The following is a 107,636-nucleotide window of genomic DNA, read 5'->3' on the forward strand; positions in this document are numbered from 1 at the left end:
GTGAATGAGGCAGCATGACAGGGAGGATCTGCCTAACATATTTGTCTACTGTAAGTAGTGAACTGTCTTAATGGAGGATATCACTTATAAGGATAAAAGGAAATGAATTTTCTTAATAAAGCACAGACACAGCAGTGCACAAAGACATGAATGCATGGATGCTTAAAGTATTTATCAAAACACATCTGTAGTGCCTTTCTAATTTATCAATTAATGCAATACAAAGTAAAGATATTTTAATAATTAGAAAGTAGAATAAGATTTCATGAAAAAAAAAATCAAGCAATGGCAAAGAAACACAAACCCTCATCATAATATCCCAAAGTTTGCCCACTTTGCCCAGAAAAAAATGGCAATGAGCTTTTTGGGAGCCAAAAGAGTCGACTCTTATTGGTGAGCTGACCCAAACAATATGACTCATTAAGAAGAGACAGAATTCTTAGCACTAATCCAGCCTGACTCTTTTGATAGCACGTAGACGACCTGATCATGTAATACCATCTTGCTGCACGCATCAACAGTATATTAGATCTGACACTTACATATATTAGATGAGCCACTGTCACACTGAATTTCCACCATGCTGTTTTCTTCACCAAAAATCAGGTGATTACAGGCAGTCCTGCTAGCATATGACTTTGGAGCTAGCCGGCTTTTTTTTTTTCAGAAAAAAGTTTGTTTAAATTGCTACTTAGTAATTAGTACCTCCTCCATTTTATTTTATTTTTTTACCTTGACCACAGTCCCACCCCCTTGTTTTCTCTTGGGACATAAAACCAAGGCTTGTGAATTCACAGGTCAAATTTCATCTAAGGGAAAAGCACACCTTTCACATCCTGCGAACTTTCCCTTTCAGTGTATTGCCAAATTTTATTTGCATTTAATCTGACCACTGCTGTGGCTAAACCGAAGATGTTGGCACCTCTGTTACTGGCAGCAGAGTTTCCAGATAGTTACTGTAATTAATATTTACAGCAATCTTACTGTACTGCACATTATTGTATTTTTAAACACAGTGCAACACTATTTTTATAGGACTATATATTCCTGTATATAGGAATATATTGTATATTGTTCACAGTATTAGCATAAGAATCACTCCTGCAATTTTACTAACACAAATACTTTCACTAACACAAATACTAACACAAAACTATAATGATTGTTTATTAAAAGTAATTCTTTCATTTCAGTAGCTTTTCCAATTTAGCTAGCCAAAATTGCTAGTTAAGTATTTTATGACCGGAGGCTAGCTATTGGCAGAGGCTGGTTACCTCAGCTATTAGCTATTATATAGTTTAGGTGCATAAAAAATGATAGTCTAGCACATCATCAGTGAGAGAATCTAGTTTTATGTGTGAAGTTGGTCATAATTTGTATATATAATTTTGAATTTAGGTAGCTACCACAGGATGAACTTTTTTAAACTAGCTGGCTATTAGTTAGCTGAGCTACCATGTTTCCTCCCAGGTTTCATATATATAGCTTTACACCTGGTTTAAATTTATTTCACTTACCCTTATTTGTTGATATTATTGAAGCTAAGTTTTATCAAGTTAGAGAGAGAAAATTATGGAAAACTAAAAGAATGTGAAAAATGGGTCCTTTGCATACTGTATATATTACTGTATTATTACAGCGGTGTAATCAGAATAATCTAGGTATTGAACTGTAAAACACATTTAAAGTATTATATTAATTTGATTACAGTATTCTATTGTAGAGATTACAGGATTTTTTTTACAATGTTGCCTTTGGACCAGTAGCAGAAATGATCAATTACTGTATATTAAGATATGTGAGGAAAGAAGTATATGGGCTCCAAATTTAGCAGTCTCCCGCTTTATATTTGATATAAATATTCTCTAATGACTCTTACTCAGCCTTTATAACTGACTAATTCTTATCTGCTGATACGTTTGGATCCTTTCAGTTGCAATATTTGGGTGCCAACTTTAATCCATTCATTCAAATCAATAAACAAATCGTACAATAAAACTTTATTTTAATTCCTCTATATTTATAAATTATGGTATCTTATACTAGAGATCGATTTCAAAAGGAATCTCTGGCCACTAACAGAAAAGAAGAAAATAAAAAGAAGACACAAATAGTTAAATTTAGTTAAAAATGAGTGTTACAATCATGACATTATGATAATTGTAATAAACGTAGCCTACATCTTGTCTTTACACACTGTATACAAGTCTGAACTACGCATACAGGGTTTTGACCCTCATTTTCAGATTATTATATAGAAAAATTACATAGAACACATTCAAACTTTTAAGCAGAAAAATTGTTACAGAGAAAATCAATTTTTTTTTTTTTTTACCCCATGTGTTTTTAGTGTGTGGTAATGCAAAAGCAAAAACTGTTAGAATTGTAGACTACTATATATGTTGTGTACAGAACGTGTTATCTGAACATTTAAAAAGCTTGATGCCTGGATTTTACTTGAGACTCACTGATATGCCTTCTTTAGTACACAAGCCTTAAAGCACAAGCTTCAAAAACATATTTTGGTGAGTTACTATACTGACAACAGATAATATACTGTACACAAATGACACTTCACTTCCGTCGCAATTTGCTGTTCTCATGCAAACTTCTGCAGTCATATCCTCTTTATTATACCATTTATGTATTAATATGATTGCCGAGTAATTCAGCTGTGTTTGCCAGTCATGTGTCAGAAACGCCCAGGTCAAAGTCAACCCATTGACAGAAGGTGTACTTTGCCTGACCACAAATGCATGCAGTTAACAATATGTCTCTATTAAACTGTAATTGTGGCAGAGACACATATGGCTTCACATTCCCTATATAATTACACCATATAAGGTATAAAGTAACAACGTTTATACCCTAATTACTGCACTATACACCGATCAGTCATAACATTAAAACCACCTGCCTAATATGGTGTAGCTCCCCCTTGTGCCGCCAAATCAGCTCTGACCTGTCAAGGCATGGACTCCACAAGACCTCTGAAGGTGTGCTGTGGTATCTGGCACCAAGCCGTTAGCAGTAGATCCTTTAAGTCCTGTAAGTTGCATTATCCTGCTGAAAGAGGCCACTGCCATTAGGGAATATCGTTGCCATGAAGGGGTGTACTTACTCTGCAGCAATGTTTAGGTAGGTGGTACAAGTCAAACTAACATCCACATGAATGCCAAGACCCAAGATTTCCCAACAGAACATTGCCCAGAGCATCACACTGCCTCCTCCGGCTTGCCTTCTCCCCACAGTGCATCCTGGTGCCATCTATTCCCCAGGTAATCGACACACATGCACCCAGCTGTCCACATGATGTAAAAGAAAACATGATTAATCAGACCAGGCCACCTTCTTCCATTGCTCCATGGTCCAGTTCTGATGCTCACATGCCCACTGTAGGCCCTTTTGGCGATGCACAGGGTCAATATGAGTACTCTGACCAGTCTGTGGCTACGTAGCTGCATACACAGCAAGCTGCGATGCACTGTGTGTCCTGACACCTTTCTATCATAGCCAGCATTCACATTTTCAGCAATTTGTGCTACAGGAGCTCTTCTGTGGGATCGGACCAGACATAGCCTTCGCTCCCCACATGCATCAGTGAGCCTTGGGCGCCCATGACCCTGCCGCTGGTTCACCGGTTGTCCTTCCTTGGACCACTTTTGTTAGGTACTAACCACTGCATACTAGAAACACCCCACAAGACCTGCTGTTTTGGAGATGCTCTGACCCAGTCATGTAGCCATTGCAATCTGGCACTTGTCAAAGTTGCCCATTTTTGCCTGCTTCAAACACATTACTTTCGAGAACCGACTGTTCAATTGCTGCTTGATATATCCCACCCCTTTACATGTGCTTTTGTAACGAGATAATCGATGTTATTCACTTCACCTGTCAGTGGTTTTAATGGTATGGCTGATCGGTGTTTATATACCAAATAGAGTCATTTGCCAGGCAGCCCTCGGCGCTGCTCTTATGTTTTGTCGCCCTCTTGTGGTCACTGCGAGGAATGCCATGCTGCAACATAAATATCGGATATTATCTGGTAATTCGTTTAGATAGAAGATAATAAAGAAATATGATTTAAAATATAGGCTAGTTGTGCTACAATGTGAGCTGATTATCAATGGAGAAGGTAAAGTGTATCATTCTAAAACGTCTCAGTGTTTTGTTGACAGGCTGTCACACAGCACTCAAAGTGGACTTTTAGTGATCATGTGCCTTTAAGGACTGCATCAGCCAACGGGAAATGTTTTTTTTTTTTTTTTCAAATCAGTTACATACATAGCGAGGTGATGTATTTAGTGCTGCATCGGGATTATGGTTTGATTCAAAGAAGGCAGTGAAATGATAACCGGATGCTTTAGCCATTAGATTGTGAATTGCAGCTAGCTAGTAACAGACAAAGCTGGATGTTCACCGTACTGCACTGCTAGCTAAGCTAGCTAGCATACTAGCACATCTGACCGCTTAGCATTTTTCTGTCTCCTGTCTCAGAAGTGTGGTACTAAGAATACTTTATATTCTAATGCGTCCCACATTTCTGCCTTTTTTTTTTTGTAAATTTGTAAATAAGTACATGGAATTAGCATCACTCTTAGCTTTTGCTAACTACAGCTAATGAGAAATGGTTCTTGTTGACTAGCCGAAAGGCATTATGTATTCATTGGCGTGTAAAGTTCATATCTTACTATGGCAACGCTAGAGAGGTTGATATTTTTTTTAACAGTCAGTGAGATAACTAAATGGCTGCTGCTGCTGCTGCTGCTGTAAATGCTTGAGTAAGTGCTCTCTGCTTAGCAGGACAGACTTGCCCTGTTGAAACTCTTGAGGTTTTCCCAGTAGCAGAGGTAAAATGAATGGTAAAGTCATTCCTCACACCCCCATAGCTGTGGACTGCTGGCAGCTTCGAAAGTGCAGCCACGTCCGGCTTTTCTTCCTCTCACACATGCACTCAGATCACACATCAGGCCTCACATCCACCTGGAGCCATCGACCCATATACTGCTCTCCTCTCACTGCCAAGCTCCTCAGACTCAAACTGCAGGTGAGTCCTGAGGTCCTGCACAGGATACTCTCAGACTTCCCTGCTGAAAAATCCAGTTTAATCCACTGGCAAAACACAAGCCGAGCTTGTCAGACTGGTAGATGATCTTTGCCAGCTGGTATGTGCTTGTAGAAGGCAAACAGATTTGAATTATTATTGCTACTGCCACATCATGCATTCACTTTAATAAGAATATCTGTAGCCCTGCTCATTCATGCAGTTCTCTGGAACTGGACAGGTGAAGACTGGAGAAAGACCAGGTGATGTTTTTCCAATCTTCAGCTGCCCTCTGTCGCCTCAGATTCCTGTTCTTGCCTGACATCCACTTCAACGTTCAACATGTTCTGCATGATTTTCTGCTAACCACAGTTGTAAAGAGTGATTATCTGAGTTACAGTAACCATCCTATCAGCTCGAACCAATCTGACCATTCTCCTCTGACCTTTCTCATCAACAAAGCATAACCCCTGCAGCATTACAGCTCACTGGATTTTTTTTTTTTTTTTACTTTTTACACTATGCTGTGTAATCTCTAGAGACTGTTGTGAATGAAAACTTCAGGAGTCAAGCAGTTTCTGAAATACTCAAACTCGAAACATTGCAGTGCTGTCACATGATTGGCTAATTGGAAAACTACATGAATGTAGAGGGGTTCCTAATAAAGTGGACGAAGAAAATTTGAAAAAATAACATGACATAAAGGCGATTAGAAAATCTCAAACATTTATTGATCAGTTTAGGAAGCTGATGTTAGCTGACAAACATGGTCTACCAGTCTGACCTACCAGTTTGCCTGTGTTTTATATATATTTTGGATATATAAATCCCATTGTAGATTAACGGTATTATATTATGCATGTTCACTGCTCTGTTCTATAGACCCATTTCTATTATCAAGATTTTCCTGCTTTCAGGATTCATTCCTGGGCTCACTTTAAAATTTTCACAGTATAATAATCTAGTTTAAAAATGTCATGGTATTAATCGACCATTTAAAAATACAGAAGCTGATAGTAAAAAAAAAAAAAAAGGAATTTATTACAAATCCATGGATATAACAAACAACAAAGGAAAAAAATCAAATCCCCTAATTGTTCTTCTTTCTTAGAAAGATATTATTGTGAACAGATTTTCCATAAAATCTTTTACATTGTCAGTATTTATCACAATATCATTTTAAGTTGAAAGAGAGAATGGCTGCAAGGAAAGACTGTGTGCTGAGCCAAAAAAAATAGATATAGGCTAGTTGTTTAGTTTAGTTCTAGTCAGCAGTGCCATATTCTTCTGTGTTTTTGAGAGCCATCATGAAGAATAAAGTTTTGAATTGCTAGGAGTGGTACCAGATGTAGCACTGTAACATGTTTACAGCAGGGGCAGATTACACAGCCGAAGGGTTTTCAGTGCTGACCATGTTGCCAGGTTGCTGTAGGTTTCAGGTTATTGGGTTAAAATGTGGTAGTTTTTCAGGTAGGTTTCAGAAAACCTGAAAATGTGCAGGACACTCAGTCCCCAGGACTGGAGCCGAGAATATGTTTGCCAACATGAGGAGATTTCATGGCAGTCAGCTGATAATCTATAAACATAGATTGTGTTTCTAGTCTTCAGATTTAAGTTTCACACAGTGTTGTTGCATTTGATATTCTCCGTTACGCAGGTGAATGAAAAATGGATCCGGCCTCTGGAGGTTGGGGAGCCACACATGTTGCCCCTGGATGACATTGGGAAGGAAAAATTGACCGTTACCCTTATTGATGCCAATCACTGTCCTGGGGCTGTTATGTTTTTTTTCGAGGGCTACTTTGGCACTATTCTTTACACCGGTATGCTTTGCTTTAAGTTGAATTGAACATGATTACTGTATATGTGAGTAAAGCAGTCTGTAAAACAGCATTCAGGAAGCTTATTTGCACTCAGTGCTTAACTGTTTTTCCACTTTCTAACAGGTGACTTTCGGTACACTCCATCAATGCTGCGTGAGCCGTGTCTTAGGAATAATACCACTATTGATGTGCTTTATTTGGACAACACTAACTGTGACCCCACACGTTCAATTCCTACTCGCCAGCGAGCCTGTCAGCAGATGAAGGAGATCATACGAGGCCATCCAAACTACACTGTGGTCATCGGTGAGATTCAGAGTTTATAATCTTTTAAAATGTGTCACATGCTCAGTCCTGTTGCACCTTTTAAAGCTTCAATAATTAGGAGCTTAGAAGAGAAGGAATAAGATGATAAGAAAATGGGGAAAAAAAATAATAATAATGATAAGATGCAATATATCATATATATGGCGGTATGGGAAAATGGATGTCACTGTGGCTGAATTCTGTCAAACAGCCAAAAAAGGGTTTTGGCCAAAATTGGGTTCTTTTGCCTAATGGAATCTTTACCAAAATGTCAGTTAAGATGGGATGTATATTACCTGGGGTTATTTCAGCTGTTCATTTTATACAGTGTAAAATATGGCAAAAAAAAAAATGACTGACATGACACATTTGGACAAAACTAAAAGAGGTACTCTGGTAATAATTATATTATTGGGAATATCGATGATAATTACGCTCTGACCCCAACTTCCTAACAAGCTGGGATATGCGAAGAAAAGACTTTCACTGTGCTGAAAAGTATATGTGACAAATACAGGCTTCATCACCATTACTCCACCTCCCTAGTCCTATCTAAATAGGGCTTAAGTATGAGTTCCTCACACAGTGATTATCAAGCTTGGAAGATGTTGAATAGCTACATAATCGTAGCAAACCTGACATAAGCCTAATCAGTTCAGTTCATAATCAGAAATCAGAATCTTTAAATACAATTTTCCACTTTTGGGGGTAGGCAGATATTAAAATGCTATAACCAAACTTCTTGTTAAGATGTATGCAAAAGAGAAACATTACATTTCAGGAAAACATGTACTTTTTTTAACTTTATATATAGAAGAAAATGGCTAATTTTGATCATGTGAAGGGTTTTTCTAGGTTGTTGGAAAGTCTGTAATGAAAATGCTTGAATTTTAAGGCTCTAGCTGGGAGTTCATTTCTCAGGTTGGATACAGGCTAGAGGTTAAGCAGTATAATGAATTTTTCTCCCCACAGGCATGTATGCTCTGGATTAGGAGTCTCTCCACCTTCTATTGGCCCTGGAGTTTTTAAATAAGGTAGAATATTTTTGTGTACTTTTTAATGCATAAAATATGAATATGGTATATTTCTGCACACAGGCATGTATGCTCTGGGGAAAGAGTCTCTGCTCGTACAGTTGGCGCTGGAGTTTAAGACCTGGGTGGAGGTAGATGTGGAGCGTCTGGAGACCCTACGGGTGCTGGAGCTGCCTGATGTGTTCAGCACAGAGCCAGGCTCGGGGCGGCTCCGTGCCGTTGCTCAGTCCGAGGTCACTGCGTCCAACCTGCTCGCCTGGAATAAGGAGCGGCCTACCATCGCCATACTGCCCACCAGCCGCCCTGTGGTCTCCTGCCACCCTAACGTCCATGTCGTGCCCTACTCAGACCACTCCTCCTACCAGGAGCTGGAGGACTTTGTTTCAGCTTTGCGTCCTGTGTCACTGGTGCCGATTGTGGGCAGCTGCATGCCGAACTTCTCTCTTCTATGCCAACGCAGGAAGCGACATGAGGTGGTGATACCCGAGTCAGTACAGCACTACATGAGGGCAAAACCTAATGTTCAGCCTTTTACTTTCAGAAGAAACTTTCTTCATCGTTCTTTGCACACAGTGCCTCGAGGGGTTGTGTTCGAATCACCTGGAAAGAGTCCCAGACTCCCTAGCCATAATGATGATGAAGATTCAGATGCTATGGAGGCAGAAGATGATGTAGCAGAAGTCGATTCTGAACTGGATGGAGACTCCGATTGCATTCTGTTAGACATGAGCACAGACCTCACACATGACAAGAGTCTAAATCTGATTCGGATTACATCAGAGGATGCAACTACAGTTGACAGTTTCCCTCTAGACGAGACTGATTCCCTCATTGCCCTTGAAGGATCAAGGTCACCTAATATTAATAGCACAAGCAAAACCACAGCTTCACCCTGTGATAGTGTTACGGCAGTGACCCATAACAAAAATCCCAGGAAGAGGAGCCCCCAAACGGGAATCATTAACTCCAGAGTGATGTGTTCATCAATGGACAGCATTAGTCTCCATGACAGCAGCTGTGTAATGGCTTTAGCAGCTTTAACACCATCTGAAACACATCCTGATTCATCTGATGCATTTGATACAGTCGAGAGAGAGAAGACAGAGCAGTGGCTACTCAACAACTTCACTATTCCAGAGGAAGAATTCGCATGTCAATACGGAGTCATTCAAGGTCTGCACGAGGTGTATCCACTCACGCCAATCAATATGCCAAAAGCTGAGGGTGATCCATTTGAGGCTGCAATACAGAGATTTAAATCCAAATAGGTATCTAAAACATTTAGGACATTCAAAAACCAAGACATATACTGTTCATCATCATTGCAAGTAACAGAAAAGGTCAAATAGTGAATAAGATATTAATAGTGAAAAATGAAGTTGAAAAGTCTCCTTGTTTGAATGTGATGTAAATGTATTCTAATACTTATACTCACTGTTTGCCTTCTTCGAATCAGATCTGAAGAAAGCTAGGGTGGCAGAACTTCTTTCTTCTGCCTTAATCTAAGCCTTTGTGTTGATTTGCCACAATAATAACCACTACACTCTCTAAAGCTCTCCAATACAACTTGCTTAATATACAACAATTTTTTACATGTAGTGTTAAAAACTCTTCTCTGGTGTGTTCAGTATTTTTCAGCTTATTATGGTGTAGCATAATGTAGCACTGTTTTAGACCATGTTCTTTCCTACTGCAACATCATGTTTCAAGTTCTTACTGTACATCAAACTAAATCCATTATGTGTCTCGTTATTGTGCCTAGGTGGGTGTTAACTGATTGTCTTTTCAACAGTATGGAAACCATTAAGGTATTAAAATGTTAAGAATGAAAATAATTTTACACTTTTGCCACTTTATATGTTAGTTATATAGTTTTGAAATTGTACACAGAACGTTTTTGCAAAAACCTCAAATGGAAGTGTAATAAAAGGTCAGAAGGTACAAAAGGTCTTACTTTTTGGCTGTCATTTGATCATTACCATTGGTCACATTGTCAACATCAGCGGAATATTATGCTGACTGTGTGTATTGTGTTGTATATTACCTCAATAATTTACAACACATGAATATAAGGTGCAAATATAAGGTGCAAAACTGTAATTTGACACTATGTGTTATAAGACCTGAATTTTTAGGAGGTGAATTTCAGTTTCTTTAAGAGCATGAAGTTTTTTTAAGTTCAGATTCTAATGAATCTAATTTTATCCCGTCATAGACCATGGGTGTTTCATTCATTCATTCATCTTCAGTAACCAGTCAGGGTTGTGGTCTATCCGGAGTCTGTCCTGGTAACACTGGGCGCAGGGTGGATGAGACACCAGTCCAACACACAGACATTCACACCTAGCCAATCCACCTAACTGCATGTTTGTGGGCAGTAGGAGGAAACCCACACGAACATGGGGAGAACATGCAAAACCCCACACAGTGACCCAAGCTGAGGATCAAACTGGGGACACTGGAGCGGTGAGGCTGCAATACTACCCACTGTGCCACCCTAGGAATGTTATTTATTTATGTAAGCTGAGTTATGCATATGTGTAACTGGAAAAGAGTAACAACCTTGACTTTAAATCAGAGGTTTCTCAGTTCCAGTTCTAGAGAGTCATTGTGGTGAAGAGTTACAAGCAAAGGGACACTTTAGTACAGCGGTATTAAAATTGTGGATCAGCATCCCTAGGTAAGTGCAGGGGGAAGTGCAGGATTTAGTTGAAAAGTCAATCATGAAGTTTCTAATAGCGAGTGTTATAAAATAAATAAATGAAATGGATTAGAATCAAATCAAAGTCAGATTACCACTATGTAAATACCTTTTTATGAGTTAACTCTATGGATTGGAATGAGCAAGAGAAGGAGGACTAGATTTGAATTTTAGGGAGAAATTCACAGATCCTCTAAATATTCTCAAGATTTTAAATTTGAATGAACTTAATTTTCTGTAATTTTTTTGTTCTTTAACTTTTGCAGCCACCTACTTTTTTTTTTTTTTTTTACCAGGATACCTGTAAGTCTAATGGTTTGTCAATAGATGGCAGTAAATAACAGGTCATGATCATGTGATGATTTAGTCACGCGTTACAGTAATTTTTCCCCTATAAAGATTAGATAAATGTCTACAGATTCTGTGCACCCCATAATGCTTTGTCTACACATTTCACACAGTCATGCAAATGGTTTTGGGATGCTAATTCCTAATTAGTGAAAATTTTACTGAAAAGAACTAACTGCATTAGCTTTATTAGCTCTATTTAACGATTTTGTTTTCTCACCAGGACAGACACAATTTATAAGCATATAAGCATAAGTGGAAACACTGGATCACTCCCTCTTTTTATCCTTGCTTTCTAATGGATGTTTCATAATGCTTTCATTTAGCGCAAGGCTCATTTACAATTGCGCAGTGCTATCGACCTCCAACGTCAGACACTAAGAAGTCTTCAGCACAGCAGGGCAGCAAGCTCTGCATGAGTAGTCCATAATAGCACCACTTATGTCTGTTTTATTTTTAAACTCTGTCTCTTTTCAGCACGTAACTAGAAATTCTGTGTAGTACTTTAGCCAGGGGCCTTGTACTATAATATTTCTTGACCAGCGATTATACGATACCATTTGTTCATCACTATTGTTTTTGTGTGTTGTGAGGTATATGCAGTTATGCATATAGTTGATCAGGGATTAAAAGTAGACTATCTTTGTCCAGCATTGGGATTCTGAATTAAAATACACCATGCAGTGTTTTAATATAGCATCAATAATACATTGATAGTTTTCCCTGCTGAAGATTTTACACTTTAACTAGGCTGACTGAATTGGGGCTCCTTCTCTATTTTATTCATATGCAGACAGACTTTAGTTCAGAGTTTGTCAACTTGTCCCTCAATCCCATGCATTTTATATGTGCAGCGTATAAGGCTAGCCAGTGGGAAACACGAGAACAGTGGTGTTTAATGTAGTTCCAGCACAGTCCCCCTGTGCTCATAAAGAATGAATGTGCTGAGGCTGTCTTGGAAACTCTTTGCATTCTCTGTGAAGTCGCTTTCACATTAACACACAGAGCATGCTCTGTGAGATCAGCTTGCATACACATTGATATGCACGGTCCATTTTATGATATAGTATTCTACTTGTGACACAGCTACCATTATGTCTTACTATTACCAAATGGGTATATACAGTAAAATAAGCATATTAAAATTTAATCTTAGAATATACAGTCACTGGCCACTTTATTAGGTCATGCAACTATTTAATAAGCCTAATCATTTGGCAGCAGAACTATACATAAAATCTTCATCTTCAACTGTCCAGGTTCTGTGAGCTTGTGCACACTGTAGCCTGTAACCTCCTCTGCTACAGTAGCACACTGTAGATTCCTGTTCTTGACAGACAAGAGTGATGTGTTTTTCTGACGTTGTACCCCATCTGCTCAACATTTTACATGTTGTGCTTTCTGAGATGCTTTTCTACTCACCACAGCTGTACAATGGTTTTGCACCATTCGGTGTAAACTCTACAGACTACTGTGTGTGAAAATCCCAGGAGAGCAACAGTTTCTAAAATACTCAAAGCAGCCTGTCCTGCATTGAGATCATATGACTGACTTGGGATATGGGTTTCTGCTTTACAGCATCAGGAGGTTCGAGCGTTTTCACTTCACTGAGGCCACTCAGTAATCTTGAGGTCGGACTACCCCAAGTTCTCCCACATCACCACATTCCCCTCCACTGGCTTTCTGTAGCTGCCTGCGTCAGGTTTAAAACACAGATGCTTGCCTACAAAGCCAAAATCGGACCAGGCCCCTCCTACCTGCACCATGTTCCTCCCGAGCCTGTAGGACGGCTCGACTTGACCCACCATTCCTCAAGGTACAAGGAAGACTGTCCAAACAGCTGAGTCACTGGTTGTCTTCAAACAAAGACTGAAGACCTACCTCTTCACCAAACACTTAAATGAGCACTAATTTAAAAAAAAAAAAAAAAAAAAAAACTAATTGAACTAATTTAAAAGCTAATTACAAGAAACCCTGGCTTATCTTATCTCTTCTCTCTAAAAGGGTTTTAGATTGATAGTATTCTTAGACCCTGACCTATTTGTACTGACATGAAGATATGTTTTTAATGTAGACTACAAAGCACAAAGCACTGTAAGTCACTCTAGATAAGGCCATCTGCTAAACACTACAAATATAAATGTAAATCTAACATGAGAAAAATACATGAGAAAAGATTTTGTGTTTGTCTCTTAAATTTGAGTGAATTTGGGTTTGATGTTCGACATGTTACATGATTAACCTTATGTGACTCAGACATACCAAAAGAACACTGAATTACAAGGTCACTTGTCATAAAGTTATGTCAGTTTTCTGGAAGAGCTTTTGTAGGTTTCATGTAGCTCTATGAACGCTGTACTTAAGTAAAGTGTTACCCCTTTTTTTCTATTTTGTGTACAGTATGCACAGAAAGACCAATCTGGCATACTGCAATCCATGGAGGACTAGAGGTTGAGATAATATTATGAGAAAGGTCAAATATCTCGAATCGTGATGTTGGGTTTAATAGTTTTGCTGCTTAACGAGAATAGCTGCTTTTCAACTTTTGCAGGAGTATTTAAATAGTTCATTAGTATAGACTATGATACTGTTGCTGTTTGTTCTATATTGTATCGAGGAACAATTAAATGGCATTGTTATTACAGATTGTTTAAAAAACCCTAATGTTCGATCATTTTTAGAGTTATTTTCTTCATCAGTTGATAGATGTACTGTGTGGAAGTCTCCAGCTGTGTTTTCACCCATTGTACAGTATAACTTCCACAGTGATTGTTTTCTACGCAGAGCTAGACAAAGGTGTATTGTAGAAGCGGAAGATAAATGAAGGTAAAGTGCAGATATGGCTTTTATCCACAGCAGGGCAGCAGGGTGAAACCTAATGGCTTTGTTTTAAATGATTTTACTTTACCCTTGGCTTCAGAGGCTGAGGGCCCAGTAGTGTGAGTGCTTTCATGCCACAAGCGGGTGTGTGCCAAGGGAGAAACCCTTGTTGAAATTCAACCAGGCAACATCAGCCACCAGAAAAATCTGATATTTGCCGAATATGCTGCAGATATGCTGCATTTGAATGATGTCTCCTTCTACTGTAACAAAATTTCCATCCGACTTATGAATCCAGACTTCAGGATTCAAATATTTTTTAATTTAATGTTTCTATGATGATGCAGCAGAAATGTAACAGCACCCAAAAGTATTTGTCTAGACTGATTTCCTCACTATTATTCTCACCATGTCTAAGCTTCAAAACTTTACAGTGCATGCTTAGAACATTTATGTTACTAACACTCCAGCACTGACAGTCTCTATCTGTACAGGGACCTCCCTCTGATCTCTAATCAGAAAATAATTTCAAGTATCAGAATAGCACATCAGCAGTGCTCATCCATGCATCGCCTCCCACCCCTCCTCTCTGCTTTGACACAGCACAGCGGCACCATTATCACAACCGGAGGTATGCAACTCAAGCCTTCTTCTGAAAATAGGACATCTTACAAAGCTAAATTTCAAGGAGGGGTTGGGAGTGTGTTTATGGGCATGTCAATAAGGCATAGAGCAGTGGCTTACTTCTCTGCAAAACCAAAGATGAGCTGTATACCAGGGGTTTCTACACCGCATAAATGAGGAGCAAGGATACAAGGAAGGAAAGGGAGAGAGAGAGAGAGAAAGAGAGAGAGAAGCAGAAAATTCAAAGGTGGTACCCAAGATTTCTGTAGTACAGAAAAAGCCTTTGAAGATTTACACACTCATTATTAAGGGCTTGACTTGAGGTCAGCATATGTCAGTGCATTCTTTCTAATAATGTTGAACTGTGTGTCTCTATGAAAGTTACTGTATTTAACCATTTAAAGTATCAGCTTATTATGCAGTTCATCTCAAAGCATATTATTTAATAACTACAGTGAAACTAATAGGTAGTTACAATGGTGACTCACCAAAAAGAGTTAATTTACAATTTAAATCCACAATATTCTAATTATGCATAATTTTCTAATTTCTAATTAAGTATAAATTTACCTTAGCCTAGCACAAACTCCAGCTGGACAAGAAATGTTAAGAGTTATGTACCTTGATCAAGAGTATGGCTACAATACCAGGCTACTGTAGATGCATTATACATTATCTCAATTTACATCTAAATTGGTGCTACCTCCAAGATTTTTATTAAAAACTTGGCAGATTCCAATATCTACATCAGCAGAACACCACAGCAAAGCTTTGATGTAATCTCTTCCAAGCTCAGCAAGTTTTACAGCATCCCTATTCTCTAGACACACTCTAATACCATAACATATGCTGCTGTCCAAAGCCATTTGTCTTAGAAGTAATGGACACTCTGCTTGTCTGGAAAGACATTAGCTATTACTATTCAAAGTTTCTGCCATATGGTCAAAATTAGTGAAAAAATCTATTTCTGACCATGTTTTTCTGCTTATAATATACAGTCACTGGAAAAAGAAAATGCATCCTCCTCCAATTCTATGTATTTTTTTGTCAGGGCCTAAATAACAGTTAGGTGGTCCTCACCAACTCCTATAAACACATAACCTCAGGTGACAACAAGAAACAACAGATTTCAATATGTAGTCATTTTTCCCTAAAAGTAAACCAACATTCAGAAACCAGGTGGTGAAAAAGGTTTAGTTAAAACAGTTTAATGCCCAATCATATAAAGGAAAACCCAAGAGCTACATTATGTGACCTACAGGCGTCTGTAATCACTTTAATTGTTTATGTTCATGACAGCACAATCGGAAAAACACAGAACAAGTACGACTTTCATGGAAAGGTGGCTAGGAAAAAGCCTTTTCTGATGAGACCAAGGTGGGGATGTTTGGTCATCATGTACAGCGCCATGTTTGGTGAAAACCAAACACAGCGCATCACCACAAACACCTCATACCAACTGTCAAGCATGGTGGTGGATAGGTGAAGATTTGGGCTTGTTTTGCAGCTGTAGGCCCTGGGAAACTTGCAGCCATTGAGACAATGATGAACTCCACTTTATACCAGAATATTCATGAGACAAATGTGAGGCCATCTGTCCAGCAAGCTTAAGCTGAAATTGCAACAGGACAATGATCCCAAGCACACCAGCAAACTGACATCTGAATGGTTAAAGAAGAAAAAAATGAAGGTGTTGGAATGTCAAAGTCCAGACCTCAACCCCATTGAGATGCTGTGGCAGGATCTTAAGAGCGCTGTTCATAAACAAATGCCCTCAAACATCAGTGAAATGCTGTAAAGAAGAGTGGGTCAAGATTTCCCCAAAACAATGTGAGAGACTGATAAACTCCTACAGAAAATGTTTACTTGTAGTTATTGTTGCTAAAGGTGGCTCTAAATGTTACTGAATTATAGTGTACCTATTGTTTCCCACCTGGTTTCTGAATATTGGTTTACTTTTTGGAAAAAAAATAACTATTGAAATCTGTTGTGTTTTTTTATTGTCATCTGAGGTTATGTTTGCTTATAGAAGTTGGTGAGGACCACACAATTGTTATTTAGGCCCTAATAAAAAAAAAACATGGAATTGAAGGAATGTGTACTTTCTTTTTCCCATAACTGTACTTTCAAAATGATGTAGAAACATCATGCCTTTATGCCCAATACAAATTTTTTGCTAGCTAACTTTACTAACCTTATGTAAATGCTGAATCTGTCCATCACTGTCTTGATAATCTGGAGTGATCACTAATGCGTTTATCAAAATTTAACCAAATTATTCTATGTAGTTTGTGTCACATAATTCATAAAAGTGCAAAAACAATGCATGAATATTAACAAATGAACTAGTAAAATAGTATTTATTGATGAAATATCTGTGCCAATTTTAATATTAAGTCTTAATAAAGAGTTATTTTTTGTTGATGTTGTTGAAGTTAGCTCTATGAAATGGTCATCTGTCTATTAGGTTTAGTCAGACACTACTAATATTTGCAATGTAAAATGTATTCAGATTTCAAAGCTAAACTATAGCAATGTTTACGATTTAATAAAGCTGCTTTATTCTTATGTTCATGTCAAGGGTTATTCTCATTATCTAAAAGGTATTTAACATTCCAATACCTGCATTTTATTGTCACGTCTTTCAAAATGTCAGTATCAACTTAAAAAAAAAACACTGATAAACAACTACTTTTAATGTTCCAGCTGTACCATCTTCTAAACAAACACTACCATGATCTCAGTTTCAGTAATTACATCTGACTTAATGGACCCTTTCAGAGTGTAGCACACAGTATATCTATGCAGTTTATGTTTGAGTATGCAATCAGCACTGTCAGTTGGCCTGTCCGCATACAACATTAGATTAATCATTATTCATACACCTGGCAGTGGCACTGCATTGCACAAAATGTATTTGTCTCTAGACATCATTATTTGTTATTTAGATGACTTCTTCTCATTCCTTTTTCATTTCATTCACATGAAATGGAATTTAGCACCTACTCTCTGTATTTTGAACTATTTGGAGCTAAAACATTATTTGATTTTATATAATGTATAGATATGCACTAGCCCTACTATCACAAAGCATAGCTATCCACTTGCACAATATTACATATATTCTAGATAATTAATGTTCACATTTATTTAAATCATATCAATTATGTAAACCTTATTGTTATTTAGTTCACCTCTTATCATTTTATACCCTATTACACAATGAAATTGCTATCTGAATCTGAGTAATTTCTCCTGTGGGGTGCAGAAAATGAGTGTGCTGCTGAGCCTCATACAGAGATGTAGAGTGCATATCCAAACCCATCACCACAGACAGCACTCAAAAAAAAAAGTACATGTGAGAAAGCTGCCGTCCGATCTCCAATAGTGGGAGGCTGATTATCAACTTAAACCAACTCTACTGGCAGCTAAAAGGATACTTATAAGAAAAGTGCCCACTGGATGGAAAGAAAGAGTCAACAGATGTTCTCTAGTTCATTTAATTCACACACTAATTTTCTCTTTGTTCCAACCATACAGTGGTGTGAAACCAGTCTTCCTGGGCATCACTGTCACACACCGGATTTCACTTCCATTAAGCAGCACCACCCAGAGTGAGTGAATGAGTCAGTCAGTCAGTCAGTCAGTCTCTCTCTCTCTCTGTCGCTCTCTCTGTCTCTCTCTGTCTCTCTCTCTCTCTCTCTCTCTCTCTCACACACACACACACACACACACACACACCTTTGCCTGGGTGTTTGTGTTAATGCTATGCATCTTGCCTCCTTCTACAAGATGCATAGAGTTAGCACATCAGGCAAATTTTATCTCATATCAAAAATATAAAAAATAAAAAATATAAAGTTGTATATAATTTGTAGTTTGTCAAAACGTCATGGCTTAGTATCTTAAAATCACAGACATCTCAGATATAACCTTACAGAATTTAAAGATTTTGTGTTATCTGCTCAGTAGTCTAGCAATTGAATTGTCAGAAAAATCTCTACAGTTAATTTTGAAATTGTGTCAATATTATTTTCAGTAATTCTGCCAGTCTTATCTTCTGTATTGCATACATCTTTCTTATCTTATCCTTCAGATCTTTCAGAACATATTTAGCTCTTTAAAACAACAACAACAACAGCAGCAGCACAACAGAATAACAATGGAGCATACATGTTGATTTGATCAATACAGACATTTAAACTGAGAGATATTTATGAGTACAGGAATGAGGGTTGACAACATGTATTACAGAGAGTTTAACACATATTATTACTGTTTATTTTTAGAATTAGATTGCCCTAGATCCCAGTTTACATTGGCCTGTTTCTTCACTTCTCCATCTTTGAGTGCTTTTCTTTATTGTGCTTTAAAAGCATTAGTGGCTCATGGCCATTTTGATGAGGAGCATTGGGGTTTTGTAACATTGTGGATTGTTTGAAATTCTCCCCTTTAGCAAAACATCTAACTGGGGCAAGACACTGTACAGATATTACAAGCTTAAATAAACATAAATATTTCATATTTGCAAATTATAGACAGTATCACAGATCACATATTAAGGGAAAACCCAACATAAAGTGTTTTATGATAGTGTTGGGCCACAAAGACCCATTAGAACAGCTTATAATGCACTATGGTCTCTTAAACTGTACTAGAGGGTCTAACATGATTCTTACTAAAGATATTCTCTCAACTGGTGGTGGAGGGAGCACCCAAAATCTTGCATTGGTGTATAATTGGATTGAGCTCTGGTGGCTGTGAAAGTTATGGCATATGATTTATATCAAGCCATTCACTGAGCCATCGTTTCCTGCAGATGGGGAAAGGGTCATACTGGAAGCAACCACTCCCAAAGGATAGACATGTTTCATCATAATATAAAGGTAATCAGTCAGAATAACTTTGTATTGATTTGCAATGACTCTTACCTCTTATCTCTTTTTAGCAAAATAACTGCCCCCTACAGCATAACATAACCACCCAGGTTTTATCTTGTCACTCATCTGTAGTAATTGGATTAATGGCTAATTGTTTATTGTTTGCATAATTGATAAGATTTAATGCCCAATGATTTATGATCTTATCATGATCTATGCAAAGTGATTGTCATATCTGTTCCCTCATTCTCATCAAGAGTTTATTCAACAGTTTCCAGATGGACAATTCATCCTGGCAGTACTTCTCTCTTGCATACCAGGCTAAAGCTTTATAAAATGGTTTATAAGAGGTTAGTGTTGTTGAAAAGGGATGCTTTTTGGAGCTTTCTCCACAGATAAACAATCGAGGTAATTATGCATGAATACCTGAAACTGCTTGGCTTTGACCTTTGTACACTGCTAATCAAAAATCTTTGCCATACACAGTATATCAGCCACACTGTGAACAATAAAGAGTGATTTGAATGAGCTTCTCAGAACAGAACATCTGCAGAGAGACTCTGGACACCAGACTAAGATTCACTAACAGTAAAGGCAGCTCATCATTCACTCAGACCCATCTTTATTCAGAATGGTTTGACAACAGGCTGTGATCAGAAAATTTTGTTTGTGCTTGCCAATTACAGAGAGTGTGTGAGAAAGAGAGAGAGAGAGAGAGAGAGAGAAGGGGGGAGAAAGTGAAAGAACATCTTTTTCATCAATTGCATTTGGTGCAGCAGTGTTTTTTCTCTTACTTCTTCAGGTAAAGAGGCTGACGTGTCAGAACTGAACCTTATTACATCCTGGAAGACAAGGAGATGATGTGGAGGAGGAGGCTCATTCCAAACAGGAAGCTCACACTAACATGTTCTGAGAACAATGCTTAACAATGAACACTGACATTAAAAAAAGATAATAATACTAATGTATTATGCTTTTCAAAAGTGGACTTATTTTTGAACGCTTCATTATGTTTTAGAACATTCCTCCAAAATTTTCATTTGAAAAACTTTCAAAAGTGTGGAAGTGGCATCAAGAAGCACTAGTGTTGTTTTGTCAGGGCCCTTCTGTTGAAATGTCTTTTTATACCAAACAGCTGGCACACCACATCTGAAAAACAGGCAATCCAATTAATAAAGATAGAGAGAGACTATTTTGATTGGAGAGACAGTGGTGTGCAGGGTACATATTACCAACCAAGATCTAATTTATGTTCATGCCTATGCATCAGCAGTAGCTCTACCCAAGAAAAACTCAATTTTACAACTTAGCATGCTAATAAATAAAAATGGATTGAAAGACTTTTACATGTGATACATTTATCTGAGCAATTTAAGCAACTAGTAATCAATTTCTCATCTTCCAAAGAAAATAGAGGTACTAAAAGTCCACACTTGGCTCCAGTATAATTGTTGCAGTCTCGCTTTACACCTTTAAACAATCTTAGTGTTTAGTATTGATTGTTACTGCCTTATTAATGAACACACAAACAGTACTTATACCTTTTGTAAAAGTTGCCACTGTTTTTATTCCTTTTAAGGTAATCCATTACAAACTTCACAAAAACCATGGAAATGACGACAGCAATGCTTTACGTTCGGTTTGGAAAACTGTTAATCATGCATATTGACCGAGATCTAGAGAGGTGTAAAAGAGAACAAAAGCACAGAAAAAGAAACTTAAGCCAAAACAATGAGTTCGGTCATGCGGAAAAGCTGCACTGGATGACCTCTCACTGTAGTGCTGCACACGAGAAGGAAGAAGCAGTTTTCACAAAACCCTTCAGATATTTTAGTCCCAGCATGCACATCTCATAGGGCAAGCATTGGCACTTGATGGGTGGCACCTTGTCAAAGAAAAAATACTGGTACTATTTTGTCTCTACATGTCTGGTGTAATTTTTCAGTTGTCCTTATCTCCTCAAGCAGATGTTCTTTGTTTGAAAAGGCTGTGACGAAGTCAGTATCTAGTGATGAAAGAATGGTTTGCTCTTCTTCATTATGAACTGAATCCAGTATCATCCAGCATGTGAATTTATACAACAAAAATGATTAAAATCATTAAAATCAAATTATAATACAACAAATTTGACAAAAAAGATAACAAGAGGACTAAATTCGAAACAACCAAAATTGAGTCCAACAAAATAAAGAAATGCACTGGAATGACTAACGATTCATTCACGCATTTCCCTGGTAAAAGGTTTACCAAAATAATGTGCATGGCTGCCTAGTATCAGTTGGCCAGGTAAGTCAAAATACTATCCACGCTCATTGTGACTGAACTGATACAAAATTGTTTTTTGTAAACCTACCACTTTGATCAAACACACTTTCTGAGGTTTACCAGATCATTTTCAGGACTAGGCTAACTGCAAATAGTAACAACATAAGGCTATTTAACATGCATATCCTTATTAAACATTTATGAGACATCAGTTATTGCACCCAATTTATATCAAAACATCAATAAAGATCATCACATAGGGAGGGAAAAAATCAGCCATTAGGTCAGGATGTAAAATGCACAGGTCACTCTATCAAGCAGACCTTTGATTTAATGGAATAATTGCATTCCATCAAATCAAAGGTCACACTAAACCGTATGAAGCCAGCGTTGAATGGAATTGGAAAATTCCATGTAACTAATTAAATTACAATAATTTATGTTCACTAATTGTTTGAGTCTAGCTTTACATAATTCAAGCAGCCTCTGTCTAATCTCACAGTCTATCTCACAGTTATCACTGAGGATTTTAATAGAAAAGTGAGAGCTCAAAGTTTAAAATGCATAAAAATTGGGGCAAAATTCCAGCATCGTTGGGGATACACATCAGAATACGGCAGTAATAGAGATTAAGCCCTGCTGTTCATCAAGAGTGTCGATGCACCGCAATTCTCCCAGTAAGCACCTATTCTAACTTAACACTCTTATATATTTAACTGTCAAAAACTAGAAATAAGATTATTAACAATTATTACAGTTCTGCCTAGTGAATCCAACATGGGCCTTTGTGTATCCTTAAAAAATTTAGATGAAAATGACCAAAGATACCAAGAACCTGCAAGATTTTAGTTAGTCTGAACTACAGTTGTGCCTCTTGAAGCATATTCTGTGATATGTTATATATTTATTTTGCTTTAGAAATTTTAGACCATTAAGAAAACACTTGTGCTTTTCATGCACTTGGGTTTATGGGATTTGTTAAATGATCTTTTGATACCTGAATACGTTTCCATATTTTCTCAAAATTGTAACTTAAGTCTGCACTGAGATGCCACATTGAAAATTTTACTCCTAATTTCCCAAATCTCAAAAAAAAAAAACCCTAACATTCCCCAAATGTATCTCCAAATTAACACAATGTGAATATTCTACTATATTGCAAGCCTATCTAGGGCATTGTACAGTTAAAATCATCTGATATCTTACCGCAACCACTAGTAGCTGTCCAAATTATTCACTCCTTGGCATATATTTACAAATCCCATAGCTGACTGACATGCCCTAGAACATTACTCTGTCCTAAAACAGTGATATTATAAACCTGATGCTGCTGTGACGTGCAAGCGAACAAAAACAAATGAAGAAACAAGGCAATTGACTCTGGAGAGCATCTCTTACTTAGGATATACTGACTCCTAAAAAGAAGTCTATAAGTCTCAAACTCTGTAGAACAGGTAGTGAACAAGCTCCAAAATGAGAAAGCAAACTATGCTCAAAGGAATATCCACATCATGTCCATGTACTGATGTATTTTTCATATTGAACAGTTTTAAAAGTTTTAAAAGTGTTCTTACCACTGAAACAAATCAGATAAACTCAAATAGAGTGTCACTGCTTGTTGTTCAGACTCTGAAGGGAGTATGAGCCATACCCTGTGGCCATTGCTTGATTATTTGTGCTGTATAGCATGTCCACCTGTAGAGAGACTGCTGGATTGGTTGTGAAAAGATCCAGATGTGGAGAGGGATGCGTGTGGCCATGACCTGTTTTCTCTGGTCTGAACTGGACCTGTTTCAACTCAGATAGTAGAAGTTGGACTGAGCACAGCAGGGCTACAGTCTGGTGGAGTCTGGTTGGGTTTGATGCCTCTCGATTTCATGTAAGAGATTAACTGATCGGGGATCTCCGCCAGGACATCTTTGGCTAGCCGTGCCATGCTGAGGACATGGTTCCCTGTCCGGTCCATGTAGTCCCGGAATGGCACAAACTGTTGCGACACAATGAACAGTTAAATGCACATCCCTAAATTCAAATGAGTAAGGGCAATGTGGTTGGATTTTGTTCTTAGAAATTAAGTCTTACATAAATGCTAGAATGCAAACCCCACCCCTAAACCTAACCGTGTTGAAACAAACACAAGCAGCAAGACCTGAGAGTATTTTTTGTTGGAAAAGGCTATTTCTTCACACACAAAAAAGCCTTCATTTGAGGTTTCAAATGTTGTATGCCTAAGAGACCCCATTTACACCTGGTCATTTGCATTCTGATTGTAACCACATGCATTTACACTTGTAGTCAAATGCATCTCTGGTCCGCTAGACTGAAATTCAACAGCTGCATTTAGCATTGACATGCAAACTCATCTCTTTATAATCGAACATCCCCTACTGTGAGGGGTCAGTGTGGCTTGGAGAGATACATACATTTACACTTGTATAACGTGATTAAAATGCATCTCAGACCTCCTGAAGTGGTTTGTGTGATCAGATCTATCTTTCTATCTTTTAGAATCTCTTTCAAAGGCATCCTGGGTGCATTTCCTCTTTCATTTTTATGTGGATATTCTCAAATCTGATATAATCTTGTTACTTAAGATGCAAGAATCGATCAGCTGTAAAAGAAGACAAACGCTTACACATAGAAAAAGTCAAACAAGTGGGGAAATTTTAATTAACAAATGGCCTGTTCCTAAACTCTTAACCAAAAACCTGGATTATATAAGTTTCATAATGGCATCATGGTTGTGATCATCTCATTGGTGTAATTTAAGAGCTATAAGAGTAATGTGAGTGAGTGCACTCTGTGAATCTTAAAATAAGGGGAAAAAAATTGTAAATGTTTTTCACTCATTTTTAGACTTAAATACAGGTTCTCTGACAATTGACTGACAAGTGCCTCAAGCAGCAAATGATCAAATGGTGTATAATGGTAAAGTACACCTGGAGCTGTCATTTAAACTATTAAAATCACGACATATTTAAATTGTTTCACTGTTGACTTAAGAAATGCTACAAGAAGGTACTACACCCACATCTTCACCTTCTAAAATATAAGGCTCTATGAATATACATCTACATCCAAACTGGCAGCTTCCTTATGTCCTCTTTATACAACGGTTAGTTCCGGTCCACTACTTTGATTGGTCGAGCGGAGTTCCAAGATTGCCTATATTTCCTATAACCGCACTGAGACGTTTCTCTGTGTGTATCACTCCGCTCGTCTGTGTTCGCCACGTAAAATTGCACTTCCTATTTAAAAACGGTTACTACATTAGTCACGTCATCAGCGGACACAGCAAATGATACTTTTCAGGACTATAACTTTTGACTTAAAATATGAAAGCTTGTCAGATGAAGATGAAAAGGAAGCACCTTAAACAAGAATGTACAAATCAATGTGAGCTAGCTGTCCAGCTAGCCGGCATGGTACTGTATAAAGTGAGTGTGGCTTCTTCGGGATCTATTTCCTCTAACAGAACAAGAATAAAGAGAATATTTGGCCACATTAATCAATATTAATTTCTTGTTTATAGACCTGTTGTATAAAATCAATATCACACTCGCAATCATGCGTTTATACTGAATATTGGCACCAAATCAAAGCCAATATTCAGTATAACCTTACTCTTGCTTGTGCAATATTGCTTAATTCTATCTCAACAACACACCCTTCCACGCAGTACCCTGATGTACAATGTTATTAAGAGGAAACATTGGGACATGTATAATACAACCACAATATAATTCAACTCAATCATCAAACTCAAGAATGTGTCAGAATAGTAGTTTCAGTAATCAAGTTGCACTTACTGTTACTAGCTAACTAGCTAATCCAGCTACCATGTATCATAACTAAAAATGAGTCGAATTATCTGAGTCTTAATTTTACATTGTCACATTCTCAGCAGTTTATATAACAATATCCATAACCTTCATATAATTCCTGAACTGTTAATATTACCATTAGATATGCAAGCTAGCTTTTAAGAAAATTTAAGAAGCTAATTTATCCCAGTAACCATAGTGTTATCCTTTAGTAAGTATCATATTTTCCACAGCTTTGAACGTATTTTGTGAAAACACAAAAGCTGATATGTAGTTCCCACCTAATCAATTTTATATGGAAGTACTTAAAGTCAAAGTAAAATGTACAGTTGATGCTTTTTTTTAACACAAATACCTATATAGAGACAAAATAGCATCCAAGAGGAGTTAACCATTTCAAAAAAAGCAGATTTTTAAGTGCAAATGGCTTTATGTAATAGAAACTATATGAGCAGTACTACCTGAACAATGTCCCTTTCTGCCAGCTTCCCTCTTGAGGATATTCTGATGTCATCACCATCCAACTCAACCATGGCTGAAAAGTTAAGTTTATGTGTCATCAAATTACCTTGTCCAAAATACATTATCCAAAATAAAATTAAAAAATAAAAGCATTTCCTCCTGAATGTAATGAAAATGAGCACTGAAGGCAGATGGTGCTCCATGCTCATTACATTCAACAGCTGTGTACTCAGTGCAAATCCAGCAGGTTGACATCTGCTTATTAGCCAAAACCCCCAAACCTCCACAATTAGTGGATGTCCTAACCCCAAAAATTCCTCTTTATTTGGCTCCAATTGTGGGAGCATGGCTGCAAAAACTCAAATTTTAGCTTGGAGTACTAAACTTTCATGAAGACTGATGTCTGAAGTGACAAACTTTAAGGATGTACAATGATCTTCCTTCTTACCATCAAACTCAGCCTGGCCAACTCCAACAATTATGATGGACATTGGGAGTTTAGCAGCCTGTAAGGGGAAAGAAATTAAGAGTGACAGAAAGGTACAGGGGAAAAAACACTGTGATTTAAGGCAATAACTATATAAATGGTAATCATTTTAATAAATATTAATCATTAGAAACATCCAATTTAATTCTAATATAAGAACACATTTTACATTGCTAGATCTTTATGGAATAAATGGTTTAATTAGTAGATAGTCATTGTCACAATCAGTGCACAAAATTTAACATTGTAACTTTAAACTTGAGACGTGGATTATAAACGGTTGCCAGATTTTTCTTGGGTAGAAGCATCAGAGATGGAGTCTTTCAATAGCATCTAGACCACCACCTTTAAACACAAGCACTGGTTTTTAAGCCCAAAATATTTTGAGAGAATATGCACAAATAGTGTTTTCCTTTCTTGTCAAATGTAATATAATGTAACATAAAAGCAAGAGCAAATTATAAATAAAAAATTAAAAAGAGTAGCACAGTGATATATGAATGATAAAACAAAAAGCACTGAATAAACATCTAATAAGAGTATAGGATACTGCCCTCATATTGCCTTATGAATAGCCCTAGTTATATTTATCACATTAATCACTGGTTAAATTGGTTTTAATTTTGGAAATATAGCTTCCACTCTCATTATTCTGAAGCTTAGAAAAATCCAGCACGTCCTATAATGTTTGTTTGTTTTGCTAATTACAAGATACTGAATCAAGATCATGAAATTGTAATGTGTACCTGGGATGTAGGCTATTTTATCATGCTTTTAATTCACTATTTTAGTTTTAATAAAATTAATTAAAAAAATAAATAATGCCAATGGTTTGGTGAATTTGAGTGGTTAATTGAGTTAATTTGGTTAATTCAGTGTTGTCCTGTAAATAAAATGTGCTCATGGTTTGAATGATAAGCAGACCGAGCATCTGCTATGCTTACAGCTTGCTTTAAGTATATGTAGTTTAATTTTATCCAAAATTTAAATTATGGATAAATTCCATACAACAGTCTACTGTAACTGTCAGACAGTGGTGCTAGACTTAATATTGCTCTTGGCTTGAGACAACATCGCACAATAAAAATGGGCATAAATCCAGTGTTTGAACTGTGACCAGGACACGACTCTGCTTTAGCAAACTCCACCTCACATGCGTAATCTTCACATAACTCTCTGAAGAGTAACTGAGCTCTGAACAATGTTCTAATAAAAAAAAACCCTGTAAAACTGTACAATTTGCAGTGGTTGTGCAACGTCCGTCATCTGAGGAGAGTTGAAAAAATCCAAATGGAAATTAGCTACATGGATTCCATTAACAATTTCCCCATTAGTATCTAATGATTCTATTGGATAATGGAAACCATTAGGCCGAACGACATTAGGAGGTGTTTTTCTTTTCAGAAGTAGTGTCATTACAGTAATGTGTTATTCACACTCAGCGTAGGTGATTTATGTACAGGAAATATGTGCTTAACTGCCAATACAGACTGCCCATTATTAGGTAAAGGAAAAAAAGTGAAAAATACTCTGATAACTATTCTGATAAGGGTTTTTTCTCTGATATGGGTTTTTTCCTCAATACAGAAATAAGACTAGAAGGGGTCTGTGAGCTCTAGATGGAACTGCATAAACATTCAATCAAAATTTATGGGAGGCACAACCCCATCTTCACAACAAACACACACAACAAGGTTTTTTCAGTCCTTTCAATCAGTAAGATGAGTCAGTCATTAGCTCGCACAAAATCACAAGGCAATACACAAGTATAGATGTCTAGGGGACTTAATCAAACATATTTAAACATTAATTGTAGCAATAAGAAGTCCATATTTAATTACCTTAACTGTAAAATAATTTGATTTGATTCACACAAATAAAGGGAAAGAAGAACAATAGAACAATTTACCAAACTAATAATGTGTTAAGGTTTTATATGTTTAACTCACTATGAGCAACTAGAAAAAAAGCAAGAAAGAGAGATAGAAGGTCATATATTACAACAGCACACAAAGTAGGTGAAGTCAATGTATTTGTTCCACAGATTAAATCATCTGTACGTTATTGAAATATGACATAAATACTCAGACATTGTTTGATATTATAGAGTAATATATTGATAGAAATTGACATTATTCTTCAAGAGCTCTCATAAAGTATCATTTTGTTAGAAAGAATCATTAATAAATAAATCATTAATGAAGATTAAGAATAGCAGTTGTTCAAGAACCGAACTCTAAAGCACACCACGTAATATTGTGTGTGTGTGTGTGTGTGTGTGTGTGTGTGTGGAATGTTATTGTGGAATGTGAATGTTATTCATATTCATATATGACATACTATAAGTAACTATAATACTGCCCAGTAAATGCAATACTTAATAATAATAATAATAATAATAATAATAATAATACATGTATATACAAATCTACACTCACAGAACACTTTATTAGGAACACTACTGTAAATATACAAAAAACATATTTGCTGTTAAACAAAATGATTAACCCATTTACATGATTATGTATTTTGCTATAGACCACAAAAAAAATAAAAAATCATGGAAGAACAGACATCAGCTAATAGTTAGAGACTATAGTCGCTTGATTTGTGTACTGGGAAGACATTAGCAATTTTTCACTGGCCATCAGAAGGACACTGTCTTTCAGAGATTTTTACAGTATAAATGCTAATGGCTAAAAAAACTCCAAGACTTATAGCTTGAACTACAGAAGCACTAATACTAGTAGTCAAAGTACAGATGATTTCCAATTTCCAAAAGATTTAATTTGCAATGACTATCGAAAACCTTTTGGCAATTATGATTAAAAACTTGCAATTACTTCTACAAGTGATATAAATGATGGCCGTTAAAAGAGAAATTATACAAAACAAGTACATGAGAGGTCATAAGGAAACTAAGATATCTGCCCAAGTTTTGGACCGGATTTTTTTGGACCGGATTTTTACAGACATAGCCAGAATACTTTTTGGCAAATGAAACAAGAAATTATGAGGGTGGAAGTAGGTCAATGTTCTTGGAAAAGCTTTCAGGGGCCAGAGCTCTTCACAGAGAGAAGAAAACACACACGCACACACACACACACACAAATAATCTTTTACTGCCCCTACGGCAATGCCACAAGCTTTTTCATTGCTCGAGCTCTCTTTTTGTTGGTGTTGAAATTCTCTCACAGTGAAATTTACACATCAAAGTATCAATTCATTTACACAGTTAGTACAATAAGCATAGAGTAATAAAAAAAAAATCATGACCATGTTATTATAATGTATTAGTATTCGTTCTTAACCCAGACAGAACCTTACAATACTAAGGTTGCAGAATCTAAAATGCTGACATGTACATGAGATACACAAAACCACTATTTTGCTTATTCATTATAAGAACTTTCATGGTCAGCTGCTCCAAGCTCTCATCAATAAATGAGCACAAGGAACAAATGACAGCAGAACAATCCTTTTAAATAGGTTACGAAACAGCAACGTTTTTCAAACTTAGGAATATAAATGAGTCCTTGGAAGAGCTGTCTCTGTGACATGTGGGGCAGTGAGAAAAAGATTGAGAGAAAGAAATAGGAGAGAGAGCGAGAGAGAGAGCAAGAGAGAGAGAGAGAGAGAGAGACAGTTTCAGGATTCAGACTGGAACAAATGAATTAGGGTGCAGTCACTGATTCTGTCACCTTGGACTGTCAGGTCAGGAAATCCTTCTGCATAATTTAACCAACAGCTGTGGAGAAGAGGACAGCTTCACACAGCAAAGTGCCCAATTTAATTTACTCCACATAAAAAAAGACTGGCTAGAGAAAGGAAGAAGAAGAAGAAGAATTTTACTCAACGCTTAGCATATTCAGAATGTGATCTGCCCTAATCTAGGAACATTGAAAGTGCATGAATCTGTTTGTCATATAAACACAAATATAATCTAGCGGCTTAATATAAACCACCAGGCAGTTAATGAGGAGTGCCACAGGTTCATGTTAATGAACAAGATCTTTGTTTGTCCCGCAAACTTCATGCTCGAGCATGCTTGAGCATGCATTGCAAGAAAGTACAAACCTCTCGCTCCACTCAAGTGATTTTTTTGTTGCTTCTTACAGGATCTAATCTCAAATAGATTCCCTTTCTGGCAAAAAAAAAAAGAACAGTCCGCCTACTATTTGTATCTGTATTTGTATTTGTTTCGGATGCATTATCTGTTCAATCTGAATAATGTTTCAGTTACATCCTTTATTGGAAATGTTCTTGCTCAAACACAAATATTTAATATGCATTTAAAAAATCGGATTCACCATCTTTCAGATCTATGAACCTTAAAAATACATGGACCTGTTCATCAAGACTCTGAGTCTGAGTCTGGTGGCAGAAAAGCAAGGTTGGTGGATGTGAAGAGACAGAGCAGCAGACAAGATCTTAAAAGGAAGGTGTGGCTGTTCTAATGTTTTGACTAACAGTCGCAAATTCCCTTTAAATCCAGTCTGCTGGGTAACTGATGGTAGAGCAGCAGTCGTCCTGGCAGAAGAGCCTCTGAAGATGCAGCCGCTGAGAGAGATTTCAATCCACCCAAAGATGAGTTGGTGTAAAGTCATTTGTTTTTAAAATGATCCAGTAAACTCAGAAATACTGACAGTTTGGTAATGAATGAAGGAGGAACAGGCAGAGAGAGAGGCATATGTGTGTGTGTGTGTGTGTGTGTGTGTGTGTGTAAGAAGGAGATATACACATGTAATTTAAAAAGATACTCACATTGACGATGGCTTCTTTGGTCTGAGCCATGTCTGATATAACTCCATCTGTGATGATGAGGAGCACAAAGTACTGTGAGCCGTCTTCCACTACTGCTGCATATCTAATACACACATTTACACACACACACACACACACACAAACACACACAAGAAAACAAGCATCAGCATACTCCAAAGTATAGAGAAGCCCCGCACTCAAAAAAAAAAGTGAAAGTCTTAAATTGCCTAACGAATGTGTTTAACACTTGAATGATTAACCATTAATAAATCACATGAATAAAAAAGGATCATGAAACAAACCAGTGAACATGGTTATAATCCATTTTCATAGGCAGCCTAAAATCCATACATTTTCCTCTTGGATGATCTCAGACTCTGCATTGTTTTATCATCATCAGATTCTCTAAACCACTTTGTGATTCAAATTGGTTCATGCAGGTTACAAAACCATGAAAGATCAGGCTGTAGATTAGACCTCTCTGGTGTCACAACTTATGGCAGTGATCTCGTTGTATCCGCTTAATGTAAAGTCAAGCAGCCAGGTTTGATATGCATGATGTCATTTGTTCCTTGAGCCTTAAACTGAAACGGATGCAACTCAGAAAAAAACGTCAGCTTGTCTCATTAGTGTACGATAATGACCTTCAAAAAATGGGCACTGGGTCCCATCAGGTCCCATGGGGTAATATCGTTTCTGTCTTGTCAAGGCCTGGCACATAATGACATGTTTAATTAAAAGCTAGACGAGAGGATTAGGCATCCTCTACAGCACCCGTTCATTTCAGTTAACTACAAGAGGCATTTATTTTCCTTCAGTGGGCAGCAAACAACAACATGTGTCAAGCTTACTACTTGACTGGCACTTTAATTTCCTCTTCATTTGTGTTCTGTGTACAAACTCAACCATTAATTTCCGTTATTACCATGGCTTTTAAATGATTAAAACAGTTATTTTTTTAGATGTGTCAGAATTTGAAACAATGCATCTAATAACTAGTTTTGTGACCATTTAATCTATTATTGCATGTATGAAGAACAAAACACTGCAGATTTACTGTATCACCCCAAAGCTGATTCTTTTCCTATAAGTGCACATCCTAAAGGGTTTTACTTTGCCAATGATTAAAAGTATTATTAATTTTAAAAAAATATGGCATGTGGTACTTTTAATTCATTTATAGTTATGTTGAATATTATGGAACTTCCATGAAACAAGTTAGTTCCTGTTATCGCATACATTATAGCAGCTATAAACAGTCATTCCCTCACCAGCCTGTCTTTTTTCCCTGTGTGAAGGTAATGAGACAAAAAATGCAGCTTGTCAGGTTACAGAGAAATGACAAAGCTCAAAGTACTCCATCCTGAAGGCTTTCCTGTGGAAAACTTAAATAAACAGCTTTTACCTGTACCTTCTACCCTGACTGTTAGAAAGCGCTGACACTGTAGAGTCCTTCTAAAAATGCCTAATAAACATCTCCTCAGAGAAAACTGCACTGTTTTAATGATTTCATGCATTATTTTTAACCGTTTATGTGGAGCGTCCACAATACAAGGCCCTCTGTAAGTTATGATAGAAACAATAACATATTCTTATGAGCATTAATATAAATTTTGCACTTGGAATAACTCTCAGAGCTGCTTAATTAATCAATCATAACCGAGCATTTAACAGCACTATGGTATAAATTGCTGTAACAGATATTTTTTTAACTCACCTCGCTACGTGATTGATGACTGGGGCAAAGTTAGTTGGTCCATAAAGCTGAACTGTCTTGAGACTCTGGTGGTATGCCTCTAGAATGCCCTCCATGCCATTACAGTATGGGTTATCTACATTACCATTCTTTAATTAAAAACAAGAGATCAAACAATATCATATATATTAGGTAAATAATTTGGAAAGTGAGTTACAATGTCAATCATTCAGAATGCTGTCTGCTTGTCATAAGGCATAAATTTAAAGTAGAGTAATGCACCATGAGTGAATACAGATATGAACATGTTTAAAAGTGCTTGGAATGGTGCAAATGAGGGTATAGTGAAGAGAGGGAGGGAGAGAAGATTAGTGTATTAGTTCACAGATATGAAGATTTCTGCAATGAGAGTACTAAGCAATATAAGGGATTTTCACAGAACTGTGTGCATATATTAAAGATAAATAAAGAAATGCAGTCATATAAAGTAGTAGTTTCACACATATTTAATAGACTGCAAACACCATCAAACATTAAAAGATAACTATGCCATGGAAACTCAAAAATGAGAATAAAATATACAAATATCATGCAACTATGCAGGGCTGTAAACATGACATTTTAATACTTCAGCCATTAAGTAATGATGAGCAGTGCAGCTCTTACCAGGGGGAACTCGTGAGACACTCTGCCATCAGGGGGGAGTTTGGCTCCAAAGCCCAGTGCAGGGAACATCTTATCACTGTCATAATCCTGGATGATCTCCCCGACAGCCTTTAGTGCCATAGCATAGGCGTTCATCTGGTATGGGTTCATATAATGGAGAGATGTGGACTGAGATGGGTTCCCTTAGAGAAGAAAAATGAGGACATGTGCTGTTTTAAAGAGAATAAACACTTGCAGAAATCCACCCCCACCTCCAAAAAAAAGTAATAATGCAATTGTCTGCCAGTAATATAACATCTTTTTAAAATGGAGTCACATAGAGGATACATCATTATGAAAGGAAGACCCTATAGAACCAGTGAGATCCAAGTAAGCAGTTATGCATTCAAGTGGCAGATACATCTTTGCACAAATGGATGATCCTTTGTGGGTTGTATGCATTTTTTATCCAAACTAAAAGACCTTCATGCATATTTATTAACTAAATGAAAGTGACTAAGCTCTAATAAAGGTGAAATAATTAAGCACAAAGCTTCTCAGACAGAGAAAAACATTAATCATCCCTCTCAAGTTAATTACAATGTATTAAAAATCTAAATTTGCTCAGATGTAACATTTTAGATGCAGATTAACATATTCTTTTGTTTTTGTGCTGTAAGCCCAACAGCGCTTAGTCTGCAATTAACCAATCTGAGTGCTTGGTCATATATAGTAGATAGACATTTGGTGGAGAAAATCCTCACTATCTATAAAGCTGCACATGAGTTTGATCACTGTTAATAAGAAAATCTAGAAACAAGTCATTAAATACCATAAAAACACAAGAAGAAATTCTCACCATTGGAAGCTGTGAAATCAATAGCCACGGTGAAATGGATCTGAGTGCTAGAAAACAGGGAGCAAGAGTTGGATAAGAAAGAGAAGAAATTACCAGAAATAAGAAAAAGAGAGAAGATTTTATATCAAATATCACTGGAAAGGCAAAAAAAAAAGCTTGACAATAAGCATTAATATCCAGCTCTTACACTCCAATTCATCTCAAAGCATAAACTCTCCAGACATCTCCTTGGCACGGAGGCCATCTGATTGAGCAAACTAGTGCAATCAGAGGCTCCCTGTTGGCCTACACTGTGTTAGTTCATGCTCCTGCTGCGCGTTCGCTCTTTGTTCATCTCTGTCCTGCCATCCTTCAGAATCTGCTTTGGATTTAGGACAGTTTTCCCATCCCAAACCTTTCTTTAAGCTGTTATGATAGTGGCTGCACAATGGATTCCAACCAAATCATCCTGCAAAGGGCAATCTGTACCAACACCTGCAAAATCTTCCTCTTTCATTCCAGCCAGCAGGGTACTGGTGTCAGGTCAGCGGGAGACGCAGCCTAGCTGCTGATTGCAGGTGCTTGTCCATCATTTATTCCCTTCACCTGTCACAGCTAGCTGCCCACAGACTCCTATAACAGGCCATTATAAATGTATGAGGATGTCAGAGCTCATGGAGACAGAATACTGCTGACGGCTGTCCAAAGTGCAAGCCAGTAGGGATTAGATCTGAAGAAAGAGTCCATGTATCTCAAAAGTGCAGTGTTTTTATTTGTTGAGAAAAAAGATTCTGACTACAAGATGGCTGCTATTTAGGTTTTTGAGGTCCATGTTTATAGATAGGAGTGTATCATATCAGAAACCACATAAGCAAGTCTATTCGAGATGACTTAATAACTCAGCACAGTTTGAGAGGAGTGTGTGATAGTTTAGCCATGCTGTTTTCATGATGGTAAACCAGAGGCTATAAGCTTCTTTTGCTTGCTAGCTGCATTAACCTTGTACATAGGGGTAACTTGTGCTGAGGCATGGTGGGGACTATTTTCTGATATGCCCAGTTTTGTCCCCATCTGTTTTTTTTTTAATCTTTTATATAATAGCCCCAAACACATCATAAAAAAAATCACATCATAAAAAAGACCTATTCACGATGTTCTTTTCTTAGGGTGGTGTCTGTAATAAAATGTCTCCCCTATAATAAAACTCACGCATCTGGACAGATTTAATACAGAACAATCCAGTTTCAGGTTTCTTCTTCTGCAAGTCCACATATCTGTGTGATATGATTGCATTGTTGTATCACATTTATTTGCAAAACAGAAGAATGGTATTACAGTATATACAAGAAAATTATAGAGAGGCTTTATACTGGCTGTAGTTCATTATAATGGGGTATTTAAGCATCCCATGCTCTTTACTTTCTTTTTTAATGGGACCTAGTTAGGGACCTAGATTATCCACGGACCCCTCATTATGATCATGGGCCAACTATTCAAATATTAGGGTCAGATTTGTTTATTAAACTTGTTATTGAGTAATTGAGTGACCCATTCAGTGACCAGACAAATAGGCTAATAAATATACAAACTCAACAGTAAATATAGTGACTTTGATAATGGTGGATTGTGATTTATTATAATTTTATATATCTGTAATAAAATTTTAACTTTGTGGATGCTCTGGTTATGTTTCGCAGACTTTACTTTGAGAGTCATGAGTATTGGTGGTGTAAACCAAAATTTGCCTTAAGTGTTTAAAAAGCATGCATTTAAATGCTGGATAAAATGGAAGGAGAGGGTTTTTTTTTCCATTGCATGATTGATACAGTTGACTAAAATGTAATTGGGCCAGTGTCTCATTGATCACTCAAGGTTTCCCATCATTGTTTCCCATCAGCATTCCTGTTCCTAGCACATTTGAAAACAAAGTTACTCCTGTGGCCTTGTAGCTCTTGTACAAAACAAAGAAAACGTTTTTTGGCTAATTGACTATGTTTAGGATTAGAGGAAAATTTTGTACTTTTTATTTTTGACATAACTGCTCTTTTAAGGGTGGTTTATTTTTGCTCTTTCCTCAATGAAAGCAGTTAGGATGTGATGTTAGCACAACGGTGTTTATTTATGCTTCTTATATTTACTTATCTTCATTTCTAGCACTCAGACTGCCTCAAAGTTTTTGGGTTATTTCAAATTTGTTACAAGAGAGAGTCCAGACTTGCCCATTAATCTGTGTTATACTGGACATTTCCAGCTACCAGCAAGCTGCCCTGACTGAAGTGAGTTGTTTTAGGACATGGCGCTACTAGAACCTTATTATGACATTTATTGTGCTGGTCTTATTTTTGAATGTCACATTCTGTATAAGCTCGGCATCAGTTTTACACAGAGCTTATGAATGTGAAATTGGAACAGAGAGTAATGTTTTACCTCTACAGAGCTGTCAGCGAGTTTTGGAAAAATTTACACAAGATAAATACAGGGAACAGGAATGACCTCAAGTGCCTGTTATTCATCAGTCTTTCTATAAACTGGAGGTTGAAGTTCTAATGCGTGATCTATATCTCTCTCTCTCTGATTCCCGCGTTCGTGTGCGCACACACACACACACACACACACACACACACACGCTCTCTCTCTCTCTCTCTCTCTCTCTGTCTATCTATCTCTCTCACTCTCTCGCTTGCATACTTACTTACAAACATCGATAATACTCAACTGATGCAGCTTTATTGTACTTGCCATCCATCCGTTTTGCTTTCTGAATGGGTTAGGATGGTTATGAATTATGAGTACAGATCACAGTACACAACTTCCATATACATCTTTTCTGAGCCATTTTGCCCTACATTGTAATCACCTCCGTTTTCACTTTACTCTGCGAACTGGTAGAATGAGAATTCTTTTCACAAATAGATCTTTAGCACTGGAGTGGGTAAAACCCACCATAGAAAGAAATTCAACAGCATTTTTAGCACAAACAGTAAAGATCATGGGAATAAAAAAGTGGGATGTAGGACAGGAAGTGGTTTACTAGTGGATTAGATCATGTTCAAACAATGCACATGGGTGACATCAGTCCGCCATGGATCGTTTGAGCCTGAAAGTTCAGTCATATGCCTCATAGTCAAATCTCTTCCGTGCAGTCACACATTCCCTATAACTCCCTCTCCCACCCCATTTTAAGATTGACTGACACAGTGAGAGCAGAATTCTGTCATTAGGCAAGGTATAACTGTGAAACACCCCTAGGCATGGGTTAGAAATCAGGCCAACTGTTGATCAATAAGGATATACATGCAGCACTGAGATAGCAGAACCATTAGGGCACATTAGAGCTGTTATCAACTACAGTAATGTGAGGCCAGTTATCACCCACATACAAATTTAGATAAGGTGGGTATTTAATTTGTGTGTGATTGTGTATTCGTTATCTTTTGTCTTTATTACACACACTATGAAAAATGAATATAGTTAATATAGTCAACCTTATCTAGTATTTCCTATTATAAGATTATAATAAAGCAAATATAGTTTTGATTTATGGGCAGATAATTTTTTTCATTTTAAGTATTTATTTCTAGAAAGAAGCAAAATTATCTACCAATAGAACAAGAAATTTTAAAGCTTGATATGAGTAACAGTATCTAAAAACAGGCTGAGTAATCTTACATTTGATTTATAATGATCTCATAATAAGAAATATTAGATATATTTGCCCATATTGAAGATATTTCACTTGCTAAGGTATAATTCTTGCAGTGCAATACCATTGCCAGGTGTAAAAATTTCTGGCTCTTGTTAAAATCCTGCTTATTATAAATAATAAAATTTGATTATGCTTGCTTATTATCTATTCAGAAGGCAGAGGTGAAGCTAGACCATGTGAAACCAAAAACGACTAAATTGCATTTCAATGTGGTGTCTTGTTAATGAGTAGTAGAAAATGATTTTCTACAAAATGCTGAGCTGTAGGAAGGTGAAGGTGGGTAGAAAAAAGCAGCATAGCAAATGATATCAATTTCAGAGCACACTAGTGTGTTATCAGGCATGGAACAAACAGATTAGTGTTTTCCTGCAATCAAGGCCTCAATTTTGAAAGTCTTTTCATCTTTTCATCAGGGCAAGATAAAGAAGACCTGGCACCACAGAATGATGATAACTGTACTGATAGTAACAGCTCTGTCTGGATTTGCAATGCATCTGCTCCGTATCAGTGATATCCACACAGTGTCAGCTATGTCAGCGACCGTCTGTTATTGAACTGTTGTATAAAATTAGAAGCAAATGGTTTGGGTCCTTTTACAGTTTCTTTGTTTGGATGATTTTTCCACACCATTTTATTCCACCATTAAAGGGTAGTCTTTAAAATGCTCAAACCTGTAAGAAGACAAAACTAGGGATTTTTGTTTTTTCCTTAGTGTGTGCATGTTTGTTCATGTAACCATTTGTACTCACCCTGCTTTGATGTAATCTAGGAAAGTGTGTTCCGCCTCAACGGAGAACGAAAGCAACGTCACCTTGGGAATTAGACAAATCAGAACATTTACAATACGCATGGATACCATATGCTCCACACGGCACACCTGCTTCATAACATGCCATCAATCTGTAAACACACAGACACCTCTAACTATCACAGCAGTACATTGCTGCTCGTTAGTATAAGAGCTGCACAATATATCATTTTTACAGAAGGCTGAAATGGTTAAATGAAACTCCTAGCACAGCTAACAAAAATATTTTCTGTGTTTTGAGAATCCTAACCAATCTCAAACAACACGTCCTGGCAAAATCCTGGCATTCGCCTTCTGAAAGCAAACAATTTTGCTCAAAATAATCTGTCACACCATGTCACATTATGGGTTCCCTGGTGTATTTTAAGGCGTCTCAGTCTCTACCAACAAATTGTAAAGTTGGATTTTTATCCATATTGTGTGCCTCTAATTAGTATTGTCATGATTACAGAGGAAGACCCAATATCACTATGCTACTGTAAAGCCATATGATGGAGTATTCATGTGTTTAATTATACAGTGGTTTTCCCTCTTTCAGATCAGTGCAGGAATTCTAGCTGGATCAGCAGCCTCACTAGTGCAAAGTAAACAAGAGACGTGTTACCCAAAGTAAAGAGGTAGACAAATCATTAACTCAGAACAAGCACCCGGAACAAGCCGAATTTACATCCAGGCTACTAGTTTTTTTATTTGTTGTTGCCTGACAGAAAAGTGGGTTTAACCAAAAAAGAAAGAAAGAAAGAAAAAATACTATTGACTTTCTTAAAAGAAAAGTTCATGTCTATCTTTAAACTTAATGCACTTCACGGTGGTGCGACACAGCTTAGATCTGTATGACCTGTACATATAGCTCATGCTACTGATTCCGAATCCCAAACCCTGCTGCACTACACACACTGGCTGGCACAGTCTGGTTGACAGTAGACTCTTTTTCAGTAGGTGAATTAATTAGCTTTCATGATGACAGATGACCTTTTCTACATCAGGAACATGCAGGTATGTCAAAACTCGGACAAAACTAACACAAAGCCACCATATAAATCTCCTGCTTAATACATGAAATCACTGTGTGTTTTAACCTAACAAAAGAACTGAAGATGCTATCTAGACTCCAATACCATTTACATGTGATTACAAGAGAGAATACCAAATCTCATAGCTAAAACCTTGCCAAAAACTTGCTGTATTTTGGTTGATGTGCTACATTAGAAAATTTGTTAATAATCATACTCATTTGTTTTACTTTGTTTGTATTAATGCAATTAACTAGCTAGCAGGGCATTTGGTATTATATTACATTACCTATTACATTTTTGCCTAGTCAGTTAGGTTTCCATGCAATGTAACACTAATCACAAACTGATGCAGACCAACGCTGACAGTGACCATAAACTAATGTAGTTTATTCTATATGTGTCATATTTATTTCACTCTACTGACTAGAAATACTGGATCCATTTAATGATGTTGGTCTTGGGATTAGAGATCAATATTACAACAAGAATCAACAGCTACCAAAATAAATGTATACTTTTAATGTAAAGATAAAGACAAGAATATTTAACCATATGCAAGCCAGACTCACTGTTCCAGAGTTGATGTATCTTCTTTTCTTTGTTTTCTTTTTGGCATTCACCACCTGAAATCCCAAAATTACTCTTCAGTGACATTTTAGACAAGTTGAAAAGAGTAATGGATGTTTGAAAAACATCTTTTCAGAAAATCTTTTCAGAGCTGTCATCTTTAACAAGAGATTAACAAATTATATTTCTGAAAAAAAGAGCATGAAAACAGAAAGCTCAGTAGAGAGAAATCTGTACTGAAAGAAACTTGCAGCTGTAAGACTTGGCAGAGCTGAGGTGTTGATCTGATCTCTCTGGTCCTGCTGGGACTGTCACGCTTCATTACACCTGCTTTCACGTCTTACACCTACTACACATACTGTCTGTTTTTCCCATCCTTATGAACTGTCCAAAACACAAATTCTGATATTCTCAGCCCTCAGTGTTACTTCCTGCTTCCTTCCAAATGTCTCTCTTCTGTTTGCTTTCAGATAAGCTGAAATAAAGGCACCAGTTCTCTAGTTTGTAATAGTTTCTGTGCTCTCTTTGTTCTTCTTCAGTATTTTTCTCTCTCAGGCCCTCATTTATTAAATGTTTGCTCTTGTAAGAATATGAACAAACTTGATAACACCTGCAAAAAAAATGAGCACGTTTAGTTACTAGCAGGGTCTACAGTTGCATCTTTCATCTTTCATCTTTGAAGTAGCATATCTCTATTTTGTGTAGCTGCCTAATGATGCATTCAGAGGCGTTTCAAATTCAACTTTTTACTAAGCCTGAAAGTCTTGGTAACTGCATTTGTGTGGGCAAATTAACATTTTTAAACATATTTTTAAATTTGTAGAAAGGCCATTTCTGTTATTTGAAGACCATTTACTAGTTCTTAATAATGAGAAACTAAATTATGCCATAGTAAAATAATCTGAATGTGTCTCAAAATAATAATGTAATATTCCTTGGGTGAAATTTGTTTATTAGATATTCACTGCACATTTGCATCTCTTTAAACTGAGCCTTAGATGTTTTCACTGTCACATGCCTTATTAACATAATACACACTCATGTCTACACTCTTATTTATTTATTCATATCATATTTTGAACAGGTTTTCAACCCATCATTCAGCCTTTAGCTGGTCTTATACTTGAGTTTCAGTTTCAATTTACTTTTCAGGGAGCTTGCTTTACATACTAGATATGCTCGAGGCCACACAGGCCTGACTAGCTTGATTGTCACTTGTCCTGGCACAGTGATGGTTAGAGGTTTTTTGCCTGACTTCATCACCTTCCTCTGGCGCTACATGGCCTCAGTGAAGAGTGGAGAGAACAGCAGATACAGGTGCAGAGCCCTCCAGGAAGAATAATGTAAGTTCCACAGCTGCCTTGCAGCGGAAGGAACAAAAGCAGGCAGAAGACACCACTGAACAGTTCCACTGAAGAGAAGAGAGTGTCTTTCTAGGATTAGAGGAGCTAGCAGTGGAGCCAAATGCAAGAGCTCTTAGCAGGAATGCCACAGTGCATCGAAATACAGAGCTCAAGGGAGCCTAGTACAGCCTCCTCACATACAAAGACAGCCCCTGATGTGCTATCAGTGCATCTCATACTCTAAACTTGAGGCCCTGATAGCTAGACATCGGAGCAGACTGAAGATTGCAGGGAAAACCAAGAGCAGAGCTCAGCAGCGGCAATGAATGTGCTAAAGGCTGGACAAGTGCCTAATCCATTTCATAGTATATCTGTAGTAGGTTACAAATGGAAGTGGCTGAGCTATTCCCTTATGTACTGATTTCATTGATGAGCTCTAAGCGCATTTAAAAGTACAAGCTGTTGCTTGATAAAAGGGCAGGCATACTGGCTGCAATAACAGATGCAGAAACTCTAGGCTTGAGATCAGTGTTTCCAGGAGAAAGCCCCACCACTTCATTAGTAGTACAGGCTCATAAAGTTTAGAATGAAAAGCTGCACTGCGTGTACCCTGAATTCTGATTTGTAAAGCATGTAATATATGGGTAAATATAAGCTGCATTTACAACACAGTGGTACACTTGCTACTGGCCCTGAAGGAAATAATCCCAGCATCAAGCCATGGGAGCCACAGCAATAGCAACAAATCACTGTGGCTGTTAACACAGTAGAGGACACAAGTGTGGTTGGTTCAAATGCCATTGTTGGAGCTCAGTAAAAACATTCTGCACCAGCTGTCGTTGGTACCTAGACAGGTCTTTGGCGCACAGGCCTGAGAGGCATTAAATGATTGCCTCCTTCTGCGTGAGAGACGAGCAAAACATGTGACGCAACAGATTGCACTTAGGTGTTGTCCACAGGGTATCATTTACAGTTTTCACTATCAGCAAACCTCAAACACACAAAGGTTCTAGACCCAAGCCTGTTGGCCATACTGACTGTGAAAATGCAATTGCTACTTGAAAAAAAAGGCAATAGAAATAGTACTTTAGAAATAGTATTTTAGATATAAGAGACTTATATTTATTTTTTTAAATGAGTGCCGTTCCATATGCAATGCATACCAGATGTGAAGTGAGTGGTGAACGAAAATGACTTGTTTGTACCCATAGATCTGAAGGATGCATATTTCCACTTTTTCAATTTCTGCGGAACACAAATGATTCCTCTACTTGCCCATAAGCATAGAGACGCAAAACATCTTCATGACTGAATTGAATAACAAGTCAAGCCACCAAGAGAATTTTTTCCTTTGGTCTTGCTTTAGTCATTATATTTATATATATATATATATATATATATATATATATATATATATATATATATATATATATATATATTAAAATCATTGCTTCCAATGACTTTTTAATTTGTTTTCTAATTAAAATGTATTCAAATCCCCTATCTGGGTCATAAATAATCATGAACAGGCTGAACAAACCAGAAATAAGTCTAAAAACAACCCATTGTTCGGTTATAATGAATCTTTGGGTTACTAAAAGAAACTCAGCATGTTGGGTTCAACACATAACCCAGCAATTTGTGGTCAGATTAACCAAATGTGTGTTCTGTTATATATTGACCTAGCTCTGAGTTACTGAAATGACTGGTTGCATTTATGACAAAATGACAATAATATGAGATCACTTCAGGACCTTGCAGAAAGAACTATTTTTAATACTGGCTTTCAATACTGCTTGTCAATTAAGATTTTTTTTGTCATGCAGATTTGCCAACCCTGGTCACAGTTCATACATCAGGAACACATGCATCCTTTCCTAACAAAGAAATTCAGCACGTTAAACAGGACATTTTCCAAAGCTGCAGTCAACAGCAATACAGTTAACACAGTTTAATTGCACTTTTTTAGACGAAGTAATTGCTTTATTCTGTACACAGCCATCTTTTACATCTATCCATCTTCAGTAAGCACTTTTACAGTGTTACAGGGTTATAGTGAATCTGGAGCCTATCCCAGGAACACCAGGTAATATAGCATATCCAGTCCACCTACCAGCAGTATGTGGAAGAGAGGAGGAACTCACAGAAAACCCACACGCACACAGGGAGAACATACAAAACATAGTATCCCAAGCTCAGGATCACAGCAGGGAACACTACCCGCTGCACCATCTATCCCTCTTTTAATTTTAGTTTGTACTCAACTGTTTGTACACTGTATTAATGCCCTTTACAGCAGTTACATAGTCTGACGTGAGAGTCTTTATTTAATAAGAACTTCATTTCATTAACTTATCTTTGGCACTGAACTTGCAATTCCTCTTTAGTCCTGAGCTTTTTGACATGTGGTTTTCCATTTAGCTTTTAAACTGCAATTTCTGCTTCCTACACAGCGGGATCATGCCAAATAAAAACATACATAGCTCAGAATGTTTTAAGATCCCCCTTGTGTTCCAGCATTTCAAAATGAAATGCCCTTTCTTGTCCTCTTCTCTTCGGTACTACAGTTTTTTTTTATTACTATTAGTGGAGGCTTTAGAGATTTTTTATTCGGGCCTTCTATTATCTCTAATAAATGCCTGTAGCTTTTAACCCATATGTGATAAACAGCCTGTGTGCTAATAAATTTACAGTCTCTTCATATGTAATCGTTTAAATTAAATCAATAAAATCAATAAAAAATGGAAGATAAGTATGTAGCTTATTAAAATACGAAGTACTTGTATATTGTATATTACAAGTACTATTGGTCGCAATTTCTTTCTGATGAATATTTTTGCACTTCATATTAAAGTGCATCCATAAATATATGCACAGATTTTTAAAAATTCTTTTTTTATTCGCTCCTGTCCAGCTGAACAGTTGTCTTTTCATCTGACTGCAACCAGCTACTCTCGCCGACAGTCAAGACAAGGTGCATCAGAACTCAAACCCAGAGAGTGTTTCCGACCCCCCCAAAATTGCATGTGATATAATTCACACAATTGTTCTTTGTTAATGATTTGCAATTTATCCTACTGCACACACAAATAAGTGCTCATTATTTAGGTACAGTACATCAGAACCTCAGTGTATAAATCATAGTGTATTAAGAGATAATGAAAAAAGTTCCCACACTCCATAAACTAAAACTAACCTTTCATTGTACAGTCCATGTTTTTGTATGGGGTTGTACGCAAACTTGCCCTTACAAAGGCCATCTAATACAATTTTTCCGTCATGTCAGTGATACAGTAGAGCTGGTTCACTTAACTCCTTTTACACACACACACACATCACATCATTTCCATCGATGTTCCTTCAGCCACTGAGACATGACTGTGACATGGCCCTCCTTCACCACTTAATCCACAGTGACACACTCTCTAATGAGTCAGTGAAATAGGGCTGTTAGAGGAAGAGCAGGTAATATCACACACTAGCCTCTGCATAGCAGGCTGAGTGAAACCTGCTTTAATTACACACCAGCCCAGCCCTGAAAAATTATTATTCATTCTGACAATAAACAGTACAAATTGTCTGTAGTACAGTTTTTAAAGGTGTGTTAGTCAATATTAGTCCAAATTTCCCAGGATTGGGTCTCTAATGATTAATGGTTAAAAGGTGGATTCAAAGACATTTGAATTTTTTTTTTTAACTCCGTGAATCCACTCCCATTCCCACCACATACACAAAGCTCCACCCCCAGAACCTGGCTTGTAGAGTTCAATTATGTCATGTCATGACATTACTTTCAAGTGCATTCAGCCATTAAGCTGCTTGAATGCCAAGGTTTAACACTATAAACATGCAAAATTCAGCTCATACTGACTCATGAGGGTGGTGAAGGGGATGGTTTTTCTATGTAAAAGAAACTTATCTACTTTATTCATTATGGATCATTCAAACAATTCAAAGCTATACAAACTGCAATTACATACCTGTCTAGGAACAGCTGCCACATAATACATTTGTGCTCAGGCCATTGATTAAACAATTATTTTTTATTCTGTTCTACATATTTTCCAGGTTATTTGTAAGTAAGAAGTAAAAGAAATCAACTGTTGCACCTTTAATCTAATTAAGAATTAAAGGGAAGAAATGTTCAAAATATGAATTTTCACTAGAGTAGCAGTGGCCAGATCCAGAGCCAAGATCAGTCAGAAGGGTAGTTTGTGTGCGTGTGTATGTGTGTGTGTGTGTGTGTGTGTGTGTGTGTGTGTGTTTGTGTGTGTGCACAACGATATGAATATTTGACAGTTTTGACCTTGTGAGGACATATGGTCGGAAAACAGATTCTTGTAAACAAAACAACAGCTTTTAATTTATTTAAAAATAATAATTTAAAAAGTGTGTGTGTGTGTGTGTATGTTAAAATAATTTAAGTTTTGAATCTGGGTTAATCTTGGATGCTTGAAAATATTGCTTATACAAGTTAAAATGAAAATATTTCCTCAGGATGAGGATGCCCTGGGTGATAATCCTGGAAATACCCCTTTAAATGAGGCTGGGCAGGACATCTGTGTTTTCCAGTGAGTTAAGGATGACAGCGGGGCACATGAGGGTTTTTCATGGTAGTTGAGCAGCACTTGACTTTCCTTTATCAGAAGATTTAATAATACCATTGAATAGTGAATAATTCATAATTCTACTGACCTCATAAACATTGAACTGACTCTGGCCCCGTGACAGCTCCCGGTAGCTAGTGGTAAATTCTCCAATGAAGTCATGGCTGAAAGCCAAGAAACAAAAGAGTATAACAGTTTTATATATAAATGGGTATTTTTATTTCATTCATTCATTCATTCTCAGTTTCAGACATTCAAATAAAAATATTCAGGAGCCTGGTGAGAAGTGAACATGAACATAGTAATTGTGTGTGTGTGTGTGTGTGAGAGAGAGAGAGAGAGAGAGAGAGAGAGAGACCTACCTGCCATCCCTGTCCCAATCATATATTTCCACCTTAATTGACCTGCAAGATATACAACATGGTTTTCAGGAAACATAATTACAGAGCATGAAAAAATCATGTATTTGTGTCATTAGCTGCTTTCCAGTCACTTATAAAACTAAAAAAAAAAAAACATAGCGAGGGTGTATCAGGCTGCATACAAAACCAAATAACCATACTAAATAGTAATAGACAATGTCATAGATACTAATCTCACAAACATGGCAGTGTGCAAATCTAATCTTGCCCTAAAACCAGCCAATCATATCCCATTAGATAGAATGTTCAGAATTGCACAGCAATGAGCAGGAATCAGTGCCTGGCATGAAACATGGTTTAATTACATTTCATCATTTATTATTATTATTATACTTTGAATAATTAAAATCTCATTTTTTCATGGAGCACAAATTTTGCCAATTATACAGAGGCACTCTTGATTTGTAACCTTGTTACCACAAATAGATAATAATCAAACACATGCCGTTAAGCATCAAACAAACCAAGCACACCGTGATTTGCAAGAACGTGATCACATTTACTTTCTAATGCTCACAAAATGCAGAACAACACAGAAAACAGTGCAGAGAGAAATGATGCTGCGTTCTGTCTGTCATGGCATGTTGAATTTTTTTCGAAGAAGTAGCTCAAAATAACCTCAGCATGTGTGAGGAGAGTCAGCAATATTTGAGAATTAACAGAGCATTTCTGAAGTGAGATGTTAGCAGCCTGAACTGGGAAAATCGTGTGGTGGGTTGTCTATATTTTCCAGAGAAACTTGACACCTGAGATTAACAGGAACATCATAGGTTTTATTGGATGCAAGATTATATCAAAGTCTCCATGACTAGCTGTGCTAAAATATGCCTCAAACCACCAGTATAATGGATTCCTCCATGAACAGAGCATTTAACATAACTCAGAGGCTTAAGGAAGTACACAGTGCCTCAGTAAGAAACCCTATAAGCATCAAAATACTATGCTGTATACTGCAGACATTAATTTAATTAGACTAAATTAACTGTCAATCAGTAATTAGACAGACTGACAGGGTTAACTACTCTGTCAATGTCTTGCTGGGAGACACTTCAGCATCAGTGCACAGAATAAACCAATAAAATCAATTGTATGAGAGCTCTTAAGAGTACCAGTCCTGACCTAAGCATGAAATCTGACAATTAACAAAAATTAGAAACCTGAAATTTGGTGAAATGGTGGGTCAAGGTGAATCCAAAGTCTATTCCAGGATCTCTGGATGTGAAACAGGAATACACCCTGGATGGGATGCTAATCCATCACAGGACACAGGACACACACATTCATACCTAGGGACAATTCAGCATAGCCAATCTGCATAACAGCATGTTTTAGCAAGGTGGGACAAAACTGGAGAAAAGTGGACACGGGGAGAACATGCACAGAAACATGTCATACAGACAGTAAACTGAGCTCAGGTTCGAACTGGGGAACCTGGAGTTGTGAGACAGACACCCATCCACTTAATAATATTATCTACATCCAACCATAATTTTACTTTAATATAAACATCAATAAATAAACCAAAAAAACTAACCAACCCTAAAAAATGTTCAAATTTTGTTGCCTGCCAGGTGTGTTGGAAAGGTGCAAGGGTTTCCTGCTATAACTTTTGTCTGGTGAATAAAAAAAATTCCTCTCTATGACATGCAGATTATCTGTTCATTTGTAGAAGTGGGTTTTATAAAAAAAATTTCTGCAGCTAAGTCAGCCCAAGATCTGAAAACGTCAAGAGTCAACTCAGGAAAAAAGCTATAATGGAAGAAGAATTAAGATAAGATAGAAGTTGGTTCTGCCACCAGCGACAAAGAACCGAGACCAAATCCAAAATCCAACCAACCAGCCACTGATCAACTGACAACACAAGATTCAGAGAGTTCAGTCCTCTGTAGCATCACACTCCTTCAGCCTCAGTGAGTCAAAGGGCTGAATCTAAAACAAGATAGTATCTATGAAAGTAATATAAAGTCATTCATGGTGAAGGGGAGCTTTTGAAATCTTCTGAAAATTAATAGTACATTGTATGCCCTAAGACAAATTTAACTTAGATTGCATTGATTAGTTATAAAACCTTCTGAAAATATAGACTAAATAGTTATGGCTGTCTCTCTGCTAAATGACTCTACTTTCATGTTTCATCTAAGAGGTTTTTCATTTGAAGTTTGAGCAGTAAGTGTAAGTGTTTGGAAACTCCTAAAGCCCTCTGAAAGCGGTTGATAGTGGTTAGAAAAAAATATTAAATATAAAATATGTAAATTAATACAGCATTCTACTAGACTTTGTTTGATACTGCTTTATAGCACTGTGTTATGCTGCTGTTTACAATTGGTGACAGTTGCTGCTGCACTTTTCTGCATTTTAACACATTTCTAGCCGTTTTATGGCAGTGGCTGTTTGATTTATAGCTGTAATATATTCTTGTTTGTGTGAGTGTGTGTGTGTGTGTGTGACAGCACTATCTTGACTTTGAGTTAATGCCTATGTTCTACTATTTCATTCATGTGGGTTTTTGTGATAATGGGAATTTTACAGGGATCAGATGTAATCTGGGGTTATAAACATACACATTTGCAGGTCCAGCGTGTACTAAATCTTGACACAATTACAAATGGAACCCTGGAGAGCTTGTGAGTAACTCCTACACCAACAATTCCATCTGCTACTGTAGGACAGACAGTATAGAAAGGTAGACATTCAAATGTAGACATTCAAATTTTCATTATCTAGATACACTAAATTCAGCCAATATATAATCATGGCACAAATCTTCATTCTGATATTGATCACCCTGACTATTTATGTCATCACAGCATCCTTGTGTTCTGTCCAGAATTGCAGATACAATCATTTCTACATGAAATTAGTTTACATGACAGATATGTGATAGAGTATGTGGGTTGATATCTGAATGTACATCACATGGGTTATCGATGATGTCTATACATTTTTCTCTTTCTGAGAATGCTTCACAGGTTGATACTTTACTTGGAAGTAACAAAAGCCAGATGACTACACTTCAACATAAATCTAGATGCCGTAATAATACTATAAGCTGTAGTTTGTTTTTGGCCCATATCCAACATTAGTGTAGCAACATGGTTTATTTGTCTCTGTTGGACTAACAACCGTGTTATTGTTAGCAGTCATCTTTCATCCTCATCAACCTCCACACATGTTCAGGGGTTTCTGCTTCAGATCATTTAGGTAGAGCTACCAGAGCGGCACAACTGAAAATTATTCACCCTATTGTGCAGGTATCCCAACAATGACACAACCGTCCATGGCCAGGGACCAAGGGAGCAAAATTAGCCAGGAATGATAGCACTGTCAGCATGTATAAACCCACCCCTCCCCCACAGACACACACACTATGGATTAAGGTGTATGAATTAACTGATTATGTCTTTGTAATTTTTGGCGGACAGCCTTTTAGATTTTCTTTTGATTGATTTTCTTTTTCTTTTTCTTTTTTTTTGCTATATTACATAGTACAGTAACTGCTTTTGTGTGGTGCTTGTACTCTTCTACTCTCATAGATTACAAAAGAAGATGCTGTAGTGCTGTAGTAATATTAATGTTGTAATTTATTCATTTATTAGTTCAATATTATTTGTGACATAACTCTTCATTTACTCAATCATTTATTATTGATTCTTGTAGGGGTTTAATCATAATCATTATTGTTATAGATTTTTTCATACATCATTAGTCTTTATAGTGATCAGTAGTCTCGTTTGGTTAAAATGACTGCTGGGCAGTAATGAATCTAAATCAATAATGTATACCGATATGTGCCTGCAATGTCCTGCCTTGACCTCTGACACTCTTTGCTCCATGAGGTGTTTAGAGTTACTGATGTCAAATTATTGACAATAATTATCAGATTAGAGTTACATGTCAAATTTTCAGTGTGATTTTCATCAGGAGCCGATAAAGGAGCTGTGCTCAGATCCACTCTGGTGTGAGGGGTATGAAAACTTTTTGCCGCTGATCGTCTGTCAATTTTTAGAAATAGTTTGTGTACAGTATATAAGAATCCTCACAGCATACCAGAAGTGCAGGAAGTAGGTGCGTGGATTAGCATGTACACAAAGACAGAAATGGAATGGAAAGCCAGGTAGGGATTATGAGGCAGGTGTCTCTGACAGTATCGGACAACACACAGCTGTCAGAGTGAGTGTCAGGTTTACCTAAATCCAAACAAACACATTCCGGCTTTATTTTTTTTCTGAATCCCTTTCCAATGTCTCTCTCAGATATAATGGCAGATGCAGCTGGTGCAGTTAGTCAGAGGTACATCAAGAGCATGACTGTTATTTGTAACAATCAATCAAAAGAGACCAGCTTTTCTCTGCAGGAAGCCGCATAATACCTCCCCTTTACACTTCTGGATATAATAACACTCGCAAATCATTACTGCCTGGGGCACAGGCATATGAGGATCATCATACTACCGAAATTATACATACCAGGCTATTGATGGAAGGAAATAATCCTGCTGTTGAATGGCACTGTGTGTGCATACCTATCATAGTCTCCGTTGCAGAGGGCTCTCACAGGAATGCTGAAAGGTTTCCACACAGGGTTGAGTGTGTTTTTCATCACCTCAGTCTTATGACAGATAGTAAACCTGAATACAGAATAAAAACAAAGATGAGCTAACAGCTCCTGTTAACGGTCTAGTTATACTGGATGTATATCCATTCACATTAATGAACTCAGTCATTGAATAAAAACTGGCTTTTGACCATGCTATGATACTGCAGAGACGAACTGGATTGCAAATTTAGTCTTGGCACATTTTAGGAAGAATCTTCTGTACATTGTAAAGGACTTATTGTTCTTTTGATGTGAATAACGTATTCAAAAACACTCACTTAGCTCTTCAGCACACTGACATGTGTTAGAACTCGGAGTGTACGTGAACTGACTAACTCACGTTCCATCCTCATTACTCCGGTAGAACACCATGAAAGGATCTGAGCGACCAAAGAAGTCTTTCTTGTCCAGCTTATTGGCACAGAATTGCATAGTGACACAGTCCTGGGGGAAGTTGAGAAAGAGAAAGCGAGAGGTTGTAAATCCAATCGGATTATAGTTATAGCATGCTTGCTTTGCTACAGAGAATCAGCTTGTGTAGAGAGAAACAAGATTATCAAATTAAAACCAGACCTTGTGCATGAAAATTTCTTCCTTAGCTTCACATAAAATAATATTCAGGGTTTCCAGCTACAGCATAAGGAAACAAGATAATGATTTTTTTTTTTTTTTAAATCTGTTCCTAACATATGTTTATGTGCAGAAGGCCAAATGGATGAGAAAAACCAAACAGTGTGTCTTAATGTCAATGGAGTGGGTGTGACTGTGAATATCACAGTATATGTCCTGGAGTATGTGTACTGGAGGATCTTTTTAACAGCAATAATGCATTAGCACAGAAGATACGGCAATTCCTACAATTTATAAGCTATTTACAATTTTTATTCTCATCACTGGCACAATGAAAATGCAATGAGTCAATTTAACTGCCAAACCTTTCCATACACTGGAAATGCTATTAAAGCATATGATTAGATTGAGGTCTGGAGCAGAAGAATTGAGAAGGATGAGGAGGAGAGAGATAGAAGGATAGAGGGAAATCAATGAGTGAGAAGAAGCATTTAAAAAAGGCAAGGAGATAAAAAAAAAGGAGCGATAGAGCAGCCTGCCAAGGGTCTGAGATAAATGACAGTTTCACGGGTGTTAAAGAGACCGTTATAATCCAGCACACTTCACTAGGCAAGATAACTAGCATTCTGGCAGATGCTACTCTCTTAGCAGAGTGTAGCTGCCATATAATGCCTTTGAGATTGCCAGAGGTTTGAGACTGCACTTGACAGAGTGTGTGTTTTGTTTGTGTATGTGTATACACTGGGAGTGACAATAAAATAGGGAGAAAGTTTCATTTGTTAAATATGAACTGTAATTTCAATGAACCATGGGTGTTCATTACATGTATATGGGAAAGGTGGGGGTTGTAGTGAAAGAAATTTAATTTTGGTATGCAAACACAATTATATAACTAAAGTGTAATATTTGAACATTGAAATTACACTCGGTGTTAGAAGAGTGGTGCAGTGTTGCCTCAGCTGGGGTCTTCGATTGTACCACACCATAAATCTAGAAACAAAACTATCACTAAAATCATTCAAATACCATTTTCCCCATCATGCATAATGCTGAGCTTTGCTCCACCACACTAACATATACCTGCCCAGTCCTGCCATCTGTACTTCCTCTGACTATAGGAATACAATTAGCAAAGAAAAGGTCATCATCATTAGTTATACTGTAATAGTGAAGACTCAGATGAATACTGGCAAGAATTGCCTGAATATGTGCATTATACCCCAAAGAGTCTACACCTGATGTTAAAGCTTTAAGACTGGGAGGAAGGAGATTTGTTCTGACACTGTGAAATGAATTATGCCTTAAACCGGTGAGACCAAGCATTCTAATGCAAACTGTCTCCATTATCTATGTCAGCTTTCGCTAAACATAGCACGCATTCAGTCTGGGAGGAAAAAGGAATATATTTTGGCACACCGAGAGCAAAAAACTCTGCATAATAAAACCACCTTTTTTGTCTTAACAACCATATGGTCTAAGCAGAAAGCTTACAAAAGTCTGTGTGTTTTAGAGTGCTCTGAATCTGTGTCTTACTGATCCCTGGTGGACTATAATGTTCTCCCAGCTGCAGAGTTTTATTGAATGTCATAACACTGGTGTGGCAGTAAATTTAATGAGACAACAGGGAGAAATTGAACTTATTTTCTAGAACAATCTAAGACTGAAAATCTCTCTGCTTGTTATTTGGTCAGAGACAATCTGGGTTTCTTTCTCTTTTCCAGTGTGATCACAGACAATTTGGATATGCTGGAATGCTATGGACATGACTAAGCCACAGATTAAGCCTAGGCCTTACCTAAATTACAGGGGACCAATGAACATGTCCTTAGTAATCTTATCTTGACCTTTGTCAAGTCTCTGTCTGTTTTTGTTTTGAAGCAGTTCTCCAAATCCTATTCCCCAAATCCTCAGCAAACTAGCACAAAAATTTCCCAGAATTCTCAGCCAGCCCATGCGCTCCAAGCCACGTCACCTGACCAGTCACAAGTGCTCTGCACTCTGAGCACATCTCCCTGTTTATCAGTAAGTCTTCCAAGTTCCCTTTAGTCCATGGGCTCCTGTGGCTGTGCGAGCACAACCACCAATTGTCCTCAATGTCTCTATTCGTGTCTCCTGTTTCCCACCATCACCGTATCTTTAACTATGATATAAAAATGAGATAGAGTCCATATCCAAAGTCCGTGTCTGTTATTAGAATTAGAATCAGTATGTTTTTATTCGCCAAGTTACAGGGTGTACAAGGAATTCTTTTTGGTGCACTGTCACACATACAGGACAGCACATTGGCCACAGATTACAAAATAATATATTACAATACAATACAATGTGATACGATACAATACAGTACAGTCCAATCCAATCCAATGCAATATATCTGTACAGGAAGACAGTACAAAAGTTTAATGTGATATGTGGATACTGCTGATACAGCAGAATGTAGGAGTGTAATATAATTATTACTATAATTAGTGTTACTGTGTAGTTGCTGCAGGTGTTAGTGCAATTACAGTTGAATTGCACTGGTGTATTAAAGTGACTTGTGCTGCATGTCAGAGCAGAGTAATGTAGGGAGGGTGTTTACTTAGAAGAATTGTAACCTGGGGAAGCTTGTAACCTGGGGGAAGGTGTTGACTGGTATGGGATTTCAGGGCTCTTATTCTGGGTTTCCGTTGTCAAGATAAATGCTGAAAAAGAAATTGGCTGGGATGTGTGGAGTCTACCATGATTTTCCCCACTCTCTTCTTCACCCTGGATGAGTGCGGGTCAGTGAGGGTGGGGTGCTGACAGTCAATCATTTTTGCTGCACTTATGATGATGTTCTGTAGCTTGCATTAGGAGTGTGAAGTTGCAGAGCTGAACCAGGCAGAAATGGAGGATGTGACTATTGATTATATTGTAGCTCTGTAGAATAGGACCAGTAGCTTCTGTGACAGCTTAAATTTCTTTAGCTGTCACAGAAAGTGCAGGCATTGCAGGGCCTTCTTGGTGATTGTGTTGGAAATTCTGTACCATTTGATGATGGATGATGGTACACTGTGTGTGACTCTGTTCTGCTGACTGCTGAGTCATTTATTTCTATAGGAAGGTATGGTGTATGCTTCCTTCTGAAACCAATAATCATCTCCAGAGTTTTTGCAAGTTCAACTCTAAGTTGTTAGCTGCACACCATGCCATCAGATGACATACTTCTGTCCAATATGGACTCATAGACTCATCATTGTTTGATATCTGCAAACTTGATGAGCTTGATGAGCTTGATGAGTGTCATCTACAAACTTGATGAGCTTGACCTGAAGAACGAACTCGATGTGAAATGTGAGAAATGTGAATTTCATATCCCTAAAGTTATTAGCACAGAGGGAGTATTGATGGTATTGAAGTTATCTTTTGATAATGAGCCGCTTATCCTTCCATCTAGTGTTGTTCACTGTGACTCTATCAAATAGCAGTATTTACAATTACAATTAAAGTAGATGCATCCATACAGAGGAAATGCATAAGCCATTATACTGAATAATCTCTCTGGTAATTCTAGCTGCTTACTCATCCTTATCACAAATGATAATGATGGGACACTGTGTGTGACTCTGTTCTGCTGACTGCTGAGTCATTTATTTCTATAGGAAGGTATGGTGTATGCTTCCTTCTGAAACCAATAATCATCTCCAGAGTTTTTGCATGTTCAACTCTAAGTTGTTAGCTGCACACCATGCCGTCAGATACTTCTGTCTAATATGGACTCATAGACTCATCATTGTTTGATATGAGTCCCACGAAGGTGGTGTCATCTGCAAACTTGATGAGCTTGATGGAGTCACTCTCAGAAGTACAGTGAGTAGAGCAGGGGAGAAAGCAAGCAACCTTTTGGAGCACCGGTGTTGAGGTAGAGCGAGTCTGAGAACTGGCCTACTGGTTCCTGTTGGACAGGAAATCTATAATCCAGCAGCAGACAGGTGGAGATATGTTAAGCTGCATTACTTATCCAAGAGTAGGTCAGGGATGATGTTATTGAAAGCAGAATATGCCAAGGTTTCCAGCAAGACTAAAGCTTCTGCACTCTCTCCACGCAGATCTTGTGACTGTTCCATAGACCTGCTGTCTGACACAACACACTATGTCTATCCTCTGTTGGCCACCTAAAAGAGGAAGGGGACTGGAAGCATACAGTGAGGAGTATATCACAGGCACTGAAGCTGAAGTATATTTATCCCTTTCTGTGGAAGCCCATGTTAGTCACATCAGGAGTTTCCTAAAGTGACTCCTGGAGAACCAACTCGATGTGAAATGTGAGAAATGTGAATTTCATATCTTTTGATAATGAGCCGCTTATCCTTCCATCTAGTGTTGTTCACTGTGACTCAATCAAATAGCAGTATTTACAATTACAATTACAGTAAATGGATACATAGGAAATGCAAATGCACAAGCCATTATACTGAATGATCTCTCTGGTAATTCTAGCTGCTTACTCATCCTTATCACAAATGATAGATGCAAGTCATAAAACAAAAAATGTACTAGAAGTTCTCTAAAGCTCTGTGGGTCTCCAAGGATGTCTTAAGATTCTAAACTTGTTCAGCCTTTGAAATCAACTTCAGAAAAAGTTGCACTTGAACTGACCAAAGAGGAATGCTGACATATTAAGAATGAGCCTGCAAGGTCTGAAGAAACACTCCGATTAAGTTTGGGCAAAGCTTTATGGCACAAAAGCAGAACTGGAAAATGCTGTGGCAATCATTTTGTTGATCTTTATTGTCATCTTTCAAAACAAAAAAAAAAGTACATAGGCAAGAAATGTTTTAATGTAGCTAATATAGCAATAGCTAGTCTGTGTGTGTGTGTGTGTATGTGTGTTTAAATGACTATTCTGGGGTTTTTTTCTGAGCCTTTAAGTGGGGGAAGAAAATGGCTTCAGTTAATCTTCATTACAAAATAAGAAAGCTGAGTACTACAGTAAAGATGTAAACTGGCTAGTGTGAACTTCACTTTTAAAAAAGCTTAATGAGCATCACAACAAATTATGCAGAGTTGTAGTCTATTACAGTATTTGCATAAATGGCACACTTACCCTGCAGTTTCCCAGTTCCTCTGCTGTTAAAATGATGGTGCCACATTTTTTCCCCGGAATACCCCTAAAAACAAGCCAAATTAACTACATATCAGTCAACAGCACATTCTTAAGCAGAAGAAAGTGAAGAAATGAGTAAAGACAGTAACACACAGTAACACAGTGAACATTTTTGTAGCAATACAGTGTAGTAAATATATTGAATATACGGTTAATATATTTATATTTTCTACATTTCCACATTTCCACATTTATTGGAAATCAAGAATAAGGGGAATACTGCAGCAGAATATCAGATCCCAGCTGAAGGTACATTATTATTAAGTTAGCATTTATGATAAATGTCTCCCTGTTGGGGATTTGATTTTCTCCTTACAAACACATTGGCAAAAGTAATGGATGGGATGGCAAGTATAAGCCTTAAAGCACAGAAATAACTCCATACATTTTACACACACACACACACACACACACACACAGACACACACACACACACAGACCCCATCATGTAGTTTTATAAGGAAATTGGCCAGTAGGTTGTTCCAAGAATCTTGGAGAAATTGCCACAGCTCTTCTGCAGTCTTTGCCGTTTTCACTTGTCTCTGTCTTTGCAGATCCAAGCCTCAATTATGTTTTTACGTTTTACGTTTTTTTTTTTTTTTTGCAGTTCAATATCCTTTTTTTCTTTTATTGCATACAAAAAATTCTCTATAAGTGTTTTTGTTTGGAATGTTCAGAAGTCTGAAATTAGATTTTTCCCCCTGGACACTCTAATGCAGTGCTGCAGAAGACATAAAATATGCATAAAATGTAAATCTAAATTCAAGTTCCTGAAGGTCCAAAAATGCATCCATGGCAAGGTCTGAGTCCTCTTGACCCTCTTGAAGAGGTAAGGGTTTATAAGAGTATGGTTTATAACCAACCGTGAATAAAGGATTACCAGTTTTCCTCAAGATCCAAGGGGCCTGAATATTGCACCCAAAGAAAGTTTTAATCATATGCTATAAAAAAAGGAGCTGTTATAATAATGAGTTATCATGAGAGTTATCACAGCACCAAACCCCAAGGTTGCTGAATGTTCATTGTCAAAGAATATATGAACGAGCACGTACACGCATACAGCTAAATATTTTGTTTCACATAAGCATGCCTTAGTATAAGCTAATCAATTTGAATTCTGGAATTATCACCTAAAGTTATTAACATTTAGTGTAGCTGAACATAAACCATGTAAATGTCTCAGTAGTTGAAAAATGAGCTTCTGTGATACTGCATTCATTCAAAGTAAATGCAATGTTTCATTCTGGTGGGACACCAATGTCTTAGATGATGAAACCATTCGAAATGCCCCAGCTAATTTCCTGTTACAACCCCCACCAGTGAATCGGGTTGTTTATTATTGATGTGGCTTTTACTGCTCTCTGCTCCCAATGCTTCCCAGCACAGCCAAACAGAATCAATCACATTCACACCTCCCCATGTCCCATTTCCAATTGATTTGCATGTGATCAAACATTAGAACTCCCACTGGCGTTGCAAGTGTTGTGTAAAATGAAAAATAAATCAATCTTAAAGAAAGTGTTTTTTATGTTTATAAAGTGAGGCGCACAGGCAAATTGAACTAGTTAATGTTTATAGTTTCAAATTGCAAATTGAGGACCAGAATTTCCTGTCTGTCTGATAGCTCATGTGCCGTCTAAGTGGACAGACATGAGTTGGTCAAGGTCAGTGAAGTTGCCATTCATGAGAAAATGCAAACAGTGAGTCAGGAACAACTAAAAAAATAGCAAATAAATAAATAAATAAACAGAAATAACAGCAATGCGGCACACAATCCACTGTGTGGTATGAAGTAATAGAGTTGGTGTGAGGGGGTAATTGTTTAAAATGTCAATATATGTAGCATTATTGCTTGAAAACAAATGTCAGTTTAAGTGAACTACAGATCTATCATGACAGAGCTAAAATCAGCATAGAAATGACAGCTGAAACAAAACTCTAAAATAGTGCAGAATCTGTGCAGCTCTTTCTTTGAGGAACTACTACACGCCATTATATGTTCAACTGAACAAAAGTAACGCTGATCAAGGTTTTAACAATGCCTGCTAACCAAGCTAGAGTCATAATGCATAGAGTAGAATATTTTTACATACTGATCACACATGAAAGTGAGGAGAGAGGAAAGTCCAGTAATAGGATTCAGTATTATGCTTGTTATTCACCACTACTATTTATAGAGCTTTTTTTTCTTTTGTGCCAGGCATGCTTTAGCATCTAATTTTGTATGGGCAGCCCTGATTGGAGATGAGGACATGATTTATGAAGGCACTTCTGAGCCTAATAAGTTGCACTCAGTTTGTGAGGCAAATTTTGCATTCTACATCAGGAGCCATTTAAATTCTGGCAGAGCTTTGGGCAGATCCTGGGATTGCAATTTGGTTTCTGCTCAGGCATGTCCTACAGTAGGACACAATACATTAACTCCTAGGCAATGAAACAACATTCCAATAAAATGCAGGGTCAAGCAGAGCTTTGTGGCTGCGTATTGACATATCCCACAACATGCAGATAATGTCCTCCACTGTGACTTTGGGGAAAAAACATAATATAACTTTATTGGAAACAGCATTGTTATATGAAACTTTAGGAAGGGAGACACCTTGGGAGGTTTGCGCACTCACTCATTAGGATGATGGTATTTAAACAAGGGTGCAAATCGTCAAGTGGTAGGTGGAGGAAAACTGGTATTTGAACATACAGTTCAGGATGTGATGCAAAAAGCTCAACTCAAACACCACCATTGAGGTCATCAGTATGCCAATGTCCATCATATCCCACTACTAACAATTGGGGAATGGGAAAAAGAGATAACCATGTTTATAGCCAGGAACAACAGCAGTGGCAGAATCATATAGTGGAACATGGAAACTCGTGTGTTTTCAGGCAGGCAATGGGTCTACCAGAATGATCTGAAATAAACATCAATTTTTCAGCTAGATAAGCTGTGCAGTCACAGACCACTGGTCCATCAGAAACATTAACATTCAGTTCAGACCAGAATTAAATGAAAGAGGACATCTGACTCATCATGTGAAACTAAGACAATTAAAGGTTTTAGTGAAATTTGCTGGATAACAGCTATTATAAACATGACACATGGCTAATCACAGTGACAGCATTAAGAAAACCTAATCAGCAGACTTAGGATTAGAACCGTAATCATGTTTATGTTCAACACAGACACTGACGATCGTTATGTATAGTAGTTATGTATTTCAGTTGACCTGATGTTTCATATTCAGTTGTGATTTCAGTCCTCTCAGAATTTGCATGTTATTTTGATAGTTCTCTTTAGGCTCTCAATGAACCATTTACAGACTGTCATGAAACAGCCTTTCACCTAATTCTCAACAACATGTCAAATGATCTTATCTATCTATCTATCTATCTATCTATCTATCTATGTATCTATCTATCTATCAACAACATAAAATGTATCACATGAACTGAATGTGAAGGGCTGATAATCTATAGATGATCTACTCTATATATATCAAGAGCTATAAACTGGAACATCCAAATAAAGTGAAAGCAAAAAGGACAAGTTGATAGTCTATAGAATGTTTATAGATTTTCTACTAAACATCTACAACCAAAAAATTGTTAGGCTAGCTGATGACAGTCACCTGACAGGTTGTTGGTTTGTTGACTGGTGTAGTAGATTTATAAATTGTGGCAGTAAGATGATGCTGGACTGGTCAGAGTAAAATGATCAGGAATGTGGGTCCAAAGACCACATGGAATAAATAATCTAAAATACATTTAACTAAAATATTACTCAGGGTATGTTTGGTATCAATGAAATCCTTATGTGGAAGCGGGGGCGTGTTCGAGCTCCGGTTTGTGAATGGAGGGCGGAGCTGGAGAAGGTGAGTGGTAAGGATTGCACACCTGCAGGGAATTGGACTAATGAGTGTTCATGTTTGCAGTGAGCTGTGGTGAGGATAAAAAGGAGAGACGAGCGCCTCAGGAGAGAGAGAGAGACAAGCAGCACAGAGCCGTGTGTGTGCGTGCATATGTGTGTATTTATTAAATAAAACTGCTGAAAAGAGAAAGTTAAAGATAAAGAATAAAGTGCCATTTGAGTTGTTCCAAGCCCGCCTCCAGCTTCCTCGTTCCCTACCCGAGCCTAGGAAGTGTTGCACCATATTTCATATAAGCAATGTGATGACATCATAAGTATCATACAATTTTAGAAAATAACATTTACATTATGCAGTTTTATATTTTGCAAGAATTGACTTTTGTATTGGATCAGTTGAAATGCACACAAACACACACACACACGCACACACACATATACATACTGGGACCACCTGGTGTACACAGGAGATCTTTTGCCATTGCTCCAAAGACTCATTTTCAGGAACTGATTAACATACAACACCAGCTGGGGTCCATCCTACCATAAAATACATCGTGTCTCTCCCATTTGGTACTCTGGTCATAATATATTTCGAAGAGGCTCTGGGTATAAAAAGGTATTCATCATACAATGGCAGAGATGCAATACCAGCTGCATCCTATGCCAGCGACTCTGGCCACTGACTTTGTAAATTCTCTCTATTTTACTTTCTGTATATTGTGCATTTGTGTTTTGCATAATAAACCCTTTTATTACTTTATCCCTACTTTATCCCTATCTCACTAAATAGTGAGTAGTTCTTCTGCAAGAAAGTATGGTGCATTAAGAGTTCATGATTTATATGATTACTATAGAGGTAGTTTTCTAACTGAAGTTTTAGTACATTAGACACGGTTGAAAATGACCTCTGACAAGTTACTATAAAAGACTAATACTTGCAAGTTTCAATAAAAACCTCTGTCAAGTAAATAGGAAAGGCCTAGGCTTGTACGTCGATAGAATCCTCTGAGCTAACAGAATAACTGTTTAATAAATATATTATATATAAAAGCCTCTGACATAGGAATGGTCACTTTACAATGAAAGCTTAGTATGAAGTTGTTTTAGATTAAATGTAATATGAACACTGATATATTACAGTAGTAGCACTAAAAGATTATTCTCTGGAATCAGTTACATTAAATTAACCTGTAATGTTGTAGTCAGATCTTTAATTAAATGGATTGGAGTCAGATATATAAGTCATAAAGTTAAAACACAGATTTAAGCTTTACTTATTTCCATCATTGGTCATAGGAGAGCAGCAAACTAAGATATTATCATTTTATATTTTAGTCTTACACTGGAAGGTGCCTTCAGTCGATTTTTCAACTAAAATGTTAGCAAAGTTTAAATTGCCTGTGTGAAAAGATTATCACTTACATCTAATAATTACTAAGGAATGTTACTTAGGCTTAGGATGAACTACATGAGAAGTCAACTGCATCCAACCTCAAAAGAAACACCAACGCATGTGCTATGACTCCTTGTATAATATATTCAAAAAAAGCACTGACACCACTGTGGTTGTCATTAACCCCATGAACTTAATGAGTGCTCATCTAATGTATCCTGAAATACTTTGCTGTTAAATGAGCCTTACACATATTAAAATTCAGCATCATCTTTTATTGTGGAAAAATGCACTTATTAGATTTCTATTTAAGTTTTAAGCAGAGCTAAATTGAGCTCACTGGTACCAGATCTCAACCAAGGGACTAGAATTAATGAATTAATTAATTAATTAATGTGTGAAATGTAAAAGTCAGTTGTAAGGCTACTTTTCAATAATGCTTCCTTTAACTGTGAAGTCCTCCATGGCAATGAAAGCAGATTCTCTGGTCCCTTTGCTGCCACTGCTGCCTGGGTATAATGGCGCTAACCATGTGCAGTGAGTGATAGCATTCATATCTGTAATTCTGTTATATATCCACTTGGCCATGAGTTTCTCTGGTGACTCTAACGCTCACAAGGGTTAGTTAAAACCAACTGCACTACCATATCAAAGATCTGATCTAATAGCCTGAATGAAACTGCACCACAAAACCCACTTAAATTTACAATGAGGCTTGACCCAATATAGAGGTTACCCTCAAACTGCCTGCAAGTTAAGCAGATCAGCTAATGCTGAGGTGGCAATAAGAGTAACACACTTATATCAGCATTTGAACTCAGTACTGCAGGGTTGTTGTTGTTTTTGTTTTTTAAATTAATTTAGGAATATAATCTGGTTTTTAAGAAAGTAGACACATTAGATATTCATGGAATGAAAGTAAATATACTTAAAATGTCAACTTGTGGAGGGCATCTCTAAAAATTCCCAAAGCACTAAATCAGAATCAGTTTATGGATTTGCATAATATGGGACCATGATGAAAAATAAAAACTAGCCTTTGTGCAGTACATAAATTACATGTATGTCCTTTATTCTGATGATCTATTCTTGTGCTGGTTTATATAATCCTGATACTGGTTCTTTCAGTTTCCATAGGTTAGCATGGTAATGCAGTGCTTAGAAACATACATGCAGTATTGTAAGTGTGTATTTAATTGTATTTAATTTTCAATAAGATGGTGATCATAAAGCACAATAAAGATGATCTTTAAATGTGTCAGGAGGTTGACTGTGGTTCTATCAATAACCACCAATAAGGGGTGGTGAAAAAAAACCCGGATACTGTGTGCCACAATGTCACAAGGAACCAACCTACTTTACGACTGACTGGAAAGGTGTTCAAATAAACACCACACTTATTCCACTGTGAGGGTTTAACCCTGAAAAACTTGAAGAAGTTTCATGGTTATGCCACAAACTTGGAGTGTTATGCATCTACATAATGCCCTTAACGTGGAGATGGTCCTTGTAGAGTGGCATGTCACAATGTAGGCCATGGTATTGATATCTTCACCCAGTGGGCCTGTCTCTGTATAGACAGGGGAGCACCTGACATATTTCCTCCATGACAGACAAATAGTTGATCTGGTGATCAAATGGTGGCCGTCCAGTCCATAAAGTACAATAGGGCCTGTACTGACCATAACAGGGAATGATCCACAGGTTCAATGCTCCAAGATCAATCAGTTGCTTAACAAAATTGGGTGATATTACCTTAGGCAGAAAACCTGGCTCACTCAAACTCACTCCATAATCATCACCACCCAAGTGCACACAATGTGGTCTCAGCGCCAAGGCATGCAGCTCCCTCACTCTTTTTGCAGTTGTGATTGCTACCCAAAGGCAGTCTTTAGACAGAACCTGCAATCTGGCATCCTGCATGGGCTCATAAGGAGCAGCCTTAAAGGACTCTAGCACAAGGGGGAGATCTTTTGCCAGGCTCTTGGGGAAGTGGCGGATGAAGGCACCTTGCCTCCAGCAAGACACCATCAGTGCATTATGCAATGCATTACAATGGCCATCACATACACCTTTATCATAGACAGGGACGTTCCACTGTCTAGCAGTCCCTGCATTAAAGCTAGTACTCTAGGAACTGGATCCAATGGATGGGGTGCACACCACCTGAGAAAATAAAAGGCCTTTGTACTAGGGCCTCTTGAGTTCAGGAGTGTTTCCTAGACTGTATGTTCACAGTTGTCAACTTACCTTTCACTACTAATGGCCAAACCAGGAGGTAGATAGGTGCAGATAATGTGGGTGATAATGTGGTGCCAAATCTCTCTGTCCGTTTTGGACAATAGATCTACTCAGAGAGGAAGCTGCCAAGGTGTTCTTATCACTAGTGAGACCAGCAGTACAAAGGTTTTGATGGATTCTTTTTATCCACCAGGACCCTGTCTCCTAATTGGTGAATTCTCGTGAATCAGTACTAGAGGCAGCAAGTGTCAGCTCACTGTAAGCCTTGAAAAAATCCCCAAGTCACTGCAAACACAGAGATGACAGGAGAGGATAGGAGTGTACTGTCAGCTTTGGAAGACAGGCTACCTGTAGCTTAGACTAGTTCCACAGTGTACGAGGCAAGAGGAAGAAAGGGAAAGATGGCTGTTTCTCAATGGTATTTACTGCAAATACTATGTCATATGTTCACTTCATGACCTTGTTGTGCATGTGTGATGTTCCTTATCTGCAATGTGAGAAGGCTTGAGTCTCATTGTAAAGAGCAACATGACTGATTATAAATAAGAATGTCTTTATCTTTACTCCTGAACGAGTTAATTAGAGTGAACTTGAGAGAGTGCATACTTAATATATAACTGTTTATAAGGCTTTATGTTTGAGGGGAATGTTGCAAGGGCATTCCCCAGTTAAAATAAAAAAAAGAAAAGAAAAAAAAAGTTTTATAGAGTTTTTATTTTTAGAAAAATTAGAAAACTGTTCTTATAGTTTCAAAATTTTTTAGTTTCCTTTCATTATTCAATTTAATGCAAAAAAATTAAAAACTTTTTTCCCCAAAAAGAATTCAAGTAGCTATAAGTCAGAAACTTCTGTGACTTTCTTTTGCTAAGGGAATATCTGCTGTGTCTGAAGCTCTGGTATGAAAAAATGCTTTGACTCTTCCACTCCTGTCATTGCTATATGACATTAATAGCTGCCTAGAGCCAAAGCATATCTGTCCTCTTTAATATAAAACTTTTGTCTGAGAGACAGTGACTTGGTTTTAGATGTGCATTAATCCTTTCACCAGACAGTTTGAGTTACAAAACCTACAGTATATAGATTCTCAGTAATGTAGTTAAAACAAAAGAAATATAATTGGGAGGAAAAACGCATTGTATTTCACAGGTAGAACTGAACCTATGCTATAAATGTATGTATGCTCAGATTAGATTTGAGCAAAAAATCTGTTAGAGTTCTATGTCCTAAAAAAAACCCAAGAAGGGTGAGTAGCTCAAATTATAGAGAAATAGATATCTAAATAAGGGAAATTTAGCTGTGAGAAGACAGCAAACAGCAATGCTATCTGCCTTTATTATTCTCATGATAATTGAGTACACAATAGAGTTGTCCAGCAGTTTCTTCAACTGCTTGCAGAAACAAAGGCCAAAACTCTACCCTGTAATTCATCATTTAATGACAATAAACAAAAAAACACAAACAGACACCAGTAAAGAATCCACAGTCAGTGTGCGTGTGTGTGAGTGTGTGTGTGTGTGTGTGTGTTTGGGGGGATGTTTTTATATCTGGGTGGGGACCAAATTTCCCCACATGGATAGGAATATCTGACAGTTTTGACCTTGTGACAACATTTGGCTGGTCCTCACCGGAAAAACTTACCAAAAAAATGGTAAGTTAGAGATGATAGAGCTAATTAAAAAATTTCCATATTTCCATGTTTGAATAATAATTATGTCAGTGGAAGGTCCTCATAAGGGATGTAACCAAATAAAAATACACTCTTCAAAATGACAAATAACGTGTTCTTAACAGATACAAAGACATATGAATAGCACACTAGGCACACTATTTGTTTTTTGTTGTTTCTTTTAGAAAGCTTGCCAGAAAAGGTCACAGGGTGTCTAGTTGAGAATAGAGGTGTGCATTGGGACTGGGATCCCATAGAATGCAACAAAAAAACTCATTTAAATGGGAGGGGACAAACAAAGACCACGTTGTACAATGCATATCCAGCATGTATTTATGGCATGCTGACAGCTCTGACAATTTTTGCCAGTGTTTTCTAGTGTTTCTGGGGGCATGATCATAAGGTTCATATTTAATTAAGAAAAACCTTTCCGATTAAGGCCAGGCTCTTCTGGTTTAGGGTTTACACCCCTAGTTGTTACAAGGAAGACAAATGTGTGTGTGTGTGTGTGTGATGAGTTAGTAAGCTGACAGATACGGTATGCTCTAGGAAAGAGGATCATTCAGTGTGCTGCGACTGAGAGAATGCTCATTTAGACAAAGCTAACAGATGTGCACAAGACTCCAGATGCTCTTTCTTCTCCTCAGTTTCTTTGCTTTGAGGCACTTATCCACACACACAAGCAAACAGGGCACACATACAGAGCACACCTCCCTCGTTCATAAACAAACAGAAGAGAGATGGCTGGGCACTAGGAGGTGGATCTGTACAGAATGTTGTGGCTCTGAGGCTGAAATCCCCTGCAAAGCTCTTAAACTCCTGTAAGGCCCTTCAGTCTCTCCCACCGGCATCCAATCGCACTCCAACAGATGAAGGGATTTCACACATTCCTAGCCAGAGTGGGACAGAATTGACTTTTGTATTGGATCAGTTGAGATGCACACACACACACACACAATCCCATGCCCTCGCAGCCTATCACAGTACCTTTCCATCTAATTTTTATTTTCCTCACTTGCTATTGTGGTTTTACCTTGGCCACGATCTCTGATCGTTCAGTTAGCAAGTTGCATTTATGACTTGCTCCTACTGTAAAAATGTGCTATACTGGAAGTAACGTTAGCAATCCGTCCAACCAATCTAGCCAGAAAAAATAAAATTATTGCCATTTTTTTTTTACTATTTACAATATTCTGTTACCTTGCCTTCTGCTGCCAGGAAAGGTTGGCGATTAAATGATTTCTGCCTTTAATATTTCAAATAACAGACACTCAATACAAACTTTTTTTTGTTTTTTTACTTCACAATGACAGTTTGAAGCTGCTGATGCTATTTTTTGAGATCAAATTGACTTGATATACAGCACTCCCTAAATCATTTAGTATAGAAGTACTGAGAAAGTATCTGTTATAAAACAGGTAACACAGAAAAAAATGTTAACACTGTGTAGACACTATTTCAACCTATATTATCAGTCATCCAGGAGAAGTTAACCATTTAAACATCACATTTTTAGTGCATGGCTCTCAAGCCGCCACCAAGAGTAAATGATCTTAACCATGTTGTAGAGTTTTCAAGAACCATTTACAATTTGCTATATCAGAATAACCTTTTTAAAATGACATAAATTGTGTTTGTTGCACTCTAGGCATCTCTCTCTCTCTCTCTCTCTCTCTCTATTTAGTGCAAATTATAATAGTGCTTAAATGACTGTTCACTTCTATGTAGTATAAAACCACTTTGCAACACCTGCGTTCAGGGCCCAAACAAAACTGAATAACTAACAGCGCATTCAAAAAACCCTTCTAAGTGATAAATGTTCTGTCATGAGTTTGGCAACATTAATCTGTAATAATCCAGTAACTCATGAATTTATTTTGAAGGCAATTTCAAATGTTGGTCTTGACCATTATGTCTTTATTTTGCCTTCTCTTAACCATGAGCATGGCTGCTGGGAGAATAAGCAGCTGCTCAGATGACTAATTGTAGAGTGGATGCCTCTGGTTGCGCTCAGTTAACATTCACACTCATCTAAACCATGAACACAGACTGCAGATGGTAACGCTTTAAAGAAACATCTTATATTATTCCACAGAAGCAAGATGAAAGCCACACTATAGTTGGTAAAAACATCCAGGTTCAATCAATTAAGAGCATTTAATGAATGTGTAAGGACCAAATGGAATTTGTCTTTGTTGTACATTAATGCTTCATAAATAAAATTAGGAATAGTGTGTTTTAGTATAGGAAAAAATATAATATTGGAAATAGGATATTGTAAGTCTATTATATACAGTATATTATATTGCTCTCCTCCCCTTAATCACTACTATCATCAATGGCTCCATAACATCTGGTCATGTACCAACTGCATTCAAGAGAGCAAGGGTTATTCCCATCCTGAAGAAATCCACTCTGGAGCCCTCAGACATCAGCAACTATCTCCAAGATCCTATCCAATCCGGCTTCAAAGTTGCACATTCCACAGAGACTGCCCATTTGGCCATTACTGAGAAGCTACATGCTGCTAGATGAGCCAAACTATCATCAGTCCTCTACTTCCTCAACCTTTCAGCAGCATTTGACACAGTCAACCAGAAAACGCTCTTGTCCACCCTCATGAGTCTTGGAATTTGTGGCGCAGCATGGCAATGGTTTTCTTCCTACCTGGAAGGTTGTTCATATCAGGTGACATGGAGGGGATCCATATCTGCTCCATGCAGACTCTCCACTGGTGTCCTACAAGGCTCAGTACTTGGTCCTCTTCTGTTCGCCCTCTGTACTCTGTCTCTTAGTGAGGTCATATCCTCACATGGGTTTTCATACCACTATGCTATGCAGATGACACTCAACTCATCCTCTCCTTCCCTCCCTCAGACACTCATGTTTCTGCTCAGATCTCAGTATGTCTGGCAGACATCTCATCATGGATGGCAGCTCATCAGCTGAAAACTGACCTGCTGTTCATCCTAGGTGATTCATAGCCATGTCAGGATCTCCCTGGTGATCTCCCTGGACAACTCTCTGATCTCACCTTCGGTTACTGCACGCAACCTTGGGGTAACCATGGACAATCAACTGTCCTTTTTCTCTCACACTGCTAAACTGACACACTCATGTCGATTTCTTCTTTACAACATCAGAAGAATTTGTACATTTCTATCCACTCAGGTACTTTTTCAGGCCGTTGTCATTTTGAGACTGGACTACTGCAACTCCCTCCTGGCAGGGCTCCCTCTGAGCGCCATTCAACCTCTGCAACTGATCCAGAATGCCGCTGCATGACTTGTTTTCAACCTTCCTAAGTTCTTCCACACCACCCCATTGCTAGCTGCCTGCATCAGATTTAAAACACAGATGCTTGCCTACAAAGCAAAAAACGGACCAGCACCCACTTACCTCAAAGCACTTATCATACCCTGCACTGCACCATGCTCCCTCTGATCCTCTAGTACTGCTTGACTGGTCCCACCATCTCTCAGGGTACAAGAAAGGCATGCATCAAGACGCTTCTCTGTTCTGGCACCTAGGTGGTGGAATGAACTTCCCCTAGATGTCTGAATAGCTGAGTCATTGGCAGTCTTCAAACGACGTCTAAAGACCTACCTCTTCCTGAAGTACTTAAATTACTACTAGTAAAATTGTGTTGTCTATATGCTTCTCTTACTATATTACCTCACCAACAAAGTTTTTAGTTATTATTATTATTATTATTATTATTATTATTATTATTATTATCTTAGTTATTTATTCTTAGTCCATGACCTAGTGAACTAGTATCAGGATGTATTTATTGATAGAGCCTTCAAATACTTCTGTAGTCGCTCTGGATAAGGGCGTCTGCTAAATGCCATAACTGTAAGTGTTTTTCTGATTTTGATTGCGCTGCCTGTCTGTGCTCTACTATTGTGAGCTGATATGTTTAGTTCAAGTGTAACAATGATTTATGTGTCACAGCAGTTCTTAGTATAGCAGGGGTACGTGGAGCAACAGTTTTTTGACCATAGTCCTCTGTATTGATCTTAAGTTTTTTGAAGTTCATCACAGCTTAAGCTGTAACATTTTTATTTAATGTGCACACAGCCCTCTGGCATGAAATATGTTATTCAACAGGAATAAAGAAACCCGTATGCATCATCATCTGTCTGTTTATTGAGTGGAGACACAAGTCAGAAAGGCTGCATACTTTTATTCCTCTATACCAGGGGTCTTCAATTTTGTCCACAAAGAGCATCTTCAGTCTTGTCCACAAATTGAAGACCCCTTCTCTAGACCACAAAAGGATTACTATTGCTAATTTATCACTAAACAACATTTCATACTTTTTAACCATTTATAGTTACATTCAATAGTGTGGACATTCACAAGAGAAGTTAGTTCCTTGTTTCACTTTCATTATAGCAGCTATAAACAGGCATTCCCTCCCTCCACAAGTCTTTCTTTTTTTTCTCCCATGAAGTTAATAAGACAAAAAAAAAATCAGAGTTTGTCATGTCACTAAGAAACCGGAAAGCACAAACTCCTCTGTCCCAAAGATTCTCTTATGGCAGAAAACCTACTGACTGCTACAAAGTGTTGACTTTCATAATTCAACAATTAGACATTATTCTTTGTTAAAAAAACAAAGTGATTATTATCCGTTTATTGTTAAATTATGCTCTGCATCTGCCATACAAGTTCCTATGAGCAAGCTGTTACTAGAGAAACAATAACATATTAGAATGAGTCCATTAATGTAAACGAGTTGCAATTACAGCCAGGTCAACACTCAGAGCCACGCTGTTACCAGTCAGAATCAAGAAATCAACAGCACTGTGGTATGAATTCTCATATTCCTAAGATTATGAGTATCTCATTGTCTAAGAGTAAATTGTGGGATCATTATATTACTTTGACCTATGGAATTGGGGGTTAATTTCCACCTTGTTCAACATGGACTTCATTTAAAATGTTCAATAACAAATTAGTTCATACATGCTAATTATATGTAGTATAGCATCCTGAATAAACTGTGCTTCTATATAGACATTTGTGAATATGCCCACTGTGTTTAATCACAAACTCAATCAAAGGGAAGGTCATGAGTTTTAAAAATGGTGAATGCATGATTTGCTATTTGGTCTCCTGTTCCCTTCAGTTGTTGATCCACTCAGACCTGTATTAAAGAAGGCAACTTCATCTGTTCCACATTTCATTTCAGTCCATAATGTAACTGATGTAGCTTCTGTCACTGTGCAAGCATGTGCCATAGTGCTTAATGCATTAGCTTCTTACCCCAGAGGCTTTTCCAGTCGACTGGCTGGAGATCCCACTATCTCACCCAGAGTGCAGAAGGTCTGACCCAGGAAGTCCTGCAGAGGGTTGGCATGAACAAAAAAAAAGAAAACAAGGACCGGAGGCAAATCCGGAACACAGGAAATGGAGTGGAGAGAGAGCACACTGAGTCAGAGGAGCATTTTACCAAGAAATGTGTTGTACAGCTAATAAAGTCAAGGAAGGCATCCACGTACGTTGAATTCGGAGGGCTTCCAGGAGGGAGAACGGGCAGGCACCGTCATTAGCAACAACAACAGAGTACATCATGTAACAGAAAGGATAAAAATAAAAAGAAAAAAAACAAGGCTGCTATAGTCAGGTATAAGAGATGGTGGAGAGAAAAGAGAGCGTGAAAGCAGGAGAGAGAAAGAGAGATAGAACGAGGAGTGGGGGTGAACCACCGCCCTCGATAATCCATTTACACATATTAATGTGAATACCAAATCATAAATCATAATCTGAAATAAAAATGGAAATGAACATGTTTTGGTGATATGCAAACCAGTGGCAGAGGTTAAATAAATCCTTAACTAATACCCAGGGGTGAAAAATAACAAACTATCAAAGCTTCCACTTCTGAAATGTTATGAAAGTGTCCAAATTGTAATAAAGAATTGGAAAGTGTCATGCTTAATACACCTTCTTTTTCACCTTTGGTCTGGCAATGCCAAATAAAACCATTCTGTAAAAACAAGCTCTGAAAGCTTTGATAAGGGCATCTAAATATGGAAGATTTCATTTCCTATAGAAATGAACTTGCATATTATGTGTGCGTCATGGGCACACATAAAATTTGCTAACCACACATTCAAAATGAATCGCCATCAGTAGGGAATAACTGGTTAATAGTGATGAACAGATGTTACTTCATTAGTTAATAGATACTAATCCAAAAAACATTAATCTTTGTGCACACAGCAGTGTTATTATGATTTAAAAGCATATTTCACCATGTGGATGAGTAAGTCTTATTTGCATAAAACCAAAGTTAAAATGGGAAAGAGCATGCATGATGAAATAGATGTGGTCAGTATTTGAAGCACAAACAGGTTTAAATGCATTCTAGTTCTTTGTTAGCCAGCAAGCATACACACATGCAGAAGTATCTCACAAACTTACATGCTTGGCCAGGTCAGGACTTTTGGAATCAATGTCATATCTGAAATCAGGGAGTTAAAAACATCGCTTTCAAATATAAGTCCCTAAAATCCTGGTTTACTATGATTTTTTTTCACGGTACTGATTCACAGGGGAAACCGTTTGCAGATACGAAGCCTGTACATGCCATTAGTGGATTCAGAGTGAAACTGAAATGTCCAATATGTATTAAAAGTTTCCTTTTTTTTATTTTTATTCTCTGTGACCTGTTTGAATCATCATAATGGCAAAATCCTTCATGTTAAAACATGTCCCATGTTGGAATATCAACTCACTCATTCAGTGAAAATACACTCAAAACTGGCATTCTGCACTTTATCATTATAGTAATGGCTTCAGCAAAAATCCGACATGCTGGAGAACAAAACATTTACCATTTAAATTGTAATTATCTAATGACTTACAAACTCTGGGTATTAGCTATAATACTTATTTTAGCTATTACTTGTACCTCTCTAATTACAGGATATCTAGTCAGTCATACATATGAGTCTATGTGAAATTCCTCTGAGGCCCTTGACAGCTGCATCTGCTTATAATTAAAACTTAATGACAGAAGCCACAGAATCACAGTGTGGAGAAGCGTGATATCTACAGAGCTATTCTAATGCCCTCACTCAGACTTCAAAGTCTTCTTATTATGCCAGTATATTACTCACTGAATCCCTGCAAGATGAGCATTAATAACTCACTATATTAAAAAGTTGAGTCAGATTCACTAGCACAGGAGGTCGCATAGCCCTGACCATATGTGCCTTGTTAAGAAAAATTGTCTCCCCAGAGCCGTAGTGTGATTGAGAGGCAAGTCTCTGAGGTTTGCAATTATATCTCGCACTTCTGGTCAGTGTATGTGCTTTGCCCCGTCAACTGAGAAAAAGCTATTTAGGGCAAAGAAAGTGAGATGGAAGGATGGCTGAGACTGGGAGTGAGTGCCACTGTCTTTTGCTGAACACTGGTGAGAAGAATGAGGACAAAACTCATCTGAAATATTTATCACCCGTTTTACCAATCTGACATCTTCACTTCTACACATAACAATCAAGATATATAGACATTAATAATGACCAAGAGCTATAGAAGGAGTTGAGAGTGGGGGAAGGAAGGAAAGAAAGAAAGAAAGAAAGAGGTCTATTCCTCTGTGTAAGGATCAAAGAGATTAGCTTACATGTCAAAACGCAGATTTTGCTTCTCCTCAAAAAAATAGTCCAGAATGTACTTCCTCACAAAGTCTGGGTTGAGTGTGTTGTCAATCACTTCTGTCCTCCCGAACTATGAGAAAAAGAGAGAGAGAGAGAGAGCAGGGTTGTGGGGATCATGGCATTGGTTAAAATGTCCTCAGCAAAAGGAAAAGCATTAGGAATACAAATACAGATATGAATAGGAGGCATACTACGCTTTCTTTTTTTCAAAGAAATCTTGCCAGAAAGGTTCACAGGGCATCCGGTTGAGAATAGAATGCTTCGTGACACAACAAAAAAGTTGTTAGATATAACATGTTTTCTTTTACTCAATGCTGGATAGCTCACCCAGTTGCAACAGAGTTAAGAAGTGAGACTCGCAATGTGGTTAGCATTCCTCGGGTGCTGATTTATTTGCTATTCGCTGTAGGTCTCATAAAAATCTTTATCAGTCTCTCTGCTAAATACAGCGTTACTTGTCTAACAACAAAGAAAATGTGCAACAGAAGAATATGGGCAAAAGCCACCTACAGACATATGCACACCTTGTGGTCTTCTCCCCCCTAAAAAAATAATAACAGCCCACTGGAAAGAAGAGAGAGATAAAAAAAAAAACAATCCCACCTGTTACAGAGATACATGAAAGGGACATAGTAATAGGATTCATATTTAATTTTAAAAAAGTATAATTAAAGTTTAGGCTACACCCACTTTAAATCCAAATCCAGATACAGATACTGATATTTGGCGTACTAATGAAATAGATAGATAAAGGGAGTTTCATTGCATTATATTCCGCATGTTGCGGAGCACTCACTATTAGCATATACCAAGCCATAAAGTTCTCTCCAAAAGTTCTGTATTAGTTGTTGTTGTTGTTGTTGTTGTCGTCGTTGTTGTTGTTAGAACCACTTGCTAATGAAATTCATACACGGAATGAATGCTCTCTAATATTTCTGACGCACTCTGTGTTCTCAGCTTTATTCTGGACTCATGCCTGTGACAAAACATATGCTCTTCTGTGAAACTTTCCGTCTACTTTGCCACCTGGCCAAGCAACCAGTGTAGCAGCTTGGAGAACATATTCAGGCTGTTTGTAATATCTACAATGTACAAGAGTCACTGTGTAGCACCACCAGCAAATGCAAGGCACCTCAAAATGCCGTATCTAAAACCAACCCTTCATTCTTCAGGCTACAAAGGACTCTCTGCTGTTATTAGAACACAGCAGCTTGCCACAGCCCAGAGCACTAAACTCTGTGATCTTCATCTACAGGCGAAGTGAGAGAGGAAGAGTAGAGAGTGTGCTGTTCTCCCCTCAGAAGCTGCTTGCCAAAAGATGGCAGTTCATTCCCTTGTCTAATTGTGTTTACCATGAATAATTCAATTTAAAGAGGCAGCTCTTCAGATCTGCATAAATAAAATATCCCTCACAAGTGTTAGTGGATACTGACAGTGTGAACTCCTAGTCAGTGCTTTTCAATTGGGTTGAGGAGTAAGGTTGAAAATGGAGCACTGAAACTGCAAAGTCTGACAGGAACCTAATGATATGCTTCTTACGTTGCAGATTATGGGGCAGCTCTGAGCTATTCATTAGGATCTTCTGGATAATTTCCTCTGTGAACTATGAGCTAAGTCAATATGGTTTGATATATGCTAATAGTGTTTCTCATTTATTATTTATTCAGCCTTTAATGAAGCACTCTTCAAATGCTTAATATATAACACCGGCTGAATACCTAAGGGTAGCTCAATTTGATTACTATTTAATTGAGAATTTGCGCCATGGTTTGCAGCAGGTTCAGAATGTCTACATTTATATTTTTTGGTATAATTTATTCACTTAATGTAAACATTCCAGCATGATGTTGAATATATCAATATCATTAGAGGTTTTAGAGGTGATAGTGAAGAAAAAGGTCATAACTCAGTCACTAGCGCAGAACTCTGAGGTGTCTGTGTGACCATGGCAGCCTGCTGTTTGACTAAGCTGGGGTAAGTGAGACAGGTCCATTGACAATAGGCATTCTTGTTTAAAGAAACCCAGAACGGAATGGATGGCAGGTCTAAGAGCAACTCAACATACCCAGATTCAGCTCTGTGAAAGCAGGATTCTGCTTTATCGCTATCAGCACACAACACTTCCTCATTTCTGGGAGAGAATCCCACCTAAGCCCACCAATGCCACCTGCATAAGCCTGCTGCCACTCAGCTCCATTCAAACCAGCAAACCATCAAACCAAACCATTTCAATATGTATTCTCTCGCTAAATGCACTTACCCACTGCTGTTATTGTCTATTTGTCTAGTTTTCCCTATTTTATCTCTTGGCCTCACACTCACACAGTCCCTTTCTCATTTCCCTTTAAATTTCCATGGTCTAATAACCCTGGTTAAGGTATGGATCACTGTTATGACAAGAGCAAACATATTTCTATGTGGTTTTATTTAAAAATTATCAGTCAGTTAACAGCTACCCTTTGAACTAATGACAATGATAAATAACAAAGAAATGAAATTTTTTAGCTATAATTTTACATTATTTGTTGATCATTTAACATAAGCAACTATGTTAAAAAATAAACTGCACATAAATTTGTAGAACATTTCTTCATCAAAACTGTCTAATTTAAATTGGTTTAAATGGTGGCATTAAATTTTTAAGAAACATTTTATAGGTTTACGTGCATGGGGACCTTTTTTCGGACTGGTTAAAACAATTTTCTTCGAAATGATTATCATTGCATCTTTAGTCCATGCAAGATTGTAAGACTGGAATGCAGTTCTTTTTGTAAAATTCACTGTTTTATAAAATTCTGTAAATTACAGAATAATAATTGAATGACAGTTTCATCAGTTTTAGAGAAAATATTTTAAATGTCTATTTTCTTTGCTATTTTTCAGTTTATGTACTGAAATAGAACATTTTGATGTTTTTCTACAATAATAATTCACAGAATGATGAATACTAACTTAAAGTAATTAATTAAAATAATGAGAAAAGGAAATTTCTGTACATTTTCCTGAAGGTTAATTACTATAAAATGATATAGTTATGTATTTCAATTTACCACCTAATAAATCTCTGTTTTTACAAAAGGGTAGTACCATAATATTTTATGGTTTATCTACAGAGTCAATTTTCCACATGGTACATTACTGTAATTTAACAGTAATGCTATTCTTTTGACAGAATATATTATCACCAATTTCAAGCAAAAAAAATCATTTTGAAGCAACATTAGGTCCTTTCCTGTAATGCCATCTCACAGCTGAAGGATGGAGAACACTTATAAAGTGATCTTGGATCAATTCTCTAAATAGGTTTTCAATAGAGCACAAATCTATGCCATTGCAAAATTCTCATTTTGTGTTTCTGCAACCTTTTCAGTGTTGATTAAGATGTATATGTTTAGGGTCATCATCTTGTTGAAAAGTTGCCAAAGGTAATCAGGTTTTGGTTTAGAATATCATGGTACTTTGTAGAATTTATGATGCTGTCAATTTTTACAAGAACCCCTGGACCACTGCCGAGGCAGTAATCTCCTGCATAATCTTCCTGGGTTGTAATTAACTGTTATAACTTTAAAAACTTTCTAATATGTCACAGGTTGTACTTATATAAGCTAAAATACCTGAATTAACTGACTTTACTATAATCTAAAGTACTTGTATAAATCGCTCAAAGTATAAACTTTGCTATTTCAATCAAATCTTACCTGAAATTATTAGAAATTCCTTAATATTGAAACCTTATCTTTACCCAGATATAATATGCTATTCTAATTCTTCCATGAGTTCAATATAAGACTCATGATAGACTTATATGAATATAGATATAATATAGTAAGATATTTAATTACAGTGGATATAAAATGTCTACACACCCCTATAAAATAGCAGGTTTTGTGATGTAAAAAAAGAGAAAGAAACAAAGATCAATCATGTCAGATATTTTCCACCTTTGATGTGGTATAGCACCCAAAAAGGGAAGAAAAAGAAAAAAAAAAGAAAGAAATTTTATTCCACTCTTCCTTGAAAAAGGTTTTCAACACAATTTAAATCCGGTCTCTGATTGGGCCATTCTAAAATTTTGATCTTCTTCTTCTGAAGCCATTCCTTTGTTGTGTTGGATTTGTGCTTTGGGTAATTATCATGCTGGAAGGTGGAATGTTTCTTCAACTTCATCTGTCTAACAGAGGCCTGCAGGTTTTGTGCCAAAACAGTTTTGAGCTATACATGATTCCCTCTATCTTGAATGGAACCCCAGTCCCAGCTGAAGAGAAGCAATGCCATTGCATGATGCTACCATCACCATGCTTCACTGGGAGTATGGTGTTTTTTGGATGATAAGCTCTCTTGGTTTTGCACCAAACATATCTTTTAGAATTATGCCCAAAAAAGTTCTACCTTGGTCTCATCAGACCATTACACATTTTGCCACATGGTTTGGGGTGATTTGGGTGGGTTTAGATGGGTCTTTTTTTTGTTTTGTTTTGTTGTTGTTTTTTTTGTGAGAAAGGGCTTCTGTCTAGCCACCCTACCCCATACCCCAGAAATGTGAAGAATATGAGAGATTGTTGTCTCATGTAAAGACTGACCAGTGCTTGGCAGATATTCCTGCAGTTCCTTTAATGTCACAGTAGGCTCTCTTGGCAGCTTTCTTCTTGTCCTTTCGTCAATTTTGGAGGGATGTCTTGTTCTTGGTAATATAAGTTGCACCACATTTTTTTCACTTGTTGATGATGGCCTTCCCGGTGTTCCATGATACATTTGTTTTGGAAACTCTTTTGTACCCATCTCCTGATCAGTACCTTTCAACAATGAGATCCCGTACATACTTTGTAAACTCTTTGCTGACTATGGCTAAAGCAGTCATATAAAAAAAAAAAAAAAAAAACGTCAAGAAAATCCTACAGAAGCAGCTGATCTTTATTGGGGGTTAATCAGAATCGCTTCACTGGTGACAGATGTATGATAATTACATTTGAATATGATTTTGAATGTGAGGGGTTAATTCTGAGTATTGTCCCATTATATATATGTCCCTTTACAAAAGGGTGTACACACTTGTGCAACTAGATTATTACAAGTTTTTTTCTTGTTTTAATGTAAAACTATTTGTTTCTACTTGAATTTTGTTGGTTGTTATGTCACATAAAAGTTGGATAAAGATCTGACATGATTTATCTTGGCTTCATTTTTTCACGTCACAGAATTACCTGTATTCCAAGCATACCTTTCCAAGCTACAAGCATACCTGTATTCCAGTTGTTGCAGGCCTCTATCCTATAAAAGTCCAAGACTATTTGGTTATCTCCTACTTAATTCAAATGTATTTTTTTATTCTGGTAGCACTGGCATCAATAATATAGCACCATTCCTGCAGGGGCTAAGTCACATACACTAAATCATGCAATCATTAGGTGACATGTTGTAAGAAACACGGTCCTGCTAATTTGAATGGACTTACTGTACTGCAAAACTGGCATCAGCCTCCTGCTGTGATGGATATTTTCAGTGCAAGTGCAATTTCACATTTTGTCAGGGCACAAAGCATAGTGCTGATATGCATGATTTCCTGCCTACAGAAATCTACATAATGATTTCGCTCCATTCTTTTGTGTTCTGTTGCAATATTCCATAGCAGGAAGTTTCTTCTTGGCATCAATATACTGCTATAATTTCAGTGTTTTTTCAGTGTCACCACACTAAAGCTTTCCTAAATCTGATGTAGATACACATGTAAAGCTTTCCTAAATCTGATGTATTCAATCAACACAGAAAGTCTGAGGATGCATCCAGACTGATGGGACAGTTAAATCCTAGGGCGTAGGGCTTAGTTAATATTTGATGTTCAACATTTCACATTTAGGGTCTAATATTTGGAAAATAACTTAGTTCTGATATGTGCAAGAGGTAGAGCTTGTTAGGATATATAAGTCCTAGATATGATTTAAATGATGACATAACAAAGAGGAAAACCTCTGCTCTGTGACGTAAGAGCTTTTAAGTTACCAAAAGAGCTCTTACAGAAAACATCATTGTATGTCTCACTGTACTTGAAAATAACATTGGTTTATATAATATGACTTTTCAATATTTAACACAAATCTTATTGAAAACACTTTATAATGCCATGACCATTTAGATCAACTTTCTTAAAGTATTCATATGTTACATGACAATAATATGGACTACTAAGTCATTTTACTTTTTTAAAACAAACTTTTATACATAATATATTAGGTTCAGTGACACTCCTCACATTTAAAAAGCCAAAAAATTATCTTGTAAGGAGTTGTGCTACTTCCATTGATGTGGTATTTTAGTATCTACAGGGAATGGATGAATATTATGGCCTTATAACATGCCTTCAGGAGTCCCAGCACTATACCTGTGCAAGGTTGTTTTTCGAGGTTGCTACTGCCACTGAGCAGGTACTTGAAAAAAGAAAGAAAGGAGAAAAAGAAAAGAAGAAAAAGAACTTACTTACAAAATGAAACACTAAAAGCAAAAGGACCAGTCAGTAAGTCCAAATGTACTTTCCTTTCTCTTGTAACCAAGGGTTAAATTGCCAGAAAAAGCAGGGAAGTTGACTACTACCTTCAGTTTAAATAAACATCAAGTGGAACTGAGTACTATAATTTTAAGAAAATGTAAATTATAGCATGGCATAATGATGATAATCATACTGATGATGTAATACAGTTTCACAGTGGTTCAGAGAAAATTCTTTCATTTTGAAATTGTAAAATACTGTATATTCCTTTAATCAAGGCACTTGTTAACTGCTGTGTACATTTGATCTTGCCAGAAAAGAAACAAAACAATTATTTAATACAGATTTGATGCCAAAATTGAAACAAAGATACATTAAAACCTAAGGTTCTGGCTACAATATCAATGAGTCCATACCACATACATTTAATGATAGATACTATTACTAATTTTTTTGGTACCCATTAAAAGAATATGGATTCTCCACATCCTAAATCCCAATTTAACAACCACTGGTAAATTCATATTAGTTCACATTAATTCATAGCGTTAGAGTTACTGAATAATATGCTTCAAGATGAATAACTAAATAATAAGCTGAGACATTTAGGAGTTAAAATTAAATCAGGAGCCTCCAAAACATAGTTTGTGAACTTGAGCTTTACACATTAAAAATACACAGGAATTACACAGTTCTTAATGTGGTAAGGTAAATGTGGTTTAATGACTTGCACTGTTAGGTTAAAAAAAAAAAAAAAGAAAAAGAAAAAACAATAGGGTATACACAGAGTTTTTTTTTCTAGTTTAAAAAATGTCTCTAGGTTAATTGACATAATAACCCATATTAATGTCATGCAAAATATAAATATCTAATGAATCATGAGTTAAACATTTATGAATACTTTATAATGAATATGGTATAAAGTGTTTATGTAAGATTTTATGTAAGTTTTTAAGCATGTCTTATGTAGAAACCTTTCATATAAAGCATTACCAAGACTTTGTACATGCTTTCACCTAGAGGAAATTGGTTTTATACAAAAGCTGGACCATAATTTCCAATGAAAAGAAAAGTCTTTGTAATGTTATTGCTATTCACAGGAGCTGAGTATATAAAAAAGGGCACAAATTAGAAAAGATAGCAATATTATTGCAGTGGGATAATTTGTAGTCTACTACATTGAAAGCATTTCTGATATAGTGGCAGAAAATATAAGAAGAGAAAAGAACAAAACATAAGAAGGTTGGAGAACATCTGGTCTGTCAGGCAGTCTGTGGTTTACACAGTTTTAATCATTAGTGGTGGAGTAGCAGAAGAGATACAAAACTGTGAATGTGGGATGAAAATATGGGACTATGTGGGCTGTGGACATGTCTTCCTGTCTCTGAGCTAGAGCAGTATAATTAAGGAGTTTCAGTGCCACAGAGGGAACGCTGACAGTATCTACTCCTGCCTGGACAAACCTCCTTTCACCCTGAGATGGAAACCTAGCTTTATCATTCCCACACAGCTTAAAAGCTCCTACTGACTGACTGCTGCTATCACATAACCACCTCTTGCATGGCAGACATAGTAAACCATAGTATGTAAGCTTGATCTGAGGAAGAAACTTGTTTAGCATTGTGTTAAATTGCCTCCTTGTAAAAAATTGCACTGCCATCTCTGAAAAGAATCATGCTGTCTGTAGAGTCTTACTTTTAACAATACTGTTATCTGATATGGTAGGATTCAATTAAGATTATATTCCCTGGATTATGAGCACACATAAAAGGGTTAGGATAAACTCATATGCTTATCATTGCAATAGATTCTTACCCACTTTACATTCTGTATTATAATCAGGGGCTCATTTTTGCTTAGCCATCAACTGGGCTGGACTGGATTTCCCATAGGAAATGTGTTGGCTAAAGGTCAACTGATTTTAATGCTAATCACTATCGGAATGTGTACAATCATCTCAACAGTCAATCACTGGAGCAGGGCTGAAAGTAAAGACATTAATATTCAGCAGTGAAATCAATGGCAGTTGATGGGCATATGTATGATGGCCACGGCTGGAGAGAAAGAAAGAGACAAAGTAAAGTAGACTAAAGTCTAGTAGAGACTACATGACTTCATGAAATCAAAATCTCTGTACACTGTCAGGATCTCGCAGCCCACTTGTGAGTCAGCATACTTTCCCTTTGAGCCACGAGCACGACTCAACTTGACCCACCCACCCCTCAATATAAACGAAGACAGGCATCAAGACTATTCTCTGTCCTGGCACCCAGGTGGTGGAACAAACTTGGAATGGTGGAATTAACTTCCGCTGGCTGTCTGAGCAGCTGAGTCACTGGCTGTCTTTAAAGAAAGACTGAAGCTCCACCAGTTCATTCAATATTTAAGCAAGAAAAAAAATCACTTTGTTTATGTTGCTGTATTAACTCCATACAAGCTTCTTTCTAACAAGAGTTTGGCTTAATGGCATTCCTAGAGCCTGTCCTATCTGTACTAATGTCTTATCCCCCTGAAACACCAATTCTCAGAATACTCAGTCCACAACCACACCCATGTCAATGGTTTCCTCCAACTACAATTGCTCAATATCTCCTGCATTCTGATTGTTTACTCATTGGAGCACAGTCTAATGGATTTGGATACTGCTTTTGCTCACCTTTGTTTATTGTTTGGCTCTGCCTTCTCTCATTGCCCATTGCTCATCACTGTTCGTACGACTTTTTATTGCACTTCTTATTGCACATATTACAAGATATAAAATAATAATTTTATGTCTCTCTCTCGCTCTCGTACCTTACTACACAGATGTAAAGAAGAACTTGATGTCAAGAAGAACATTCTGAACATACTGAACACTGGCAGAAATGCTCAGTAAAGTTAAAGCCTCCACATTGCCCTTGAGACTGTGCCATAGACCTCCTACCTGGCTCCACACCTTCTTGCAGAAGAGCGTATCCCCCTTGAGTTCCACAAACCAAAGCCATAGAGGAATATGTCAAAGAAGCCATAGATCTGGGATACATCTGGACTCTATGAATATTTAGTAATATCTTATAGTCTGGTAAATGCCCCCTTCCCCCCAGTATTTCAAGCTATCATTACTATAGTCCTCTGAAAATTCCTAAATCTATTTGTAATTGTTTCTGATCTTCTCTCCCTCAGAAAAGGAACATGTTGGTCACGTTTGTCAAGGGTTGTAAAAACTTGTAGACAACCGCCTCTTCATCAAACTTAGGAAATATGAATTTCATCAATATTCCACCATCCTGACCATTCACTGTCATCCTGACCATTCACGCATGTGAAATTGGAATAAGAGCAATCCTTTATCTTTACCATGGAAATTCTCCAAAGCTATGTCTCTGTGCTTTTTACTCCCAGAAACTAACTGAAGCTGAAAGAGTCTAGAAACAGGAAGCTGTTAGCCATCAAAGCCACACTGGAAGAATGGAGACACAGGTTAGAAGGTGCAGATTATTCATTTCTAATCCTCACAGATCACAAGTATGTCAAGTCAGCAAAAAGGTTGAATCCTCGTCAGGCCCAGATGCCCTATTCTTCACACAATTTAAATTCATACTTATATATTGACCAGGATCCAAGTGCACAAAAGCTTGTGACTGGCTACATGAAGGTCCTCAGGAAGAACAATCTAGTGAACTTATTCTTCCTCAGTCATAGTATAGTATCCCCAATCAGGAGAGAGATAATGGACAATCCTATGAGAGCACAACAGAAAGAACCCACATCAACAGAATGTCCTCCAGGGAAAACATTTGTTCCCCAAGACCAAGAGACAACGCAAGCAGTGGGTTCACACTTCACCCAGCTCTGGAAGCAACACACAATAAATTTGATCAGCAGCAAATTTTGGTCACCTTCACATGTCAAGGCATGTGCTGTCTACACATCTTGAATCTTGAGACTCCTATCCACAGGTTTGCTAGAGCCCCTGCCAATACCATGTTGTCCATGGTCACACATCTCCATCGATTTTAACATGGATCTCCCTGTTTCAAGAGGAAACAATGACTCATCATCAATTGCGTTTCAAAGTCCTACCATCTAGTCCCTCTGCCAAAGCTCCCCACATCCATGGAAACCATATCAGTAATCAGTGAGGTATCCAGACACTATGGTATCCCATAAAGCATTGTATTGTACAGCAGAGTACAGTTCACCTCACATATTTGTCAACAATTTAACATCAATGTCAATTTGTCCTCAGGTTATAATCCTCAGTCCAATGGACTAGTGGAATGCTTTAATCAAGAAACTAGAAGATTTCTTAGGAAATACTGCAGTAGCAATCAGCAACTGGGCCAAATATGCACAAAACTCCATCATAAGTTCATCTACTGGTTGGTTACCCACCCGCATTGTTCCCACCGAAAGCCCACAAAATTTCCATGAGAAAACATGAGCAAACCTCAGCTCTGCACTTTTGTCTGCAAAAAGTCATTTGCCAATAGAAGATTGAGGGTGACAAATACCACTATCCTCATCCACAGATACATCCTGGACAGATGGTTTAGCTCTCCACCCAAGACCTCAGACTCAAGCTTCCATCTTAAAAGTTAAAGCCTTGTTCCATAGGTCCTTTCAATATTTTACGACAAGTTAACCTTGTGTTTGACAATTGCTTGCATTTTGATTTTGTTTTGGATTTTGTAATAAACCTCTCACACATCGATCATCACACATTTCCTGAGTCCTGTTCATTACAAAAACATTTACAACATGTAGTAAGTACAGTGATGAATAATAGCTAATGAAAGTGAGAGACTGTAAACTGTCAGGAGACAAGATGGGATCAACCAGAATAACAATCAAAAACAAATGCGACTCCACGTTTTATGTGGTCTGAGAGGGTGTTGATAAGGTGCTGGCAAGAGCACAAATCCTTATTTGATTTTAAGCCTAAAGGGCCATAAGCTCTCCTCCATAGATAGCAAAGTCGCATGATAAACAGTTCTCATGGAGTGAAATTGTGGAATTTTCAAATAATATGTAATCCTGAAGTCTGCTAGATTGCATAGTACGGATACCCCTAAACTGCCAAAACAACAAATCACAAGCAATGAATGTTCTGTAATGGAGTATAATTTTTTAATGGATTTCCAATGTTATTCCATTAGGCATAGAACATGGTCCTTCTGCAAGGCATAACAGCAATGAAGAAGGCTTGGGACGAGCTGATTCTGAATTTGTCATTCACTCACCTCTCGCCACTGTTTCGACTCCACTCCCTGAGTATACAGGATACATACTGTTGGAGTGTGAGAAAAAAATAAATAAATAAAATTTATACATTCAAAAAAGTTTTTGTTTGTATCATTTTAATGGGAAAAGTAAAGGATGGGCAAAGCTCTAACAACATCAAAACTGAACAATCACACTTAATTCAATATATCTTTCACAAGTATATACTGTAAACAAATATTAGATATTAAAATTATAGATCATCTGCAATGATGAATCAAAAGTGAATCAAGTTTAAGAAAGTGTCCATCTTTCTGTGTCCTGAGGAGACCACAAACCAGTTATCACTGATATAGTACAAGACGCCTGTGCCACAGAGAGCAGAACATCTCCCTAAGCTCACATTAATATTCAAGAGTCCAGGTTTAGGCACTGAATACATTATGGCATTCTGTTGATATTGAAGAAAATCTGTCACATTACTATGCAAATGCGATGTGTTGAGGGAACTCTCTGAAACAGCCGAATAGACACTTTCAGAGTGCAATGAAAAGTGCAAGAAAGTTAGAAGAGCACATGAAAGAGACCAAGCCAGAAAGATAGTCAGTGTTAATTCTATGCCCAGACCAAAAACCAAAAAAGTGAAACCTATCTCCATTATTTGAAAAGACAAATGAGTCCATTGTACTTACATGGATCAGATTTGGAGAAAGTGTCTCGATCTAGCAGGTTTCTGCAAAAAAGAAGAAATATGGCTCATGTCATTCTAAAATTTTTATATGCACAGTGAGGGGAAATAAGTTTCCAGACACTTTTGTATTTGATATTTAATATATTACTTGTGCATACTGTATATCCACTTCAAATTTACACTCCTAATGGCTTTTACTTTGTATTTATACATATTACTAAAAAGGTATGTATTCATAAGCAAAGATATGTTTAAAATTAAATTTATCAGGAACAAAAAACACAAATTACCAACATTAGTACTTTGTTGCAAAGCCACTTTTGGTAATTACAGTTTCCAAAGAAGTAAGAAGTAGTTCGCTTTTTGCAGCATTGTCGTTCAAATCCATTTCTCTTGACAAATAGTCTTCAATTCTCCAAGGTTACGAGGGTCTCTCTGATGGACTCATAATTTCAAAATTTTCAATGGGATTCAAGTCAGTAGATTGGCTAGACCATGCAAGGCCTTCTTGAGTTATTTTCGCTTCATGATTGGGGTCGTTGTCTTATTGAAACATCCATCTTCTCCCCAGATTCAGTCTCCTTGTAGATGAGATTAAATTCTCCTCTAGTATGTCCTGGTGCATCACTCTATTAATGTTTCCTTCAATGACATGTAATGCCTGAGTACCGTTTGCAGAGAAGCAGCCCCATATCATGAGGCTCTCACCTCTGTACTTTACTGTGGGTATGGTGTTCTTGGGATCATTCACGCTACCCTTCTTTCTCCAAACATGATGATCTGAATTAATGCCAATTAAGTTCTAATTTTGTTTCGTCTAGCTAGGGTTTATTGTTCCAAAAGATTTGTCTAAATGCTTTTAGACACGCATCTCTGTGCTTCTTTTTTAGTAGAGGAGTTTAGTATGGTGTGTAGGAATGAAGATGAATGAAGATGAACAGTGGATAAGTCCAACAAACACACTTCATGTGAAAACTGTAATGAATTTCCTGGATACACAATTGCACTATTTTCCCATGTAGTACACAGTAATAGGAGGAATTTGTTTATAATTGCACTATCCGTTATCACCCAGATGAGGATGGGTTCCTCTCAAGGTTTCTTCCTCATATCGTCTCAGGGAGTTTTACCTTGCCACCATCAACTCTGGCTTGCTCATTAGGGATAAATACATACACTAAAAATTTATATCTTGAATGCATTTATTTCTATAAAGCTGCTTTGTGACAATGTCCACTGTTAAAAGCGCTATACAAATAAAATAAAAATTGAATTGAAATTGAAGATGACTGTGTTGCAGTTCATTGTGTATTGTTTTCTGTGCAAGTGTTGTTCTTGGTGCTTTCTGGTTGTCTTTCAGCTCTTTTTGACTGGCTGCTGGCTTCTCTCTTACCTTCCTTATCGAGAGCACCTTGTGAAATGTGGGGTGGCACACCTGTCCTGAGAAGACAACTTGTGATTCGGTGTACTTTCCACCTGCAAATTATCAAGCCAATTCTACTGACAGGGATGTTTGAGGTCTTTGCTATGGCTCTGTAGTTTTTCCATTCAACTGTTGGTTAATAATGTTGTCCCTGTGAATGTTAGGAAGCGCCGTGACCTTCATAATAATTGCTACTTATTGCATGAAATCTTCCCAACCAATGGCAATTGTCTTTTATTATGACCAGGTGCAATTTACACAAGATCTTTTTTTGCGATATGTAGAACTATATTTGCAAGTACAAAGTCAAAAGACATTATGTGTGTAAATTGTAAGTGGATATATGCACTGGAAGTAAAGAAAAAAAAGGAGTCTGAATACCTTTTTTCCTCTCACCATATAAAGCATACAGGAGCATACAGTGTGTAGGACATACAGTGTCCCTCAGTATGACATAATAATGACAATGATGATCATATACCATGATCATAAACCATTCACATATTTTTAGATTTCGTAAATTAACATATACCTTTACAAAACCAATATTCTATTCTGTAATGTGCGTGCTGCCCTTGTGTATTGAGTGTGTATGTGTTTTATGTGTGTGTTTTATGTGTGCGTGTGTGTGTGTGTAGGTAGGAGAATCTTTTTTGGGGGGATTGCAGACAGTATTGCATCTTCTCCACACTTATTCTCTCAGTTACACAAGCACATTGCTGCTGTGCTTCATTAACTCTAAAGATACGTGCGACAGAGGACCAGGAATATGAATAGCAACACCAACTGCACAGCACCCAAACTGCAATCCAAATGACAGCACAGACCAACTTTCTGCATTGGAGTTCAGCAGGCATCCTCATCATTCATGTTATCTGTAAGCACATGTATCCATGTCTAATATATTTGTTTTGATTCACCTCACTGTGTGTAAATTCATGAGGGAGTGTACCTGGGAGTTCCCAACTGCTAATCCATGGCTCCCCTGTGGAAATGGTGACAGACTGCAAGTTTCTAGGAGTGCACATATCTGATGACTTCACCTAGTCTCACAACGCTATGTCCCTAGCCGGAAAAGCCCAGCAGTGTCTCCACTTCCTGCACTGACTGAGGAGAGCTAGACACCCCCTCCCCATCCTCACCATATTCTACAGAGGCATCATTGAGAGTGTCCTGACCAGCTGCAGCACTGTCTGGTATGGGAACTGCAGAGTATCAAACTGCAGATCCCTGCAGCAGATAATGAAGACAGCACAGAACATCACAGGTGTCTCTCTGCCTCCAAAGTAGGGCATCTATCGCAAACTCAGTATAACCATCAGTATAGTGCAGGGATCTCCAACACTTCGCTCGCGAGCTACCAGTAGCTCATGGCCTAATTGTAGGTAGCTTGCCAAGACGTTCTGGAATCAACCAATCAGAGTGGGCTACAATAATATACGCAGGTATCCCACCCCTTCCAATGAATATGTAGTATTTATTTGCCATATCAGCCATCAGATTATACCACATCAAAGTTTCAATCAAGCACGTCATCATGCTTATACGCCTATGAGGCAGTATTAGCTAGAAAATTTTGTTTGCTTCAGGGGTAAAGACAGCGTTTAACCAAAGAAAATGAAGAAAACATACTATTTCCATGAGGAATGGGAGAGCGAGCTTTTCTTCACAAATGTTAACGAAAGATGTGTGTGCCTAATTTGCAGCGCTAGTGTTGCTGTCCGTAAAAAAAAGATGCAATGTTGTGTGCCGTTTCACTCAAGTTCACGGTAACTTGTGCACAGGACTTTCCGGTGGGTAGTGGGCTACAAACTGAAAAGGTGAAGCAGCTGAAAGCAACATTACAAAAACAGCAATCTTTATACACCAGACCGATAAACAGAGGAAATGCTGTAACAAAGGTATCATTTAAAGTGATTCGCATCTTGACAAAACACAAGAAGCTGTTCACTGTTAGGCACCGTGGTGAAGGAAGCAATGACTGCGATGGCAGAAACTTTGTTCAGGGACCACAAAAGCAAGACAGAAATTATGTCTGCTATCGCTGATGTCTAGCTCAACTTAGTGACAAGGAGAGTTTCCTTGGTTTGTTCAGATGCAATGGGACATCAATGTGATGAAGCAGTGGACTTGAGTGAGACAGCCCAGTTGGCTGTTTTTGTTCAGATGGTTTTTAATGATTTTTCCACCAAAGAGGTGTTTTTGACATTACTTCCTCTGAAAACCATGACCAGAGGAGTTGACATCTACAATGTTTTGAAGAACTACTGCATGGGAAAAAAGTGCCCCTTGAAAAGCTGGTATCTATGACAACAGATGGAGCTCCAGCCATGATAGGGTGCCACTCTGGATTTATTGCATGTTGCTAGACCGACCCAGACTTTCCTAAATTTCTTAGCTGAAAAAACTGTCATTTTACCTTCATCAACTGAAAAACAAAAGATTGCAACACTTCTGCTCAGTGGTAAATATGTTAGAAAGCCATGCAGATGCAACTGAAGTTTTGGATGTACTCAAGTATTGTGACTTCCTGTCCAGGAGGAATTTGGGCAGGAATTTGAGGAAAGGTTCAGTGATTTTGAAAAACTTGAGCCATGTGTGGAATTCATTGCCAACCCTTTCATGGAGCTAGACACTGAGCACATTTCAAATCAGATGGCTGAACTGTTCAATGTCAATGCTCCAAAATCATATACAGCTGAAATCTCAGCAACATTCACAACATGTTTGGAGTCTGGTAGACCCAGGAAACTACAAGAACATTCACCAAGCTGCCCTCAAAGCATCTGCTTTATTTGGATCTACATACCTTTGTGAAGCAGTGTGTTCTGATATGAATGTTACCAAATCTAAATTCAGAACAAGACAGATGAACATTTACAAAATTGCGTAAGAGTGAACCTAAGGGCATACATACCAGCATATACCTCTCTTGTGGAATCAATGCAATCAATGTGTCATTAACTGTAAGAAAGCGTGAATGCACTTCAGGTCATACTTGTGGCCCATCATGCGCTCTTCTCATTTACCATGCACTCTCATTCATATGGCATACATTTTAGTTCAGAATGTAGGCCAACATTCAAAATGCTACTGCTGTTTATATTCCAGTTTAATTTAGTTTGGACTTGACTTTCATTAATGTATACATGTAAACAACTGTATAGTTATGTGTAAAAAACTATAATATACAAAGTACTGTTTTCTATAAAGAACTGTATTCTCTGATTCTGTTCTCTTCTCTGATTTTAAAGGATGACATGTATACAAAAACTCTTTCAGGTGCATTTCAGTTTGGATTTTTGGTAATTTGAGAGTTATGATACATTATGTGAAAGATGTAAGTATTGTATGACATGAGTAGCTCTCAGCCACTTTCATTTTTTAAAAAGTAGAAAAGAAATTCCAAGTCCACCTGATTCCAGAACAGCTACTTTCCACAAGCTGTCAGGACCCTCAACAACAAACTGTCTACCACCCACCTCCCTCAGAATTAATGGCGCACAAACCCTGTCAGCCACTTTACTCACTATTCATACATCGCATCTCATTGATTATTTTACCATATTCAGAATTCATATACGGTATGTTCTCAGGAATGTAATTATGCACTGACCACCTATACCAGGATTGCATTTCATACAGGAACCTCACAACAGACACTTTACTCAAAAGACTCAGGGAATGTTAAACACTTTACTCATAACACTCAGGGAATGTTAAACACTTTACTCATAACACTCAGGGAATGTTAAACACTTTACTCATAACACTCAGGGAATGTTAAACACGTTACCCATAACACTCAGGGAATGTTAAACACTTTACTGATAAACTCAAGGAATGTTAAGCACTTCATTCATAATATTCAGGGAATGTTGCATTTGAAAAAAATACTTCTGTGCTGCTAGTTGTGGTGATAATACTTTACTCATCACACACAATTCCACTGTTACTATTACAACTATTGTGTTATGGTCTATTTATTGTGTTGTACTTATTGTACTTGGTCTACTATAGGTCCATTACATGTTGTCTAGTTATTATCTTGTACCACACCATTGTCAATTTCTATAATACTACAGTATATTGCACCTTGGAGGCCATGAAGAATACGGAAGTACAGTAGAATATTTCATTCTACTGTACTTGCATATAAAGTCTGTACTCTACTCGATATGTTTTGAAATGTAAGGTCTATAGAACTGATGGGCATCTACCAGGCAAAAGAATATCACTGCTCATTGATTAGCTATCCATTTTCCATACCACTTATCCCCCACACATAAAATGGACAAAGGTAGAACTTGAACCCCCAACCCCAGACATTCAAGACACACATGCGAACCACTAAGCCACCCTGCCCCCTAGTTCACTGGTTATAGTTCCCTTATGCAATTTTGTATTGTTATTTTAATTATTGTGCCATACCTTGGTAAGACCTTGGGCAATGCAATATTCTATATTGATTATGTTCTTATGTTATGCTTGGCTTAGTTCACTTTAGCAAAAATCGCATCATGCTCTCAGTTCTGGTGTAGAAACCTGAATCAGAGAATCGTTTCAATTAGAGCAAAATTCATAGAAATTATAATGTCATAGAAATTATAATGAACAAGAGAGATGTCTTTTGATTTCACGCCACTATATTTATTATGAAAGTTTTATTACAAACTTTCCATTCACAGAATTCTTCATACTAGTGGCTCATGAATTTCTTACAAATTTCAATCACGTGACCATGTCAGAGAAACCACATTAAAACGCCCCATTTTGAAAATGTGCCACTTTGAGTCTGTAAATGGTCATTTACTGTAGAAAAGAACACAGATCTGTCCACCCACAGCCAAAATTGCTTTTCACTTTCAGTTTTTCGTCTTATACTTTTTTTTTTTGATGTTGTTGTTCTCTTTACTTAATTAAATACCTCTATTATTGTTAATTAGCAGCTTTGGAAATGACAACTCCGCATACAATTCTGTCCCCAAAAACATAGCTGTCTCACAAGCCAAATTAGTATGTACAGTGGACTAGTGAATTAGTGATACTAGGGATATTCTGCTATTTCTGTCATTCCAGTGTTCACATTACAGAATCATAAGGACCTGCAGTTAATTGTAACAGTAGAATGTAAGATCTATCACAGCCTGTGGTCTCATGGCCACTGTGTAGCATACTTTTTAACATAGCCTTAAGTTATCTTAAAACTTACACTCACTTCCAACTTGTAACGTCTACTTTAAATCAAACTATTCTGCACAAAGTGCACTATGTGCAGTACAACATGCAACAACTGACTATAAAGGCATTCTTTTCTCTATGTAGAAAGTATTTTTGTGCTCTATGATCACTGGACATGACCACCTCACCAAAATATACTGTTTATATAAAGGATATATAAATGTAAATGGTCACAGGAATCACTACAAATAGGCCATTTTTATTTCACAGTGTATTTGGGTTTTGTTAAAAACAACAAAATCAAGAGACAGATCTTGCAGCAGCTACATGGGCAGTGCTGGCTCAGTGGCTCAAGGCTCTGTGTTACTGAGCAACAGGTGGGTGTTCAAGCCCCAGCACTGCCAATAGGCCACTGTTGGGCTCCTTGAGGAAAGTGTTTAAACCTCTCTGCTCCAGGATTGTCATATCATTGCTATCCCTGTGCTCTGACATCAACTTCCTGGGATAAGCAAAGAGTTTCACTGTAAGGTGTCTGTGAGCGATAAAAGCCTTCTTCTTTGCTTAAAGAAAGGTTACACTGAGAAGAACAGATACTAACCCTGTGTCTCAATCATGGATGTAGTATTTACTGTTCATGTAGGATGTGTTTCTGATTGGCTGGTGATGGTGAAATATGTCAATCTGTGCGACAAAGTTTGATCTATGATCACTTCATGCACTACTAGTTACAACATAGCTTAAATGTCTGTGGTGCAATGAAATTTCAACACTGCATCTCACTAAACTAACTACTCGTGAAGTATGGTTTAGTACCAACTTTACATCCTGATTTACAATCAAACTTACACTCAGCTGGTGCATCTGGCTGCTGAGAGCAGAACGAAATGAAAACTAAACGACAGGGGTCACAGAAAATAATATTATTTAAAATGATGTAAAAATAATGACAATATATTAGTCATTATTAATTGAAATAAAACTGAAATGAACTCCAGTGGGCTATCTCTCACAAATCTCTCTGTTTCTCTAAGACACAGTAGTCACTTTGTCTTGGAGAGTCTATTTGTCAAATCCTTATAATCTGTTCAATAAGAAAATACAAATGTGGAAATGTACTCCCAGAAGCCGGGCTCACAGGTTTTAGTTTATGAAAAAAGTCATAGCTAGTTAAGATATCCAGAGTCAACTTTGTTATCCACTGCAGCAGGTCAAATGTAAGCACGAAACCTTCGGCACTTATGGGCCCATAAGCAGAGCATTTCTGAACAGTTGTACCCATATTTAAGCCTATAGGTACTGTGTGTGCTACACTATATAGCCAAAAGCATGTGGACACCTGAACATCATATCCATATATGGGCCTTCTCCAAACTGTTGCCAGAAAGTTATAAGCACAGTTATCTAGAAATTCTTCGTATGCTCTAGCATTACAATTTAACTTCAATGGAACTAAGGGGCCCAAACATTTTCTGGCATGACAATGCCCCTGTGCACAAAGCAAAGTCCATGAAGACATGGAAGAATTTGAGTAGCCTGCACAGAGGTCTGACCTCAACTCCACTCAACACCTTTGAGATGAACTGGAACGCTGATTGTGCCACAGGTCTCCTGACCTAACATCAGTGCCTGACCTCACTAATGCTATAACAGCAAAGAGGAACTAAATCTATGGGTGTGATGGTCAGGTGTCCATAAACCTTTGGCCATATAGTACAATTATATTTTTCCAAATCATTAAATCCACTGGTCTTGACCTTCTGTAACTTTTCTAAAATATTAGTAAGTCAAAAACACCAACAGAAATTTCTAAACAAATTGCTTCCATTTGTTGTGCACAGAAAGCCACTCTGAAACTGTGTGATAACATGCATTAGACTTTAATAGTGTATTTTTATGCACTTGAAAAACAGAGAAGAGAGGTTTATTGCCATCTTGCCACCCCCAAAAAGCCAGAGTCTAATTTGAACAATGGTCTGTACTATATTGCAAATAAGCACTATAATAATTATGGACACCAGGGAAATTTGCAGGAGGTACTGCAAAGTCAATAACAGCATTCTGCTAAATCATATTTTAATGTATCTAATTTGCATTGCTTTATTGATGTCAGAGAAACCAATTTTCCATTTTTCCCTCATGTAACTGTGCTGACAAAGGAGAATATCAGCTATTCACTACTTTATCAACCTGTCAGTCTTAATCTCCTAGTGACAGACACTGATGGAAACAAAGCCCTGTCACTTCTCCCTTAAAGCATTTTAAATACTTTAAATACTTTCTTAATTCTTCCATTCTTCACTTGTGGTCACACTCAGACAGTCTTCCATATTCAGATGGAACCAACTGACATTTTAATGAGAAACAGCAAACAGTGTTGAATAAAAGTAGTCAGTGGGGATAACTGGAAGAGTTCAACTCATGATTGAATTTCAGATTTGAATTGCAAAGAATGCTAATTGTAGATTTTGACTGATTGAAGTGTCACAGACCATTACATAACTCGCTTAAACATACCTGTCACTACATAAACACAATAAGTGTACATTTCATAGCATTTTTCAATAGCAATTCATTAACAGTTGTGACAATAATCATGCTCTATGAATCAGTTTGAATGTGCTTCCATTCATAATGCTGTCTCATTAAGCCTAAACCAAAGGATTACTGAGATACCAATCATAAATTATTAATTAATAAAAGATGAGAGCCTTCAGGAGCAATGAGTAGATTAACAGATATAGGAATTAATAGTGAAGTTTTTTTTTTTTTAATGAGCAATCAACATTATGTGTCTGAAAGATAATATAGTCATCTTCCTTTTCATTTCATTGCATAATAAATCTTGGACACCATTGAAGATTGCATGTTAATTAAAGATTAACATGCACGTTGTTCAGAGTGGATTTTCCTTTAACATTAATTAAATAAGCACAGCTAGAGAACAATCATAAACAAAAAGGTACAACGCAGGGTAAGAAACTTTAAAATTATCAGCAATACAATCAGTACAAATTTCTTTTTGGATCTTTGGATCTTCTTTTGATTATATAAATTATCGATACCAAGCATATTATAACACATTTTGGATGTTAAAGGTGATTTTTTTTTTTTTGTCTTGGCAAAGCAGTTCTTTTTCCCTTAACAGCCTGCAGTTTCACACCACTGGACCTGCAATTCAATTCCCCTCTCATCCACACTCTCCAACAACCCAGTGGCACTGTAATTGGCACCCTCACGCTGGAGAAGCTATTTCAGCCAGAGCGATCAAAACAGACTCCAACCTTCTCAGCATGCTGTTGATCTCTCATTGATTTAAAGACACATAAGACATTATTTGAGAGTTGAAGAGTTAAGGATAGCTGGTCAAAGGCTAACCTGCTGACAGGGAACTTTTGGAATCGACTACAGCAGAAAGTCAAAGGTTAAGGTGTCAAAGTGAGCGAGATTCTATTTCTATCTGGAATGATAAACTCTTGCCAGTGAAAGAGATTCAACAGAACTGGGTTTGTCACTGAGCCAATTTGATCAATGCTATATGAATTGTAGAGCAAGGCTGAGGCTGAGAAAGGCAAAAAGAGTGTTTCCCCCGGGGGGGCACAGAGGATGGGCAGCCCAGGACAATTTTGAGCCGAGTGCTATCATCTTGTCAGAATGTTATTAAGATATTTTAATGGGATGGCGATTTCTTTTCCACTCTGGCAGAAGGGGAATTCCCATTATGAGGTTTCATTAACTCTAATATGAACAAACGGTGTATTACCTTGGTTTTCAGTCTTAGATGTACTACAGTGAAACAGCAATGTCAGCATTTCATCAACTAATCAACAACAACAGAGGTACTGTATACACAGTGCAATTAAAATGTAATCACCAATATAGCTTACTTCGTTTTTAATCAGACGGTAAAAATGTCCATTGTCCTTTAGTTATTATCATGTTTTATAACTGTGTATAAAATATGGTGATGAATTAATCTTAGAGCGATATTAATAAAGATTCTTAGTATAAACAACTAAGCTACTGTCATGATTTAGCTGATGAGTGTGCAGTACAGGGGTTAAGAGTAAGCTTTGTGGTCTTAATGTCTTACAGGTAAAATAAAGAAATAAACAATTAATAGGTTATCATAGGAGTGAGAAAGAGCTAATGATCCTAGTGTAAGTCATGTGTTATTTTAATGTATATGCTGGGAAGAACCATAAAATAGCAAACTGAAGACACAGATGAGTGAGTAGTTTTACCGCCATCCCTGATGTTTTCAATTTTCAGTATGTCTCTCAATATCAAGCAGACCCATGGTGCACAAACTCACATTTATATTCAGTGTGTTCACAAATGAACACACACATACAATCTGTCAGCTCTATTAACGACTACCCCAGCCTCACCCTGGCCATCGTTTCTTCCAACAGATGCTTCTTCCTACCATCTGGTTGTTTACTCACCATAACCTAGATGAGTGACATTCATAAGGGAAACAGACCGATTCAAAGCTTACTAAGTGCCAGCAGTCAACCAGCAGTCAACATCTAGATTTAATTTCCTTCAGATAAACAGCTTTGTCATGCTGGGACCTGTTTCATGCCCTGTACTGTGTGAGGAGAGAACTGCCATAATGTAACATAATAGTACACATATAGACACACATTCATCTTAGATATATATTGGGTGCTTTTATAGACGATATAGACTCAAGGTTTCATTAATATTGTTCTAGATTTTTAAAGGGGTCCCACTTGGGACCTTTTCTGAAATGGAAAAGATTGTATCCTCTGTAGAGTTCTACATAAAACACCAGTGAAACAAACACTTTAGGGTGCACTATAGGGTGCTAGATAAAACCTATTAACAATTCCACAACACATATACATATCCTCTTTAGAACACTTGTGACCAATATGTACGATCAATAAAAAAAAAAAAAGGTGGAAAAGTGGAAAAATATCATAGTTGAAGCAGAATATTAGCAACTATGCTGTCCATTCCGAAAACCACTGAAATTTGAAATAGGAAAGTCTGTCAGTCTGCGTCTGTCCCTTTCTCATGAATCCCTATATCTTTTATAATCACTATTTCCATTGCCTATTTAAACATTACTGCTGAGACTCTTTACTCTAAGACTACATGATTTTTACAGACATACAAAATACCGATCCATTGTTTTTTTTTCTTTCTTTCTTCTTGCCCTAAACCTTACAGGCTGTCACTTAATTGTGAAATCAAATAATCTGCTGCAATAAAATCATGTGCTGCTTGTTTATTAATTTTACCACTGCAATGATGAACTGTATAGAAAAATATTTTTATTGTTCAGGAAGTGTGTGGATGATGCATGTGACATTATCAATCAGATCACTGAAGATCAGAAATTAACAAAAAAAATCAGAGGGCTTATAATGTAAACATAGCCTAAATATTCATAAAATTGTAAGTGATATTTAGTTTATTCTTATTATGGTAAAATGAAGATGAAAGACTGTTATTATGAACAGCAAAGTGTAGAAAGAATGTGAAAGAAAACAAGAGTTAAAGATCAAAGACAGACACTGAGCATGCAATGTCTACCAGTCAGAGTGAAATTCAGCATTGCATCAAAGAACAAACCATGTCTTTAGAAAGCACTGGGACATAAACAACTCGCATTTTTCCCAAGCCCCAAGGCTACTTTAAACAAGTACAATGGCTACAATGGCAATGTTCAGTGACCATTTGTTTAAAAAATTAGCCCCTGAGGAAAGACAATTGCTGTCAGTCATATATGGGAAACAGCTAACGACATTTTCATGATTCGTTGAAGGCGCCCTTATACATTTTGCATTGTGCTGTTGTACGTAATTAAACCAGAGGATAATTAGCACTTTCACTGCATCGAGCTCACAAACAAACAGAACCACAGCAATCTGTCAAACAGGGAATGTACTTTCTGAGCTGTTCCGTCAAATTCATATTCATTACACAGATAGAAATGAGGAGTAACAAACGACTCATAATGTGACTCAGGTAGTGAGGCAGAGAAGACATTTGCGTAGCACAGCACTGCAGTAACAGTAAACAAAATAAAGCAGGAAGAGGAGGTAAGCTCCCTGATTCTTCACACCTGCAAGGTCAAGGCAGAGGCAGCCAAGAGGCTGCAGTGGAACTGAGGCATACCAGCAGACACAAGAATCTGCCAGAAGATGTAATGAAATCCCTCAGCTGTGTTGTTCTAACTTCCACTGTGAGAATAACAAGTAAATAGTGTCAGTGTGGTGCCTGTAGTCTACTGTACAGCAGAGTAGTCTGTTTTACACAATATTATTTTATCCCTAATAAGAACTTTGACTCAGAAGACACTATTATAACAAAATGTCCTTAAAAAATAATAATAATAATAATAATAATAACAATAAAAATAATAATAATAATAATAGCAACATTGTAGTAGTCCAGGACCATCGTGATGGCTCCTGCCATCAATCTGTACTACACACTTATGCTTTTAGCATCAGACCTTTCATCCCATTATATTTTCATCCCATTACTCATGACCTTTGAACATCATTTTCACACTGATTCATTGCTAATAGGTAGCTAGCAATCAGACGACTTTAGGGCTGTAATGCAATGACATTACAGGATAAGGATTTAGTGCTCCAAATATCTGTATCTGTATTTGGGTTTAAACCTGAAGTGGGTGTGGCCTAAACCCCTATGCCACTATGCCTGTGGAAACATTACACGACACTGGGGATAAACCCAGAGGTAAAAAATGTTGAGTTCCTCAACATCAGCTACATCATTCGTTCTTATTTAGTCTCACTTAGTGAAGTGTGCCAGACTGTTTTGATAATTCTGCTTGCGCAGTTATTATTTATGCTTGTACCTGCCTGCGATATTTTCAAACACATTTTTGGTTCTATTTCCCAAACTGTATGTATATAAAAAAAACTAGAAGCTTAATTTAAACCACCACAACCCTGATCAGGAAGTTAGCTGCACATCTGTGTTAACGAACATGTGTGACCACATACCGGCACGAAAGTAAAAAGCTCACATTTAAGCACTTTTTTTATGCATCTCACAGGATCCCAGTCCTGAAGTGCACCTCCAGATGCCCTGTGAAGCTTTCTGGAAAGCTTTTTATTTAAAAAAGTGCACCTCCTATTTATATTTTTATCAGTTTTGAATAAATATGTTCAATCTGAAAAATGTATTCACATTCAGTTATATTCCTATTGCTCATAATGGTATCAGACTCAGCGTAATAGGGAAATTATGGCGCACAATTTGATGAAATATTGCAGTGAAGTAACACCCACCAGACACCTTAAGGGATGTGTTGACATTTGTCACTGCTAAGTACTTTTATGTCCTAAAATCAGCCAGAGATGGAGATATTACTGAGTATTTGAATGATCTGGGTCAATACATGACATTTTCATTTGAAGTACTTCAACTCAAGTAAAGGGGAACAATAACACAGCTGGCAGCAGACAGAATATAAATATAGCGCTTAAAAGTTGCAGTGTTTTTGTCCTGGCTTTCCTTTCGCTGAGCTCTACACTGCATGGACTTGGTGGAGGTGGCACTTGGTAGTTGGTGTGGTTCTACATAGCAGATAGGTTTGAATTGTTGATGTGTCAAATTCCAATCAAGGCACCAAGGAATGGTATAATTTGTCTGACCCTGAGGACTCCCAAGATTGCTGCTATGATGGCACAGGGTTTAAAGCAGTTTGGAGGGTTAATCTATCTTTCTCAGTCTCTCAGATTTGCATAAGAGTTGATATGCAAGTCATACACTCCGAGGGGATTTTTATGGGTCCACTGGATAGTTGACGTTTAATTTTTTTTTTAAACATTCTACTGTGAAATTTTTCTAAAAACAGATCTTCATAGAGCATTAAGAGTTTTTCCAGATGGAAAAAGCTGAGGAATGCTGTATGGTGCTAGATGAAACCTTTTTTTCTCTATGAGCATGGGGCAGTGTAACAATCCAACAAGTCCATAGAGTGCACACAAACCCAGGGTTCATCACTATATCACATTTTACATTCAGAAAAAAAACCACATGAATTATTTACTCCCTGCTTCTTCATTCACAGCAGAACAGTACAGCTAGTTCCACATGAGTGCCCCATCCACCAGATTCAGCATATCTGTGACCAGATTCATGTACTTATCACTGTCTAAATGGAGGTATACAAAGGTGTGAGTCAAAAAATGTTAACATGAAAGAACTTCATGTAATATTTTAGCTACATGTACTTCAGCTCATAGTTAAAATGAATTTTAAAATACCTTGGAATGTGCATATATTTAGCAAGATATGAACTCCAAACCTAGTCGATGTCTTAAGCTAGTCATTCTCTAAGTATTTGAACCTCCTTGAACCCACAGCATAATTACTGCCAGAATATGTTTTGTATCACTACATAACAAAACAGCCCTATGAGAATATCTGGAGGGGTTATAGAGAGCAGTTTTATTCCATATGGCCTCATGTCCAGGCTCTTCATCTGCACTAAATCAATTACAGGAAACAAATGCGTAGAATCCTGGACCCCACTGACAAAAATGCAGGTTTCCAGAGAGGGTGGTGTCACTGTGCAATGGCATTTTGTCCTTTTAGTTAAGTATGAAATCTACTTTTAATATGATATATATAGGATATGATTTTTTATTGATGTTGTTGTTGTTTTTGTTATTTGGGATATTCATTCAATTTTTGCTTTTGATGTAATGTTCAACTATATTTCTATTTAGGTTTGGCAGATCTGGTTTACAATTTTTTAATTTACATTAAATTACACCAAGCAGTGCTCTATCAGTGGTAGCCCAATTGCTCAGTGCACATTAAGCTGAGATGATGGTCAGTTTATTAGAGCATACTAATAATTTGCATTCTTACTGTTGCACTCTTGTTTTGTGGTTCAGCAATTATCATTAAGTCCAGCATGGACTGGAATACATAATTTACTGTAAGCGTTTGTTTGGGCAAAGCCTAAATCTGCCAGCTGTATCTATTTCTCCCCAAGATGATTGAAAACACACACCACCAGCCCACCCCATTACTCTGGGCAATTTGTCTGACTGAGATCTTGATAGCAAGGCAGCATGAATGAGATTGAATTTCTGATCTACCATCACTGACCTTTATCAAGACTTTTAATTGAAGATGTATCATAACCTGCAACCTATCATTAAGGCTGGAACATGGAGTGAGATACATAACTATCTAGGCAAATTCAATGCTGCATGTACACACAAGTGCCATAGAGGAAAATGGTTTGATCTGCAATTATCACACAGTGTATGCAGATCTAATATATAGTGCAAATATAGGACATGAGAAAATATTCTCTTTCCCCTCTGGGCTGGAGTGTATTTATATTCAATGAGCCCAATGAGCTTTGTGGAAAACGTGTTGTTATCAGGCTCATAAATATCAAAGCCATTCATCCACACAGGATCAGCATCTAAGGATCAAATGTGAAGGGAGTATTGCTAAAAAAAATATTAATTATATTCATTATTTGCTTCCTAGACCACATATGTAATGCACATTAACAAGAAACGTTCGAGAGCTTTCTTTACACACACTTTTCATACAGATTATGCTTTTGCCTTTACTGAATAAGAATTGTAGTTACAAAATAGTTAATATGCTCAAAAAAAAAAAGTGAATAAAAGAACAATAAGGTTTTTATCAGGCTAAAGCCATGAGACTACATCAAAGCACACATGGTTCACTGATGCCTTATACTGGACTAACTAACTTCTTCTTCATTTACCAAAGACAGCAAACAACAAAATGCATAGTACTGAAATAACAGCTACAGTGTTCATAGACCAGCTGGATCAAACTGGACTCTAGTGTTAATTAGACACTAAATGTTGATTCAGCACAGGGGATTTGCCTTCCCCTCACCTCAGGGTAGCTGTTTTATATCTAACACTGATAATAAAACCATGAAGAACATACATAATAGTGTATACATGTACTCATTAGGAGTCCATAGTACTGAATTACCACCTACAGTGATCATATAAACTCTAGATAATTAGATATGAGATGTGAATTCAGCACAGGGGATGTTGCTGTGAAGGATTTCCTTAAATCAGTTATGAATTCCTCTTGAGGTAAGTGCAGCAGGAGTGTTATGGCTTCACGTACCTGCAGGAGACACTGATTTCCACTTTGGTGGCGGGGATGTTGCCGGTGATTGGGTCGAACTCGCACACGGAGGCCATGCGCTCCAGCTTGTCCATCCCGTCTCCCTCCATGGGCGCGGGGAAGCTGGCTGCCTCCCGCAGCTTCACTTTGCAACGAAGGCTCTAGCGCAGTATCACCGCGAGCAGACGGAGAAGACTGGAGCAGAGATGAGCCGCGATGCGCTCTACAGTTCCAGGCGGGCTGATGGGAAGTGGGGCTGCTGCAGAGCGCAGAGGAATGCGAAAGTGCGCACTTGCGGTGAGAGCTCTGTGAGCCACACTGGAGCGCTGGTAAAGTGGAGAAGCCGAACTCCACCCCTTTCGCGTTCTCCCACATGCTCAGCGCAACATCGCATTATGGATGCGCGGCTATGGGATCGTTACTGCTAAAGCCACTGTTCTCACGAGGATTAACACTAAATGCTTATAAATCACCAGACGTTTTATAGCTGAACTTTTCCTTACAGTGCCGGAAAAATGCAAAGAAATCTTAAGGAATCTGTCAATTTATTCCAGAAGCGAGGCTACGCCTTACTTAAAGAAAAAAAATAAAAATAAAAAAAAACAGGACACCTTAAAACAAGACCGACCTCCGAAACTGCATGCAAATTCCCGTTGAAATTAACAACTAAACATCGCCGCAACACAATCAACTTAAAGCAGGTGTGAAGGGAAATACGGGGTTGGTTTTTGATGAGTGTCCCGTGGCGTTCCCCGACTGTCTTGCAGCTTTGTCTATTTTCAGCACCACAGGTTTGGATAGCTCCCTATCTGCTCTCCGGATAAACAGCAGTGTGAAGGCAGCTCACAAACAGCTGGCAAGTTCCTGCCTGCAGGTCTCACGAGATAAGAAGTTCTAGTTCGAGGATTGTATATGTTTAGATCATTTGAAATCCATTTATTTTTTTCTTTATTATGAATACATTCACACGATTACTGATTCAGTGAATGAGGTAAATAGCTTGTTTCCCCACCACCACCACCACCACCATCCCCAAGATAGATGTTCAATATGTAGTGCTGACAGTGAAAGCAGAAGGAGCTAATTGTGTACACAGGTACGCATCAGGAGTTCAGCAGTCCAGCTGAGAAGAACACCACCCTACTGCAGTACAGAGTAAGCTGCCTACAGTGAGGACCCTGGAAGAAGAGACGAGTTTGCTGCAGCTTCCGATGACAAGGGATTGGGAAGATGAACGGCAAATAGATAGTGTCTGGACACCTAACATAATGTGTGTGTGTGTGTGTGTGTGTGCGTGTGCGTGTGTGTGTGTGTGTGTGTGTAGGTGGGTGGGTGGGTGTGTTCCCACCAGAAAATATCAAGGTAAAATGGGAAAACTCATTATATTTGATAAAGAAATACCACAGAAATGCCAAAGATGTAGGCTACTTTTACTATTGGGTGTTACTCATTTAGCTTGTTGATAGCTAGGCCTTGAGGCTTACACATGCATACCATCCATCCATCCATTCTACATACTGCTTATCTTACACAGGGTCTTGGGGGGAGCCTGGAGCCTATCCCAGGGAACTCAGGACACACTGGATGGGTGCCAATCCAAAGTAGGGCACAATCGCACACACATTCACACACTACAGACAATTTGGGTATGAGAATCACCCTACAATGCATGTCTTTCGACTGAGGGTGGAAACTGGAGTACCTGGAGGAAGCCGCTGAAGCACGGGGAGAACATGCATGCTCTGCACACACAGAGCAGAGGCAGGATTTAAACAAATAACCCCAGAGATGCAAGGCAAACGTGCTAACCACTAAGCCACTGTGCCCCCACACATGCATACCCTTGGGCAAAATTTATAAATCAATGGAAACAGACATTCGATTCATTGAAATGGGTTAATTAGTTCACTAACACAGTCTAAGGTAACTAGCTACAATAAATTCACTGTTGGGGATTAAGTGCTAGTTGGTTAGGATAGCTTGTTGTTTAGTTTGCCAAACTTGTTTGGCTGTACTGCAGACATATCTGAATAAACTCACCAGCAAATAATAATACTTATCTACTGTTTAAAATTGTAAAATAAATAAATAACTAAATAAATAAAATAATAATAAAAATTAAAATAAAATAATCATATCATGACTATGCTGCTTTCATTTTTTTTCTACACGACCATCCCCTCTTGTGTGCCCATGGTATATGACAGCAGCTGATGGAGCCATTGGCAACACAACTGGGCTGTCTCTCCAGTACCATAATACCCAGTACGACGTTCTGAAATGTCTGAGCTAAATGCCACTTTCTCACATTCATTCAGGTAATAAACAATTTAGTTAATTTGTCCCTTGTGGCCAGATGCTCCATTTTAGGGGAGTATAATTATTGCATTAGCCTATAACACTATGCATACATAAAATATTATTTAAGTATTTGCTTATGCTTTTGGTGTCAATTGGAATAAACATAGTCAAAATAATAGTATATCTAATAGATATCTATTTAGTCTTCTCTCAAATCATAGTGCTTCAGACATCATCAGTTACTTCATCACTCATATCAGTAAATATGTGCAAGCAAGTCTATGACAAGAGACCCAAAGTCAAGAAAAATCAACAAAAGATTTGAAATGAACAAAAAGCAGTCTGCTGTCAAGTGAAAAATTCCTGTTCATTGCAAATTTGGCAGACTTGGAATGGAGAGGAGAGTAAAACTAACAGTGTAATCTAGAGTTGTGCATCAGGCCCAGGTTTACCTTCAAACAGGATGTTTACCCCATGTTTACTGAGAAAGCCACACAGGAGTGGTTCAAAACCAAGAACCTGAATGTGTTCAAATGGCTCAGTCAAAACCCAGACTTCAAGCTGATTGAGAATCTGTGGTAAGATTTGAAAATTGTTTACCTAAGGTATCAATCAAATCTGATTGAGCTTGAGTATTTTGCCAAAAGAAATGGATCCAGATGTGCAAAAACATATACCTTATGACTTGTAGCTGTAATTACAGCTAAAGTTGGTTCTACCGAGTATTGACCCACAAGGACAATCAACAAATGTATGTTTTTTTGTTTAATTAACCTTTGAGTCCTAATAAAAATATTTTTTATATTTCAAATGTCAAACATTTTGTGTAAATTTAATAATAAAAATCCCATTAATGTGGATGAATACTTTGCAAGGCACTATATGTGTGCCCTGTGTCTTTTATATTTTCTGCTCTGTTTTAGTGAGCATGTTAATGATAGCTGGCTTGTGGCTAGTTGATGTTTCTCTGTTATATTATCATAAGTTAGTTGATACATAAAAACAAAGAAAGTTTTATTATTATTTAGTATTATTTAATTCAAATTATGAGGACTTTCATTCAGGATGCACAAAATCACAACATGCAGATTTATAAAAAAGGAATCAATGCTACAATGAATGTTAATTTAAATGCTGTAACAAAAAGAAAATCAATAAAACAGGGTTCCTCAGTTACAAACAGAAAATGGAAATCTGAGGGGCGATGTTGGTAACAAGAAGGCTCCGAACGTTTTTTTGTTCCTTCTAATACAGCAACATCAGGAAGAAAAATAGGCCTACTGTGAGCAAAATTGGTGAGGAAGTAAATTGTAGCCTAAAACTGTCCTTACATAACAATTAAATTGATTCTCCCTTTTGTTTTTTTCTTGTCTTTTGTGTGTGTGTGTGTGTGTGTGTGTGTGTGAGTGTGCATGTGTGTGTGGATGCGTGGGACTCATTTATCTCTTTGTGGGGATGTCCTCCTAAGGGTAATTTTGTGTTTGTGATGACATTTGGATGTTCCCCATGGTTTTTTCCGCAAAAGGAGGAGACTATGTTGAAGGGGATCAGTGTGATCATATTCTCTCAGTAGCTACTTCTTGAATAACAGGATTGTTGAGAATGTGAGCTTTCTATCACAGCCATTTGATTGTGCCCATTTCTGTGCCTCTTGAACCGAGAGCCGAGAGGGACCAGGACAGTTTGAATCCAGTTCCACATGGATTAAGAGATATTCTGTAGCACTCAGGTGGACATGTCTTTGAACTATCATTCCTGGAGTTAAATTTATGTTTTCATGCAAATCACTCACAAACAGTAGGGTTCTAATGACTAATCTAAATTATTCTAAATGAATAATGGCTGCATTATGTATGTCCTACATTACACATAGTGTGGTTAAATTCCTGGATATATTGTAATCTGGGAGCTGTTTTAAACAGAATGTTTCAGTACTTCTACCCACACAGGACTACAGGTCACCGACAGAACGGACAGACAGTGGTACTCCAAACAAAGCTGAATCACAGTGCAGCAGCCCATTAAAGAGGAGGGAACTGT

At 37.5% G+C, this 107,636-nt stretch overlaps 2 protein-coding genes across 4 annotated transcripts; one reads left to right on the forward strand and one right to left on the reverse strand.

Moving 5' to 3' along the window:
- The first annotated feature begins 4,191 nt into the window (after window positions 1-4,191).
- On the forward strand, window positions 4,192-10,160 carry dclre1b (DNA cross-link repair 1B). Of its 2 annotated transcripts, XM_034307047.2 has the most exons (5): window positions 4,192-4,781; window positions 4,890-5,047; window positions 6,702-6,867; window positions 6,991-7,173; window positions 8,271-10,160. In XM_034307047.2, exons 2-5 carry the CDS (start codon window positions 4,949-4,951, stop codon window positions 9,473-9,475), a joined length of 1,653 nt encoding a protein of 550 aa, XP_034162938.2. In that variant the 5' UTR covers window positions 4,192-4,781; window positions 4,890-4,948; the 3' UTR covers window positions 9,476-10,160. The 2 variants fall into 2 exon arrangements, with proteins under 2 accessions (XP_034162938.2, XP_026767230.2); XM_026911429.3 differs by having other exon boundaries at window positions 4,192-5,047.
- A 10,497-nt stretch (window positions 10,161-20,657) lies between these two features.
- cpne5a (copine Va) lies at window positions 20,658-103,869 on the reverse strand. 2 transcript variants are annotated; one of them, XM_026925184.3, is made up of 21 exons: window positions 103,296-103,869; window positions 86,538-86,578; window positions 85,866-85,912; window positions 74,129-74,232; window positions 72,925-72,964; window positions 72,000-72,014; window positions 71,764-71,840; window positions 57,265-57,328; window positions 51,967-52,070; window positions 51,553-51,657; window positions 46,971-47,012; window positions 46,697-46,772; window positions 40,661-40,714; window positions 39,017-39,078; window positions 34,583-34,629; window positions 33,745-33,926; window positions 33,100-33,227; window positions 31,383-31,485; window positions 26,580-26,637; window positions 26,131-26,204; window positions 20,658-23,832 (listed from the first exon to the last, which is right to left on the reverse strand). In XM_026925184.3, exons 1-21 carry the CDS (start codon window positions 103,403-103,405, stop codon window positions 23,644-23,646), a joined length of 1,722 nt encoding a protein of 573 aa, XP_026780985.1. In that variant the 5' UTR covers window positions 103,406-103,869; the 3' UTR covers window positions 20,658-23,643. The 2 variants fall into 2 exon arrangements, with proteins under 2 accessions (XP_026780985.1, XP_026781786.1); XM_026925985.3 differs by lacking the exon at window positions 72,000-72,014.
- Between the last annotated feature and the right edge of the window lie 3,767 nt (window positions 103,870-107,636).

Source organism: Pangasianodon hypophthalmus, chromosome 8 (assembly GCF_027358585.1).
Source record: "Pangasianodon hypophthalmus isolate fPanHyp1 chromosome 8, fPanHyp1.pri, whole genome shotgun sequence".
Taxonomy (NCBI): domain Eukaryota; kingdom Metazoa; phylum Chordata; class Actinopteri; order Siluriformes; family Pangasiidae; genus Pangasianodon; species Pangasianodon hypophthalmus.

Bases quoted from the DNA above. Each gene is read 5' to 3' on its own strand.
- cpne5a (XM_026925184.3), bottom strand. From the start codon at position 103,405: ATGGAGGGAGACGGGATGGACAAGCTGGAGCGCATGGCCTCCGTGTGC. The intron at 34,630-39,016 runs GTGAGTACAAAT...CCTGTTTTCTAG, and splicing joins CTAGATTACATCAAAGCAGG to CACTCAGATCCATTTCACCG. The intron at 31,486-33,099 runs GTGAGTTAAAAA...TGTGTGTATTAG, and splicing joins GTCATCAATCACGTAGCGAG to ATATGCAGCAGTAGTGGAAG.
- dclre1b (XM_026911429.3), top strand. From the start codon at position 4,856: ATGAATGGTAAAGTCATTCCTCACACCCCCATAGCTGTGGACTGCTGG. The intron at 5,048-6,701 runs GTGAGTCCTGAG...TCCGTTACGCAG, and splicing joins TCCTCAGACTCAAACTGCAG to GTGAATGAAAAATGGATCCG. The intron at 7,174-8,270 runs GTGAGATTCAGA...TTCTGCACACAG, and splicing joins AAACTACACTGTGGTCATCG to GCATGTATGCTCTGGGGAAA.